This window comes from Taudactylus pleione, unplaced genomic scaffold (assembly GCF_031769625.1).
Source record: "Taudactylus pleione unplaced genomic scaffold, aTauple2 ptg000186l, whole genome shotgun sequence".
In the NCBI taxonomy this organism is placed as follows: domain Eukaryota; kingdom Metazoa; phylum Chordata; class Amphibia; order Anura; family Myobatrachidae; genus Taudactylus; species Taudactylus pleione.
The window spans coordinates 885,961-1,030,139 of record NW_028284588.1 but is presented as its reverse complement, the minus strand read 5'-3'; the positions used below and the strand labels follow the sequence as shown (position 1 = coordinate 1,030,139).

At 44.0% G+C, this 144,179-nt stretch overlaps 1 protein-coding gene across 2 annotated transcripts; it reads left to right on the top strand.

The window, feature by feature from the left end:
- Positions 1–33,758: 33,758 nt before the first annotated feature.
- Positions 33,759–124,414, top strand: OTULINL (OTU deubiquitinase with linear linkage specificity like). Of its 2 annotated transcripts, XM_088476332.1 has the most exons (9): positions 33,759–33,912; positions 36,593–36,595; positions 54,863–55,004; positions 55,084–55,121; positions 55,208–55,299; positions 89,109–89,258; positions 92,670–92,798; positions 123,085–123,354; positions 124,235–124,414. In XM_088476332.1, the coding sequence occupies exons 1-9, from the start codon at positions 33,759–33,761 to the stop codon at positions 124,412–124,414; spliced, it is 1,158 nt and encodes a 385-aa protein (XP_088332458.1). The 2 variants fall into 2 exon arrangements, with proteins under 2 accessions (XP_088332458.1, XP_088332457.1); XM_088476331.1 differs by lacking the exon at positions 36,593–36,595.
- The last annotated feature ends 19,765 nt before the right edge of the window (positions 124,415–144,179 follow it).

Sequence of the window (144,179 nt, the reverse complement as noted above, 5' to 3'; positions counted from 1 at the left end):
CTTTAAGAGGTCTACCTTCAGCACAAAAATTGGTGGAAGTGTTTATAAGAGAAATCGTTAAGTTACACGGGTTTCCTAAGGACATTGTTTCCGACCAAGGGGTGCAGTTTACCTCTAAGTTCTGGATAGCATTATGCAGGTGCTTTGGCATCAACTTGAGCTTTTCATCCCCAGAGTAATGGGCAAACTGAGCGAGTAAACCAGGAATTGGAAAAATACATTCGTATGTATGTTTCTGCCAGTCAAGATGACTGGGTCTCTCTGCTACCTTGGGCTGAATTTGCCCACAATAATCTATACAATGAGGCATCGGGACACTCTCCATTCTTCGTTCAATACGGTTTGCATCCAGTGTTACCGGAGTTACCAGGCCTTCAATCAGTATCACTTCCATCTGTACATGGTACAGTGAATCGATTTTTTAGGATCTGGAAAATGGTAAAAAGGAATTTACGCAAAACCTCTTCAAGGTACAAGCTGTTTGCAGACAGGAATAGGAGGAGAGGTCCGGTGCTGGGTCCTGGTGATAAAGTCTGGTTGTCAACCAAACATCTGAGATTAAGAGTGCCAACAATGAAATTCGCTCCCAGTGATCAATCCAGTAGCATATCATTTGAAACTTCCGATTACTCTAAGAATACTAAGAGAAATCAATATGAAACGTTAACTTCACTGTCGAAGTTAACGTTTCATATCGGAGTTTTTACCTGCATTAAAGTATCGGGCGCGCTCCCGCTTATCCCCGTATTCAATATAAAATTAACGAAAACGGGAAACTCCTAAGTTGGATTTGCGTAAAGTTATGAATTTTTCCTTTAAAAAATTGTAAGACCCCCTAAAGTTGTAAAAACATGGGGGATCACTATGGGTACCCCCGTTTTAGCCTTTAATTGAAAGTCGGGGATTTAAATAGCCGCAGCAGGTGTTTTTTTCCCGACATTGAAGAAGTGTTGCAGAAGAGCACTTAGGTTATTTTTTTCGTTTTTTTAAGTGGTTCCATCAAATTTGGGGTACATGAAAATGGGTACTAGAATATTTTCAAGTCCCTAAAGTAAATTTTTTAAAATTCTGCATTTGTGCACCTGCCGCTATAATTCTATTCTTCAAAACACCTTCCGCATACTTGCAGAATAGCCGTGAACCTATTTCCCTATTGTTATACAATTTTTTCCCATTTTTTTTTTTCACCCCAATTTTTAAATACATTTTTTGGGGTGTCCCTATTTTTTTGGAAACTTTTTTTGACACAGTTCTTTTTTAAATGTCATTCCCAGGGGTGCAGGCTATTTTTTTTAAGCCTGCACCCCTAAACCCCAATTCTGCACTTTTTTTCGACACCTATTCAATGGTGAAAAGTTATCACCGTTTTTTATCAAAGACTTTTCAAAACTGCGATAAGTCTTTGAATTTGAATACGGTGTAAAAGTAAAACCTGCGATAATGACGTCATACCTCCGATATTAACGCAAAAACTATGTTATCGCTCTCATATTGAATACCACTGCTAATGTGTTTCATGTGTCTCTTCTCAAGCCTTTGGTACTTAATCGTTTCTCAACTCCTTGCAGTTCTCCTCCTGCAATTCCGGTAGGCCATCAGGAGGAATATGAAGTGAAACAAATTCTGGACTCTAGGGTTTCAAGAGGAGCTGTTCAGTTTTTGGTGGATTGGAAGGGGTATGGTCATGAGGAATGCTGCTGAGTCAAGGCCTCAGACATCCATGCTTCTCAACTTCTTCAGAAGTTCCACCGAAAGTTTCCTAGCAAACCATTTGTGGGGAGTTCGGTGCCCACCCCTAGAGGGGGGTAATGTCACAGTGCACCAGACACCGGCTATTACTTACCGGGTCCGGCAGCACTGGAACCTCCATCAGCGGCGGGCAGCGGGCGGAGAGTCCCCGGTGCCTGCTGCCGTGATGTCAGCTCTGGGTCCCCCTCACAAGTACAGGTGGCCGCGGCTCTCCTAGAAGCGCGCGCACTGACTTGCAAGAAATTTAAAGGGACAGGCGCGCCAAATGTGAAGTCACATATGGCGCGAGATTTGGACTTCTCCCTATAAGAGGGAGTCTCTGGCACCAGACAGGTGCCAGAGTATAGGCTCCATACCATACTCCAGCGTTCCAGTACTTACCTGTTATTCTGATGTTGACCTTGGCTTGTTTGTGACTGCGATTTTGTCTGACCCCTTGTACTGCTCCTGATATCTGGATCTGACCTCGGCTACTCCCTGTGACCCGTTTACGTCTGCTCCCTGGTACCGTCTTGTCTGTTTGGTATTGACCCGGCCTGTCCACTACGTTATTCTTCTGCACTACATCCAGTACTCACCAGCACCTGTATAGGGGAATATATCCTGGTGCTGGTCTCCATAGCATCCCGGGACTTTGCAAAAAAAAAAAAAAAAACTGTAGAGAGGCCGCTAATTGGCTCCGGCTACTGACAGTTCCCACGTGAACAGACCAGCTGGTATAGGTAAGTATGTATTAGTGGATTGGGGTATGCAATAAACTTTTAATTGTCACGGTGTGTGTTTTGTCTTTATTTAACTATTTATTTTACAGTGGGGGTACAGGTGCCGCCCGTCTGGTGGCACTTGTAGTTCCACAAGTGCCAAAGGGCAGGCATGCTGGCACCTGTAGTCCCACTGCAAAATACAATAGTTTAATTCTATCCTTTATATTATTACCCCCGCACCCAATGCTCCAGGGATGCGGTGAAGAGCCCCAGGCTTCAGTCCAAGCCTGGGGTTAAGGGAGAGGGGGACCCCTTTTTGGGGGTGTCCCCACCTCCCCTGAGATCCCCAGCTTGGCCTGACCAGCTTGGGCTGATAATGCTTTGGCCTTGGAGACTTGTAATATGGTCCCCGGGCTGTGGCATTACAGCCCGATCATTTTGGGTCCGGTCCTGGTTTTAAATATAGGGGGTTCCCTACTCAATTTTTCCCCCATATTTCCAACCAGGACTGGCCCTGTAGCCTGGTGTTGGTTTCTAAAATACGGTGGAACCATACACATTTTGTTCCCCGTAATTTTAGAAACCAGGACCGGCTGGCAAGTCCGGGGCTGGTAAAGCTTTTAGGAGGGGGCCCTGTCATTTTTTTTTTTACAAGCTAGAACACAAGCAGCCTTCACATATCTCACTGATATGTGCAGGTGCTTGCTCGGGAGAGTTTTCCAGAGAGAAGACACTGCATTCTCGGGTGAGTAATCTCCTGCAAAACCTGCTGCTCATTCTGCTTCACCATCGGACATCTCATGTTCAGCTAAACTCACTTCTTGGTAAATTTGATAGTCTCAGTAGCCTCAAATCACCCGAGTTTCAGCATAGCTAATCGAGTTGAAAAAAAAGCAAACTCTCCTAGACTTGATTCTTAGTAAATTTACCCCGATATCTGAATCACATACAAAATTGTGTGTAAGTCACGGTTCTAATCTTCTAAAGGAAATATGGACAGATCCAAGTCGCGGTGCAGATCTTCCTGCGGCTCGCAATTCAGATTTTTATCTAAATTTCGGGTTTTGGATTGCAAAAATTACATGATGTTAGCTATTTTTAAAAACTTTTTATAAAATTATTTTTTTAACAGATCCAAAACCAAAACAACATGATTAAAGCCAGATCCAAAACCAAAACATGACGATGAATTCAGATCCAAAACATGGGGGCCAGCGCACATCTCTAATAACTAGGGTTACAAGTTACAGCAGCAGGAATATCTGATACAACATAATTAGTAGACAGGAAAGCAGATCAACAGAATGTAAATCGACAGGTATTCTTATAATGCATATGGTATGAGCTAATAAACAACTCAAGTAATTCCAGTGGCAGTGCAGTCACCTATATTGGTCGGGGAAATCTCTGTGTCAGAAACATAATTAGATGTGAGGCAGAAAACGATTATCCATATCTTTACATGTCAAATAGTGGGCTTACTTGTTGCAGTATACAGTATGTTTCTGTAATTCAAAAGTTGTACTGTATTTCCCTGTCCTAACCATATCCTCAGCAACTAATCTATGATTATGGCTTCATGCATTTGGCAGGCTTAAAAGTGAAACAAATGTCTTGTATCACTGAACTGTAATTTCACCTAAAAAATGTTTTTGCTTATGCAATCAACCACCTCTTATAGACAATCATCATTTTGAAGAGCTTCACAGGCCGTTATTCAGCTCATTAGTGTCACCCTGCAGCAGGGTCGTTTCTAGAGAGGAGGGGGCATGTGTGCAGTCTCCGACGCGGGCCCCCTCCTTTCTGACCGGTGGCCGGCAGCGCACTGAGCTGTGTGCGGCCAGCACCAAAGTTATAGACTCTGGGCACTAGAGTGCGCAGGTCACCAGGAAAATGGCCACAGCAGCCATTCTCCCTGTACTGTGCATACGACGGGGAAATGGCTGCGGCGGCCATTTTCCAGTCGTTTTTACAGCACCGGATCCCCACGCAGATGTGGGACTCCAGAGAGGTAAGTAATACTATGGGTGCAGCGTGTGCAGTGTGGGGCCCCCCTGGACCCAGGGGCCCATGTGCCCCGCACAACCTGCACCCATTATAGATACGCCCCTGCCCAACAGGCTACCTGTCATATACAGTACATAACAGTGTATGGGCCATACTTGCCTACTCTCCCAGAACCTGTGGGACTCACAATTTTTCGGGTTCCCCCCTAATTACATGATCATTCTGTCCCACCCCCATCACTTCCCACCTGCCTAGAGATGGCCATCGGAGCGGTATCCATCGATGGTAACAATTGATGGGTCCATCAGTGGTTACCATCGATGCATAAAAACCATCTATGGTGAACCATCGATGGTTTGCACCCCTCAATGGCCACAGCTACGGTGGGGAACGGTGAGCCTCGGGCAAATCAAAAACAGGGGCAGAGTTTAGCCGGTGGCGGGGGGCATGGCTAAGCTATGTCCCATCCAAAAAAAAAATCAGCTCACACTCATCCATCGATGGCAGAGAACCGTTGTCTCTCTGCCATCGATGGTAAAAGTACTCAACATTGGCCATTAACCACTGGTGATTTCGAATGGCCATCCCTATACCTGCCTCTAGTGAAAGAGCCTTCTCCCAGAAAAGCTCCATTTAAATGTCAGCAAGTATGGCATGGGCCTCCCCCTCTTGGTTGGGTCCTGTTCCTGTTGTCACTGAACAGCCAAGGCAGAAGCTGGCAGTCCCAGTCTCAAACCCACCCCTCTCTCCTCCCTCACCACCATCCCCTGGCTTCATTGCCCTCCTTGCCAGTTAAAAAAAAACACAATTGCAAAAAAACAAGGCATTATTTAGCCTCTGGAAAATTGTCAGTAAACTCCTAGGCCAATCCACCACTGACTGGACCACATTGTAAAATGTAGGGGCAGGGCTGGGTATGCATATCTATTTAACACAGCAGAGGCCTTTGTTCTCCCCCACTGAGCATTTTTCGTGGTGCAGAGTGACACATATCACTGGTCTCCCTAGCAACAGCGTGGGCTGCTCCAGCAGTCTTTCAGCCTCTGCAAAAGGCAGTTACAGTCAGTTTCAGATTGGGACATGATGGATCCACCGGGGGAATGCAGGGCTAGGGGACCATGCTTATAGGGTGTGGTCATCCACCAGAGGGGGTGTGGCCAGCCACCAGAGATGTTTGGCTAACCGATGGGCAAATCTTGGTGTAATTTCTATGGAAGGGAACCAAGCCCCCATGCTGATGAGTGTTCCTGCTCCACCAGTTAACTGACTATCTAATAGAGCAACAATCTATAATTAGAGGTCTGGAACCTGTCACCTAGGGGAGGGGTGGGGGGGCTCACAGACAGTGGGGCCTACCGGGGATTTCCCCTATACCCCTTTTGGGCCATCCAACCCTGGTTACAGTCTTATCATCATAAACTGTGGCAGGGAAATATCATATAACGTGGGAAAGCAAATATTTATGTTTATAGAATTAAAGATCAAATCCATGCTTAAGTTCCTATTTACTAAAATGCTGTTGTAGTGTGATATTTCCGACTAAATTCACATTGCGAATTTAGGAAATATCACATAGATGTACTAACATCTGCATGCAGGGACAGAGCTCTGTCCCTGCGAATCCCGTCCGCACACTTCTCCCTGTATTTTTCGGAAATAATACAACGAGAATGTGTCTGCGCATGCGCACATGCCAGCTACCGCAACCACACTCCCCTTGCAATTTTCATGAATTCTACTCCAATTGCTCTTTAGTAAATTCATGTGATACTAAAATAATGTAAAGAGTGTGAAACTCCCATTTTCACATTATTTTGATATAGATAATGTTAATAAATATGCCCCTTATTGACATAAACTAGGGATGTGCGCCGGACCATTTTTGCCGGATTTGAATTTGGTTCTAATTTGTCGTCCGGCTTTGGATTTGCCAAACTGCGGTGACTGGCTTTGGATTTGGATTTTTTTACAAAAATTGACAAAAAAATCACATAAATTGGTCTTTTTTTTCTTCCTAGAGTATTATTAACCTCAATAACATTAATTTCCAGTCAATTTAGAACACCTAAGCTTATAATATTGTTTTCAACATGGGGGGGCGTGGCCTGGAGGTCAAGTGCAAGGGACGTGCCTCAGGAGAGCTCCGGCACTTATTGCAGCAATAACAAGTGGGGTAGTCCTCCTGCACCCACCTAAACCCTCAGGTTCACTAATGGAGCCCGGGTCTGGCACTTGTGATCGGGGCCTAGCTCCCCGTCAGAAGCCGCGGCCTCAGTTTAGCGGCTGGAGCCGCCCGGGACCCACGTGACAGAGCGCGCGGATGCTGAAGAGCCGGCCCTACACCACACATGCTGCCGCTCTGCTAGTCCGCCGCGTACCTGCTGCCGCTGGACTCCTGCGACGGGGAGTCGGGATTGAACAGCTGTTCCTCTCCCTGTTTGACCTGCATCCGGTGGCCATCTTATCGGCAGTCTGCTGGGCACATCCTGGGTGGCCTCTGAAGCGCTACTGCTGCTGGCTGGATCGTGACCGGCGTTTCCCACCCCTGTGCTTTCCTCCTTGGGGCTGACTGTCTCCTGAAGTACAGAGGACAGTGATACTAGTGGTGAGTCTCTAAGGACCTGCAACATATTTCCTGCACTGCCACTGTTTGTACTCCCCACCTGCTTTTGTGCTGGACTTTCTCTGATGCTGGAGCTCTGTGGCTGTTCACTAGCTATTACATATTCTGCCCATCTCAATTATTGAGTCACGTATTATACTATTGAAGTCTGCCTTCTTTATATCTCAAGTTCCCATTTTAAGGTGGATTTGTACACTTTATGACGCTCTCTCTATTTTGTGTACACTTCAGCGCACATGCTATAGGTGCGAACATCTGTAATTTATACTGCTGACGTCTTCTGTTTGTCTTGTGATGAAGTGATATATACCCTTTGAGGCCCTCACCTGTTTCGCATTATATAGTGGATCCGTGTTTCCTACCTATTATTTGTTCTGGTGACCCTGATAACATGTCTGGCAAGGGACGGAAGGCTCCAGCTACTACCACTCCCTCCATGTTTACCCCCAAATCTAAACCAACACCGCAGACAATTGAGCAAGCTGGATCTTCTCCCCCCAACTCTCCTGAGATGGATATCGACCTGTCTATTCAGGCTGTTTTAACCACCTTAGTGGACGGGATCAAAATGACATTTCAACAGGAGCTCAAAAGAGCGGTGGACGACTTCAAGTCCGAACTAACCTCTTTGGGATCAAGAACAGATGCTCTAGAGACCACGACGGATGAGCTTTGTCGCCAGCAGGGAGTAGTGGACAGGGAACTTTCCCTCTTGAGACCCGAAGTCAATGACCTCAAGGTGAAACAAGAGGATCTAGAAAAGAGATCGCATAGGAACAACCTTAGGATTAGGAATGTTCTTGAATCCGTTAATCCTACTGCTTTGTCTACTTTCCTGCGAGACCTCTGTAAACACATCCTCCCTGATCTCCAAGATAATGACCTCCTCTTAGACAGAGCACATCGCGCGCTTAGAGCTAAACCACCTTCTGGACAACAACCTAGAGACATTGTCACTAGATTACATTATTTCCGTACGAAGGAGAAACTTATGATGGCTACTAGAGACACTCCGACTATTGTATTTAGAGATTTGCATATTCAACTATTTCAGGACTTAGCTACGTCTACCATTCAAAAGAGGAGAGTCCTGCAGCCAATCACGAGGGTACTCCACCAACACAATGTGAGATACTGCTGGAACTTTCCCTTCCAACTACAGGTTTTAGTAGACAACACAACTCGCACGGCTAAAACATTGGAGCAGGGTCAGAAGCTTCTTGATGACCTAGGTATCCTACCGACCACGGCTCCACCTGCCCCCTTGCCGGGGTCTCCTTGGTCTCAACGTCGGGGTCAACCACAGGCGAGCTGGACGAAGGTGCCTCGTGGTCGGATTGACGACTCTGCCCCACCTTGAAAGGACGTTCTTGTCTTACTGGATATGTTGTTTCACACACGGCTGGAGTTGACATTATGTCCTGACTCCAGATATCCACCTGTGAACCTTTAGGTTCTTCACAATAGTCTGTTTATAAGCTGATTGCTTTTTCGTGAATTCAATATTATATGTTTAAACTTTTTCTATTTTCTTTACATATATTCGCCATCTATTGTTTTTTTTATATTCTAGCGATTGATAATTGTATTATGTCTATATAGGACTTGTATTTGTTTATTTTAGTTTATTATTTTTGTTTTTGTTTTCTAACAATGTTCTGTTTCAAAACGATTGCTTCTAAAGCTATATTTGTTGTTTTGGGTTGCTCTGACACGGCTCCACTATTACCCTATCCCCTTATGTGGGATATATATGTTCAAATTTATCTGAGGGTTTTTGTTCGTTTTTTTTTTTTCTCTTTCTGCTTTTATTTTCTTCCCTTATCCGGCTGGACTGTCTGTGGTAGTTGCACCCCTTGTACCTGGGCTTTTAAAGCTTCCCGTATCGTGGCTCTCTCATGGGTCTGAAGATCTTATCGATAAATGTTAATGGTCTTAATTCTCCGAACCGACGTACTTTGGTCCTTGGAACCTGCAGACGTGAAAATGCGGATATTGTAATGCTCCAAGATACACACCTGACTGGGGAACACTCCCAACTGCGAGGTAAACGTTTCCCACACACTTATTTCACGTCAGCTCTCTGTAAAAAATGAGGAATGGCGATCCTCATTTCTAGTAAAGTTCCCTTTGTTCTCTCAAAGCAAGTTGCCGACACAGTCGGCAGATATCTCATATTAATAGGAACCCTTAAGACGGAGATGGTCACATTAGTTAACCTATATGCCCCCAATACTGGCGAGAGCTCTTTTTTTTCTGCTGTATTCAAATGGGTAGAGCAACTCTCTCAGGATCATTTAATAATTGGTGGAGACTTCAATGCAGTCTTAGACCCTTCCCTCGATAAAAATGCATCGTCACAAATACAACATTCCCCTGAAGTGTTGCGCACATCTAGGTCTCTTAGTAATGGTTTGAATAGATTGTCTGTTGTAGATTCCTGGCATCTCAAAAACTCCATGGCTAGAGATTACACGCATTATTCTGGTCCCCATCAAATTTATTCTCGCATTGATCTAATTTTAGTCTCGCGCTCCCTTGCTCCTAAAGTCACTTGTGCAGGCATTACTCCTTTCTCATGGACAGACCATGCAGGTACTTATATTTTGTTTGATTTATATGATTCCTCCTGTAGATCTAGATCTTGGCGTCTTGATGATACTTTGTTGTTAGACCCGTCTACTCTACAAGACATTCAGTCTGCTATATCGGACTATTTTGAGATTAATTTGACCGATGAGATTGCCAAAGGTGTAATGTGGGAGGCCCATAAAGCCACGATCAGGGGCAGACTCATCAGTAAGGCGTCACACTTTCGCAAGAAAGCTCAGCATGAAATCTCGCTACTAGAAACTGAGATTTCTCAGCTTCTTTCTCAGCATAAGCAATGCCCCACAACTGCTGTACTTTCTAGTATTAACACCCTTAGAGGTAGGTTGAATACTATCCTCTCTCGCAGGTCGGCTAATTTATTAAGAAAGCTTCAACTGAAATACTATGATAAAGCAGATAAGGCAGATTCTGTCTTAGCTAGTAAGCTTAGACAAAAACGGGCATCCAGTCTGATTACCAAAATTAAACTGCGACAGTCAGATACGACCACTTACGACCCAGAAAAGATAATGTTTTATGCTTATTATAGAAATCTGTATAATATATCCTCTTTTTCATCACATTGAGAACCCCGAGATATCCCTTCCTTGTCTGCCTTCTTTTCTGATAATTTGGTCCCTTCTCTTAATGAGCAGCAATTGTTTGAGATGAATGCGGATATTACGGAGGAGGTACTTGTGGCCATCAAAGGACTCAAAACGACTGCGGCTCCGGGTCCAGATGGATTTACGCCCCAATACTATAAGAAATTTGCTTCTGTCCTATCAACCTTCCTCAAAATCTTTTTTAATGATTTATTAGATGGTGCTTCTTTTGACCCATTGACCTCCTTGGCCAGCATAGTTGTGATTCCAAAGCCAGATCGTGATTTAGAATCAGTCATTAATTACAGACCCATTTCTTTACTGAACGTCGATATCAAAATCTATGCCAGACTCTTGGCAAATAGATTGGGTCCTCTTCTCCCCAATTTGGTTCATCCCGACCAAGTTGGTTTCATACCTGGGAGATAGGCCCTTGACAATACACGCCGGACAATTTATCTGATCCATGCTATCCACAAACAAAAATCGCCAGCCTTGGTGCTGGGGTTGGATGCTGAGAAGGCGTTTGATCGGATCCATTGGCCCTTCATGTTTCACGCCCTCTGATCTGTGGGTCTTTCTGAATGTTTTTTCCATGGTGTGACCGCTCTATATAGATCCCCCCGGGCAACTGTGCTGGCCAACGGGATTTCATCTTCCCCTTTCCCGATTTCTAACAGGACTCGACAGGGCTGTCCATTGTCCCCCCTCATTTTCGCCCTGACGATAGAGCCTCTTGCGGTACGTATACGTGCCAATCCATATATAAAGGGTATTAAGATTGGGTCTGTCGAACATAAGATATCACTTTACGCAGATGACATTTTGCTCACTATATCCGATCTAGCTCATTCCTTACCTCATCTTTTTCGGGAGATAGAGGATTTTGGTGCTCTCTCTGGCTTTAAAATTAATGCACAGAAAACTGAAGTTCTTGACTTCTATATCCCACAAGCTGTTAAAGATACCCTAGAACAATCCTTCCACTTTCGTTGGAATCGACGCCAATTGAAGTACTTGGGGGTATACATTACCAAACACTATAGCCAACTTTTCCAAGCAAACTTTCCACAATTGCTTGCACAATTTCAAAAAGATCTTAAGGACTGTGGAGGTTGTCACATCTCCTGGATCGGCCGAGTTAATGCCATCAAAATGAACCTATTGCCAAGGTTGTTATATCTATTTCAGAGTCTGCCCATCCGGATACCTCCTTATGTTTTTAAGCATCTACAACACAAAACTGCACAATTTATTTGGTCCAATAAACGACATCGGGTGGGACGCGGGGTGATGCAGAGGTACGCTTCTGGTGGTGGCCTTGGGGTCCCCAATTTTAAATAATACTATTTTGCCACCAGATTAGCACAATGTGTATTGTGGAATGGACCCAAGTCTGAGAGGGTGTGGGTCATGATAGAAACTAATGAACTTAAACTGCATTTCATTTCTTCATTGTTGTGGTTTCCCAAAACAGCCCACCCTCGGGCTGCCTGGCATCATCCTGTGATTTCTCATTCTTTAGATATTTGGGATACGGCTAACCGCCAACACAATATTGCCCCACATCCTAGTCCTCTGATTCCGTTGTTTGACATCCACTTTTCCGTCCGGGCTGTCTTTCCTCCGCCTTGGTGCATTGGAAGAACTGTGGAATTAGATTACTAAATGATATTACGCAGACCTCGCCATTCCCCACGTTTTCGGATATACAGGCCAACCTTTCCATCCCTATACCTTCTTTTTCCAACACCTGCAAATACTACACTTTCACTCCACATTGGTGTCTCAACTTACCCACAGGTCTCTCACCACGTTGGAGGGCCTGGCCCTTCGTATGGCATCCCCTCATCGACTCATCTCCACGTTATACAATTTGCTCCTGTCCCCTTCACGGGACATTAGAGACTCTCATGAAAGGGCCTGGGTGGCTGACTTGGGGGAAACCTTAGACAATGATGACTGGACTGATATCTATTCTAACTTGGTCAAAAGCTCAATATGTGTTCGCATAAAAGAAAATGCGTACAAGTTATTTTTTAGATGGTATTATGTTCCTATTTGTCTTAACAAAATGAACCCTGGGACTTCCTCATTGTGTTGGCGATGCTGCATAACAGACGGGACATTCCTACATATTTGGTGGAGCTGTTCGAAATTAGTTCCCCTTTGGAAGGAATTGTGTATATTGGCCAATTCTGTCTTGAGTATTCAGGTCCCTTTTAGCCCTAAATATTTTCTACTTCCTATAGGCATCCCTGGGGCATCTCCCCACCAAAATAAATTATTTACTCAGATGGTATTGGTAGCCAGATGCGTTATTGCATCAGCATGGAAGAAGTCTGAAACGCCTAGTGTGGGTCTGATTATAGCCAAAATATGGCATGGGAGACCCTACCCTAGGGTCTCGTCATAAGCCCCGATGGTCGCGATGGTCTCTGACCATCGCAACCATCACCGGAGCGGTCGTTAGAGCTGTGGGTGTTAACCCACAGCCTAACGACCGCAACAGAGGCGGGCGGTCAGGATGCAAGTGGCCGCCCAGTTTCTGAGCGACCGCTTGCATCCTCCGACCGCCTCTGAATGAGGCCCTATGTCACTAGCATACTGAAGGGCTCCTCCACAAATTTCATTAAGGTCTGGGAACCCTGGACCTCTTATTTTCAGGTCCCCCCAGCATTTCTGTGAACACTTTTTGATATGTTAATTTGTTATCTTATCCCAGTTTCTGTTTTATTGTGCTAACTTGCTGCAGCTGCGTCCAGTCCCTCTTCCCCAACCTCCTTCTATCCGTCTCTTCCCTCTTCCCCAACCTCCTTCTATCCTTCTCTTCCCTCTTCCCCAACCTCCGTCTATCCTTCTCTTCCCTCTTCCCCAACCTCCTTCTATCCTTCTCTTTCATTGTTTTTTTTTTCTCTTCTCTCTTCTGTTTCCTCCTCTTCTTTCTTTTTCAATATTGAAAAAATTAGATGAGACTGTTTTATTGCACATCTGTTTATTATTGATGTACTGTGCATTTACTCATCTTTGTAATATGGTGTGTTTATATGTTTAGACCTCTGTGTAGGTCGCTTTCGTATTGTCTCTCATCTCACTAATAAATTATGTTTAAAAAAAATATATATATATATTGTTTTCAACATTATTGGCCAAAGGTTGCAGTGAGCTGACTGGTTACTAAGCGACAAAGCAGCGGCACAACGACACAGACACCACAGTATAAAGCACATCTATGACACATTGCCACACAGCAGTGGCAGAAATGAAAAGTAGTGCACCCACCCAGTGGGGTACGGCCAGCAGAATCACAGTACTTGTTTACAAAGTGGGCTACAGCCCAAGGAGTCACAGTGCACAATCTTATTCACATTACACCGCACATAGTGCCCCTGATTCACATTACGCCATAAAGTAGTGTCTCTTATTTATGTTATGACACACAGTAGTGCCCCTTTTACACAATGCCCACAGTAGTGACCCTTTTACACAATGCCCACAGTAGTGCCCCTTTTACACAATGCCCACAGTAGTGACCCTTTTACACAATTCCCACAGTAGTGCCCCTTTTACACAATGCCCACAGTAGTGACCCTTTTACACAATGTCCACAGTAGTGACCCTTATACACAAAGCCCACAGTAGTAATGCCCCTTATACAATGCCCACAGTAGTGGTGTGCCTTACACAATGCCCCCAGCAGTGGTGTCCCTTACACAATGTCCCCAGTAGTGGTGCCCCCTATGCAGTCCCCTTAGTAGTAGTAGTGCCCCTTAATGCAGTGCCCCCAGTAGTAGTATGCCCCCCATTAGCAGGCCCCCCCAGTAGTATGCCCCCATTAGCAGGCCCCCAGTAGTATGCCCCCCAGTAGTATGCCCCCCTAATAGTATGCCCCCCAATAGTATGACCCCATAAGCAGGCCCCCAGTAGTATGCCCCCCAGTAGTATGCCCCCAGTAGTATGCCCCCCATTAGTATGCTCTCCATTAGCAGGCCCCCAGTAGTATGCCCCCCATTAGCAGGCCCCCAGTAGTATGCCCCCCAGTAGTATGCCCCCCAGTAGTATGCCCCCATAAGCAGACCCCACAGTAGTATGCCCCCCATTAGCAGGCCCCCAGTAGTATGCCCTCCAGTAGTATGACCCCATAAGCAGGCCCCCAGTAGTATGCCCCCCAGTAGTATGCCCTCCAGTATTAGGCCCCCCCAGTAGTATGCCCCCATAAGCAGGCCCCCAGTAGTAGGCCCCCCAGTAGTAGGCCCCCAGTAGTAGGCCCCCCAGTAGTAGGCCCCCATAAGCAGGCCCCCAGTAGTATGCCCCCATAAGCAGGCCCCCAGTAGGATGCCCCCCAGTAGTAGGCCCCCCCAGTAGTATGCCCCCCATTAGCAGGCCCCCAGTAGTATGCCCCCCCAGTAGTATGCCCCCATAAGCAGGCCCCCCCCATTAGCAGGCCCCCATACACACTTAAAAAGAAACTTACCTGTATCCCCGCTCCAGCCGCTGTCCGCTCTGCTGCCACGCAACGAGGAGGGAGCCGGAAGACGGAGCTCCTGAGTGAGTTCCAGCCGGCTCCCTTCGTGTAGCAGCCACTGAGAGTCTGTGTGACTCTCATTGGCTGCTGTAACAAACACACAGCTGTGTTTGTTCTGTGTAGAGCAGACCGCTATCACAGAGGTCTGCCCTACACTCGAGGAGCCCTGATGTCGGATTCTCTAGCGAGAATCCGACATCAGGCGGCTGCCGTTCGGCCCCGAACGGGGATCCGAGTCAGGCGGGGAACACCCAAACAGGGTTCGAGTGGACTCAGATCCCCTATGTTCGGAGTGGTTCGGATTCCGCAGAATCCGAACCGCTCATCTCTAACATAAACCATGTGCAATGTACATATACATACACAAAAATATATGATTGGCAGCTTCCTCGTGGGATAGACCTGTTCAAATGTGAAGTGGTCTAGAAAATAACAAAAAAAGAAGGGGCACCACAAACAGTGCATAAAAGTACAACAAAAATATATATTTAAAAAACTCTATAGTCATATGCATACCCAAACAGAAGAATTTGTGTGCTCATCAGATAGATGTACTAAGTCTTGGAGAGAGATAAAGTTGATGAAGATAAAGTACCAACCAATCAGCTCCTGTCATTTTTCAAGCACAGCCTGTAAACTGACAGGAGCTTATTGGTTGGTACTTTATCTCTCTCCACTTTATCACTCTCCAAGGCTTAGTACTGTACATCTCCCCCTATGTAATATTGCTTCTCTCATTAGGGAACATCTGGGAATATTAGTGCCTCTAAAAAATGAATAGAGAACACAAATGGTATAGTATATCAAAAATCTGAATTGGAAGCAAGCCAATAAATAACATTATACGTATCAGAAGGTGTATTATTGTTCACTTTTTATAAATAGCCTCGCTTCTTAATTGTTCCTTCATACATACAGTATATATCTTGAGCATTAAAGAAAACAATAATCTGGAATATTTGTAATAGATAAATGGCAATAAATAGATCTGTGTACCAATATGCAAATTTGCTGTGGCATAATAAAATGACCAAAAATTGTTCTTGGGTGTTCCACAAATGTAATTGGGATAAGACCACATTCTTCAAGCTTTTTATTCATGTACCTCAGAGTAAGGTACTAGAACAAACCATAATGTGATACTGAGTAAGGTAATAGAACAAACCATAGTGTGATACTGCGGTAATAGAACAAACCATAGTGTGATACTGAGAAAGGTAATAGAACAAACCATAGTGTGATACTGGGGTAATAGAACAAACCATAGCGTGATACTGAGTAAGGTAATAGAACAAACCATAGTAAGGTAATAGAACAAAACATAGTGTGATACTGAGTAAGATAATAGAACAAACCATAGTAAGGTAATAGAACAAACCATCGTGTGACACTGAGTAAGGCAATAGAACAAACCATAGTGTGATACTGGGGTAATAGAACACACCATAGTGTGATACTGAGTAAGGTAATAGAACAAACCATAGTAAGGTAATAGAGCAAACCATAGTGTGTTACTGAGTAAGGAAATAAAACAAACCATAGTGTGATACTGAGTAAGGTATAGAACAAACCATAGTGTGATACTGAGTAAGGTATAGAACAAACCATAGTGTGATACTCAGTAAGGTAATAGAACAAACCATAGTAAGGTAATAGAGCAAACCATAGTGTGATACTGAGTAAGGTATAGAACATAGTAAGGTAATAGAACAAACTATAGTGTAATACTGAGTAAGGTAATAGAACAAACCATAGTAAGGTAATAGAAAAAAACCATAGTGTGATATTGAGTAAGGTAATAGAATAAACCATATTAAGGTAATAGAAAAAACCATAGTATGATACTGAGTAAGGTAATAGAACAAACCATAGTAAGGTAATAGAAAAAAAATATAGTGTGATACTGAGTAAGGTAATAGAAAAAACCATAGTGTGATACCGAGTAAGGTAATAGAACAAACCATAGTAAGGTAACAGAAAAAACCATAGTGTGGTACTGAGTAAGGTAATAGAACAAACCATAGTGCACCCCTGATACGAACACATTTAGTGACAGACACCCAATGTTGTTTTTGTTGGAAAAAGACTTCTATGCTGTGAAATCCATGGTGCTCTCATCATCAGATGCTTAGGGAAGCTAGATTGTGCTTCTCATCTGCATCAACAGATAACATGGATGACTTAATTAAGGCCTTGATCTAGGCTACATCTGTTCAGCAGGAAGCTATCAGTGCTCAGAAGGAAGCCACCAGGGTGTAGCAATTCGCCATTGAAGAGGCCCGGAGGCAGCAGCATTTGGATGTTGAGGAGATCTGGAGGCAACAGCAAATGTCCATTGGTGTACTCCAGAGGCAACAGCAAATAGTTGTTGAGGAAAACTGGAGGCAAGAGCAAACAGATCTTGAAGAAAATTTTAGGCAACAGCACCAAGACCGCAAAGCCATAAAACAGGTGGTGCAGTGTCTGGCAACACTGTCTGGAAATGTTTTCTTAATGACACAACTAGCTCCAGCTAGTCATTTTTTGCAAATGATGACAAAGAGTGATGATGTTGAAGCTTATCTAACAACTTTTGAAAGAACAGTGGAGAAAGATGTCATAAAAATCAGTGGCCAAGACTTTTGGCACCCTTCCTGTCAGGGTAACCGCAAAAGACATTGGCCCTCATTCAGACCCACTCGCAAGCGGGCGCACGTACGTTAGGCGTACGTACAAAAATATTTAAATTCAATGGCTCGCTCGTATTTTCGTTCGCATCTAAAATTCCTCCCTAAACTCTGACGACCCCTCCTCTAACTAACGAGCGTACGAAATAGCGAGCGTACATCCCCGAAATGGCTTGAAAGGAACGCACGCACAAGTATAAACAGGAAGTGGCCTTGTCAGATGTCGATTACCTGCTCCTTTATTCTGCCTACCTCCCTCAATCGTATCATGCCAATCAATGTATCAATTAGCTTAATTGTTTGTTTTTTTTCAACACAATGCAAGAAACTTTACTCTTGTCCGTGTTTATGTTTACCCGCAGAATACGTACGGATGAAACATTCGCTTTTATTGTTCAAAAAACATGTGAACCACAATTAAACAATTGTTCTATTGCTGTGGATCCCCGCATATTTCCCTGGGTTCATTTCTTTATTTAAATTTGCTTACGCATGTCACTGCATCAAGCCTATCATAACTCTCCAGAGATTTCTGGCCCTGTCGAACACATGACTCATACACTAACCAATAAAATTGCTCCTGTTAATTTCCAAAATACATTAGCCAATCAGAAAATTTTTACACACTTTATCAAAAATGATTTTTAAGAAAAACACCATTGCCATCATGAGAGCCTCCGCATTCACCAGGCGCGAGCTGCTGGTGCTTACGGAGGTCATGGATCGCCGGATCACCAGCCAACCTCAACCCATGACCAACCGGCAGAAGCGCTCCGCGTATGCGGAGGCACGGTCCCGCCTGCGGTCCTTCGGCTCACGCCGCAACATCGGGCAGCTGGAGCGCAGGTGGTCCGACCTGCAACGGCGAACGCCCCGCTTGCTGGCATGCTTTCGCATGCAGATGCTGGAAAGTAAGTGTTATGTATTGTGGTTTTAATGTTTGTGTTTGTGGGGCAAACTGCGTGTGCATGTTTTCCTGTCTGTCCTATTTATTATTTGTACTCATATCTGCGTGTGCATGTTTTCCTGTCTGTCCTATTTATTATTTGTACTCATATCTGCGTGTGCATGTTTTCCTGTCTGTCCTATTTATTATTTGTACTCATATCTGCGTGTGCATGTTTTCCCTCTATTTCTGATTTATTCATTCTACTCCTATTTGGCTTATTTTTTGGGTTGTTTTTTTTTTTTAGTTTTGGTGCCCGGATTTGTCCATAAACTAACCGCAATTTCTTTGACATATTTTAGGGGGACAGCCAAGACTCCGCCGTCACCGTCCGTCCAGACGGCGTTCCCGGCCACTATCCCCAACCCCCAGCCAACACTCCACCCCAAATCTTTCCCCTATTCCCCACTCCTCCCCATCCTTCCCAGACCCTCTCCCGGAAATGTCGGGCCTCCTTCCCCACGTCCCACTTCCCCCTCTCCTCCACCAACCCCTCTTCCAATTACCCCCTCCCCGGAGTCCATCATAACTCCTCCCCATTCTTTGGGGAATGACGGATCCTCCGAGGAGGATCATGGAGGCATTTCCGGAGCTCCCGTTTTGGCTCCCGGTATGTTTTTATTTTGTTTTTTTTCAAAGCACAAACTGTTTGTATGTAATCATGTGTCGTGCCTTTCTTAGTGTTTTTGTGGCTTGACTTTTGGTGATTTTGCAGTTTGCCTTTACCTCTTCCTGGTGATTTCAACATACACATATCACACCTGTGGGAATTTGTACATAGGCCTTGTATTTTTGGCAGCACCCCCTTTTTTTTTTTTTTTTTAGGTTTAGGAGTGATTTGGTTGTGTTTTTGTTTTTTTAATGTGGATTCCCTATTGTTGTATTAACCCACACACTTTTCTCACCCACAGAGGAACAGAGGCGTCGGCAAGAGGTGGCGGATTGTGTTGGCCAGATGCGGCAACATGTAATCGGCATTCTGGTGGCCCTCGACCGGCTGTCTGGCCTCCTTCGCCAGTAGTTTTTTTATTTTTGTTAACGTTTCTAAATAAATTTATTCAGACAAATATACGTTCTGGCTCATTTTTTAAATCCAAAACCAAGATAGTTTAGCATGACATAAGTAGACTGTTCCTGCAAGGATTTCCCTTTTTTAAAAGTTAGATTGTGTTTTGTCTTTGTATGTCAAACAGACACAAGAAACACATAACAGTAACAATGTCATTTCCCTTTTTGGGTGTAGTGTCAATTACATATTTCTACATTTTACAGGTTCCTAGTTGGTGCGCAAGCTGCTTAGGCCAATCTTACAAATCCCAAGGTTGGGCCAGGCTTCCTTTTGGTGTGGGTTGGGAAGCTGAAAACATATTTCAGTTTAACTCAACTGGCGTCAGTACTGGATTACCCCTTAGTCAAATGTAACTTGTGTTAACCTGGTTACACTTGCTGTTAACGTCCCAAAAAAGGAAGACCATTTCACTCTCCAAACATTTATTCACAACATAACAGAGAAAACAAAGTGGTCACTCCCAAAAAAAGAACACAGTGATAAATTCAAATACAACACATACCAAGAAATAATTAAATAAAAACAAAAAATCAAGAACTGGTTGACGAAGGACCATGCCAACATGATTCCACAAACATGGCGTTGCAATATGGGTTCCAGAATATATGCCCAAAAGGACCAGATCCAGGTTTGGTAAGGGTAGCAGGAAGTAGTGAGCGTTGGAGTGCCAAAGATTATGTGAACAAACAGAAGATGGTGAGAAAAAAAACACAAAATTAGATGTTCGCAAACAAACACAAACACATTAGGTATAAACACTGTAGTTTTGTTACAACTTACCTAAAAAATCTGGCCACCACATCATCGCGTATGGCCCCCCCACATACTGACCTCCGACCAACCTCGGGGGGGCCATCCTCAGGTAAGGCATCCTCTGGCTGCATTGGGACACCACTCCTTATGGCAATGTTGTGAAATATCCCACACAGGACCACAATTTTATACACCATATCCGGCACATACATGAGCTCGCCACCAGAGCGGTGGAGGCATCTGAATCGGCCTTTTAAAAGGCCGATACAGCGCTCCACCACTTGCCTGGTGGCTGTAAGTGTGGAATTATACGCACTTTGTGGCCCTGGTGTGGGAGCCAAATAAGGAGTGAGCAGCCAGGACATGCAAGGGTATCCACTGTCTCCTGTGAAAAAAAATAGACAACATCAGGAACACTGTGTATCAAGCTTAACATTGTTATGTACTAAAGGTCTCCACTTACCCAGAAGCCACGCATCACCAGCTTGTAGGTTGGTTAATTTCTGCCATATCCCTGATTGCCGGATGACGAAGGAGTCATGAGCACTTCCTGGTAATTTAGCATTCAGGGACAGGATCTGGAGGGAGGCATCACATACCACCATTACATTCAGGGAGTGATAGTGTTTACGGTTTCTAAATATTGCCTCCAGCCGTGCTGGAGGCTGAAGTGGTATGTGAGTACCATCCACAACCCCTATGATGTGTGGGAAGCCAGCTATTTGTTAAAAATTGGCCTTGGCCACACTAAGGGCACCCATATCCAAAGGCATTTTAATAAAATGATGGAGGTGCTTGAAAAGTGCCTCCATCACTGCCCTCAGGATCCGGGAAAAGGAGGATTGGGAGATGCCCGCCACTATTCCCACCGTTGTTTGAAACGATCCTGAGGCACAGAAATGTAACACCGCCATAAATTGCGTCAGTGGTGGTATTGCTGTTGGACTGTCAATTTGCCGCTCAAGATCACTTTCTATTAATGAGAGAGTGTCTATGATGATTTTGGGAGGTAGACGGTAGCGTCTTAAAACCTCATCATCGGGCATTCCAAAAAGGGTGACACGTGTTCGAAATATCTGGGGCCTTGCATGCCTACGATGCCTACGCCTGGGACGAGTTTGAGGTTGGTCGTCTTCCGGGAGCAGGGCCAGAACAATTCGCCCCAGATCTACCTGAAATTCAAAGTTTACAATGTAAGGCTTTTGAGCCACCCCAAAAGTAACATAAAACAACTTAGCTTTATGATACCATCCATAGCTGCTTACATGCCGGGGTATTGTCATGATACGTATAAACTGTAAAAAAGCCAAAAATGAGACATCAAAAATTTAGAGGGTGATTTTTTGTTTGTCAAATTGGTGCAAGCCAACACATAAAATAGGCGAAACACACATTTGGCCATCGATGAAAACGACATTGCACACCGTACGTCAAATAGGGGTCAAATGGACCCCAAAAATGGAAAAGGGAAAAGCAAAACTGGTTTACATGATGAATAAGCCTCGAAAAATGCGTTAATTAGTTCGCAAATGCACGTCACTACACCAACAGTCAAAAATGCGTTAATTAGTTCGCAAATGCAAGTCACTACACCAACAGTCAAAAATGCGTTAATTAGTTCGCAAATGCAAGTCACTACACCAACAGTCAAAAATGCGTTAATTAGTTCGCAAATGCAAGTCACTACACCAACAGTCAAAAATGCGTTAATTAGTTCGCAAATGCAAGTCACTACACCAACAGTCAAAAATGCGTTAATTAGTTCGCAAATGCAAGAAAAAAAATGGACTTACCCAACTCGAATATATAAGATTTCCAACAAAAAGGTCTTTGGGTCCGAAAGCCAAAACAAACTAAAATAGATGAAATTAGTGTAAAAAAATATATATAAAACCAAAAACCAGAAGTAGACACCAATTGGCCACAAATTAGACTGCACAAAACTTACCAAATCAGGAAACGATGGAAAAAAATAAACCAAAAAAATGCGAACGGAAAACCAAAACAACTGTAGCAAAACAAAAAAAAAACAAACTCCGCCAAATCCTCCAACCGCAAACAACCAAATCCAACCAACTTAACCGCCAACAATCCAACAACGCAACCTCGACTCCACACACACCAAGCCATAAATAGTGTTTATTTTCCCGCACAAATTAAGGATGAATCATAGGGACGCACAATCAATGATGCGGCCGCAAACTAAGGACGCATGTATAAATACGTCACGAAATCACATTTAATTTCTGGTTGATTTCATTCTGGAAGCAGAGACATGGCTTCAGACCAGGGAAACAATGGCCAAAAATCCGGCGGTAAGGCCTTCATGCATTTTGTCTCAATGATTCTTTTAAAACATAATATTGTGCAAGTTGTGAAGTGGCTAAATCTGCATATTTACCCAAATAGGTGAGGAGGATGACATGGAAGAGACTGCTGGCCCCAGTCAACCCGCCAAAGCTGCCAAAAAAAAAAGGCAGCCACATTTCACAAGCAAGGAGATGGAGGTTTTGATCCAGAAGTGCGTTGACATCCTGCCCCAGGCAGCCAGGAATATGAGCCAAAGCCAGAAGTGGAGAATGTGGGAGGAGGTCGCCGTTGCTGTCAATAGGGTGGGTGATTATGTCCGTCTAGCCCGGGATGTCAAACGGCGGTAAGTAAACACTTTCCCATCCTATAAACAAACCCCATTGTAAAACAAAGGATAATGGTTCCAATTTCATTCCACAGATGGGCAGACTTCAAATATCGTCTCAAGCAAAAACTTGCCGACAGGGCTAGGCATGCAAGGGGGACAGGTGGGGGTCCCACCCCTGTGTCATTGGAGTTGACAGACTTAGAAGAGCTGGCACAGGGGTGTGTGCAGGCTGTGGAGGTGTTTGGCGTGTCCAACATGGATACGGACATGCCAGACTTTGCGGCTCCTCATGTTGGCCAAGGTAAGTCTTGTGATGTCACCAACTCTGAAATGCTATTGTGCCAATATGTAGATTCTAATGTGAGTCTTTTCGCAATTTTCCTAACAGAGACAGAGGCGGATGAGTCTGCTCCAGAGGGGAGCCTTGGCCGCAGAATTTCTGCTGGCTCTGCAGGGGAGGAACCAGTACATCCGGCTGAGGACCCTGCAGAAGCCAGTCCAGGGCGTGCCCCCTCGCAGGCAGTGGGCCTCCTCACAGAACTCAATTTTAAATCGGATTTCCATACGGAGATTCTGCAGAGGATGGACGCCAGTCTGATACGGGTGGCTGAGGCCCTGGAGCAAAATGCTGCGGCCAACGTGACCATTGCTCAGGCCCTGGCGGAAAATACCAGGGCCAACATCCGCATCGCCGATGCCCTGGAGCAGCTCGTTCGCCAGCACATGGTGGAGCCGACCTCCCTTCCTGCCGGAACATCCGGATCCTCCACCTCTGGCACAACATCAGCCAATCCTCCAAATGTGCCTAGCCCTGTGCCTAGTCCAGAGGCCACAACATCTGCCTCTGGACAGGCCAGCCCGATGGCATCCCGGACCCGGTCTGGCGCCCACCCTCACCCAGCCAAACGGGCGAGAAAACGGTGACAGCAATGGCGACTTTGCCCACACTCCTTCTGTGCTTGGCTCATATTCCTTTCTGGTCAAAACTTCCCTCTCCTTTCTTGTGAAATTTTTTTAAATTTGGTATTTACGTTTATGTTACCAGTTATGGCTTTTTTTTTTATTTTAACAAATATCTTTGCCACAAAAAAAAGGCCAAAAAATATTAGGCCAATTTGTTTGTGTTTAAACAATAAATTTAAAACAAAAAACTGACATTGTATTGTGACATTATTGTACAAATGGGTTACATTTAATCCTGGCCCTAAAGGCAAAAACTGACCCTCTTAAAAAAAAAAAAAAGGAACGTTTAAAAAATCACATAGCGATGCAAATTCCACAGTAAACCAAAAAAAAGGGGAGCTAATTAAAACATGATGACATTATTGTTACAATAGGCCATAACCAACAAATTGTGGCCAAAATAAAACACCCAAAATGTACGCTAATTGATTGTGTAATCATGACATTAGCAGCTCTGATTTCCACCTGCGTACGCTTTTGTGCTATCCCAATAAACTGCTTTCCAAACACATACCAAGCCGGTTTTCAATCCAACACTAATTACTTTACTGACCAGCCGCGATTAATCGCAGGACCATCGTTGAGTCCCGGGACGGAGGAGAAGGCCATCGCCAATGTGGTCGAGTAATCCTGACCCTAAGCTGTGCGAGCATTTTGAAGGGAAAGCGGATGTTCCAGTGACGTATGAGACGGTCCGAACACATTTGACGTTCGCATCTGCTAATGTATGTACGCCTCAAAAACGCCTCGCCACGCCTGCGTTTTTTCATCTCCACCCCCGTCAACACCCAAAAACGCCCTGTTCTGTCAATCACATTTGACATGTCACTTCCTGTACGCTATTTTAGGAACGAGAGAAAAAAAGCTCGCAATCTGCCGTACGCACATGCGCAGTGTAACACCGACGCATGCGCGGTTAGTCAACATCGGAACGCAACAAGCGTACTGTTGTTAACGTGCGGCTCTGAATGAGGGCCATAGTTTGACTTTAGCCTTACTGATGCCAAGGACTATGATAAACTAAAAACTGAGATTTTGACTCGTTTTGGGTGTCGCGATGTCTGTTCATCGCTTGGGATTCCAAATTGATTAGCCTCTCCTTGCTCAAATGCATGACTTCATACATCTCACCAATAAGTGGCTACAACCAGAGACTTTAACAGGGCCGCAGATTGTGGAAAGGGTTGTTATGGACCGATGCCTATGGTCAGTTGGCCTGGTTCACATTCACAGTTGTACTTTTCCAATGTTCTCAGATTTGCACATGTGCAGTATTCACAGCAGCAGATCTGGTTCTGCGATGTCAGTCGCAGTGCCCTATAAAAACACAGCATTAATTACATTCTGCTTGGATTTGGGAGCAGCATCGGAGAGCGTTACAGAAAGCAGGGGCATGTTGGCTCCATTTTCTGGATGTGCTGAAGCTAGTGGCTATGTCCTTGGATGCAGTTTCACTGTCCCCGGCAGCGTTGTTTAGCCAGCCATCCTGAGTAACCTGAGGGTTATTCAGATATCCGATGGGCTGGCGATGTTTACGCAGTGGATCCGTTTCTTCATCTTCGGATGCAGGCTTCGTATCACATAAGTCTGCATTAGGTGCATGTCATTCACCCTCCCCATTTTGTGGCCAGGCGGTATCCCTAACCAGTTTTATAAGTGCTTTGTGAGTGGTGTTCTGTTACGGTTGTTTTTGGTGATGTTGTGTGTTGCTAAAATTAACCATACAATACAAAATCCCTCCGACTGTGAAGTGTGTAGTGTTATTCCTTTCTGGAATGCGCAGAAAGTGAGACCTGCTGAAATGTATTGTCAATTAAGGCAGGTATATGGTGGTGTGAGAAAGTAGTGTGAAATGTTCAATAATGGACAAACAAACGTGCATGACGAATTTTGACTGGGACGCAGTTTTGGGTGGGAGGTTTTCGATCATCCATTCTATAATTGGACCGCGATTTTGACCTTTAACTAAGCTGAAGAGTTCCTGGATAGAAAACATTTTGGAAGTGATGATGATTTGAAGCTTGCAGTCCACAACTGGTTCAATGGACTGGAGCAGACAATTACAACAAGGGGATTCTAAAGCTCATGGACAGATATAATAAACACTTAAATGAAGGAGGTTATTATGTGATGAAATAGCCAAAGGTACTTGGGGTCTATTCATGTAGATTTGCAATTGTTACTTTTCACTATATATCGCATCAGTTTGATGCCATATATAGCTTTACTAAATAGCAATTCATGTAGACTTACCTTTCCAATGAAGCGATCCGAAGTCGGAAAGCAGGTTTAATACAGTACTTCCCTGCTTTCTCTTAGTAATCGACACTTGCTCCGCCCCCTTTATTGGCCATCAGCCATTGCAGCAGCTATGTAGAGAGCTGCTGGTCACAGATTAATAGCGTTTTTTCCTCAGTTTCACCCAAAATAATAATTTATGGCTAAATATATTGTTAATCAATCATTTAGCCTCATCGATACAATATTCGCATTGCATGCTTCCTATTGTAAAATATCTCACGTGTAGCATGCATAGAAAATCCCGGGTACAATGATAAAGTTAAGGCATGTTACATGTAGGTCAAATCTTTCAGTGTGGTGACTACAGCAGGTAAATTACAATCCAGTCTTGCAAATGATGAACCTAAAAATATACAAACTCTCTTTATAATTTAGATCATATACTAATTGGGTTCTGAAGTCTTTTGAAATAAATTGGTTTCCAAAACGTAGTATATGCAGTCAGGGGCAGAGCAAGTCTAGTGGAGCCCCCATAGCAAAAATTTCCACTGGGTTGCAAATTATTTAGCAGTTTATACATTTTGATTGTAAATTATCTAATATTTGAATTATCTGCCTACTTAGCTCACATGCAGGATTAAATGAATCGTGATTAGAATTTAGTAAGTATTATAAACAAAAAATATATTTTCTAAACAATTATATAGTCTCCCTAATCCTAAATGCTTATGATATAGGGACCTATTCATCATAACTAAAACATTGATGGATGTAATTAGGTTTAGAACTCGCATGGAGTTCTTCCTACTTCATAATTCCTCCGCTCCATAAGTATCTATTCCGAAAAGCTGTCATTTTTGCGATGACAGCATTTCAGAAAATAGATACTTTTCCCTGTCTACTCTACCTTACTGCAGCTGTAATCAGTGCTGCGCATACACCGTTATGTTAAAAAGAACGGAGTATGTGCAGCACTGATTACAGCTGCGGTAATTGTCTCTCCCCACCCCCCACTCCGCTCCCCTCCCACACGTACCTGGCCGCCTGCTGAAGTTTTTATTAAACTTTACTGTGTTCTGCCGGGAGAACACACAGAGCAGCAGCCAGAGCCAGAGGAGCGACGAGGAGGACCTGCTCACATTGAAAGCAGGTAAGTATAACCCACTGTATACCACTTGAGAGTGGCGTATAGTAACACCATCAAATTCCAAAAAAAACATAATTTTCGGAATTTGATGAATAGCCTTAACTAAGAGATATCCTGTGTTAAGTGTGTTAATGAATACTAAAAAACAGTAATTAAGGAAAATGTCCTTACAATCATTATTTTGGTGTTGATGAATAGGCCCAATATATATAAGAAGGCTATATATCACTAATAAATCAGTCAGTGAGGAGAGACGGAGCCAGCTAGGCCAGTGACAGTTGATGCCCTGCAGCAGCACTCTGATGAGAATATAAAAGCCTGGGCTCAGGAGATGGCAGATACTCTGGGCAGGGAGAAGCCTGGCCCCTGTAGCAGCTGCACTCTTTGTACCTACTGTAACTACACCCTTGCTTGTGAATGGCAGCTAGTCTGGAAGAGTGTGCATGGACACAATAATTTCAGTAGATTGTTTCAGAAGATTATTGTGTCAACAGATAGGTGTTGAATCTGTGTCCAGGTCTCCAGGAAGACTGTGTCAGCAGTCCGGTCTGGAATTGGATCATGGAGAATTGGACAAGTGTGTACACATCTTAAGTTATGTAGCATCATATCACATGAAAAATATTCTTTATGCATTGTTTATAAATTAAAAACGGCAGATAAAATGGAGGGAGGTGTCTGAAGGGATAAGGGTGACATGCCAAAATTTGTTATGTAGTCCTTACCTGCATATGTTATTCTGGTTCTTTTTATTTAGATGTTGCGATTCAGGACCTTACTGAAAGATGTAATCCAAAGTCCATGTCAGGAGTCGTTATCCAAAGTTGCTTAAATAAAGCAGAAACTACTCAGTATCAATGTAGGACAAAATGTCACCACAAAATGGCTGCCAGCAGCTGGGCATCCTTTATATAAGGCTGTGACCTGCATTGTGACAACATAATGCATGCAGGCAGCAGCTAGAGATGGCTGTAGCTTAGATCAACTCTGGGCCCAAATGCCATGCTGCAGCACTCTGGTGAGAACAGAAAAGCTGGGGATCAGGAGATGGCAGTGTAACTCGGTGCAGGGAGAGGGCCGAGCCCCAGAGGCAGCCTGGGCCCTGAAGCAGCGCATTCTCTGCACCTACTATAGCTACGCCCTTGTATGAAGTTGTGGTTTCAGTCACTGTTCACCCACCAGCTATCTAATGAAAATAATCTAGATATTTAATGACTGTGGATGTTTTATACTTCAATAGCGTGACCCATTTCCCATCTTCTGGTACGTTGGAATATTCGGGAATTACTTTTGTTTCATTTAAAATCTCCTGCATTAGGCTATTAGTACATAGCAACAACCCATAAAATTATGCAGAAACTGCATGAAAAACTTGACAAATAGGACTCTAAATAATGGAAATACAGATTCTGCTGGATCCATGAATAATTCACAAGGCCAAAAATATTTAACATAATCTTTGCTATGTTGTGTGAATTTAGTGTGTATTTGTGTTGTTTTGTATGACTTTAGTGTGTATTTGTGTTGTGTTTTGTGAATTTAGGGCCTGATTCTGATGTGGACGATATTGCACAGCCGCAAGGAAGCAGCAGTGCAATACTGTACAACTTAAATGCAAATGTAGCAAAAGGCGTCTGCAGGAAAAAAGGCCTTCCTGCATGCATCAACAATCTGAGTGCTACGAAGATGCAACATCGGATTGATAGTCGTGATGATCGCAACCCTTGGACCAGTCTGCGTAAGCCAAAGCATACACAGACCGGCTATTGGAAATGGTCAGCCAGGTAAAGGAAGTCTGAGTCTGATGACACAGACTCTGGGCTCGGCACTCCCCCTTTTGATGAACAACCTCGCTCTCCACCCCCCAAGCCGCAGCATGTTAATTATGCTGCGGTCAAGGGATGACTGCGAGTGATCGCGCAGGACCCATTCTACACACACACAGACCGGTTCCACGCATGCGCAGACCCATAAACATAGGATCTGTATGTAAACCATCGGGTTTGCGTACATATCTAATCAGGCCCTTAGTGTGTATCTGAATGGTGTTGGGAGAATTTCCATCTTTTACCAACACCTAGATACAAGTGCAATCCACAGGCCTCCTCAGTGCAACCTATCAGTTTTTTCCTGTATAATGAATTTAATTCTGAGGATCTGCTTAAGTACAAACAGCTGTCTGTTACTAATTGTTCTGTATGGTGGATGTCATTGATCCAGCTATGGATTATCGCAATTCCCCGATCCCCAGACATCAGGGTCAGGGCATCGATAAAATCCCACATGTTGGATTTCCCTGATCCTGACCAAAATATGATTGGGATCAGCAAATCTGGGATTTATAACATGAAGAATTTCCTAGATTCCCCGACGGATTGGCGAGCATCGATGGCCGGATCGCTGCTCATATTGAATGTCTGTCCTGCCATTATAAAAGGCAGTGCACCAACCCATACCTGTTATGTGATATGACATTATCACCGTACACCTCGAGATTTTGGCAATGAATATCAGCCAGGGATGTGCAGTCAGGGTAGGCAGACCCTCCCCTGTCATATTCCCTCCCCTATCATACTCCCTGTCATGCTCCAGAGTTTTGATATAAAAATCTGATCACCTCAATGTTTGACCATATTTACGCCAGCTCTGCAATCTTACAACTGATGTTGGGACAGTATGACTGATGGGTTTGGTATAAAAGATAATAAGATAGACAATGACTAGATAGGCAACAAATGTTAGACAGGCAATAGGTCAACAAGGACAAAAGGTTGACACATAAGGGGTCGACATGGATTAAGGTCGACAGAGTTAAAAGGTCAACACAAAAATGGTTGACACTTTGTTTTTTATAAACCTAATCTTCACCCTAACCCTACCTTAGGTAACTAAGCCTAACCCTCCCTCCTGGTGCCCAGGGCTGGATTAAGGCTTGTGAGGGCCCTGGGGCAACTAAGTTGTGGGGGCCCTATCAATAAAATTGCCACGGCCTTGCGCAGCAACAATGCCCATTACCTTGTCTCCACTGTCATTATCGGCGCTGATATCTACAAGATAGCAGCGCCAATAAGCTGGGCAATGTATGAACGGTCAGTTTGCCTGACCGTTCCGTCAGCTGCATCTATCGATATCGACAGCTGGCATTGACCTACCACCACAGCAGGGACAGCACTGTCCCTTTCTGCGGCAGCTGCCGGCTTCGGGGGCTGCACTTGATGCTTGCTAGAACCTGCACATGCCCAGTGGAGCCGGCCGGGAGACACAGCGTATCAGCTCTAAGCTGATGCATTGTGTGCTCGACCGGGAATTGCCGGAAGGGGGAGTTTTCACTTCCCCCCTCCAGCAGATGAGATGTTTATACATCGTTAGTGCTTCCTGCTTTGTCTCGTTAAAGAGGTGAAGCAGGAAGAGTTATAGATAAGTGGCGCTATAATATATCTCCCCTAGTTTCTAATACACTGCCAGGGGCAAACGCAGGATTTTGAGTGTAGTATATATAGATAGATTTATAGTTATATATATATATATATATATATATACACAGTATAGACATAGGCCGGGATGTACTAAAGGGAAAATGCCGTAAAAAACCCGAAAACAGGGTTTTTACCGCATTTCCATATGTACTAAGGCCCGGACGCACTTTTGTCGGTACATAGGGTAACGCCAGAAAAACCTGGCGTTACCCTATAGAAGCCTATGGGCTTCTTACCGCACCTTGCTCCCGCCGGTTTGTGGCTGCCTCGCCGCCCCGCCGTCGCCCAGCGCGAGCCCCACACACCTGCTGTCCATGGTCGTCAGCCTGCGCTCCTCCTGGGTCCTCCGTCTCCTCCTCCTCCTAAGCTTCTTCCGGGTGCAGAGAGGAGGAGGAGGGGCCCGGGGCTTCCTGCACATGTGACCAGCAGGAAGCTCCCGGGGCTCGGAGGGGGCGGGGTCCCACGGAGACCCCGTCACCGGGCGTCGGCTATTTCGCAAAGGGCAGCTCTTATCGCAAGAGCTGTCCTTTGCGATACTAATCGCATATGTTAGTACATATGCAATTAGTAAGGTTGCGGTGACCGGCGGAATGGTCACCGCAACCTTAGTACATCCCGGCCAGAGAGAGGGGAGAGAGAGAGACAGAGAGAGGGAGGGACAGAGAGGGAGAGACAGGTGGAGTAAGGGAAGAGAGAGAGAGAGAGAGAGAGAGAGAGGAAGGAACAGGGAGAGAAAGGAAGGGAGAAAGGGAGAGAGGGGGAGACAGTGAGATGGGAGAGGGAGATGGAGTGCAAGATAGAGGAAAAGAGAGGGGTGAAAGAGACAGAGGGGCCCATTTATCAAAGTGTATTTGTTTTCGGGGGTTTACCTCAAATACTAAGTATGCCCCGGATGTATGAAGGAGGGAATGCAGCAGGTATCTCCGATACCTGCTTTGATCCCTCCAATGCCGCTGGCAGCCGCCTCCCCGATAGGTTTCTATGGGGGATTCAATGCTGCCAAATTTACCAATATCCGGAATGCAATGCATTCCAGATATTGGCCCCCGCAGTTAACTCCATCTGAAGATGGCATTAGCCGCTGTAGCCTATGGGCTACACCGCGCACTTTTAGCCGGTGCAGGGATTCGCCAGGACCCTCCCAGGCTATGGCGGATGTGCATGTGCAGTACACTGGACTGCGCATGCGCATCAGCTCCCAGCAGTTGCCGGCCAATCTCCAGAGACATCGCAGGAATGGGATCCTTTCGGAGCCCGTGTCCCTGCATGTCCCGGATGATACATCCGGCTGGTATGATCGCATTTTGCAATGCGATCATGGGCAGTACTGGCAAGCCCTGATCACATTGCAAAAGCGATCATTGATAAATGGGCCCCAGAGAGAAGGATGGAGGAGAGGCCAGAAGGCGGAGAGAGAGAGGAGAGATAAAGAGCGCACACACAGTAGCTGTTTCAGCTGCAGCATCAGCTTTCAGATGGGTGGGGGCAGGCACTTCACGGCATTAGGCCTCACCCCTACCCATGCACCCACGAATCACAGAATTATGACAGCAAGGGGGGCGGGGCTTCCAGTCAGATCTGTTAGTGTGAGTGGGTGCTCACTGTTCTGTGTTTTATGCTGCCGGGAACTGGCCAGAGACAGTCCAGAGTGGCCTGGATCCGGTCGGTATTTCTGGCAGTGTGGGGGCCCCTGGGCGACCGCCCCATTCGCCCCTCTTATAATCCAGCCCTGCTGGTGCCTAAGCCTAACCGTTGAGGAAAATGCCTATCCGTAACCGCCACTTCTAGTGCCTAACCCTTACCCTCCAGTAAGTGCCTGACCGTAACACTTTTCATACCACAAAATAATGTGTCAACCATTTTTTGTCAACCTTTTGTAACTGTCGACCTTTTTTGTGTCGACCTTTTGTCCCTATCAATCTATTGCCTATCTAACATATGTTGTCTATCTAGACATTGTCGACTGTTTTAATATTTATTGACTGGAACCCATGACTGATATGAGGCTCAGTCTAATGGTGGAGAGTGGAAGCAGTGGTCTACCTGCTCTGGCCTAGCGTGAAATTATAATGAAAGAGAGAACATTACATATGTGAGAGGTCTTGTTACCTTAAGGTGGCCATACATCTGCGACAGATCATCGCGATCCAGGGATGCGATCGGAAATTTCCGATCGCCCATCGGAAACTTTGACATGTTAAATGTCGCGATTTTACAACCGCGATCATTTTTTGATCGTGACCAGCAAATTGGCAAAATCCAACATGTTGGATTTCTGCGATCCCGCGATGCCGGGTTGCAGCACAGCGGAATTGCGGCAATCCATGGCAGATGGATGGGGCCCATTACTTATTGAACCACCCTCATATCATATGTACTATTACAGAAGGCAGCAGGCAAACTTGGCTCTTTAGTTGCCATAGAGCTAGAAGTCACAGTATGCTGAGTAAGCCTGGCTGGACATGCTGGGACTTGAAGTTCTACAACAGCTGAAGTTGCACAGGTGCTTAGTAAAGATCACTGCTCTATACCGCCTTCCACCTAGTCCAGTTACTTATTTGTAATGAGAACTGTCGCTGCTTATTACTCTCTGCTGTTGTTTAAACTTTGAATACACATACCCAAGTATTAATACCAGAAAGAGAGACGCCTGGGCAAACCCTTCAGTCTTGCTGCCAGGGCAATGATTGTGCATTTCCTAATCAACAGGGCTGCAGCTTCCTGGCAGACAACTATGCTGCTCCACACTTTAATGTACCCAACCTACACATCGGACCTAACCGAGGGGTGTTACAAAATGAAAACCGGCCCCTGCTCCTGTGATTGGCAGTCAGAGCAAAATAAAAGAAGAGAATGAGTGAGAAAGCTGAGCCTGAGAGAGGGGAAATACTTTAAAAGTAGGAAGTTGAGTCGCTGCCCTCTAAAACTGCTGCTTGTATTGTGCATGAGAGAGCCTGCGGTGTACTGTGCATCATCATTACACCGGTCTGTCTCCTGCTAACCAAAGCATCTCTGTATATAACACAGCAGCAGCAGCCAGTCACAGCGGGGCACATGGGACTGTCAGGCCAAGTTTATAATAACCACAAGGAGGAATTGCCCCATCGCCGCCATCACGCCGTGCCAGGCTCTCCAGCCCAGCGCCAGTGTGTGCCAGGAGAAGAACAGCAGCACCCTCACACCCATCTCTGCTACCCATCTGCAGCAGGTAATACTCTATTACTAGGACATACTTACTACACCTCACACATTAGTATGCCGCTCGCCTGCAGCCTTCTTGTGGTAACACCCTGATTATCACCTTTTATTTATTTATTTATTTATTTTTCTATTTTCTTTACTCATCTGACAGGTAATTGTGTTCTTGCAGCAGTATTGTCATTACTATGTTATGTGAGTCTTGAACTGTATTGTTTAGAATTCAGTAATCACAAATGTATCAATGTTGTTTAGTCAAGGATATTGAAATATAAAATATACGATAAACAGTATAGTATTATTTTATATTTAAATTCTCAAGTGTAGTATACAGCAGCCAAGTACTGTAGGAACCAATGCTGTTTTCTCATTGAGCCAGATTTAGTATTCTTATTTATTCAATTTTGGGCACCTTAATCACATTATATTTTATTGCTGTCATCAGTCCTTTTTTGATAGTTTGAGTGCTATTCATTTTAATGTATCCCTACTAAAATTATTGTTTCCTAATTTATAAATGTTTTTGCCCTTGAGTGCCCATAACAATGAATATCCTATATTGATCTTGGATCTTATCCAAAATTCTGTTCTTGAGCCTGGGGTCTATCAAGTTAGTACTGACTTATACCCCTTCCACATCTGATTGCAACCCGGCTGAGACCCTTTTCAGACTGGCGGCCCTACCCGGCACTAATGCCGGGTCGATGATGTCACCGCCATCACATTTTGAGCTCACGCTTGGAGAGGAGATCATGCAGTGAACAGGACTCAGGTTGCATCGACCCGGACTACCCGTTCATACTGCACCGCAAGCCAGGTTGAACACATATTCACCCCTTCTCGTGACCCGTATTGAAATGCCAGGTTGAGCCCTTTCACACTGCACAGTAACCCGGGTTGCTGCGTGTTCACGTGCAATAACTTGGGTTATTGCTTGTAGTGTGAAAGGGGTATTAGAGGAATACATGCATCATGATACAGTAACCTCAATCATCAATATTCTTAATCTTGCTTTTTAATGTAATGTTTAGTGTAATTTCTATGCTGAGGATAGTTGCTGGCCTATTCGCTCACCGGGCTATATAGTAATGACCTATATGTTTATAATTATAGTATTACAATTTCTCTCTTGATTGAATAATCCAATTAGTACCAGTTTTTGAAACTGTAAATCCTTTACATTTTTCCCCAATTCACACTGCTTACACATAATTACTAAGCCTAAAAATACAAACTGACTTCAATTAAAGAACTATTGCTACTAACCATTCGTTAATATACTGTTTATGCAAATGATCCATGACTTTATCAAAACTGATATATTTTAGATAAACTTTGTCTAATATTTTTTGCTTATGTACAGCAGACTCTGGGCCTGATACTGATGAACGCAGATTCTCAATGTTCGAGAATCTGCACAGGTGCATGACCCATTCTGCACATGTGCTTGACAGTCTGCTGCCATTTGTGGGTGGGGAGGGGGCGGCGATGCCCTCCGTTCCCCCGAAACTGAGGCATGTCGCTGCCGTTGGGGGATAGGGAAGAAGCCAGGATCTCCGTTGGCTGTTGGAGATTTCCTGGCTTCTTCATCTTAACTGCGGCGGCCGGCAGCGTGACCCCATGGATCACCTTAGCCGGCTGATGTCCGCAAAGTATCCGATGCTGCGTTGGACAACATACGTGATACCTCCTGCTGCATTACCATATCAGCACAGACGGAATTGCAAAGCTGCTTGCGAGCAGCTGAGCTATTCAATCTAAAGCTGAGTCAGGATCTCTGTTTTCAGCTTATTGGCAGATACTGCAGGTCGTTCTTTTAACCAGAAAACTTCTGATAACAGAGAAATACAATAGTTTTTACACAGCAAATCGAATTTTACATATTTCAAGTTCTATAAAGGGAATGTAAATTCTACATATTTGTTGGTCAAAATTATAGTATTAGCATTTTTATACAAAGCAATTCATATTTTAGTTTTAGTAGTACAGGGTAAGTGATCTAAAGTGTTTTACATTATTTTTACATTAAAATTAAGGGCTCCATTTATCAACGAGTTTTAACTGTTTTTGCACTCGTTACATATGTAAAAGCTGTTTCTGCTATTTGTTATCCATTACACCACCGATTTTCTGCTGCTTTCCAGTAGTGCTATTTTGTTTTCTTACTCCCTTTAAAAATGTATTGGAAATGTAACAACTTGAGGTATTTTAAACTTACCACTCATTGTCTTAATTGGAATTCTCTGGGGTGCTGCAGCTTTTATATATCGCTGACAAGCACTAAAGGTCCCGGCAGGGATGCTGCAGCATGGTAGTGGATAGATCCCCTTCAGTAGATGTACGCTGACGTCATCAGTTACTGTCCAACGTCATTAGTTACTATCCATGTGGACATAGAGGAGGAATATAAACATATGGCGAGCGAAGTGAGCCACCGTGCTCGAAACGTAGCCAGCAAGGGGACAAATTTGGGCATGAAACCGCACTTCCGCCCTCACGCCACGTCACTTCCAGGTACATCTACTGAAGGGGATCTATACACTACTGCAGCGGCATACATGTCTTTACCCACAATGCACTGTAGCAGCTCCGCTTCTTCCTGCTCTCTGGATCATATTCACTCCCTGGCATCCTGGGGGGGCAAAAAAACACAGCTGGCTCCATCAATAACACTACCGTTTGCCGACGAGCAGGTCAGTGTTAAATACAGGTTAAAAAAAGAAAAAAAAACAGAGCGGGCGTTAACACTTAAAATCCATTAATAAATGGAGCCCTAAGTATTTGCCGAATTTTATAACCTGAACTAATTACCAAGGTCACATGAATCTACCGATAGTTTTATTTAAAAAGCAGAGGAGCCCTAGGACAGAAGTATTTTAATAGTCGATAGATAAAAGTGGGTATCTGCTTTTCCCATCTACGCAGAGACTACAGTAGTTACAAAGTGTGTGCAAACAAGTGGCAGCAATCACCCTGAATACAGGCAGGTACTTCTAGTGATGCTGCACTCCTCGTTGCCTAGTTGCACGCCGTAATCCACACAATGTTTACATATGAATGACCCTCTTCGGCAAAGCTACAGCTGTTTGTTTTTAGTCCAGCTGTATCTTGTACTCTGTTCTTGTATAATAATAAAGCTTTTGCTAACAGAAATTTCAAAGATGGCTGTTAGTCGTCAGCAATTTTATTGACGTTAAAAGCATGCTACTGCACACATTTATATTATTTATGAATGTAATACTACATTTATAATTGTTATCTTATCAAGTATGGTCTTGTTGTATATTTTCACTGCACAAATAATGGGATCAGGAAAAATTATTATTTTAAAATGCAATTATGCCTCACATTACAACCACAATTTTTCTCAGTTAGAGATGTTGATAATATGTGTATGAAATCCTGCTGCTGATACAGTCTTCTAAATATGTATGCACTTGTTTCATAACATGACTTATAACAACATGTAATCTAAAGCAGCAGTCTTGGCTGGAATTCAGAAGGTAGAATTCATAAAAGCAGTTATTTAAAACAATTTTTTTAAATTATATGAAGGAAGCAAAGATTCAGTTTATAGATGTACTAGGCTGTGAATAAAAACTACTCTCCTCCTCCCTCACACACAATCTGCTTATATAATTTAATTTTGGAGGTGCCCCCCATCGCTCCAACTTATGGAGGGGGCGGTTCAAAACAACGCAAAATCATGTCGTTTAGCTCCGTTTCCTGCTCCCGGTCTCGCGATTCGTGGCAGTTTACCGTGACGGGGGTGGGCCTTAATAACAGGAACCCGGCTACGCCCCCAGAAGTACTGCTTGACTCATGATTTTGGACCTACTTAAGTTGATTTGAGACCATCGAATCAACAAAAAAATGCTTCATCAAATTCTCTAAATTCTGTGTAGAACCCATTTTCAATATCTTGTATTGATAACATGAGTTCTGTGCATATAGTTAGCTGGAGTTCCAGTCAATAGATAGACCAGAATAAGATAGACAATGTCTAGATAGACAACAGATGTTAGACAGGCAATAGGTCGACAGGGACAAATGGTCGACATGGTCAAAGTGTCGACACAAAAAATGGTCTGCACATGTTTTTTTTGTTGTTGTTGTTTTGTTAGGGTTAGGCACTTACCTGAAGGTTAGGGTTAGGCACTAGAAGAGATGGTTAGGTTTAGGCACCAGGAAGGAGGGTTGGGGTTAGGCACCAAGGGTAGGGTTAGGGTGGAGATTAGGGATAGAAAACAAAAAAAGTTTTGACCATTTTTGCGTCAACCTTTTGATCATGTCGACCTTTTGTACCTGTCGACCTTCATTTATGTTGACCTTTTCTGTGTCAACCTTTTGTCCCTGTCGACCTATTGCCTGTCTAATATCTATTGTCTATCTAGACATGGTCTATCTTATTCTGATCTGTCTTTTATAATAAACCCAGTTAGCTGAAGGGACATATTGTTAATGTAGTTTTGAATAAACATGATGACCACTGAGGAACAGCAACTGCTGAACCATTTATTTCTAAACACATGAACATAAAACAAAAAATTCCATTTATGTTTCAGATATCAATTTATTTTCCAGAACGTTCTACCAATGTCCACCTCGGCTGAACTACACAGTAGTCTGCACACACACAATCATAAACCTGGACACATCAGTGATTTGCATGCCTGCTGGTAATTATTTCAGTCTTAAATGGAGATTCAATTTTCTTTATGAAGTTTTATAATCTGCAAATTGTTTAGCTATTATGTTGTACAACAAACACTACTAAACTATTAAAAAGGATGGATACTACCAGCCTACACATTTTTATGTGTGTCGGCCATGGACCTCAGTAGCATTGAGGTGTAATATGATGTGACTTTAATTGTGTTCATAGCGATGAGAGATGCATTATATGGCACACAGTAATGACGCCAATTGATAATATACCACACGGTCATGGATCAATTGATAATATGCCACACCATAATGCTCCAGTTGATTGTATGCAACCTGAATGTCCTCAATTGATATTCCCTTTAAATGCCAGCCTCAGAGCCCTCTCAGTTATGCCCCTATAAATGCCAGCCCAGAGCCCCCTCATGACCTGGCCTTATCCTCATTGCCAAAGTACTCCTCTTCAACTACCATCCGTCTGTTTGGCTGTCTCTGCCTGGCTCCTGTTTGTCCATCCTCGGTTGCCCCACGCCAGTCACACTAGTGAAGTACTCAGAGGAGGAGGCCGGTAACATTTTATTTGAAAAATAAATTAGTATGGACAATGTAATTCATGTTAATAGCTGCAAATTCTATGTGCTGTCAACCCTATATGCTCCTTTCAGTTCCTCTGCGGTACAGGATGCTTGTGGAAGGGATTCCAACATAAATGTGTGAAATAACAACTGGCTTGTTACACTGTTAATAGCAGATATAAAATCATCCCACACATATAAATGCCAATGACAGTTATTAAGCACAATGTGTCTGAATTCATGCTGCCCTAAATATAATAGTTAATACAATGTATACTAAAATACAAAGCCTGCCCTATAGGGTCACATTTCTAAGGTTTGGAAAAATGGTTTCTGCTCTGTATATGGCCACGTGTGGTAATGCAGCAGTCACTTTGTTTTGTGGGGGGTTTTTTAAGTGAAAATACAGCTTAAAAATACAAGTTATTTCTTTATTTTTACAGTGTTCACTGAAAAAAAATCTGTTTTCATGATAACATATTCACAAATTGTAATATTACAGATTATTATGATTTAATCATACACCTGTTATAATGCAGGTGTGCAAGCTATCACCTAACATATAGGTACTTTTGAATGTTGTTTCCATGAAAGCATTAATCACGTAAGGAAATACCCAAGATAAAGTTGCACTTAATTTGCATGATGCAGAAAAGGAAATACAGAAATGCCCAAGCTCTATACCCACAATACACATTATGGTGATTTTAGAGATATAATAATCTGATGTATGAGATGGACAGTATCTATTAATGAATAGAGTTTAAAATGTCGGAAATATGTAATTGCAGATCAGTATTATACTTTGCCTGTCTGAAAATACTTTTCTAAACCAATGATTGAAAACTGTTCTAAATGGCCACTATGGCCCATCTGGCTTCATCTATAATCCAAATCATCTGTCTTTTTATTTAATGTGTTAGTAATTATTAATTTTGTCTTTTAAAAGAAGACCCAGTTATTTCTGTACTACCTGTGTCTCTTCTTCATTACAATTAATCTTAAAGTATTTAGCAGGGATAAATCACTGTACAAACAGTTTATATACATAGCTCTTTTTATGTAATAATTTATACATATTCGTGTGCCTTCAGTTGTTAAAATGTACTAACCACGCATCATGGATTATCAGTAATTTATCCTATATGGAATAAATGGAAAGAACACCAATTTAATCTTCTACACTGGCATTGTTTACCAGATTTGTAAATTAGAGACTACAGATGAGTCACAGAATGAGAACATCTTTTGTCTATAGTGGATGAGAGATTCCAATATATTTTCCAGGAGGGCCTTGGTTCCTAGGGGTGATATGCATAAATAAGTGTATTTTCAACCAATCTGAAGTTATCACCGTACATTTCCTATGTAGGTAATCCTTTAGGTTAATTGTTAGCCCCAGCTGTTTTTTTAGAAAATGGCACACGTTGTGCTGATACGGAACACTATTCTTCCGAGTAGTAGATACCGATTTGCATGGTGACCCTAAAAAATGCGGTTTAATAATCTGTATAACCCTTCTCAATGCTACAGTCAGGAAGAGTCCTAGGATGGTAAATTACTGCTGGGTCTCCTGTGAAGATGCTGTAGGCAATCTGTTACTCAGCGCATATATGGATGCACACATTTATATTAGAAATTATATTCAATTTATTTAAAAATATGTATTTTTAAAAAAAATATAATCTATATTGCCACCTTAAAATGTAAGGTCCTACCACACATTCCCAACACATGCATACAGGCTTTGCATACAGACATTGTGTCATACTACGCAGTTACATATCAACATAGTTTTCAAAAAATTTAACTGTTCCAGTTTATATCTGCACCAAATCATTGATTACAGTTTCAGGATGCTCACAGGTCTGCAATGTGGGAGAAAAGGAGTCTGGACCTTGGGCATACTGAAGATAATTGAGGGGGAGATGCATCAAGCCTTGAAGAGAGATAAAGTGTAGAGAAATAAAGTACCAACCAATCAGCTCCTAACACTTTACATGCTGTGTTTGAAAAATTACAGTTAGGAGCTGATTGGTTGGTACTCTATCTTTCTCCACTTTGTCTCACTCCAAGGCTTAGTACATGTTAACTAAAAGAACTTTAGGGGTATATTTACTAATGTGTGGGTTTATAAAAGTGTAAGGGTACATTTACTAAAGTGAGAGTTTTTAGAAGTGAGTTTTAGAAGAGATGTTGTCCATAGCAACCAAGGAAATTCTAGCTATTATCTTCTAGAAGGTGCTTGTTAGATGTTAAGTAGAATCTGATTGTTGCTATAGGCAACATCTCTTCTAAAACTCACTTCTAAAAACTCTCACTTTAGTAATTTTACCCCTAGGTGTTGCCCATAGCAACCAATCAGATTCCACTTCTTATTTATCTAGCACCTTCTAGAAGATAATAGCTACAATATGATTGGTAGCTATTGGCAACACCTCCACTTCTATAAACCCGCATTTTATTAAATATACCCCTTGGTGTGGCATGTTATTCCCAACAACCATTGCAGTCTTCAGGGTCATCATGCCCAGAGTCTATTCAATCATTTGGCTTGGGTTATTTATTGAGTTTTGTTACATTTACTTTGCTTAGTTGTTTGAAGTTGTGTTTCTTTATCTTTGCTATCTATGCACTTTGGTATCTATGCAGTTTCTAACATGATCTATTTATACATGCCAATCACACATTTTCATATTGGAAGGAGTATTTTGATTTCCGTATGGAAAGTTTGCAGTTAAATACCCCTTTTGTTACCTGGTCATTAAGGGGTTTGATTCAAAATTGTTACCTTGGAATTGAAATGCTCTTGCTTTTAAATCCGTTTTATTTTAATGACCACTTTGTTCTCTGAACTGTCTCGCAAATAAATCTTTGCCTCCCAGACTCATTTTGTATATCTTAATTCAGGGGGTGGGCAAAACGTTGATTGCAATTGACTCATCGACCACAAACATTCAACCAGTCGACTGTGGTCCAGAGCAGTTAGCAGCGTCCAGGGGCTGGCTTGGCTGGGGGGTAAGGTGCCATGTGCCCCTGGGCTGCAGCATCACTTGGGCCCCCATTTATTAATATTCGCATTTGCAATGCGATCAGGGCATGCCAGTACTACCCATGATCAAGCGTTCCCGATAGGCTGTTTCAGCGGGACGCCGCGCCCTGCCCTATTTCTAAAGGGCAGAGAGCACCCGGAAGCCATTCACAGTGACCGCAGCACTTGGAGGCTGCCTGGCATGTCCGTAAGTGCCGGGCATGCCCCCAAGAGTAACGAAAAGGGGACGCGTCAAAAAGACGCCCCCTTTCCCTTGACCACGCCCCATTTAGGGCATGCGCAGAAGTGCCCTTTCTCTAGGTCCGGCGGCGGGCCTAGAGTGAACATTACATGATCACATTGCAATATGCGATCATTTTGTCCGGATGTATTATCCAGGACATGCAGGGACACGAAAGGAGCCTGTCCTTGCGATGTCTCTGAAGAGCTGCCGGAGCTGCTGCGCATGCGCAGTCCCAGTGACTGGCGTCCATTGCTGGGGGACGGTTCCGGAGAAGTCCCCGCCGGCTAATTATGCGGTGGTAGCCATTAGACTACAGCGGCTAATGCCATCTTCAGATATCTGGAGTGTATTGCATTCCGGATAATGGTAAATTTGGCAGCATCGCATCCCACCTAAGAAACCCTTGGAGGGGGCCTAACCCTCACCTCCCTCCCCAAAACCTAACCCTAACCCAGCTACATGCCCTAAACCTAACCCTCCCTCCCCAGCTAACGCGTTCGGGCTGGCGTCCTTCGGCGTTCCGGCGTCGGGATTAAGATAGGTGTCAGTATTTCGACGCCTATCTTAAGACCCCCGTCGGGCATCTCCTGTCTGGATATAGACCGGCGACATTTAGTCCGCCGGTCTATTAACTGCATCCCATGTCATGTATTCTAGACTGTGGGCATTAAAATTAGTTTGGGAACTCAACCTGATTTGTCAAACGTTGATGAGTACAGATGGATACATTTTACAATATAATTCTCAGTTTACATTAATTGTGTGAAAGTAAACATGGGCAAAATAATGTCAGTGTACTATTTATTTTCTTTTTCCTCATAGAAATCAGATTTAAAATAAAATATGACAACACTGAGCTCTGTCTGTTACATTAAAAAAATATAACAATTAGTCCAACACATCCAATTATTAAATAATAAATAGTGTTAAAATAAGAATTAGTGTACAAAGTTTTCATTACCAAGCTTCCCAAAACGGACATACACATGCCAGATGCACACTTATTATATGGCAAGTTATCAAAATACTAAAACTATCATACACATTTGCAATTGATATTAGTTGAAGAGAGAATTACTTTATTCTGAAATTTTGCCTAAATCCATGTTTATCCCAAAGGCATCAGTTTTCTGATAAATTGTTTTATATAGAATGATTGTTTGTACAGCTGTTATTAATATTTTGATATTTGCATGTTTACTTTTTCTGGTTTGCATGTTACCCTTCCTTGTCCATTATACCAGTGTTAGGAAATTAAATTTGCATTGTAAAAGGTATGCTAAAACACGATGATAAATTATTTATACATGCAAGTTGTGTAATGCTTCCCTTTTCTTGTGTTTCCATCACATATTTTTAGCAATGAATTGGAACACCAACTGAGTTTATCACCCAAAATCAGTGAACCAACCTCACTAATATATATTGTGGCTGAATGGAATCATATTCCTGCAGCCATGTTCCCATGTTTTCCCAAAAGAGTGGAAGCTGTTATAGCAACAAAGGGGTGACCAACCCATATTAATGCCCATGGTTTTGTAATGAAATGTTGAACAACCACATTGGGTGATATTAGCCTTTACGTGCTTACTAGCTTCTAGCTTTTCACTCACATATTACTCACCAGTTCATCCTTCATATGCCCTGTGTTCCTGATACTGTGCTACAGTATGTATTATATTTGAGAGTAAAGAGGTTCACTACAACATCATCATATATGATAAGAACACCCATCCTACAGCTATAAAGTGATTTACAGTCTTGAGATTATATGAAGAGACTTTTTTTGACATTAACGGTATACCAATGAGGAGGTTTTCGGATTATAGGTCGGGACTATACATTTGACATAGAGTGAGAAGGATCTCACTGAGACTATTTAACTCCCTCAAACATTTAGCACCATCAGTGTGAGGGAGTATAAGTAGGACACCAATCAAGATCAACATTAGTGCCCCAAATCGCACCACATTTTTTCCTTAATGTGGAGCAGCTAGAGACACTATACAGAAACCCAGAGCGCAGTACCTCAGCCAAGTGTTCATATACCCTGTGCCTACAAACATTTTCTCACTTGCCCCTCTGCATGCCAGCTTTTCCCTTGTATGCCTCTCTGCCCAAAAGCTTTCTCACATCCCCCAGCCCACCAACTTTTCCCTCAATGCCCTCCTGCCTATCACCTTTTCCTTACATGTCTATCACATTTTTCCCCACACATATGTAACATGCGCCCTGCCTACCAGCTTTTCCCTCATTTGCTTCCCACATTGCCCCTTCTACTTACCAGATTCTCCACCATGTTTGCGCAGGAACTGCCAGCATGTTGTGATTACAGATACACCAGAGACAGCAGGGAGGACCGCCATTCAGCATCAGGGCAGGAACTGCTCCAAACTGGCGGCATAATCTTGTAGCTGTGGGCGACAGGGACGGAGGTGAGAGAGCAATCTGTGGCACCCCCAGGCACCGCATATATACAGATAGAGTCACATATAAATACATACATATATAGGAAGGATTACTTATAGAGAGAGAAACAGACACACATATGGGCAGGGTTACATATAGAGTTAAATACACATACATATGGAAATGCACCTTTCTAGTTCACTCTAGGTCCAGCGCTGGGAAGGGCGCTGGACCTAGAGAAACGGCACATCCGCGCCTGAAAAGGGGGCATGGCCAAGGAAAAGGGACGTGCCTTTAAGACGAGCCCTCTTTTCGTTACTCTTTGGGGCGTGCCCGGCACTTACGGACATGCAGGGCTTCCCCCAAGTGCTGCTGTCAGTGTGAAAGGTTGCTGGGCGCATGTGTCGGGCATCCATTCACCTGCGGTGACTGTTATAATGCAGTTTTCCCCACACGCAGGACACTGCGACCCGCGGGTGGGACAGCACCAGCAGGCTGTTTCAGTGGGGCATCGCGCCGGAGGGCAGGGTGCTTTTCACCCTTCTGAAATAGGGCAGGACGCGGCACCCCGCGGGAACGCTACGCGTATCTATCATGATAACATGATAGGATATGCGGTGCTCCCAGTACATGGATGTGTGTGTGTGTGGGGTTTTTTTGGGGGTTAGTTGAGGGTGCTGCCCGGGATCATGGGAGATCTTTTCCGCCAATCAACCAGTGTCTCTCTATCTCCAGCCATCCATGCATCTCCTCTGTGTCTCTCAGCATTATTCCCCAGCCCGTGTCTGTGAGCTTCATCTCCCAGCTCCCGTGTCTCTCAGCTTCATTCATCAGTTCCTGTGTCTCTCGGCTTCATTCCCCAGCCCCTGTGTCTCTCAGCTTCATTCCCCAGCCCCTGTGTCTCTCGGCTTCATTCCCCAGCCCCTGCATCTCTCAGCTTCATTCCCCAATCCCTGTGTCTCTCGGCTTCATTCCCCAGCCGCTGTGTCTCTCAGCTTCATTCCCCAGCCCCTGTGTCTCTCAGCTTCATTCCCCAGCCCCTGTGTCTCTCAGCTTCATTCCCCAGCCCCTGTGTCTCTCGGCTTCATTCCTCAGCTCCTATGTAGCTCAGCCTCAAAACCTGCCCCTGTGTCTCTCAGCCTCAAAACCTGCCCCTGTGTCTCTCAGCCCAAACCCAGCCCCTGTGTCTCTCTGCCCCAAACCCAGCCCCTGTGTTTCACAGCCCCAACACATGTCTCACAGACTCTGACATACAGCACAACAGTGTGTGTTGGAACAGGCAGGGCAAGCTGCCCCTATGCATGCGCAGAGAAACTCTGTCCCACTCATTCTGTCAAGGCCAAGTCTCTTTTGTGTATGCACGAACCTTCCATGGTAAAAACATTAATGGTATTCCATTACATAGTTTAATACCATCGATCCTGCCTTCCGTCTGTCCCCCCATTCAATGGCAACGCGGTTCTGCTCTGCACTGCAGTTATAATTACAGGATGGGGGGCTGAGAGAGGCGGGCCTGGGGCACATGCCACTGTGCCTCCTCACCCTATTCCAGCTCTGCCCCTCCTTCACGTGGTTATCCCAAAATCAGGAAAACCATCAATACTCATTCATTTCCCCGCAGCTTGATTAAAAAAATTAATTAAAAAGCAAAAAAATCCTGCGGTAGGTGGGTCAGACCGGCCCTACCATGCCACCTGTTCTGCGTTAGGGATAATCTGATTCTGCTAGTATTGTGTCATTATGTTGATCATATATATGAAAAAACATGCTGGCTGGCAGGATTACTGGCTTTAGCTGGCTGGCTGGGTGACCGGTGGGAGGGACGAGCTGGATGGCTGGCTTTGGCTGGTGGGTGGGAGGGACGGGCTGGCTTTGGCTGGCAGGAGGGAGGGACGGGCTGGGTGGCTGGTGGGGTGGCCGGGCAGACAGGCAACGCAGCATGCGTGACCTGTGATGTAATGCCGCCGCATCTAGGTACAGCCCGGGCGCGTCTGAGCCTCCCGCACTACACAACCACCCACGGGACACTAGTGTGCAGCGGCACAGTGGTTGAAAACCGGTGTTGTATGGTATGCTTGCCAGAAATGCTATAATAGAAACACCCACACTATGTGAAATACCAATAAAAAAAACTGTTGCAAAAGAACAATAAATACAAATACCAATAACTAAAACTACAAATTATTTACACAGCTCCTAATTAACACAAAAAAAGGAAAAAATAGATCTATTCAACCTTAAGAGTGCAGTGCTAATCAAATTGGTATTGCATTAGACAAGAATAAAACATGAATCACTACTTGTTCATGAGTATAATTATATAAAAATTAAATCCATAGACAAACTGTGAAACAGGCTGTGCGGAGTGGAGGCATAGGACCATTGTAACCGTTAATTATTAACTCATTAAGGGGGCGACGACAGCCAGTAGTGCTTAGGTTGACCCGGTCTTCACACATATGACAGCGTTGCCCCGCTCCTTGTCTTGGCTGTAAAAGAGGAGATCCGTTCTACACAAGTGCACAACGGATCTCCTCTATCTCCGCGGACCCCTAGGCAGTGAGGCAGTGGTTTGTGACCGCAGACATCATTGCCAGAATCACGCTCCAGAATTCCGTGGGAACAGCACTTTGGAGCGCATGTACCTAGGGATCACAGTGTGAGGAGTCCCCTCCAAGCACTTTAGGCTGATCTCTGCATGTGTAGAGATCAGCGGCAGCAGGGGGGACTAATGATCAGTCCCCCTTGCACAATGCTTCACTGTGCTCTGCATGTGGTGGAGGAGGGGGGGGGTTCTCCATGGGGTAGGAAGGTAACCATCTGGGAGGGGTGGGATCTGGCATAGATGGGGGAGGGATAAAAATAAAAGCTTATAATGCTGAGGGAGGAAAATAAAATAATAATAAAATGTTAAACTGGTCATAGTGTAGGAAAAGGGGTGCAAAAACTTGGGTTATTACAGGGTTGGGGGTGTTGTTACTATTTAGGTGGTGTGGGGGGTTAATATTAATAGGATTTATGACCACCAGGGATTTAATGCCAATGGGGGGCTTGGTTGGAAGTTTTTTTTTTTATATATATATAAATGGGCCTATGGTCATGGGGGGAGAGGGGATGCAAAACACCCCCTAGATATATCTTTTTTTAAATAAATAATTTTAATATATTCTTAAAAATACATTAAAAGATTTATCAAATAAATTAAAAAAATGACAATTTCTGAGCGTTTTTTTTATTATTTTAAATCATCAGTTAAGTGTTTCCTCAGAGTCAAATTGCCCTTTAGCACAAAATCTATTTTCACATAAACATGTTCTATTAGTTTTTCAAGAAAGAGGCTTCCATTTTTATTCTATTTCTTTCAAAAACTTTGAATAGCAGAAGAGAAAATTAGGGTATGAAATCACATTTTAAACAGTTATTTTCAAGAACATAAGGCCACTTTACTAATCAAATTCAAATATTAATTGGCTAGTTTTCATACAGTACAGGAATGCCCTTCCAGGCACCCACAGCTCATTTACCCCTAGTTACGGCTCTGTGCCCTTCATAATGTACATTCTGGATGTCAGTTACCACCTCTAATATAATACTGACAACAGAGGGAATACAATGATTGGTCAGTGAATGATCTGCTTATAATTACTTTTCACTTTACGTCTTTTTTTTATTTTTGAAGTTTTATATAAGCGATACCTCCAAACATTTTTATATTCAGGCCCAGGACTTCTCGTGCCTGTTAGACCACGAGCCCCTGGTGTGCAAGTCACTTCCCCATTTCTCATCATGCTGGGGGTGAGCCCAGTACTCCAGCAGCTGGTGGGCTGCACACAGCCTCTTCCGGCACAAAATGTATCACGTGTGCATAAGCCATGCATCCATTCACTGCTGCTCTGCTGCTAAAGCAGCGGTGACAGAGTCCCTGCCGGGACTGTCCCTCTGAAATCTGTACGGTTGGGAGGTATGTATAAGCTTTTACATATGTATATGTTTTATTATATTATATTTACTCCCATGAAACTATTTGCACTGTGCACTCACAGATATAAAGAAAGAAAGAAAAAGGTAGACTCAGCTGGTGGATTGGCCCGGGTGTGGTATAAGAGATAGACAGTAATCAGTTAGACAATGTCTAGATAGACACCAGATGTTAGATAGTCAATAGTTAGACAGGGAAAAAAGTTAGACACAAACAAAAGTCAGACACACTAAAGTTAGACATGTAAAAAGTTCGACAGGTACAAAAGGTCGACAGGGTCAAAAGTTCGACATGAAAATGTTCGACACAAAAATGGTCGACACTTATTATATTTTTGTTTTTTAGCCCTAAGCTTTACCCTAACCCTCCCCTTGGTGCCTAACCCTAACCCTCCCTCCTGGTGCCTACTCCTAACTGTCTGGGTAAGTGCCTAACCCTAACCGTGGGGGTAAGATCCTAACCCTAACCCTCCAGTAAGTGCCTAACCCTAACCCTCCAGTAAGTGCCTAACCCTAACCATCTGGGTAAGTGCCTAACCCTAACCCTCCAGTAAGTGCCTAACCCAGTGGTTCCCAAACTTTTTGTACTCGCGGCACCCTAGTGCATCAGTATTGTTTTCACGGCACCCCTAAGCCAAAAGTTTGTTATTGAGAAATTCAGAAAAAAATGTAGTAAAGCGAAGTGAATTGTGCTGACCTGTCATCCTTAGGTTCATTTATGTAGTGGGTGACAGGTTTGTGCTTCCATTTGTCCACATATTTACATTACATTGACCAGAAATAATTTGATTTGGTGCTGGACCACCAACCTGAGGCACCCCTGCAAGTGTCCCGAGGCACCACCAGGTGCCGTGGCGCACAGTTTGGGAACCACTGGCCTAACCCTAAACCTAACCCTAATCCTAAAAAAACAAAAATGTGTCGACCATTTTTGTGTCGATCTTTTTCATGTTATACTTTTGACCTTGTAGATCTTTTGTACCTGTCGAACGTTTTACATGTCTAACTTTAGTGTGTCAGACTTTTGTCTGTGTCAAACTTTTATCCTTGTCTAACTTTTAACTGTCTAACATCTGGTGTCTATCTAGACATTGTCTAGCTAATTACTGTCTGTCTATAGTCCGGAATCCGACGGGCCAGTGGCATAGTCAGTTTATGACAGGTCCTGGTGCTTCAAAACAGAACATTTGAATATCAATATGTAAATAAAAGTTGTAGCTGCATACTTTTAGGACACTACTCAGTATAGTCGGGAACAGGTTCCTTACAATGCGTGGCGAGAGGGGAGGGATCAGGCACCCCTGTACTTCCAGACTATCTAATTCAAGTCTGTGCTAGCATCTAACTGCAAGGATACTCAAGAAAAACTGTTTCACCAATAGCTTTAATCACTGAAAAATTGTCACTGTAGCTACATTAATTCCCTACCATTGAATGTTATCTGAAAAGTGCTTGAAGTGTCACTATGACGGAAGTGAACAGCAGTACGATATTATATTGTGGTGACACACTGTTTAAAGTTGTTTAGTGGAAAAATAACTGACAGGACCTAGTTCAGCTTTTCCCATCATGATATGTGAGTCAGACATTGTTGTGCTATATGTGTAAACTATCTTGTGTTTAACACTTTCTAGATTCTGTGTAGAAACAATGTAGACTTTAGCACAGTAAATGGCAAATGTTGCATTATAACATGTTACAACATGTAAAACATTGCAACATGTTTTACATGTTGAATGTTTGAATTTGTGTATTATGTATGACAGGATATCAAGATATACTGTAGTAGTCTAGCTACATAGTTTTTCTAATGAATACAGCTGGGACTTCTTAAGTTAACTTTTGTTTACATTAATAGATTACAGCTGCACTTGATGCCTGCCTGGTATGGAGTGGGTTGGAATTCTATTACATATAGGGGCTGATGCAGAGTGAGTACAGCCGGTTTGTTTAGTGTATCTTGCGTGTATTTGCATCGCACATGCTCAGAAAGTAAAATACATTCAGACATTCATGCATTTTGCAGGTATCAAATCTTGCTCATGGGGAGGCAGAACAGTGGAGGGTTATTCTCACAAAGGCAAACTTCAGTAAGGAAGTGTCCACGCAATTGCTGGTCATGTCAAGGTTGCCTACTTCCCCTGTATTTCTAGGTCCCAAATTAAGGGGAACATCAGCTGGCTAAGTTACTCAAGCTGGCCGTCGCAGATGAGTGAAAAAGCCAGGAAATCTCTGTCAGCCTACGGAGATCCTGGCCTCCCCCCCCCACCCAGCGACGACAACACGCCTCCTTTTATGGAAATTGAGGCTGTTGCCGTCCCCTCCCTGCCCACAACCGGCAGCAGACTGTCAATCAATGACAATCTGCTGCCGGTCTGGCTGCGGGATCGCAGACCCGTTTTGCACATGTGCAGAACAGGTCTGGTGCCTGTGCTGATTCTCAACCATCGGGAAGCTGTGTTCACTGCTGAATCAGGCCCTCAATTCGCTATGATTCATGTAATCACGCCCTATCCCCTGCAATGCAAGCAGCGATTCGTGGCATTACAGGGGAAGGAGCAGGGATGATGAGATTTTTAAGGCCACACCACTGCCCCACCTACATTTACCTGACCCTTCTTGAACAGATAATAGTTGCTAATTAATGGCGGGTATTCACTGTATAATTATTTGGCCGATCTGCTGATTATCGGCAGATCAGCCAGATATTTATACATTGTATTGCCACAAACGATCAGTCTGTTAGGCGTACAAAATTGTCCAACATGTCCAAAAGATCTAATAATTGGTGCTCCGATTTCTATTATCTGCCAAGCTGACAGGCAACCATATTGGATGTTGTCAGCATGTCAGATAATTGGTCTGTCGGTCTGACATTTTAATCCTAAAGTGTATGTCCAGTATTTATCCAATTCAGACCAGCAAGTAGGCACTTACGCGACTGTTAGGAGGCATATAGGGCATGATACAGAGATGGACGCAGCTGCGATGCTAACATACGGTAATGCCACAGGAGGCATCTGTAAGAAAAAAACACCTCCTGCCAGCATCTGCAATCCAAGTGCTGCATCCGAAGACGCAACATCGGATTGTCATAGCTTACTCAAAATGGGCAACTGAACTACTCAGCAGGGGTCAGGAAGTCTGCATCGGAAGACGCAGGTCCTGGCAGTCCCACAAAACTGAGTGACATGCCCTTGTTTCCAGGAACGCAGGTTGGCTCCACCTACTCCCCGCCCCCAAACAGAGCTGTAGCTTTGGGGAACTGTGAGAGTTCATGCAGCAGAAGACTGGTGCATGCGCAGTACAGATCCTGCACATGTCCGATCATCTAACATCGGATATGAATGCAAACCATCGGATTTGTGTGCGTCTCTGAATAACGCCCATGGCTTGTACCTGCTGCATGGTAGGTGCAAATGATGAAAACTAGCAGTAAATGTAGGTGCATGTGCTGCAGGGGTGTAGGCACCTAAGACGCATACAATCTGCATATATTTGGAAATATGCTACTTTTCCAAGCACTCTTCTTTTGAGTAGTTTCTGCCCACTTTGCTGTCACTGCTCTGCATTAGCCCTGCCAATTTGAAACCGTTTTTTTTTTTTTTTTTTTTAAAGATTAAATAGACGGGATGGTGTGAGTGGCCTACACAATTTAAATATATAAAATTTGCTTCATAAACAATGTGTAGAAACAAATGATGTGTAGTACAACACCCAATGCAAAGCAAAATTCCCAGCGCAGTGAGTGGTGCAGCAGAAATGTGACACTATCAGAATATTTAGCAGCCACGCTATGGTAACATTTATAACATTATAAACACAGGCTATGACACTAGCGCTCCCTTTTCTAAACAAGTCTGCTGATAATCAGGATATATGAGAGAGCTGTACTGGGGAACAGTTTGATTTATGATTACCAGTGCAGGGTTAATATTTTGATGGGCAACAGCACAAAGTGTATAGAAAACAAAAAACAATAAAATTAAAATATCTAAAACAAACAAGCAGGAAACGGACAGAGAGGAGCTGTACTTATAGGGTAAGATAGGGAAACTTTTATCTTCTGTAGTCCTAATACAGCATGGGACTATGGACCTCATTCAGAGGCGGTCGTTAGATGCAAGTGGTTGCTCTGAATCAGGGCGGCCGCTTTCATCCTGAACGGCCGCCTCTTGTCGATCGTTAAGCTGTGGGTTAACACCCACAGCTCTAATGACCGACATGGGTGATGGTTGCGATGGTCAAGACCATCCCGACCATCAGGGCTTACGACCAGACCCTAGGGTAGGGTGTGGGCACTCGTAAGCCCCAGGGAGCTTCCTGCTCTGTTTGAGCAGGAAGTCCCCCACTGACATCAGCAATGATGTCAGTGGGGCCGCCCCGGAACGCCTCCGTTTGGCCGGGCATGCCCCCGGCCCGCCCAGCAAACGGGGCTAGCTGTCACTCAACATCGACAGCTCGCCCCGTCTGCTACGAGACCCCTAACGACGGAGAGCCCGTCGTTAGCCGAGTCTCGCGCATGCGTGCGACGGAGCCGGCTCCGTCGTGCGCATGTTCTGTGGCGCTCATGACCGACTCTGAATGAGCTCCAATATCACACACTCCTAAAACAGCTACAGTATAAACAGTGATTACTGTCTCAAGCAATTTTTGTTTTTACTGTGTTTTTTATAGGTACTTCTATGTGCGCTTTTATATATTTTATATACTTTTTAGATATTTTAATTCATACTTGCCAACTTTCAGCTCCCTCCTTCAGTGAGGGAGCTGTCAGGCTTCCACGGCGGGTGGCGTGTCGCAGCATAAAGTGGGCATGACACGGTGATGATGCAGAGCATGGGGCGTGACCGCGCGATCGTGTCATCGTGGCCTCTCCTTCTCTTCACAATGCAGAGATTAATGGCATTGTAAAGCAGGGGCGGGGTCACTGACGTAATTCAGCAAGAATCACGTCACCGGACCCCCTGCTGCAGGGGTTTATATTGTAACAGAGTGGGGGGGGGGGCGGACGGCTCGGGAGGATTGTCTGCCTTTCCGGGAGGCTGGGCGCGGCACCCGATTTTCGGGAGGCTCTTGGCCGAATCAGGAGGGTAGACAAGTAATTAATTTTATTGTTTTTTGTTTTTCACATGATGCGGCTGATTCTGAGTTTAGAGTAAAGCAAAAATAAATAAATAACTTTGCACCTGGACAAAGCATATTGCACTGCAGGTAGGTCAGATGTAAAGTGTGCAGAGAGATTTAGGGCCTGATTCAGAGCATACTCCTTCCGGGAGGGAGCTGAATGTCTGTGCACAGTGGGGGGGCGTGGCCGGCTAATGATACTCCATTAGGGGCGGAGCCGAGTGATCGTGTCATCGTGGCCCCGCCCCTTCTTCACAATGGTGCATAAACCGGCATTGTGAAGGAGGGGGCGGGGCCACGATGATGCGATTCAGCGCGTACTTGCTTCACTGGCCCTGCCGCTGCGGGGGTTTCTAGTTTAATCTGGGGGGCGGAAGGGAGGGTCGGCGGCTGCCGGGAGGCTTGCCTGCCTTTCCGGGGAGGCGGGAGCTCCCGGCCAAATCGGGAGGGTAGGCAAGCCTCGTTCAGAGATGTACACTAACCCGATGGTTAGCGCACATCTCCGATGGTGAGTGGTCCGCGCATGTGCAGGAGGTCCTGCGATCTCGTCCCACAGCCCTGTTACAGCATGATTGACATGCTGCAGTGTTTGGGGGGCGGTGCAGGGGCGTGGCTGGTAACCGTTCCCAGGAGGGACTAGGCCAGGGTCTGCGTTGATGACGCAGATTTCCTGGTCTCGCAAGTGACCAGGAACTGGCCAGGCTGCAGCAAGCTTGGCTAAGGTATAATAGCATGACTTGGAAGGCCTATGTATAGCTTGTTTTCTATACCATAAGTCCTATGTGCATAGTGAATAAAACTGTAGCCATCCACAATCTTAATAGTCGAATAGTCTTAATAGTTTAATGTATACAATTATGATGAACATTTCGAGCTGTAATTGCAGATATTATGTTCAGCTAGAGATGACAGTAGATGTTTGTTTTTCTAGAGACCCCTGATGAGCGGTCACGGCTGCTTCCACTTCATGAAGTTATGAAGAAGGTGTGGAATAAAGTACACAGATGCCTGGCTCTAGCTGTGGCAGTCCTGTTTTTGATGTGGAAACACTTCAAAGCCCTGATTTCACTGTGGTATGTTACTATTTTCTGCATGTGGGCAATTTCCTTATATTTCTCAGCCCTTTCCAGCAATGTATCTGCTTATTTGCAGGTCTAGCATCTCATGCCAAGGACAATCTAAAAATAAAAGTAAGTATTCATTTTTCATTTACATGAATGTGTGAAAATGAGTAATGCAGGAAACCTTATTGTTCTTACTTTACATGTATATTCAGGAAACCTGAGTGTGAAATCAGAAGTCAGTGTGCTGTCTTATTGTACCAAAAAATGGAAAGGGGAAGCACTCTGTGTCATGGAGATGAGGAAGGTAAACACTGCACTCTATTGCCCTTTATATTGAAGGTACTGTAACTAATAACTCTTACTTTTCGGGAAGGACTAACTTTAACTGAGGTATATCTGAGTAAATGTGTTAAAATAGCTCATTAATGCAAAAATAGTACATCCAGGGCTACAGTTACATCATTAGTACTTGGTCTGTTTTCTAGTCAGATATTTTACACAAATGATTCTGAAAATTTGCCAGTACAAAGCACATTATAGTGCACCTACCATACAAAGTTCATCCCTGCCTCTGTTAAACTTATCAGCAGAGTATCGAATTAGCACAATGCCAGGGCTCTGGGCACTGGATCCATAAACTATTAGCAGAGTGTTAGCAGAGTGTGCAACAGACCATGGCAGATTATTGTTTGTCCCTGATAGCTTGGTAATGCAGGGTGGCGATACACTTGGCCAGAGTATATGATATATATGGGGTATGAGATATGATGTATGTGTTGCGCAGTTGTTTGGTGCTGGATGCGGTTAGTCTACATGTGATATAACTTAACCAGTACTTAGGGTTATTGAATCTGGTAGAAACAGCAGGTAGCAAATAGTACAGGGATATAACAGGTACAATTACAATAGAAAAGAAGCAGCCTGGATCCCTTTGGTGTATTGCTGGACGTTGTAATCTGCCTGGTGTCTCGGAGTAATGGACGCCAGCGGTGGTAGTATAGTGTACTTGCAACAGCCTATGATGCTTACACTGCTAGTTACTGCAGGAGACTCTAATGGCATCCACTTGGCATGGATACAAGGGAAAATGTTAGGTGGAAACGCCATGTATGCGCAGTAGTGCATGTCAGAGGTCAGGCTTGCTGGCTGCTCTGTTTGCTTATGGCTTGAAGCAGCGTCAGTGCACACCTCATCCAACAAAACTAACGTCAGTTGTTTTATCTATTTCCGTTACTCTTAAAATAATAAGAATGACTTGCAAATTGCATTTGGAATAACCCTAACCTCATCCCGGAGCCAGCCCTAGGCCTAGACAAACTAAGCAAATGCTTTTAGGGCATTTGGAATGCATAGGGGCACCCAAGCCCGGCTAGGGCCGGCAGAGGTTTGGGGCAGGCATGGCCAGGGCACCTGCTACTGATGACTGGGCAGAGACTATGACAACTGCTACTGTCACTGTGCAATATCCACAATCGGAGCTCAGCTGACAGTTCCGATCGGGCCTGGCAGCAGCAAACAGTGAGCGGGTAGTGGCTTTTTGTGGGGACGAGGCACCTGGATAACGGCTAGTGGTTAGCATGGGTGCTGTGCTGGGAGAGGGGTGATGGGTGCTGTGCTAGGAGAGGGGTGCTGTGCTGGGACAGGGGTGCTGGGTGAGGGGTACTGTGCTGTGCTAGTAGAAGGGTTCTGTGCTGGGAGAGGGGTGATGGGTGCTGTGCTAGGAGAGGGGTGATGTGCTGGGTGAGGGGTACTGTGCTGTGATCTGTGCTAGTAGAAGGGTGCTGTGCTGTGATCTGTTCTGGGTGAGGGTGCTGGGAGCACAGCACAATGGGGAAGGGGCCACAGCACAGTGAGACCACGTCCCTTATGTGAGGCCACATGCTTTTTCAGGATTCTATGAGGAGGGGCAGCACCCAAAGTCTTGCCTATGGCACTAATTTGGCTAGGGCCGGCTCTGCCTCCTCCTCTCTTGGCCATATGCACCGACCTAATGTGTCTAACCTGACAATGGGTAATTCCACTGCATTCACTTATAAGTTAATAATTTCTATTGTAATATAGGGGGAAATGTTTCAAAACTTTTAAAGAGTATGGAATTGGACAAGTGGAGAATTTGGTAAATAAGTAAGGAAGGTCCGCGCTATCAGTGTATGATTGCATTTGTGTACATAAGTTGTAAAGAGGATAATAGTACAGAGTGATGTAACTTACAAGTTCCTTTTATTTTATTTAGGTACTTAATCTCATAGGAGTCACAGTGCTCCTCTTCCATATTAATCTTAATTGTAATCATTATAAATCCCCATCTGGGGTATATGGTGTCTATGTATACCAATATGTGAAACAAAATGAAACAAGAAAAAAAAGAGGGGTCTGATGGCTATTGTATTATTATTTGTCAGAGAACCGGGGTCTCTTATTCAGCTAATATTGTCCAATGAATCAGTCCAAGTGTAATCGCTGTGTCTGGTGGGACAGCGTCCCGTATCCCCCAGGTACACAACTTACTATTGGTGTCTTGCTTCGCCCACCTCCTGGTGAGCAGTCCGGTCCCTCTTCTTGTCTTCTGCCCACCCCGTCCGCTGTGCCTCTAGGTTGCAGCGTGTGAGGGCTGTCACGCTGTCTGGGGAGCAGCTCACGCCGGTCTGCCGTGAGACTTCTGGGATGTCCACGATCTTGCAAGATCACGCAGTCCTTGGGTTTCAGCTGCAGTTCGATTAAACGAGGAGACATAGATATTTGTGGGTCGCGGTAGTTGGTGGAGAATGTTGATAATGGATATAGGTGTGATGTTCAGCTCCAACGCGTATCGGCCTTTAGGCCTTCCTCAGGGATTCAGTGTGCACAATCTTGGATGTGGTGCCTTTTTTGTAGGGACCTACTAGTGGCACCAAATTTGTTGTAGTTCATACACAGTTCTATGTTATCTGTAGGAGCATGGGTATTGTGTAAAGAAGCCATCTTTAAAGTGGTTCTGGTCATTTTAGTGCCATCTTGGTTGTGGGATTATGTTTCCTTAGTGATAGTCACTATTGGTTACTGCTGGTAACTATAATTTAAATTTATAGCCATATATTAGAATCTTCTTTTTTTTTTATACAAGTTTATGCCTTACAACTGGTGGTATTCAATTAAGTGTCACTCTGAGGATACTGGTACAGTATATATGGGGATTCTGTGTGAATTGTTACCAGCCTCCTGTTGTGGTCACATTAATAAGAACAAGAGTAATCCTCTCTAAATTAGGGGTCAGATAATTCTGGCATTGACATGTTGCACAACTCCATTATGATCAGTTTGTGATTACTGCCTTAATTTCATTGTCTACATCGAGGCCACAGGGTTTTAGGGTTTTAATGGTAAAAAATAAATTTTAGTTGTTTCTATTAATACCCTTTCAAAATCTCCCCCCCGCCCACCCCAATTCTATTCTACCAGGGACATTCCTGTGAATTTCAGGGTTCTGATTATGTCTCTCCTTGAAGTGTACCGAAAGGCTATGCGTATCTAGGGCCTGATTCAGACCCGCTCACAAGCGCACAGCGCTCGCAAAAGGGGTCGATGGTCCCCCACTTCACATACGCTGCCTGCGGCATGCGCATACGCGAGACCCATCCAGAGACGGCTGCTCCGTCGCTACGGGTCTCGCTGCAAGATGGTGTGTATTAAAGTAAAAGGAACCCAAATACTTTTTTTCTGGCCATATTTTTCTATTTTATCCAGGTCAAATTAATTAGCATTTATTATAATGAGATAAAGAATTAAATAATAATAAAGAAATCTCCATCTCTCCTAAAAATGTATGTATGTATGTGTATATATATATATATATATATATATATAATGTACACACAGTCTTCTCAGTTTTATTTACACTACAAATTTAGGTAATTTGGAGAATCCCTATTGAAATCACATGACCTCTCTGTACAGCAAAAGGCTATGCGTATCTAGTCCCTTCCTCACATTGTAGATCTAGCTTACCCCTGTACTATTGCAGCAAGCAACATATTAACTGCAATAGTACAGGGGTAATCTATGTGGTTGAGTGCCCCTGTGGCCTACAATATATAGGCAGAACTACACACAAATTGAAAGTAAGAATTTCTGAACACATCTGCAATGTGAGGAAGGGATTAGGGGCCTGATTCAGACCCGCTCGCTGCTGGAGGCAGCTCGGAGGTTCTGATGGGAGCGTTTTTTTTTTTTCTTCAGGCCACTCGCTAAGCTGTGGGTGACCACCCACAGCTTTTGTGAGTGGCCTGGAGCCCATCGCAATTATCGAGACCATCGGGCTTGCGAGGAGACCCTGTTGTAGGGTCTCAGGGCCTGATTCAGACCCGCTCACAAGCGGGTTGATGGTCCCCCACTGCGCATGCGCCGCCTCCGGTGTGCGCATTTGCGAGACCCGTCCAGCGATGGCTGCTCCGTCGCTACGGGTCTCGCTTTAAGACGGGGCGGCTGTCGATGTTGATTGACAACTCGCCCCATTTTGTAGGCGGGGAGAGGGGTGGCTGCACAAACGCAGGCGTTCACTTAGGAACACCTGGCGTTTGTGGGCTGCCCTACTGACATCACTAGTGATGTCAGTAGTGGACTGTGGACTTCCTGCTCTATTAGAGCAGGGAGTCCACTTGGGCTTGCGAGAGCTGAGGGCCTGATTCAGAGCCGCTCACTACTGGCGAGCGCTCGCTCTGAATCAGGGCGTTTTTTTTTTCTTCAGGCCACTCGCTAAGCTGTGGGTGAGCACCCACAGCTTTTGCGAGCGGCCTGGAGCACATCATGGTAACCCACAGGTATGCACCTACTGTAAATGCAGCAGGTGATTTCTAATGTTCATATTTGTGTTCTTACTGTTACAGCCATAACTAACTATATTTATAAATGTATATTATTTACCATTAATTGTTTCTTCTATCCATTTGTGGGAGACACATTTTTTCATGCAGAGGAGGTGGAGGCCAGGTGTATAAAGAAAGCAGCAGGAAGCAGTAAAATTGTTTACTTTTACAAGATATCCTTGTTCAGAAACAATAGTGTTCTGTCATATGTGCTAAAGGAAGTCAGTAACAATGGCACGTTTCTCTTTACCGTTTAAAATATGATTAATCTCTGCAATGAAATAAACCCATACCGTGTCGTAGTAGTGCACCTCTGTGCACTGGTGTGGTAGTCCCCAGTGCACTTGATGTCATAACACTACACCGCAGCTGTCAGGGGAGCACAGGGTACAGGAGATGGCTGTGGACTGCCCTGTGGCTTTCCATGTAGCAGAGTGCCTCTCCAGTCACCACACAAGGTAAGAAATGGTGGCTGTAGGGCTGTAAATAGTGGTGTGCAACTGGTGCCGCCGCACCGAGTGCAGGGTTCTGTGGTGGCATCGTTGCGGCCCCATGGCCCTTGCTTCTGGCTAGCAGGATGCCTGGAACAGCACCCTTCAGACTATGGGCCTGATTCAGACCCGCTCGCAAGTGCTATGCGCTCGCAAGCGGGTCGATGGTGGGGCATTGCGCACGCGCGGTGTGCGCAGACCCCGCCTCGCTCCGGGGCTCGCTACAAAAAGGGGCGGCTGCCGATGTTGATCGACAGCTCACCCCGTTTTGTAGGCGAGTTGGAGGGGTGGCTGGACAAACGGAGGCGTTCCTGAAGGAATGCCTGCCATTTGTGGGCGGTCCTACTGACATCACGAGTGATGTCAGATGTGAGCTTCCGGCTCTATTAGACTCCATAGGCAGACACCCTGCCTTGTGTACAGCTTCCCGGATTGTCTTGAAGATGCTGCACTTCTGGGTGCTGGCGCTGTTAAGCCCTGTTACGGCCCTGGATGGTGGGGTACCTCTCCAGGGTGCCGCCAGGGCAGCTCTTTCTCCATTCCTTTGACCTTGTGTGAGGGGGTGTGGTATCACAGTAGGGGAGCGTGGTCTGGAAAGACCACAGAATGTCAGCCGCTGTGACTACTGAGCCCAGGGGTGGCTAACCTGTCAGAGGCAAAGTGCTGAAAAATATATGTAGTTAAATTAAAGACTGACAGCATGGCCTCAAAAAATGGGTGTGGCCTAGCTGTCACAAGCCCACGCCGCATTTGTGTATTTGTGTATGCAGGAGTAGGACCTTGTATCACACCCGTGTTTAGTCATGTTGGGGGTGAGCCCAGCACATTGAAAATACAAGCTAGATCCACATAAAATATACTGAAATAAGCCAGGTTCACATAAAATACACTGAAAAATCCACTTCAGGAATACAATGCAACAAACCACCTCCACATAAAATATATTGGAAAAGCCAGAGCCACATAAACTACGTTTTAAAACCACATCCATCTCAAATACATTATTAAATCCAGGAGCACATAAAATACATTTTGAAATCCAGACCCACATAAAACACATTGACAAAACAAGATCCACATAATACACACTTCTTTCCAGCCCGACAGGTCTTGGGCTCCCCCCCATTGGCTCTCAGGCAAAAGTGCCCATTATGCAGTGCCCTCTGTAGTTGTCCCCATATGCAGTGTCCCCTGTATTTGTGCCCCTTATGCAGTGCCCCCTGTAGTTATGCCCCTTATGCAGTGCCCACAGTGGTAGTGCAACTTATGCAGAGCCCACAGTAGTGGTGCCCTTTATGCAGTCACCCAGTAGTTGTGCCCCCAGGTGTGGTGCCCCCTATGCCCCCATTAGTAGTGCCCCCTGTAGTCATGCCCCCTGTAGTCATGCCCCCTGTAGTCATGTCCCCTGTGGTAGTGCCCCCATCAGTAATGTCCCTGTAGTAATGCCCCCTGTAGTAGTGTCCCCTGTATAAATTCCCCAGTATTAATGCCCCTGTATTAGTGCCCGCAATAGTAATGCTCCCTCTGTAGTAGTTCCCCAAGTAGTAGTGCCCCCAGAGTAATGCCCCCAGTAGTAGTGTCCCTGGGCCCTGAGTAATGCTCCCAGTAGTGGTGTCTCCTAAGCAATGCCCCCAGTAGAAGTGCCCCCCGAGTAATGTCACCAGTAGTAGTGCCCGGGTGCCCCCAGTAGTAGTGCCTACCCCAGTAGAAATGTCCCCCTTGTGATGTCCCTAGTAGTAGTGCCTGGGTGCTCCCAGTAGTGGTGCCTCCCCCAGTAGAAGTGCCCCCCTTTTAATATTCCCAGTAGCAGTGCCCGGGTGCCCCCAGTGGTAGTGCCTCCCCCAGTAGACGTGACCCCCCCCCTAAGTATTGTCCCTAGTAAAGGCCGCCTGCACAAAAAAAAAATACCCTAATACTTACCTTAAGCCCCGCTCCGCCGTCCGCTCCGCTCGGCTGCTCCTCTGCACTATGGGAAAGACGTCATGACTTCTTTCCCGTAGTGCACACTGCAGGAGCCTCCATCTTCAGCTGCTCTGCGTTGAGGGGCCGGGAGCTCGGGCGCCCGTTGGTAACTGAATCTCAGCCGGTGCCCGGAAGTTTACAGGCAGGGGTCGGAGGCGGAGCGCCCCGTGCGATTGCACAGGTCGCCCGCCCTTAGAAACGGCCCTTGGGCCAATGCAGAGTTGATGCAAGTTGGCTGTATTAGCACTTGCTTTGTGTGCATGGAACTAAGGATCTTATTCTGAGTTGTACTCCAGCATCTCAGATCTAATGCCTGCGTCCAAAAGCAGGATCGGATCAACATTGCGACCATCTGAGAAGGCCTAATCTTGCTCACAGTGGCGAACTCCTACCCGCACGCGAGGCCAGTAAATCTGTGTTGGAAGATGCAGACGTTGGTCTCTGCACTGCCAGAAAACTGGGATGACGCCCCTATTTTCTGAAAACGCAGGCAGTACCGCCCCACATTAAAAATCTTCAACCACCAGTGAGCCTCCAATAATTACAGTGGCTTCCCATTGGAAGCACTACCTGCTAATCACTTGCTGGACAGGCAGTCTGGATTGTGAATGGCAGATAGTGCTTCCAATGGGAAGCCACTTCCCTGCTTTTCTGCCAGCTCTAAAATGCTTCTAGGGGCTGCAGCCGATGCAGTCCCTTGAAGTCAGGAGCTCATGTGCAGGTCTTCTTTTTTTCTTCCTCTACAGTGATGGTGCTGCTCAGGCAGGCAGCGCAGCGGTAGCACCCCAACATCAGATGTCGGAGTCGCAACTGGTTCTCACTAAACTTTGTCTAAATTTAAAAGCACCAATGCCTCCCTGTTACCTTCTCCAGCTGTAGGTGTGACTGGAGTGAGTTGCATACAACTCAGAATCACATGTAGTTGCATACGCTAAGCTCCAAAGCATGTGGAGTGCAATAAGACACAAGATCCATCCACAAAACGGACTTGCGTTTAGCTCTGCCTCTTGTCCTTGTGTGTCATTATGCTTCTAGCACTTTCATAGACAAAGCTTGTTTCATTTGTGTCAAGGGCACGGTGCTGTTTATGATATGCACCAGCTGGCATGCTGCTCTTTGTTGTGACTACAACTTTCATAGATAAAAAAGAATGGATAAGGTCTTCTTGAAGATTCGGGAAGTAGGCAGAGCTGGGCCTAGCCAATTTGGTGCCCTAGGCAAGCTAATCCCACCACCAATCTAATGCTGCCCATGCACTAGGAGATTAAACCTAGCAATGGAGCAATAACGACGGTCGTTATTGCTCTATCGCTTGGTAATCACCTGCAAATCAGGCAGTTAAAGGTTAAAAACGACCAGCGATGCGTGCGCCCGCTGGTCGTTTTTAACATCAATCACCGTCCGAACATGATGGTCAACCTGACGACCGCCGTCAGGTTGCCATGTTCGGGGATGATTGATCAGCATACACTGAATGTCTGAACGTTCAGTGTATGCAGTTCACCCCGCGGGAGACGACGGCATCGTAATCATGCCGTCGTCCCCGTATCGTGTAATGGTTGGGCAGCTTTAAGGTGCATACACATGGTACAATCTGTACCACCAACGACTTGAAAGATATCTTTCAAAAGATATCGTTCATAGATCGTTCAAAGATCTTTCAAAGATATCTTTCAGTGAGTCATCCTGCCACATCTCTGAACAGGCAAAGTTGACGATATCGTCCAGATTGGCCTGCATGTACGGACGATCATAGATATCGTTATCGTTCATGCGGGAACGCGCGTCGTTGGTCGTTCACTGAATTAAAAATAATAGATATGAACGATATCGTTATCGATCATATCGTAACGATATATCGTCCCATGTGTATGCACCTTTAATGTTTATATGCAGGCCAAGCCAGGAAAGGTGAAACGTACGTTGGGAAAGACCCTTGGGTATCCTGCTGTGCACACAGCTAGGATTACAGCACACAGGGCCTGATTCAGACCCGGTCGCTATGAGCGTACGCTCGCTCAATGTGTATGCAAATATTTGAAACTGACTCGGCGTCGAGCGATCGCTCGCCAAGGCATAAGCACGCCCATCTTACCGTACGAGCGTTCGCTTTGTGTATGCAGACTCCCCTTAGTGAATGCAGAGACGCCCACTGCCCCATGTCATCTCCTGGAAGTTTGTGAAAACATTGGTACATCGACCACAATTGGATGTGAATGCAGTGCTTGTGGTAGCTCTTTTCTACCGCAAGCATTGCGAGGAAAAAACAAGTAAAAAAATAGCTGGTGATGTGTACTATGACGCTGCCTGTTAATTATGCACGCCTCTAAAACGGCGTTGAAACACTCAGGCACGCCTGCGTTCGCACCTCCACTCTCCTGTTTTTACTGGACTGCCCCTGTCACCACCCACAAACGGCCTTTCCTGTCACTCAGGGATCTGCAAACGCACTGTGTAGTTTGCGCACTGCGATGCAAGCGCAGATTAGCAACCATCGGCAATAGCGAGTGCACTGCGGATAGTGTCCAGGTCAGAATCAGACCCACAGACCGAACATCATATTGGGGCTATTTCTTTTCATGTCAGGTACCTTACTTCTGCCATCACGGTATATGGAGTCAGGTGCACTCACTCCCTATTCTATGTCTCTATGACAAATTGGGAACAGCAGTTTACTATCTTCCCTTCAGATGGAAAGAGATTTGATAATATTATTAATTATTTAATTACATGAATTGAATTGCAGCTAATATTTGGGGTCTAAGTGCACAATGATCTTGCTATTTGCAAATTATGATATGTACCATGTTTGAATCATGTTTTCACAACCACTCTATGGGCCTGATTCATTACGGATTACTATGGCGATTACACATGCAGGTCTGCTGCGAAAATTTGCTAATTAATGCAAAAGCAAAGCCGTTGTACAGCCAGCATAGAGACGCCCACTACCGCTATCTCACATCCGTAATACCTTTCAGCCCTGCATATACATCGGTAACATTGAGTAACATCGGCCCCTCACGTACAATTACAACAGGTTTGACCTTACTCAGCAAGCAGTGAGTACTCAAACTGCGTATGCTGTCGCAGTGGCAAATTTATGCATGCTCATGCAATGGTGTTCAAACGGACAGGCACGCCTGCGTTTTTACAACCACTCCCCCGTCACCACCCCCAAATGCTATCGTCCCATCCCCTGATCTGCGATGGCTTTGTACCTGCGTAGGTGATCGCAGTGCGATCGCATTGCCAACTTATGCATGCGCACTGTGATGCATGCGCAGTACGCACCATCGACTGATCTGCATACGCTGTTGCAGTTGCAATCCATTATGAATCAGGCCCTATATACGTAAGTGTAATTGGATAATACGTTACTAGAGAACTGTCACGAGCCCTTATGATTTGGGCAGACTAATTGATTGTATACCACTTTGTTGCACATGTCACTCTATACTGTATCAATGGTTTAGCGCTAACTCACCGCTTTACTTCGGATTGCAAATTACTTTAGCGTTTCTTGATTAGAAGCTTGTATCTGAATTATAACTCTCAGTGAGCTAATTATCGCTGACCCTAAAGAGGGCACATCTGAAACTTATTTATGATTGATGCTATTATTCTTACCCTGAAGTGATCTTACATACAACTTGCTTCAATGAATGCCTGCTGGTGTTGGGGGTGGGTAGGTACAGTAGCCGGTAGTCACACAGCTGCCAGAGCCGGCTCTGTAGGGGGTAGGTATGCGGTAGGCACCGTGGGCGGCAACCCCTAAGGCATTCCATATGCCCTAGGCATTTGCCTAAAATACCTATGCCTAGGGCCGGCTCTGGAATTATGTACTGCACATAATAAGGATGAATGCGTGAAGATGATATTGGAATAGATCAGAGAACAGTGAGATAAAATGTGCACTAATCTATACCTTATTAGTTGGCTAATAATTAATAAAATTGGCAAAAAATTAACAAAATTGATGTAATATATTTATTGCAGCTTTAACTCAGTGGATGCTATTAAGCTAAGGGTAATTAAGGGCCATATCCAATTTGCTGCGAAAAGCCTTGTTTTGGCGAAAAGTTTACACTTGTGCGAAATGCGTATTGTGCTATGCTGTAAGCCACGTCTTTTAGCATATGTGAAATTTGCGCAGTTAAAAGCAGCGAATAGTTGTCACCATCTCAGAGCAGGTGAAAAAATGTGCAAAACCCCTATTGCGGGCTAAAAATTCGGGGACTTGGTTCAGCACCCCTTGGACACTCCCCTAATGACTAACTGGGCAAAAATAATTTTTTATTTAACTTAATTCCCCCTAATAATTACATGTAATTTTTGGGGTCAAAATGTAAAAAGTTTTGGAAAATTGATTTCAAGTAGTGTGATAGGTTATTGGGGGGCTGTATGGATGGGACAAGTTTCTTGGGGATTGTAGGTGGCTGCAGCATGTATATTTTTAACTTTTTTTAAAGTACCCTAAACTGGCACAAAAATATAGATCCACCCATTTTTATGTACCCCTAAATTAACTGCAGCATTTATTTGGCCAAAAAGACTTTCTATAATGTCTCCACTGTTTTTGATAAATGCATATTACAGCAATTTGACACAATTTAAAAAACCCAAACACTCTGATTTTGCCCAATAATACACTTTACAAACTATTATCCTATGTTAGTTTAGCTTTTTTTGGGGGGTACAGGCACATGCAAAAAATGAATGTTTACTTGTCTAATAGGATATGGCCCTGTATGTCTATGGAGAACAAATGCTATTATACCATGGCTTGCCATTGGTGTTATTAGATGAGTATTCTAGATGTGGGTGGCAGCTAATAATAATTTTGACAATTTTGTAAAGTTCTTCATGTTCTTTAACTGGTTTATTCTACTTAAAAACACTTTTTTAATAACAGTAACAGAGGGGCCTGATTCAGAGATGGACACTATTGCGCAGCCATCTGCGTCTATGTACGCAGTGGCTGTGCAATACTATGCTAATGCCGCAGGAGGCGTCTTGTGTAAATAGACACCTCCCTTCTCCTGCCGACTTCTCTGATCTGCTGCTGCTTGTTCACATGGGACACAGCATGGGATCATCTACGAGAACATCGGCCATCTGAAAAACCCTTAAATTACACAGGATGGCTTGTATGTGTACACTGTCGGGGCCAGTGAGGCTGCGTCTGGCCTCGGCACACCTCGAAAACGCAGTTACCCCAAGGCTTGGGGGCACTCTGTGTGATCTTGGAGAATGAGATCTGCACATGGGCAGCGTGGCATCTGCACATGCTCAGATATCACACCAGCGGAGATGTACATAAATTATCAGGTTTGCTTACATCTCTGAATCAGGCCCTGTGATTGAAACAATTTTAAAAATATTCCAACCGTAGTTTCCATTATCCTTAGTAGCCTACTTACATGTACAATTTAGGAGATACACTTCACCACAATCAAGTATACAGTCAGGTGCATACATATTGGGACATTGACAGAATTTTCATATTTTGGCCTCTATTCACCACCACAATGGCTTTGAAATGAAACAAACAAAATGTGCTTTAACTGCAGACTTTCAGATTTAATTTGAGGGTAATTACATCCAAATCAGGTGAACGGTGTAGGAATTACAACGGTTTCTATATGTGCCTCCCACTTTTTAAGGGGCCAAAAGTTATGGGAAAAACTAAACAATCCTAAATCTAACTTTCACTTTTTAATACTTTGTTGCAAATCCTTTGCAGGCAATTACAGCCTGAAGTCTGGAACGCATAGACATCACCGGACGCTGGGTTTAATCCCTGGTGATGCTCTGCCAGGCCTCTACTGCAAATGTCTTCAGTTCCTGCTTGTTCTTGGGGCATTTTCCCTTCAGTTTTGTCTTCATCAAGTGAAATGCATGCTCAATTGGATTCAGGTCAGGGGATTGACTTGGCCATTGCATAACATTCCGCTTTTTAGCCTTAAAAAACTCTTTGGTTGCTTTTGCAGTATGCTTCGGGTCATTGTCCATCTGCACTGTGAAGCGCCGTCCAATGTGTTCTGAATTATTTAACTGAATATGAGCATATAATATTGCCCGAAACACTTCAGAATTCATTCTGCTGCTTTTGTCAGCAGTCACATCATCAATAAATACAAGGGAACCAGTTCCATTGGCAGCCATACATGTCCATGCCATGACACTACCACCACCATGCTTCACTGATGAGGTGGTATGTTTTGGATCATGAGCAGTTCTTTTCCTTCTCCATACTCTTCTCTTCCTATCTTTCTGGTACAAGTTGATCTTTGTCTCATCTGTCCATAGGATGTTGTTCCAGAACTGTAATGGCTTTTTTTAGATGTTGTTTGGCAAACTCTAATCTAGTCTTCCTGTTTTTGAGGCTCACCAATGGTTTACATCTTGTGGTGAACCCTCTATATTCACTCTTGTGAAGTCTTCTCTTGATTGTTGACTTTGACACATATACACCTACCTCCTGGAGAGTATTCTTGATTTGGCCAACTGTTGTGAAGGGGTTTTTCTTCACCAGGGAAATAATTCTTCTGTCATCCACCACAGTTGTTTTCCGTGGTCTTCCAGGTCTTTGGTGTTGCTGAGCTCTCCGGTGCGTTCTTTCTTTTTTAAGAATGTTCCAAACAGTTGATTTGGCCACACCTAATGTTTTTGCTATCTCTCTAATGGGTTTGTTTTGATTTTTCAGCCTAATGATGGCTTGCTTCACTGATAGTGACGGTTCTTTGGATCTCATATTGAGAGTCGACAGCAACTGATTCCAAATGCAAATGTCACACCTAGAATCAACTCCAGACCTTTTACCTGCTTAACTGATAATAAAATAACGAGGTAATAGCCCACACCTGTCCATGAAATAGCTTTTGAGTTGATAGTCCCATTACTTTTGGCCCCTTAAAAAGTGGGAGGCACATATAGAAACCGTTGTAATTCCTATACCGTTCACCTGATTTGGATGTAATTACCCTCAAATTAAATCTCAAAGTCTGCAGTTAAAGCACATCTTGTTTGTTTCATTTCAAAGCCATTGTGGTGGTGAATAGAGGCCAAAATATGAAAATTCTGTCAATGTCCCAATATTTATGCACCTGACTGTATATATTGTATAATTATTTTTATGCTTTACATAAACTTTAGGTAATTAAAAAAGTAACCCTAAAAGCTCGACAGATACAGACTGCATGACAGCGAGTGATACCATAAGTGAAAACACAAACAGAAGTACATGGAATGCACTATTGTATCTTAAATAAAACAGAAAACCTTTGCTATGCATCAATGATTCTACAGAGATTCAGAATAATTATATGTTATAAAAGATAAAAGCTGCAGTTAAGATTCTAGGAAATGATACCCCTCAAGATAAAATAAACACTATTAGACAATGTCTTCCAAAAGATATGGCTCATCTTCAGAAAATATTTAATCCTTGAAATCTGACCCTTATGCGCATGATTTAGAGTTAAGAGGGTTCATTTAAAATGGTCTGACAAATTTTTTGGGGGTAGTGCATTCTAGCTGAACTCTAAATCCTAGTTTGCCTTTATATACTGTATGTAATACCCCTGTTACACCAAAATCCCGGGTCTGACCCGGGATTTGGAACACGTTTCCAACCCGGATCAGACCCGGGGCAAACCCCTTTTACACTGCGGCGCCGACCCGGGGTATGCCTGAGTCAGCACCGTTCACACCTGGCCCAGGTCAGAACTGACCCGGCTGCCCGGCGACGGTGAGCAGCGCTTTTCCCCTCCCTCCCCCCTCCTAGACCTACTTACCTTATCCTGCAGCGGTCCGGAGGCAGGGAGAGCGGGTGGGGTGCGCTGCTTCTTGCCGGTCGGCCAGGCGCTGCTTGCAGTGGCCGCTTGGAGATGATGTCATCTCCAAGCGCCACTGAAGCCGGCCAATCAGGCCGCATGCGGCCAGACCCGGGTCATCATGAGCCGCGCCGCGCCGTTTACATTGCAGGGTGACACATGAATAACCCGCGCTCAACCCTGCAATGGAGCAGGGTCGGATCCCCAGGTCACTGGACCCGGGTTGATCCGTTCACACCAACGAAATTCCCGGGATTATGCGCGTTCACGTGCATCAACCCGGGATATTTCAGTTGGTGTAAAAGGGTTATAAGTGATACAAAGTTTTTCAGTAATCTCTGCGTGCAGACGTGTGGCCTGATGATTGCGCAAGCACAGTAGTGTGGCCATTTCCGAACCAGGTAGTAAAATAATCGAATTAGCGACCAGTTAATATTTTATACATTGCAGGGATGGGCTCCTAAGTTCTGGCAATACTTAATTTCTTAGTGCCACTATAAGCAGCAATAAGAAATTATATTTATCTGGATCAAAGTCTGGATATTGGTAAATATGCCCCTTTTCCCTATGAGTAGCATGTTGGGAAAACTTTGAGTTAATCTATTCAGTATATTCTGACGGTTTCCTTATATCTCACCTTGGATTTGGTAATATATGCTGTATTTATTTAGTTCTGTGTGAGTGCAACGTGTTAATAAATGTTTGAACCTGTGAATGGCAATATTTGCACTTGTTTTCTATTTTTTTTCTTATATTCTAGTTAGACTTTATAAACCACAGGGCCTAAGGCAGTTGCTTCAAATGTCTTTCCCTTTTGCTGGCCCAGTAATGTGATTTTTATTTTATTATAGTAATAGACAGGAAACACTAAACAAATAGCACTTGAAGACAGTGCAGAATAAGACAGAGAAAAGAAAAAGGCGTGCAATAGAGAACTAAGGCCCTGATTCAAAGGCGCACGCTTTTTGCGTGCGCTCGCTCTGAATGAGGGCCGGGCCGCTCGCACAGCTGTGGGTGACCACCCACAGCGTGTGCGAGCGGCCTGGCAATGGTCGTGATTATCATGACCATCGGGCTTGCGAGGAGACCCTGTGGTAGGGTCTCAGGTCTTGCAAGCCCGAGTGGACTTCCTGCTCTAATAGAGCAGGAAGACCACTACTGACATCACTAGTGATTTCAGTAGGGCTGCCCACAAACGGTAGACGTTCCTTCGGGAACGCCTCCGTTTGTGCAGCCACCCTCCCCGCCTACAAAACAGGGTGAGCTGTCGATCAACATTCACAGCCGCCCGTCTTGTAGCGAGCCCCGGAGCGAGTAATTTCTTACACGCTCCGGGGCTTGCGTACGCCACGTGTGCGCAATGGCCCTCCATCGACCTGCATGTGAGCGTTATGCGCTCGTGAGCGGGTCTGAATCAGGCCATAAATTTGGGAATGGCACAATCATTTCTATATGTCAGGCAAAAAACCCCTGGAAAAATACAGATTATTTTATATGATGTTCTTAATGAAGAGTGTAAATCAAAACAAATACATTAAGAACCAGACAATCTGCTTTTTTACAGCAATGCTTCTGACTTGAATGAACATGATCCCACCAGCTTTTATTTTATTTTTTTTTTTGTGTTAACATACATGCAGTTGTTCGGTTTGGAAATGTGGCAGAGCAAAGCACAGTGAGGAATGCAGTTGATACATAGAGTTAGAGGAACTTCTTTATTAATTATAGAGATTACTTAATCTGTTGCCTTCCAGGTTCCAGTAATCTTGTGATAATATAGGTGTGTTGAAATGAATATTTGGCTTATGTGTAAACACTAGCTACAATACTAGAGAGGGAGGGTGTACGATGTATGGGAGACGGAGCACACAGCAAACTGCACACCCTGCCCCCATACATTATACTAACCTCTCTGGATTCTGGTGCTCAGAAATCACCAGGAAAATGGCAAGGCTGCAATTTTCCTGAAGGTTTGCATATACGCAACAGAGAAATCACCGGGAACACATCACGGGCACCATGTTGTTGGAGGCCTGCTTGTGCACAGTAGACTCTGACACAGGGCCCTGGTGAGGTGGAGGGGTGGAGGTGCGCATGGAGACTGCACACGGACCCTCTCCTCTCTTAAAACTCCCCTGTCAGGACTTAAAGTTTGAGCAGTAACAAACTTTGAGCATCGTAGGGTTTTTCAGAACTTTTTGCGCATGCGCAGTTGCAAATAATCGCTCAGCTATGTGAACATTATCATTGCGTTTGAAATGCGTGCACCTCTGAATCAGGCCAGGAATTTTTAGTAGCAAATTGTGCTTGGCGTTGTAAGAATAATGCAGTAGGAGCGAGGTGGAAGTGACGGAGAGGTCAGGTGGTAGATCAAGTTATTGGTACAAATACAGCGAAAGTAAGATAGTTAGTGTACCCATCCAAAATGCTTTTCAGGGGGTCAACTCTCACAATTTAGTGGGCTCTTAATAATTTTCTTTATAAACAACCTAACATCTTTATGTATTCTTTTATATAATGTAGCCTCATGAATGAAGCTCATAAATGTATTTCTATGCTTTCGATTAGGTTACAAGTCGCCGTGGCGTCTTGTTGAACACCTGTGCTCCGAGACATCCTCGTCCGTCTGTTGCTAGGAGACAAGGACGCCGGGGCGCTTCTCCGTGAGATCTACCACCTCACCTCTCCGTCACTTCCTCCTCGCTCCTATTGGATTCTTCTATACACTCCTGCTGGTTCTCTGCTGCCATGCCGGCTATAGCGTACAGTACGTAGCTTCCGGTTTCCTGTGAGTGAATTCATGCTCCTGTGTGTTCCAGCCCTTCGAGTCCAGCGTGTATCTCAGTTATCTCTGCAGCATTTCAGCGTCTGTGTGGACAACCCGCTTGTATCACCATAGTGGTCTTTGCCGCATTTCAGCGTCTGTGTGGACAACCCGCTTGTATCACCATAGTGGTCTTTGCCGCATTTCAGCATCTGTGTGGACAACCCGCTTGTATCACCATAGCGGTCTGTGCCGCATTTCAGCGTCTGTGTGGACAACTTGCTTGTTACACCATAGTGGTCTTTGCCGCATTTCAGCGTCTGTGTGGACAACCCGCTTGTATCACCATAGCGGTCTGTGCCACATTTCAGCGTCTGTGTTAACAACTTGCTTGTTACACCATAGTGGTCTTTGCCGCATTTCAGCGTTGTGTATGGGCAACTTGCTCATAACACCATAGCGGTCTTTGCCGCATCTCAGCGTCTGTGTGGACAACCCGCTTGTATCACCATAGCGGTCTGTGCCGCATTTCAGCGTCTGTGTGGACAACTTGCTTGTTACACCGTAATGGCCTTTGCCGCATTTCAGCGTCTGTGTGGACAACCCGCTTGTATCACCATAGCGGTCTGTGCCGCATTTCAGCGTCTGTGTGGACAACTTGCTTGTTACACCATAGTGGTCTTTGCCGCATTTCAGCGTTGTGTATGGGCAACTTGCTCATAACACCATAGCGGTCTTTGCCGCATCTCAGCGTCTGTGTGAACAACCCGCTTGTATCACCATAGCGGTCTGTGCCGCATTTCAGCGTCTGTGTGGACAACTTGCTTGTTACACCATAGTGGCCTTTGCCGCATTTCAGCGTCTGTGTGGACAACCCGCTTGTATCACCATAGCGGTCTGTGCCGCATTTCAGCGTCTGTGTGGACAACTTGCTTGTTACACCATAGTGGTCTTTGCCGCATTTCAGCGTTGTGTATGGGCAACTTGCTCATAACACCATAGCGGTCTTTGCCGCATCTCAGCGTCTGTGTGAACAACCCGCTTGTATCACCATAGCGGTCTGTGCCGCATTTCAGCGTCTGTGTGGACAACTTGCTTGTTACACCATAGTGGCCTTTGCCGCATTTCAGCGTCTGTGTGGACAACCCGCTTGTATCACCATAGCGGTCTGTGCCGCATTTCAGCGTCTGTGTGGACAACTTGCTTGTTACACCATAGTGGTCTTTGCCGCATTTCAGCGTTGTGTATGGGCAACTTGCTCATAACACCATAGCGGTCTTTGCCGCATCTCAGCTTCTGTGTGGACTTTTTGCTAATAGCATCACAACAGTCTCTGCTACACTTCAGCCCACTAGGCTGCAACTAGCCAAGTTCATATCAGCCCACAAGGCTGCAACCAGCCAGGTTCATATCAGCCCACAAGGTTGTAACTAGCCACGTTCATATCAGCCCACAAGGCTGCAACCAGCCAGGTTCATATCAGCCCACAAGGTTGTAACTAGGCCACTGGGCGAACCTCAGACAAGAATTTCCCTTGCAGTTGACCCCATCACTTCATATAATCCTCAGCACTATTACTTTAGTCAGAGATTAATTTTATCCTGGATCCTTAACTGTATGCTAACACCATTGTCGATATTCCTGGTCTTCTGGGACTGATCCTACTCTGTGATTTATCAGGAGATCATAAGATTTATCCCAATAGCACTTTAAATTTGTAGGCTATAACCAGGATAAAAATTAAGCCATGTGGAGTAGTTGAGTAGACAGCTAAAAGAGACATCACTCTTCAAAATGTTGGGGCCACAAAGTGTAAAAGCACAGGGCCCAAGATAATCATAAAAGATTCTTCGTACTGTTAGTTACATAGTTTTTTGCCTGCATATCATAGTGAATGTGTTGATTTACAGTTACCGCTTTAAGTATTTAGGACCTTAATTAATTATGCTTTGAGTATCAATTAGCCAATCTTGAAAGATTTACAATTTTGCAGGCAGCCAGTGAATGGAATGGATAGATCAGGGGCTCAAGAAAATATAACAGATCTAATACAGTCAGTCCAGTTTGGCTCTACTCACTCTGGAGTCGCAAAGTCTAATTTGTGGCAGGTGCCTACCAGGGACCTGCCACAATTTGGTAAGGACTTCGCTGGTAACTGAGACTTGGGGACTCTAGCTCTAGGAAAACATTGTGGATAGATGACTGGCTGTAAACCTGAACCTTTACGGTTTCCTTATATCTCACCTTGGATTTGGTGATATCTGCTGTATTTATGTAGTTCTGTGTGAGTGCAATGTGTTAATAAATGTTTGAACCTGTGAATGGCAATATTTGCACTATGTTTTTGTTTTCTGTTTTTTTTCTTTGAGTAATGATCATTATATGAGGACTACTGACCTCGGAAAATTTCTGCCATTAAATAAAGAGGATGATTAATTTTTTCCCATGAAAAAATATGAACTGTTGAAAAAAAAGTTTTTAACTTACCCTTGGTTTTGAACTCGCGGTGTATATTTTTGAAAGTGGGAACTAGTAACTGCGCCACTGTTGGACACGTTTCTCATTTTAAATGATAAAATATGAAAATACAGTTTATTCAGTAAATAAGCTAATATAACAAAAACATGAAAGTGATAATTATATTAGTACTCAAATACTCTATTTCAGATTGTTGGATTCAAATATGACCTTAAGATCTTCATCACAACCTGAGAGGCCCCTTGTATCTGCTCAATGCCCAGTATCGATAGTCTGTTCTAGAATCTAGATTTTATGGGATCCGGTATGGCCGGCAGCCCGACACAGGTGGAAGTCCCGAACGTCAGAAGGTAAGTATAAACTAACCTATTCTACCACCTAACCCTCCCTTAGGGGTGCCTAACCCTAACCTCCCCCCAAGTGCCTAACCCTAATCCCCCCCCTCACCGCCGCTAAGGATTCTGTATTCTAACCTCTGTACACTCCTGCCTATACCTTCTAATATCCTTCCTATAAACCTCTAAGGATGACACTATTTTGCATACGCAGTCATACAGTAAATAAAGACTCCAGACCTTGAACCTGTGGTTCCAAAGCACAAAGTATTATTCAAGTAAAAGTACAGTCAGTTACACGCTATGATCTAAGTACAATTTAGCGCAAAGAAATTATACAGACCCAAGTACAGTTATACATACGCAGGCGCTCTGGGCCAGATCCCGGCACCAGCAAGATAACCTCCGTCAATCAGCAAGAAGACTAGAAACCCAGGGTCAGAGCACACATATTTATACCCCCCAGAAATAGACAACACAATAGAAAGGCTTGTTGCTGATGCCATTGGTTCCCAAGGGGGACGCATCTGTTACAGAGCATTTAACAGGTTGATTCAAATAGACACAGTCCAGCCTCTAATAACTGGTTGCCTCTGTTTCCCACCTCATGCAAATCCTAACAGTTGGTTTTATAATGTACATTTCGGTGCTTGAAGTCTCTGCAGCCCATAAGATGCGAGTGCATGTTGCGATCTTCCCACCGATGATACCGGGAAGCTGTGGAGAGGGTGCAGATCAGTATAATATCAAGCACGGCATACTTATGATGTATTAAACCTTAGCTACTAAATAACCTTTATTTCACAGCAATTATAATAAATGAACAAACTTGAATCTTATACTTTGAAGCTTATGGAACCTTGTATGTAAATATGTAATGTGTAAGTATTTGGGGTTTGATAGAAAGACGCTAGTTAACTTGGGGCAGATGCGTGCGCATGAGGCTAATAAACAGCATTCGCATGCAGGATATTGTGCATTCGCTACTGAGCATCATGTTAGCAGCTCAACTGTGCGTAATGTGCGGTGCTTATGCATGAGATTCCATCTACGATGGACTTAACATATACATATATATATACATGTACATACACACATACAGACATACATACACACACACACATCTCATTCCTCACTCAGTTTCAAACTGCAATGCAAATGTGTTACCCCCAGCTGTGAAGCCGGGGCCATTCTGTCTGGTTGTGGGACTAAAACCTGTTTAGGATTCAGACAAATTCAATTGTGTAGATCAATGTCTGGGTTATATTACAATTGCCACAACTATACTTGTCTACATACAGGGATTCCCAATTTGTATGTAAAACACTCACAGTATTCTGGTGCATTGTCTATTCTATTTACTTTTTCTCAGGAGGTTGTTCTTCCAGTTGCCCTTGGTAGATTATCAAAAACATTGCCATCTGTACTTAGCTCGTGAGTTGTAACTCAAAATGGCGCTGGTCGCAAAATGGCGTCTTGCAGATTCTTGTTTCTAAAATGGAGTCTAGCTGCCATTCGCAAGATGGCGTCACGCACGCCAATTTCTATGCTGATTCCGTCTCAGCCACTAATCCAGCTTCGACAGTCCACCCTTTGATAGCGAACAACATGCTATCACATCCTGATGTTAAAATTAATTTTAGGCATACATACGTAAATTTCTTAATGTTATTAGGGGATGGCACAAGGTTCTTAATCCATCAATAATGTGTCTCTAGGAGGGGACATAAAACTACAATTATACGCACACCGCGGACCTTGGGAGATCATGTGAAAGATGTGGGGATGCACCAGTCCTATAAAGGCAGTTTTGAAGGGAAATTGAGACTTTACATTATCTGAGGTGTTTCAAAAGTAACATTTCAATAATACATTCTATGCACGTCTAAATATAATACATTAGATGATGGTATTTCCTAGTTCAGGGTTGTAATGCAGTTCTATATTTACCTCAGTATTCATATTGCCATTACTGACCACCATCATAATTTCGTTCTTTTGTCTTCCTCTATTTTTACATTTTCCACACTTCAACACAATAGGAACATACCGGACACATAGGACAATTACTATGATGACAATCAGTATAAGGATTAAAAATTTGCCTATGCTGGCGATCACTTCCTGGACCCATTCCCCTTGGCCTGAGAACCATTTCACTGGGTTCAGCCATGAGACCCATCCTTCTATTTTCTCCCCTACTTCAGCCACTGAAGCATTATGGTTCTTACGAAATTCCCATTTTAGCTGCAGAATTTCATCCATCTTCCGTTCAGTCACCTCTTTAGGGTCGCTAGTATCATTGGTGACATAGGTGCAACACTTCACTCCAAATTGGGTGGCCAAAGTTACGCAATACCCTCCAGTAACAGCAGTTAAATAATTTAACACTAGTCTGTGTTACACCAGTTCTTTCTTGTATGCTTGCAATTCTCTCCCTGTATACCTGAATGTGTAATCATACATATCGGTGATATTATCTATTAATTTAGAAAGTTCCTGAATATATCTAAAATTTAATGTATCCTGAGCAATTCTGGTGGGATCCAGTGCGACTAAAACTTGGAAGCCAGTTCTCTCACTAATTAACTGGTTTATTGGGGTTGGTTATGTGTAAACACAAAAGTGATCTATCTACTTGGAATTGATAGAGTTTGAAATGAGGTGGTTTGGATGAGAGGAATTTTCCATCCATTGTTTTCCCTCTTTGTAATTTTAAAATTTCCATGATATTCAGCGGAAATGGCACCAACCCTACGTTATGCTGTCCCTGTGGCCATGTGAACACACACAGCAATCAGTTTGATTTAGCACTTTGCCTACCATGCTATGATAATCCTCTAAAGGATACCTACCCCAATACGGGTTATATTTAGGCTGGCACCGTTGAATACAGTTCTCATCAACTAGGGACCCACAAAGCTCACAAATACAGGAATCTTCAGACGATAAACCTCCACACCGTCCCCGAGTATGCGGAATTATAGCTCTCTTAACAATAACAGTACTAAGATTGGTCAGACACTCCCCTGATTGGCATTGCACTCCTCCTGACTCCACTCTATCAGCACTGCCATCAGCTCCCATCTCCTCAATTGGTCCTCCATCACAGAAACTGGGTATCCCCAAACAAACCAAGATGACGGAAACTCTGGAAGAAGAATACAAAAATGAACACAGCAGAACAATCCCTTGCTGCGACACTGATCTACAGTTTTCTTTTAGCTCAGGTTTCTCACTGTCACCTTTATAATCCTCCCGGCACAAGCTCGCAATTGACAGGTTCACGTTATCGGCGGCGTCTCCGCCTTGTATCTCCACCGGTTGGTTAACCTCCCTATAGTGAGTGGAATGGACCCACGTATCTTCCCCGGCCACCCTTTGAGGATGTGGTACTTTGTCAACAACGTCAGATACCGACCTTTCCACCGATCAGTCAAACAACCTGAGCTAAAAAAAATTTGGATCATAACAAATTCCCCAGGTTTGACATCATGACAGTTTGCTTCAGTCATGTTAGTTAATAACATTTTCAATTTCAGTTGTTCTTACTTATCTTCGTGAGGCACTGCACAGTAACCTCATTATCATATTTTCACATGAGGCTGCCTGTTAAACAGTATCGCAAAGGGGGACAGGTAGACAGATGGTCTGGGATGATCTTGATATTAATACCCATCACCTTACACAGGTTATAGAAGACATTACTTGTGAAATGAGTATCCCTCCTATATTCAATTATTCTAGGGATACTGTATTTGTACACAAATTCCTGCAATTTAAATTCTGTTATCAATATCTACTGCTCTAAATATTGCCTGGGCCCCTGGTTTGGACAGTATTCTGAGTATTTGACCTTAGCCTGGCATGGCTGTCATTTGTCCTTAGCGACCTTGTGTCCTGTGTGTGAGAGATAAAGCACAACAGTTTAATATCATTTAAACATGACCTAAATACAACAATAAATCGTCCACATTTTACATTAGAACAGATCCATTGGCAGGTTGAAAAGATTGTAAACAGTCATATAAGGCCTGGGAGAAGATACTGGGGTTGTCTATGAACCCATGGGACACTCGTGTCCATGTGTAGTGTACACCTCCCCCTAGGTGGGAAAAGAAAAATACTGACAGTCAGAGTGTTAGGGCACAGGGAATAAAGCAGAACAGAGATTGGGTATCAGTTACATCAATTACCATTACCAGTTTTTCCCTAGTACTTCCCGTCAACCTGTCTACCTGCAGACCACAAGTATGACTCGACTCCTAGCATTGGCTCTCACTCTCCAATAAAGCATTAACGGCCACAATTGGAGCTGGTGCCTGTTAGACATTTGCTGGTCTCTGTGCATATCCCTTATGGGGATATCCAGGTACTCCCTGGTTTGGGGGTCCTACCCTCTTTGCCGTGCAGCTCTTACTTATGTGTCCTGGCTGGTTGCAATTAAAACACTTTAGTGGGAAGGATTGTTGTGTGGGTTGAGCAGGAGAGAAAGGTGGTGGGTATGGGTAAGGATATTGAGGAAAAGGATATTGTGGGAGGTATGGAGCTTGTGGGTAGTATGGGACTTGTGGTTGTGTAGGATAAGTGGGATAAGGCTGTGTTTGCTGTGGTGTAGGATTAGTGAGGGCGTATAAGTGTTCAGGTGAAAGTGTGTGTCGGTGCAAGTGTGTCTTCTGGCTGTGATGTTACCGTCATTCGTTCCAGAGCTTGGATACTGACAGCCATTAGTTTTTCGCTCTGGGTCTCTCTCTTCTTTGAGATGTTTTTATCATGTTCTATGGCAGATTCTATGAGGGTATCTATTGTGACTCCCCTCCAGCCAGGCTGTGAGGTCTGAACCCGGGTCTTTAGGTTCTCTTTAAGACCGTCCATGAGTATGGTGACTATCATTCCCCTGTGGTGAGTGCTATCTTTAATAGCCTCTAACCCAGTCTACTGGGTGATAGCCTGCAGATCTCGGTCGCAATAATCTTCTGCAGATTCACTCTACTTTTGCTGTATGGTGAAAATTTTGTTCCAGTTAACTACTACTGGAAAATATACACATAATTCAGTTATAATGCGCGGAATGTTACCTTGGTTTACTTGGTCTGTTAAGGGAACGTCACCATCCAATACACAATCCGTGATAAATTTTGTCACGTCGATATTGCGTGGTAGACAGGCCCTTAACACCACCCGCCAATCTTTATTGGTGGGCTCATGAGAACTACCCAAATTACTCAAAAATCTTTGACATTTGGCTAGTTCCTTTTTGGGATCGGGGAAATCATTTATGATGGAATTTAGTTCTGCCCTTGTCCAAGGACAATGCATTACCACTTCCCTCTTGGGCACTACACCGTTCGCATCTGCATTTCCATTCGGAACAGTTATTGTCCGAATGGGATGCAGACCGGCAGCGCTGCTACCTTTGACCTTGTTACCTGGCTGGGGGTTTAATCTGTTGCTGCTACGCATGGTATTAACAACTTCCTCTACAGGTGAAGTGGGTGTTAGCATTTCCCTTGCTGTTACCGATGGAGATGGCGGCACCACTCGTGATTGTCGTGGTACAGCATCTATCATTTGTACAGCATGGGAAACGGCAGACATAACAATAGGCTCATCATCCACATCATGAGCATTTTCTTTATGGTTGCTTAAGAGAGGGTACAAATTGCTTGTTACATTTTTATGGGTTTTTTCGATAACTGTTCTTCTACCCCCATCCACATAAGGTGGCGGTGGTGCGCGTGAACTGCTGGCAATACCTTCCACAATGCTACCTTGCCGCACGTGCACGCCAGTTTGCGGCTCACACGCATTGCAATCCAGTGCCGCGGGTGTATTTGCTGGCAATGCGCTCGCAACGCTAGTTTGTGTCACTTGCACATTTTTAAGCCACGCATCCCCTTCATGCTGCCACAATTTTAAACATTCATAATATTTTACCTTCTTACCTCGAGACCGCATCAGACTGATGTGGTCCCGGACATTATCCAATACATCTTTATCAAAACTACCAATTCTGGGAAACGTTCTAACACTCTTCATCGTTATTTTAAACCATACGTCACAATACCTTATTGCATAAGTACCGTACTTAGGGCCTGAATCAGAGCCGTTCATAAGCGGCCGCTCGTTCGTTCCGAGCGATGTTTGCCCAACTGCGCATGCGTACGGATCGTAATACGCATGCGCGAACCAGTCAGTGCGGACGAAAATCGTTTGTTCGCTAAATAGCGAATGCCTGCTAATATGAGTGACAGGAGGAGGCGTATGTGGGTGGTAACAGGGGAAGGTGCTTGGAAACGGGGAGTGGAGAACAGAACGCAGGCATGCTTAAAGGTCAAAACGGGCGTTTTATGGGTGTGCATAATTAATACAGCAGCGTCACTGACCACGTCACTGGGTTATTTTATAGTCAGAACTGCTCGCAAATTTGTGGTAGGAAAAACCAACCACAAGAATAGCGAGCAGTTCATACGCTGGTCGATGTACTCGATTAATCTAATAAATGGCGGACATGACGTAGGATGCGAGCGGCCAGGAGGCGTAGTTATCCAAAAAATGACCGCAAGTTTTGTTCGCTCGTTCAGACATAGAGGCGTGAACAGACCGCAAAGAGCGAACGGTTCATTTGAATAGCCACCCCTTTTTTCTGAACGAACAACCGCAAATAGCGTCCGGCTCTGAATCAGGCCCTTAGTATGCATAATACGATGGGCCGATCCAAGCGGCGCCTCCATTAGCAGCACATCATTGTCTAACATTTCTATTGTTTGCATGGCTCCCATCTTGGGACAACTCCTAAGTTTTTCAATAAAAATGTAAACTGGTGAAAGACAATTAAGGTACTTTCACTTACCTGTGAACGCCTTGGAAAAAGGGTGTATCCACAAACCCTATGGAGGACTTCTAGACGCTTCCACTCACCTACGGAAGTAAAGGCCGCTTCCGCTGAGCAATCCCTTTTTGACTACCTTTCAACTGCTAGGGGGCAGCAAAGTACCCTTTGTGTTCCAGTTGATTTTGTCCACCCTCCCACTAGCTCACAGTCACAATCTAGCCAAAAATATGCGGTTCAATTATAGTGTTCAAATAAGCCTAACAGATCACACACATTGATTACTGAACGCTATAATCACGCTGGGATCCGAACCCTAACAAAAATAACAAACCATACACCTGCTCTGTGTAAAAGTAAACGGTATGCTGCTACCGAGTCACTAGGCCACCTTCCTGCGCCTAGCACTTAAGGGTCCTACGATACCCTTAACATTTAGGTCCCGTGTTACACCCTAAAGAAACACTCACAGTTACACACTTTTTTCCTGCGCAGAAAAATACACGTTAACCCAGATATTAGCAACAATTGATAATGTAAACTCAATGGCTTTGTTTAAACACGTGGCAGCACAACCGAAAAATGCGTATACGCTATTGTGCTACTAGTCGCGTACATAATGATGCGACTACCACACAACCGTATGACGTACCCTTAGCTGCGTACGCAAAAGTGCGTCCCTATTGCATGCAAAAATGCGACTTAGCCACATGCGCAATACCGCGACACAGTATTTTAGCGTAAAATACTATCAACAAAGGAAAACAAACTTTTTCCTTTCTTGTCCCTGGATTCTAGTCGGCATACCTTGACTCACACAATAACGGATAGCGATCTCTCAGCATAGAGTGGTTGCAGGGCCACTATCCACCCTTTGGTGAGATATCGTATTTTATCGTGTGAACAGGTAAGTGACTTCACTATGAGCCCCCAACTAAGGATTCTGTATTATAACCTCTGTACACTCCTGCCTATACCTTCTAATATCCTTCCTATAATCCTCTAAGGATGACGCTATTTTGCGTACGCAGTCATACAGTAAATAAAGACTCCAGACCTTGAACCTGTGGTTCCAAAGCACAAAGTATTATTCAAGTAAAAGTACAGTCAGTTACACGCTATGATCTAAGTACAATTTAGCGCAAAGAAATTATACAGACCCAAGTACAGTTATACATACGCAGGCGCTCTGGGCCAGATCCCGGCACCAGCAAGATAACCTCCGTCAATCAGCAATCAGCAAGAAGACTAGAAACCCAGGGTCAGAGCACACATTATTTATACCCCCCAGAAATAGACAACACAATAGAAAGGCTTGTTGCTGATGCCATTGGTTCCCAAGGGGGACACATCTGTTACAGAGCATTTAACAGGTTGATTCAAATAGACACAGTCCAGCCTCAGACAGCTGGTTGCCTCTCATGCAAATCCTAACAGTTGGTTTTATAATGTACATATAGTGTATATATACACACATACATACATACACACATCTCATTCCTCACTCACCGTTTCAAACTGCAATGCAAATGTGTTACCCCCAGCTGTGAAGCCGGGGCCATTCTGTCTGGTTGTGGGACTAAAACCTGTTTAGGATTCAGACAAATTCAATTGTGTAGATCAATGTCTGGGTTATATTACAATTGCCACAACTATACTTGTCTACATACAGGGATTCCCAATTTGTATGTAAAACACTCACAGTATTCTGGTGCATTGTCTATTCTATTTACTTTTTCTCAGGAGGCTGTTCTTCCAGTTGCCCTTGGTAGATTATCAAAAACATTGCCATCTGTACTTAGCTTGTGAGTTGTAACTCAAAATGGCGCTGGTCGCAAAATGGCATCGTGCAGATTCTTGTTTCTAAAATAGAGTCTAGCTGCCATTCGCAAGATGGCGTCGCGCATGCCAATTTCTACGCTGATTCCGCCTCAGCCACTAATCCAGCTTCGACACCACCTAAACCTAAGTACCCCGGGGGGGTGCCTAACCCTAACCTCCCCCCTGGGGTACCTAACCCTAACCCCCCCTTCCCCTAGCCTGACCCTAACCTCCGTTGGGAGTGCCTATCCCTAAGTCCCCCCAGGAGCCCTAAACCTAACCCTACCCGCGCCCGGCTGTCCGCGCCCGGCACCCCTTCAATCGGGATGCCGGGCGCCGGTCTCCTGGCGTAGGCCGAACACCATTCCCCAACACACATTATGCCAGCTTTATTCAATCTGTAAAATGTAAATGTACAATACAGGGTTAAATAACAATTTGTAGATGGGAATTAAAAAAAAGTGGAACTGGAAGACTATATTACTGGAACTCTGCACTTCTGTGCAAAATTAGATTTTGTGCAATTTTTTTTTTCTATTTCACTTCTCTCTATTGTAAGGAATAACAGTTATGCTTAAAACTGTCAAATTGGCAAAAATGGAAAAATTAGCCTGTGCATGAAACCCTTTAAGATATGAAAGGGATAATAATTTATTGAGTAATGTTTAAATATACAAAGGTTAAACTTGGAATTGAAACACTATGCAGGTAATTTTTTAAACCATAAACCATACATTTAGTTTCTGGCAAGTGCATCCACGAGTATATCTCATATTGATCACTTTTGGGAATTGCTACTATGCAGATGCTTTGTATGACTCCCATGTGGCATTGTGGGCCTAATGCACATGTTGGAAAAAGTAAAAACATAACCTCAAAGTTCTGCTTGCTATCTTTGGACTAACCCTTCATTTAAAGTTGTCATTTATATTAGTAGATTTGTGTCTATAAAACACACTATCCTTTATAAGTTGGTCCTGTTCGTTGACAACAAAAACATACCTTTGAATGTTAACATGACATTCTGTCGCATCTCTGAGGACATGTGAAAACCAGTCATTATGTGGGGGTAAAATGCTCGGTATCCCGACAGGGGTCGGGTAAGTATACTTACCCTCCATCCTTCACCCCCTAACCCTCTCTGCTTGTAGCCTAACCCTCCCCACCCCGCACCTTAACCCTCTCCGTTAATGCCTAAAACCTAACCCTCCCCCCTTCGTGCCTAAACCTAAACCTAACCCTCCCCCGGTTAGTGCCTAAACCTAGCCCCCCCAGTGGTGCCTACACCTCTCCCCTAGAGGTGCCTAACCCTAAACCCCCCCAAAAAAACCTAATGCTAACCCCCACTATGTGACCTAAACCTATCCCTCCCCCCGCAGCTAACACTAACACCTGACTTACCTCGTTCAGGCAGTTGTCCTTCTGTGTTCCGGCGTCGGGATTAAGATAGTCGTTGGTATTTCGATGCCTACCTTGACTCCCTTGTCTGGATTCAGCCATCGGGATTTAGGGGCCTATTCATTAAACATAAAAATTTTCTGGAGATAATTAGCTTTAGAACTCTCATGGAGTTCTAGCTAATTATAGGTGGAATTCATCATTCCACCTCTCCATAAGTATTTATTCCGAAAAGCTGTCATTTTTGCGATGACAGCTTTTCGGGAAATAGATACTTTTCCCTGCCTACACTACCTTATCGCATCTGGAAACAGTGCTGCGCATGCGCTGTTACATCTGTAAAACCAGCGCATGCGCAGCACTGCCTACAGATGCGTTAAGTCTCCGCTCACCTCCCCCCCCCCCTGACTTACCTGCCTGGTTCCTGGTTACCTGCCTACCCTCTGGCTCCGTCCTGCTGGTCTGTCATGTGGTTTCCCAGCAGACCACATGACAGATTAGAAAAAAAATAAAATATTTTTTTTTCTTTTTCTAAACTTTCTTGTGCTCTGCTGGGGAGCACACATGTCCGACCAGCCTCCGGAGCCTGAGGACAGAGCAGAGCGCCGGAGGGACTCGTCGGGGGACCTGCACACGCGGATACAGGTAAGTTTCACCTGCTATTCACCACCTCACAGTGGCGAATAGTAACTGCATCAAATTCCAAAAATTTATAATTTTCGGAATTTGATGAATACCACAATTTCCACATCCCCATACTAATGTATGGGGAGTGTGGAAATTAACGCAGGGGAACTTAGCAAGGAGATATCTGTGATATCTCCTGTGTTAAGTGGCTACATGAATACCAAAATAACGTTATTTAAGGAAAATGTCCTTAAAAACGTTATTTTAGTGTTGATGAATAGGCCCCTTAGTCAGGATCTGCTAACTACATCCCCATTTGTGTACAACACACAGTGCATTCCTGCACCTTGCCTGCATTTAGCAGTACCCTACAGCCACAACGATCTTGTCGAGCATAGCCATGTGCTTACAGAATGGTGCACTGGAGAAAAAATGTGTGCAATGTACAGTATTGCAGAAAGGCAAATTCCCTGAAGAGACACATTTTCGGATTCGACTTAATATCTAAATGTGTGGCTATAAGGAATGTAAGCTATACTTTATTGCAGTTATCTACAAAGATTAATATGTAATAGTTACTAATATTAATTATCCTATGTGGTTACACATAAGCAATATTCCGATGTATTTTCAATAATGTAAACCATTAAAAAGTTTGTCTGTATAGACTTGTGAAATACAGAAAATGTAGTCTTCAATGTGCTGAATTTATAAACACCAGTTGTCCTTTCCTTGTATTGTAAATGTCAGAGGTGAAACAGCCGATTGCACTGACACAGAGGTTGTAACTGGATGAAGAGAGTGGCGCATAATTAATTAGATGTAAACATCACATGGCAGCATCACGTCCACTCACATGAAGCGCTATTCTCCAGCAACGCCTACTCTTTCACTTTGTCTTGATTGATGGCATTAAGTATATTTGTAAAACACCACTGCTAATAACATTCACAAACATACAGTATGTGCAAATATATCAGGATTTACTTATATTTAAATATAATCAATATTTGCTGATTTAAGATTTGCAATGTTACATTAATCCCTGTGAGGTTCAGTAATAAAACTTTCTTAAAATGCTGCGCGGCTAGTTATTATTCTGCATAATTTTTAATGCTATGTTTCTTTTTTCTTCTGTTATCAGAAAGGAGGATACAGAAGAATAATTTAGCCAAAAACATTTAACCTATCACTTCAAAATCTACAATTATTTTCATATTTTTATCATTATGAGAAAATAAGGTTTTTCTGTCCTACCCTAAAACCAGGCCTTGGTATGGTGGTGCCTAATACTGTAGTACAGAATAAATGTTATGCATTTATCTCACATTTGTTATGTACTGTACATGTGAAAGGTGTCAGCTCACATTTGTCTCATCTATATAATAAGCGAGAAAGTGTCTGTCTGTCCATCTGTCCTTTATGCACGGCCAGAGTTTTGGACATAGTGCCACCAAATTTGGCATGGTGGTGTAGTTTGACCAGGATTAGGTTTTTGCCTATGTTCAAACTACATCAGGGCCACACACTCTCACACAATCCCTAAAAATGGGGACACTCTTAAATTACACAGGTTCAAGGGTTGGCTCCAGTGGAAATTGTCAGTCTGCCAAAGACCTGTGAGAAAGCTCCAAAAGTATAATTTTAACCTCAGTCTGACCAAACTTGTTGACTCATGCAAGGTCATATTAAATCCAGAGCCTCTGTTTGCATGCAAGGGCGTAACTAGACGTTTGTGGGCCTCATAGCAAGATCTTAACAGTGCCCCCCAGAGGTAAAAAAAACACATACATTTGCCCCCACACAGAGCCCATTCATGTTATGCCACACAGAACCCATTCAGGTTATGCCACACAGTAGTACCCCTTATACACACTATGTCATGCAGTAGTAGTGCCCTTTATACATTATGCCACACAGTAATGCCCCTTACACATTATACCACACAGTAATGCCCTTTACAGATTATGCCACATTGTAGTACCGCCCCATATAACACATTATTCCATGTAGTGCCCCTTACACATTATGACCCCTCCCCAACAACTCACCTTGCTGTGTCCTTCCAGCAGCCTCTCGCCTCCCCCTGTGTGCCATCAGCAGCCAGCAGGTGTGGATTTGATGCTGGGCCACCAGCTAATTACAGCTGGCGCAGCGGCAGACATGAACAGGCAATGCTGGTGCAATTTGAATCTGGCGCCGGTCGCAAGCCAATCGGAGCTCGTGGGCCAGCAACCAACCAAGCCACTGCTGATTGGCTTCCAGTCTGCAAGCTCTGATTGCCTCGCGACGGTACTATCTCTCCATGACAGCCTGCCAGTGCGCCAGCTGTAATCAGCTGGCGGGCTGCTACAAAATCAACATTGCTGACACCTGGGCCCCCTTTGAAACCCTGACTGGACCGGCCCACCATGTGTGCGTGACTGGGTGCAGGTGGAGAGGCTGGCCACAGAAGCAGTTCAGGCACCATAGCAGCAACTCCCCTTGCACCGACGGTATTTTCGCCACAATTTGCAGGTGTAAATCAGGGTCCAGTGTTCAACCTGGGCAATGTCGGGTATCCCAGCTACTGTAGTTAAGAATATTACAGGAAAAGTAACCAAAGCTAAAGATGTGATCAAGACTGTGTTCATATACCAGGATGGGCTAAATATCGGTCCCTTGAACTATACATACATAGAAAACTATACTATTCCCTTAAAGTGTCATTTATGTTATATCTTTAGGCATATGAAGATATTTGCTGGAAACATCATGTCAAAACTCTACAACATGTAAAAGAAGACAATTACTGCGTGCTTAGAGCTGTTCTGTTCCAGGTTTTCAGCCAAGGCTTCCCTTTCCCTGGTTGGATGAAAGAGAAAGATATCCTAAAGGTCTTTTTATAACATATAGAAAATAATGTAAATAACGGAATTCTGGGCCTGATTCAGCAGTTTACGCAATTGCAATTACGTATGCAGATCAAGCGATTGTTAACCTCTGCGCATATATATGCACCTCACTGCGCATGCTCTGCGATCGCACTGTGATTACGGACGCACTGAGGAATCCATCGCAGAGCGAGTGACAGGATGTGAGCATTTGGGGGCGGTGATGGAGGAGTGGTTTGAAAAACGCAGGAGTATCTATCTGTTTCAACGCCGCTTCCTGGGTGTGCATGAATTAGCCACTGTGATTGCATACACTGCGTGTGACGAGACTTGCAGTTTCTGCGGCTGGTCAGATGTGGTGTAAATGTTGCGTGACGGGCCGATGTGCGTCGATGGTACCGATGTATTCACAGGAGTGCGAGGTAGTACGGATGTGAGAAAGCAGCAGAGGGCGTCTGTATACTGGCTGAGCTGTGGCAGGCATTAGCGTACTTTTGCAGCTGCATTTCTTGCGAACTCGCTGCTGTATATGCAATAGCGATCCTTACTGAATCATGCCTTCTGCTTCTTAAAATGTATATGCATTTAATTTACTGTTGCAGCAAGTAAAAGTGAGTGATTTATAGTTTATTACATGTTTGGGTCATACTTGTAGACAATCTGCCTGCCCCCTCCGGGTGGAGGTAGCCAGGTCAGCACAGCGTGGATGTGGCGAGGGGCATGACATGTGATTGGGGGCGGAGTGGGGGGGCATGACAGTGTTATTGCATCATTGCTGCCCCACCCCCGCTACACAATGCAGAGATTACCGGCATTGTGCAGCCGTCCAATTCTATAAGTGGGCAGCTGCTGGGGGGGAAGTGGATGGAGGGGGGGGGGGTGCGGTTAGGTGGCGGCCGGCGAGGAGACTTGTCCACTCTTCTGGGCGGCAGGGAGTGGCACCCGATTTTCGTGAGCCCCCCGGCCATTCCGGAGGAGTAGGCAAGTATGCTTTGGGTATTATAATTAGAGATGTGCGGGTTCGGATTTACTCTGTTCTTTTTTGCCACATTAGCGCAAGTTCGGATTAGTTTGGATTTATATTATTAGCTATCTAAAATATGTCACAGCTGGATAGCCAATATGATGCAGTTTTTGAGATCCGAATATATCCGGGTAAATCCGAAGAAAACCGAACCGCACATCTCTAATTATAATGTCTCAACAGCCACATACAGTAGCTGATGCAGGGTTGAACATACGTCCGTTTGTGTAACATATCATTTGCTCTTTGCATGCTACGATTTCTCACATATTCGTGAAGATATGCAAATGTCATATAAAGCACTCCTCTTGTGTCAAGGCTCATCTGCGCAGGTGAATCCGATGTCTCCATCATCGATGCACCATCAATCGCAGCATCGACTCCCCGAGCATCCTCCTTTGTAACTTTCTCAGACTATGGCCATTGTGGTTGTGGTGCTGTGAAAGAAAACCAGCTGCATGCCCAAACACGCCCATGCCACCTCCTCTATTTGCGATTCCTGTAGGTCACCTCCCAATCTCCACCCTGAAATACCCTTGGATCCCGCGTGCACAGTAAGAGCTTTCTAGACTGCCCAGTAGCAAAACATCACTCAACTGCATGCACCCCTGAATCAGGCCCACAGGCAGAGTTCAAAGAGGGCATGTTCACACAAATATGGCCCATTCAAAGCTGCGCCAGAGCATCTAATGACTGTGGCCAAAGAGATGAACAGAAGCCTCCCAAGCAGCTTCAAAGGCAGATATATTATATTATATTGGGTGATCTTCGGTGCGTTTTATCAAGATTTTACCATACATGCATAACTTGAATAAGAATATAAAATACCCAATTCATTTAGAACTTTCTCTGTTAGTGAACAAGCTCCTTCTTTACTCACCTACCATATGCTGTGCACACAAGAAAAGGAGGAATGTCCAACACAATAGCTTACATGTAAATAGTATTGCTTTATTTGAAATTTACAGAAAAAATTAAAACCCAAGTATGTCCTGTAACTTTTAGGATCCTATAAAAGACAATTACTGGATACTTTAGGAATATGTGGATTAATAATTGATATGTAGAGAAATAAATAAAAAAAGCACTATTAGAATGAACAAGGCAGTTGTCACTAAAAAGTCAGATAATATAAAAACAATTAAAATGCAAAAAAATGAACGGTAAAAATAAAACCTAAAACAGATTGGGTCTCACCGTGTAGTTGCTTCCTCAGCCAGTGAGTAACAAGTGAAGCAATACTATTTATATATAAGCTATTGTATTGGACATTGCGCCTTTTCTTGTATGCACAGCTCATGATTGGTAACTAACTAAGAAAGTTCTAAATGAACAGGGTATTTTATATCCTCATTCATGGTATTCATGTATGCTAATATGTTGAATACTAAGGTCAGTGCTGAAGATCACCCTATATAATGTAATTGTATATGCCTGTTAGGAGGCATATCTTTCGCACTTGGTATTGGAGTACACACTGATGCAGTTGATGATGACCAAGTGCATATGCTGCCAATGTGTGAGCATCTTGGGATACATACTTCTCTGCACATGCGTGGAAATAAACTATTTTTGTGCACATATCTTTTGATTAATGTACAGTACGCTCATTTTACTTGCATCATCCCCATAATACTGTTACATGTATAAACTCTTAGGGGTATATTTACCAAAGGTCAATTTTGATTTTTTTTCAAATTGATGAAAATAGATCAACATTTCTGAGGCTAAATCACACATTTCCTAAATTTTAAAAACCAGATCAAAAATTGTCTGATATTAAATGTGTGATTTAAGCCCAGAAACACAACATCGATGTTGAATGATTTTGATCAATTTTAAATCGATCAAATCCAAAATAAAATTGACCTTTAGTAAATATACCATTTAGAAACAATCTCTTAACAAGGTGTTCTGATATTATTGTTTACAATCAGTGAGTTTTTATGCTACCACTTCAGGTTCCATTAGAGTTACTTGTGTATCATTAGGAACAATGCTTCAATACTGTACAGTGTTATGGATATTACAAGTCAGATTGGATTTCTGTGACATGTGTAAAGCACTCAGCCTACAGTCTTATTAAGGTTTCTGTTCATATAAATTACTCTGTGTGAGGATTCTCAAATGAATTAAGATCAGGATTTTTTTAAGGCTTGAGGCATTTTTAGTGAGACAGAGGATTAGTACATTCGATAATGCTAGTGTTATAGCTTGGTGCAGATCCACATTTCGAAATTGTGAAGGGGTTAAAATTGGGCTTGTTGCGGTTGTGATAAATACTTTTAGTTTAGGGCTGGGCTTATGTATGTTAAGATACATTTTCCAAAGATTGATTTTTTTAAGAAAATAAAATGATGTTTTATAAATGTATTTTATTTTACTTGCAGCTTCCTGAAAAGCTTCTGTATTCTCTAGGATGTAATTGGATACAGCAGTTCAGCTTCGGACCTGAGAAGTATTCTGGTCCAAAAGTCTATGGGAAATTACGCAGTTGTGTAGAAATCTTCAAGAATCAGGTGAGTAACCTTTATGGACACTTCTTTTGCTATTTAATGGGAGTTGTCGGACGAAAAGCAGGAGCTATCTTTGATATCTTCCGGTTTCCTATTTAGTACATTTAAAATAATTTTTGCTCTTAAACATGCAGCAATTTCTGCATAATTTAATGGGAGAATTGATTAATAAATAAGTCACTAAGTGAGAAATGCACTAAACTCACTAATATTGAACGTTGTCCCTTTTTATCACACCCATCTTGATTATACACAAGTACATTCCAACCACATTTCTTACATATCACACTGTAGGGAAGATGTATCAAGACTTTGAGAGAGATAAAATGGTATCAGCATATAAATACCATTTCAAAAACTGTGCTAGATAAATGACAGTCAGAAGCTGATCGGTTGGTTTGCTTAAAATCTCCTCTTTATCTTTCTCCAAGGGAGAGATTTATCAAATCTTGGAGAGAGATAAAAAGTATCAACAAATGAGCTCCTAACTGTCATTGTTTAGCATAGCCTGTAAATTGACAGAAGCTGATTGGTTGGTACTTTATCTCTCACCAAGATGTGATAAATCTCCCCCCAAGACTTCTGCCCATACATAACGCTATTCTTGTACAGGAAATAAAATATAGATAGTGTCATAAGAGCGCTATTTAACAATAATATACTTAGGCTGAAAAGCAGTCCTTATATCGCTTGTCACTCTCTTCAGAGGTTCCTCTTCAAACATTCAATGTATAAAACGAAAAAAAGACAAACAAAAAAACACATGTGTAGAATAGTTTTTTCCAAAAAATCATGCAGATAAACTTCTTTGCAGGAGTAATCTCTACAGGATATTGGTTGTGTATTCTCAATTAAACGATAGGATGACGTACCATACTCACTTCTATTTAGTATGGTTTAAAACATATAGCGATTTCTTTTAAACACAGATTCTCAGAAATGGTGTATCTGGCATATCATAAAATACATATAATCCACAAACGTACCCTACTCACATAAAACAGAGTGGGGTGAATCATATAACGGTATCTTTATCAGGATGATCACGTACCAAAACTTACTTCAAGTGAATATGATTCAAACACATCAAGATTTTTTTTAGTTGTTTTTAAAAAAAAAAAAAAATCCCAAAGCTATTTGATGAATGACTTACAATCTTTAATTCAATGAATGTGTATAAAAAATATGACACAATTTAAAAGTTCTTATAACCTTATTTGGAAAATCTTTAGAAATGAGAAAAAATAAAAAAAAACATCCAGGTATAGTTGTTTAACAGGTATGCTGACCCAGAGACAGTCCGGACCGGTCTCCAAGGAACACACCTGGTACCTTAATGAAGATGTAATGTCCACAATCCAAATGCTCTCCAAATTGATGCACAAAAAAGCCTCTGACCAACGCGTTTCGATATATCTTTCTCAAGGTCCTTAAGGTACCAGGTGTGTTCCTTGGAGACCACTAGTCAGCCCAGGCCGGGGTTCCCTGGTGAGCTGGGGACATCCCCAATAAAGGGGTCCCCCGCTAGAGGGTACCCCAGGCCTAGGCTGGGCAGTGGGTGTCGGGTTGATTGTGTAAGTGTGGTGTTTAGGGGTGTGCACCGGCCACTTTTCGTGTTTTGTGTTTTGGTTTTGGATCTGGATCTTTCTTCGTGTTTTGGATCTGGATTGGTTTTGCCAAAACCACCCTTCCGTGTTTTGGGTTCTGGGTTTTGTGTTTTGGATCTGTATTTTTTTTTAAAAAAGCATAAAAACAGCTAAAATCACAGAATTTGTGTGTTTTTCTGCTCCTATGCTATTATTAACCTCAATAACCTTAATTTCCACTCATTTCCAGTCTATTCTGAACACCTCACACCTCACAATAGTGTTTTTATATCCAAAAGGTTGCACCGAGGTAGCTGGATGACTATGCTAAGAGATACGAGTGGGCGTCACAAACACGTGGTCCATCTAGGAGTGACACTGCAGTGGCAGACAGGATGGCAGTTTGAAAAACTAGGCCCCAAACAGTACATAATTCAAAGAAAAAAAAGAGGTGCAAGATGGAATTGTCCTTGGGCCCTCCCACCCACCCTTATGTTGTATAAACAGGACATGCACACTTTAACAAACCAAACATTTCAGCGCCAGGGTCTGCCACACGACTGTGGCTGAAATGATTGGTTCGTTTGGGCCCCCACAAAGCAAGCTGGCAATTAATCTGTCCCTGCACAAACTGGCTCTACGGAGGCAAGATGTCGTCCTCATCCTCCTCATCCACCGATTCCTCACCCTCTTCAGTGTTGTGTACATCCTCATCCTCACAGAGTATTAATTCGTCCCCGCTGGAATCCACAACCACAGGTCCCTCTGTACGTTCTGGAGGCTGGTCTCCCTGGAAGAGTTGATAATTCATTTTATGAACATCATCTTCTCCACATTTTGTGGAAGCAACCTCCTACACCTTTCGCTGCAAGGTTCCCGGCTGCACTAAACACTCTTTCGGAGTACACACTGGAGGGGGGGAAACTCAGGTAAAATAGAGCCAGTTTGTACAGGGACCTCCAAATTGCTTCTTTTTCCTGCCAGTACAGGTACAGACTGTCTGACATGCCTACTTGGATGCTGTCACCGATGTAATCCTTTAACAGACAGACGCACACTTGTCGCTGCTGCTTTAAGGATGCAGGTGCGGCTACAGCCCACACATTTCACAAAGACAGAAAAAAAAGAAGAATATTTTAATTGTTTGTGGAGCACACTTTGAGGGTGTCACCACCCTTTAACAGACAGACGCACGCTTGTCGCTGCTGCTTTAAGGATGCAGGTGCGGCTACAGCCCACACATTTCACAAAGACAGAAAAAAAAGAAGAATATTTTTATTGTTTGTGGAGCGCACTTTGAGGGTTACACCACCCTTTAACAGACAGACGCACGCTTGTCGCTGCTGCTTTGAGGACAGTATCATATGCAGTGACAGTAGACTTGTCAGAAATTGTTGGCACGTCCTTCAGTCCGGACCAGATGTCCAAACCGGCCCTTGACTTATGACACAGGCGCATGCTTGGCGCTGCTACTGTGTTGATGCACGTGCGGCTACATCGCACACAAGTCAAAAACACATAAAAAAAATAGTTTTTTATTTTTTGGAGCACTTTGAGGGTTACACCACCCTTTAACAGACAGACGCACGCTTGTCGCTGCTGCTTTGAGGATGCAAGTGTGGCTACAGCCCACACAATTCACAAAGACAGAAAAAAAAAGAAGAATTTTTTTAGTGTTTGTGGAGCGCACTTTGAGGGTTACACCACCCTTTAACAGACAGACGCACGCTTGTCGCTGCTGCTTTGAGGACAGTATCATATGCAGTGACAGTAGACTTGTCAGAAATTGTTGGTATGTCCTTCAGTCCGGACCAGATGTCCAAACCGGCCCTTGACTTATGACACAGACGCACGCTTGGCGCTGCTTCTGTGTTGATGCACGTGCGGCTACATCGCACACAAGTCAAAAACACATAAAAAAATAGTTTTTTATTTTTTGGAGCACTTTGAGGGTTACACCACCCTTTAACAGACAGATGCACGCTTGTCGCTGTTGCTTTGAGGATGCAAGTGTGGCTACAGCCCACACAATTCACAAAGACAGAAAAAAAAAGAAGAATTTTTTTATTGTTTGTGGAGCGCACTTTGAGGGTTACACCACCCTTTAACAGACAGACGCACGCTTGTCGCTGCTGCTTTGAGGATGCAGGTGGAATCTAGACGGTATTTGGAACCGGTGACACACTACCTCCATCAATTGTCTAAATCCCACTGCACTAATGGCGGATACCGGACGCACGTCTAACACCAACATAGCAGTCAAGGCCTCAGTTATACGTTTTGCTTCAGGGTGACTGCTGTCGTACTTCATCCTCATAGCTAGGGACTGTTGGAGGGTCAATTGTGTAGTAAAAGTAGTGGTGTTCCTACTTCCTCTCTGGGATGATGAACAACTCCCAGCAGCAGCAACAGCACTAGGAGGAAGTGGTTCTTGATCTTTCCCTATTTTATTTTTATCGGAGAAAGTTTGGTCCTCCATTTATGTTATATTGATATATACGTGCGGCTAAGGCGCACACAAAAACAGAAAATATTTTTTTATTTTTGCTGGAGAGTAGTGCACTTTGTGGGTTACACCACCCTTTAAGAAATGAGCCAGCCGGCTCTTTACTTATGGGACACAGGCGCACGCTTGGCGCTGCTCCTTTGTTGATGCACGTGCAGCCACAGTGCACACAATTCACAAACACAGAAAATATTTTTTTATTTGGTTTAGAGTGTACTTTGGGGGTTACAGCACCCTTTAACGGTCAAGCCAGCCGGCCCTTTACTTATGACACAGGCGCACGCTTGGCACTACTTTGTTGATGCACGTGTAGCAACTGCGCACACAATTCACAAACACAGAAAATATTTTTTTATTTGGTTTGGAGTGTACTTTGGGGGTTACAGCACCCTTTAACGGTCAAGCCAGCCGCCCTTTACTTATGACACAGGCGCACACTTGGCACTACTTTGTTGATGCACGTGTAGCAACTGCGCACACAATTCACAAACACAGAAAATATTTTTTTATTTGGTTTGGAGTGTACTTTGGGGGTTACAGCACCCTTTAACTGTCAAGCCAGCCGGCCCTTTACTTATGACACAGGCGCACGCTTGGCACTACTTTGTTGATGCACGTGCGGCTACTGCGCACACAATTCACAAACACAGAAAATATTTTTTTATTTGGTTTGGAGTGTACTTTGGGGGTTACAGCACCCTTTAACGGTCAAGCCAGCCGGCCCTTTACTTATGACACAGGCGCAAGCTTGCCACTGCTTTGTTGATGCACGTGCGGCTACTGCGCACACAATTCACAAACACAGAAAATATTTTTTTATTTGGTTTGGAGTGTACTTTGGGGGTTACAGCACCCTTTAACGGTCAAGCCAGCCGGCCCTTTACTTATGACACAGGCGAACGCTTGGCACTACTTTGTTGATGCACGTGCGGCTACTGCGCACACAATTCACAAACACAGAAAATATTTTTTTAGTTGGTTTGGAGTGTACTTTGGGGGTTACAGCACCCTTTAACGGTCAAGCCAGCCGGCCCTTTACTTATGACACAGGCGCATGCTTGGCACTACTTTGTTGATGCACGTGCGGCTACTGCGCACACAATTCACAAACACAGAAAATATTTTTTTATTTGGTTTGGAGTGTACTTTGGGGGTTACAGCACCCTTTAACGGTCAAGCCAGCCGGCCCTTTACTTATGACACAGGCGAATGCTTGGCACTACTTTGTTGATGCACGTGCGGCTACTGCGCACACAATTCTCAAACACAGAAAATATTTTTTTATTTGGTTTGGACTGGAGTGTACTTTGGGGGTTACAGCACCCTTTAACGGTCAAGCCAGCCGGCCCTTTACTTATGACACAGGCGCACGCTTGGCGCTGCTCCTTTGTTGATGCACGTGCAACCACAGTGCACACAATTCACAAACACAGAAAATATTTTTTTTATTTGGTTTAGAGTGTACTTTGGGGGTTACAGCACCCTTTAACGGTCAAGCCAGCCGGCCCTTTACTTATGACACAGGCGCACGCTTGGCACTACTTTGTTGATGCACGTGTAGCAACTGCGCACACAATTCACAAACACAGAAAATATTTTTTTATTTGGTTTGGAGTGTACTTTGGGGGTTACAGCACCCTTTAACGGTCAAGCCAGCCGCCCTTTACTTATGACACAGGCGCACGCTTGGCACTACTTTGTTGATGCACGTGTAGCAACTGCGCACACAATTCACAAACACAGAAAATATTTTTTTATTTGGTTTGGAGTGTACTTTGGGGGTTACAGCACCCTTTAACTGTCAAGCCAGCCGGCCCTTTACTTATGACACAGGCGCACGCTTGGCACTACTTTGTTGATGCACGTGCGGCTACTGCGCACACAATTCACAAACACAGAAAATATTTTTTTATTTGGTTTGGAGTGTACTTTGGGGGTTACAGCACCCTTTAATGGTCAAGCCAGCCGGCCCTTTACTTATGACACAGGCGCAAGCTTGCCACTGCTTTGTTGATGCACGTGCGGCTACTGCGCACACAATTCACAAACACAGAAAATATTTTTTTATTTGGTTTGGAGTGTACTTTGGGGGTTACAGCACCCTTTAACGGTCAAGCCAGCCGGCCCTTTACTTATGACACAGGCGCACGCTTGGCACTACTTTGTTGATGCACGTGCGGCTACTGCGCACACAATTCACAAACACAGAAAATATTTTTTTATTTGGTTTGGAGTGTACTTTGGGGGTTACAGCACCCTTTAACGGTCAAGCCAGCCGGCCCTTTACTTATGACACAGGCGAATGCTTGGCACTACTTTGTTGATGCACGTGCGGCTACTGCGCACACAATTCACAAACACAGAAAATATTTTTTTATTTGGTTTGGACTGGAGTGTACTTTGGGGGTTACAGCACCCTTTAACGGTCAAGCCAGCCGGCCCTTTACTTATGACACAGGCGCACGCTTGGCACTACTTTGTCGATGCACGTGCGGCTACTGCGCACACAATTCACAAACACAGAAAAAATATATATTTTTTTAGCACTTGGGGGGAGCACCCCTGACGGACAGAGCACCCCCTGGACAACACTACAGCACCCCTTTAGGACTGGGACACTGCACAGGACTTTGGAGTGGACACAGCCCCTATGGACAACTGACTGCACAACACAGTCCAGCCAGCCCCTATGGACTTTAAAGTAGTGGACACAGCCCCTATGGACAACAGCAGCACAGCACAACACAGCCAGCCCCTATGGACTTTGAAGTAGTGGACACAGCCCCTATGGACAACAGCAGCACAGCACAGCACAACACTACTCTGCACTACACTACACTACACTTCACAGCCCAGCCAGCCCTAACTCCCACCCTCCCTCTTCACTGTCCACAGCCGAGTGAGAAAATGGCGCCGACGCGGGTACCTTATATAGGATCCAAAACCCGCGAGACCCGGAAGGCGGGATGATGAAGTTTTGCCTCGATTTCAGATCCGAGTCAGGCGGGAAAAGTTGAGCCTGACTCGGATCGGCCTCGGATCGGGGGGGCTCGGGGGGGTTCGGATTTCAGAAATCCGAACCCGCTCACCCCTAGTGGTGTTATATATTTTTCTTTGCAGGGTGAATCCTCCCCTTCATGATGATACTTGGAAAACCACAAGTACCAGCATGCAGGGCATTAGGGCCCACTGGCACCTGTAGTACACCTGTAAAGAAAATATTAAAATAAACACAATACACTTTAATATTCAATATATATTTTAAGGCAAGATAATGAAGAAAAATGAATCTGGATTTGGGGATACAATTTTGCTTCCAGATGCACTGTATAAATTGAAAAACTAATAGGGCAGTATTACCCCTTCATCTGTACAGTATAGTAATTGTATAGTAATACCCCATCTTCTTTTATTACTATTTGTCTCTAATGTAAAGCGTTACACAGTATGCTGGTGTTATATATATAATAATGTCAATTGGCTTCACTATACGCATCAGGAAGCTTCTATTGAGAACTGAAAACCACAGTAAATGTTTCTTTTTTTGGTGTGCAGAGCACTTATCCACCTCCAAGGATTATCTACAGTAGTGCTTGAAAGTTTGTGAACCCTTCAGAATTTTCTATATTTCTGCTAAAATTTGGCCTAGAACTACCTCAGGTTTTCACACAGGTCCTAAAAGTAGATTAAGAGAACTAAATCAAACAAATGAGACAAAAAAAATTAGACATGCTCTTTTTTTTTTGAGAAAAATTATCCAATATTGCATATCTGTGAGTGGCAATAGTATGTGAACCTTTGTTTTCAGTATCTGGCATTACCCCCTTGTGCAGCAATAACTGCTTCTAAAAGTTTATGGTAATTGTTGAACATCGGCTTGTAGGAATTTTTACCCCATTCCTCCATACAAAACAGCTTGAACTCTGTTATACATATACAGTAGGTTGGTTTCCTCCCATGAACTGCTCGCTTCAGGTCCTTCCACAAAATTTCGATTGGCCATTCTAAAACTTAAAATGTAGTCTTTAACCATTCTTTGGTTGAATGACTTGTGTGCATTGGGCTGTTGTCTTCACATAACACACATTTCAGCTCCTCCATGTCACTCCAGCCCCCTCCCTTGCCATTCCAGCCCATATTCATGTGTCATTGCAGCCCCCCCATGCCACTACAGCAGCCCCTCATGTGTCACTCCAGATACCCCCCCCTAAGCAGTTATCTCACCAGCCCCACTCTGCCCCCATAAGCATGAAAGCAGACATTATCCCCAAGCTCTCAGACTGCCCCCTGCCAGTGGCGGATCCAGGGGGTGACAATCAGGGCGATCGTCCCCGGTACCACAGAGCCACTGTATTAACAGTGATGGCGGTCTCCTTCAGCTATGGATTCAGTTATCTTCTCAGTCAGGACAGGTTACCTTATCTAATGCAGTGCACGCAGATCGGAGGAGCCCAGTGACATACCGTAGCAAAGGGGTTGTTTTTTTTGTTTTTTTTAAGGGGGCATGGTCACACATCCTGCGATTAGGCCATGCTCCCTTCTTCTTGACCCGAGCTGGCCTTCCATGGCCCTCTATCAGGAACAAGTACAGTAAGTTGCTGGGGCATGTGTGGGAGGAGGGGCTGAGATAGATAGCCCAAGCAAGCAAGCTTCCCAGTGACTAGTGGAGTACGGGGTGCTGTCATTATGGATAGATACATATATGCACACATGTAAATATACAGTATATATATTTATCCAAATTAGTTGCAGCAAAGCAGAGTTCACTCACCAGGGCTTCACTTTATATTGTAAAAACACCTACTTTATTCGTCACAACATCGGTGCAATAATCAGGAAGGTTGACATTTCGATCGCAAGAACGCGGTCTTTTTCAAGACACCACCAGTGAATAAGAGAGGACACTGGTGGTGTCTTGAAAAAGACCGCGTTCTTGCGGTCGAAACGTCGAGATCCGCCCCTGCCCCATACCACTGGCTCTCAGGCAGTGGCAGTAGTGCCCATTAAGCAGCGCCCCCTGTAGTGCCCCATATGCAGTGCCCCCTGGAGTTGTGCCCATTAAGCAATGCCCCCAGTAATTGTGCCCATTATGCAATGCCCCAGTAGTTGTGCCCCTTATGCAATGGTACCTGTAGCTGTGCCCATTATGCAATGCCCAAGTAGTTGTGCCCCTTCTGCAATGCCCCTGTAGCTGTGCCCATTATGCAATGCCCCAGTAGTTGTGCCCCTTATGCAATGCCACCTGTAGCTGTGCCCATTATGCAATGCCCCAGTAGTTGTGCCCCTTCTGCAATGCCCCCTGTAGCTGTGCCCATTATGCAATGCCCCAGTAGTTGTGCCCCTTCTGCAATGCCCCCTGTAGCTGTGCCCATTATGCAATGCCCCCAGTAGTTGTGTCCCTTATGCAATGCCTCCTGTAGCTTTGCCCTTTATGCAATGCCTGATAGTGTAATAATATTAAATAAAGTGGCAACCGGTGCTCAAATGTGCGTTCCAAAAAAAAAAAATCGTTGAAGCTTATCTGAATTCCAAATTGCAGAATTCACACTGAATGGGATGGACTCAGGATGTAATCAGCTGGGTCACCTTAAAAGAGCTCATTCAAGCATAAGGAAGAGGGGTAATATAGTGTAGTATTTCTTTCATGTATATTGTGGCAAATAGAATAAGGGCTGCGTACCGAATAGTGCTATGTTTATAGCATATAGTAGTATCTTTCAAAAAAGCTCCTGGTATCCCTTTAGTATTCCATAAAAATATATATGATGAGTACCCACGTGCTTCACATCAAATACAAATGATCCCCCGTCAGTACATTTAACACTGGTTTTTATTTTGGATACAATAACAAAGGGAGACAACTTAGGAAACATAAAAATCAAAATAAGATAAAAAAAAGTGTGCTTATCTTTTTAAAATGCTAACCCAGTCCTCATAAGTATTAATGTCCACAAATAGAGAGCCTGGGTCAGCTGGCCTCAACGCATTACGTCCTATAGGGACTTCCTCAGGAGTGGTGTTGAGTCTCTTGCGTGCCTGCTATTTATTCCCTAAGTAAGGAGTAAGGGGAGGTTCACAATTGTAATTTGCGCCAAAAATGGACATTTTGTATGACATCATATCTGATGTCTGAGATGTCCCAAAATGCTCCAGGATGTCAGGTTACAGACGCGTTGATGTAGGGCTGATCACAATTGCGGGACACGGGAGTTAGTTACGGGGGGGATAAGCTTGTGTGTAGCTGCAGCCATTTTGTTGGATGGAGATACACATATACCCACAGGGCGGCGGACATTTTGTTGGAGATACATCTACCAACAAAGCGGTGGCCATTTTGGGTAAATGTGGCGGCAGCCATCTTTTTGGTTATCATCAGGGCAACCATTTTGTCAGATCGCAGAACTAACTGCTTATGATGGCGGCCATCTTTTAGGTTATAATAAAAACGATAGTAACCTTAATAGACATTAAAAAACATATGAATTTTTTAAAACTCTATATATAATATAGATACACACTATATGGACAAAAGTATTTGGCCACACCTGTTAATTATTGAATTGAGGTGTTTCAATCATTCCTGTTGCCACAGGTGTATCACGTGCAAACGTGATAGAACATGGGTCATTCTGAAGAGCTCAGTGACTTCATGCGTGGTACTGTGATAGGATGCCACATTTGCATTAAGATGGTTCGTGAAATTCCATCCCTATGGATATTCCAAGGTTAACTGTAAGTGATTATTAGAAAGTGAGGGGCGTGGCCTAACTGAGCACCATAGCAGACGTGCCTTTCTCTGGCTCCGTCTGACCGGCAATAAAAGCAGTATATTGTGGAGCCCCTGCTTACTGCTGACCGGCTCCCAGAGACCCTGCTGTGACTGTCACGAATCCGCAGACGCCCGACCGCCGCTTCGGCCTACTCTGAGGGTGAAGCCGCGGCCTCAATTTTGGCTCTGTCCCCGACGCGACTCTGCCAGCGGCATCTCGGCTGTTGGATACCGCTGCCGCTCCCCTCGGGTGATTGCCACGACATCCCTACCCTCCTCCGGATCCTCACTGGCTGTGGCTGAAGAGGTATATACCCCCAGAGACCCCTAGAAATACCCGCAGCCGGAACCGCGAATCGCGGGAGGCCGCCATTTTGTGAGCCCCGGCTGCACTCCAGAAGTGCAGGGCCTCTGCTACCACCTCTGGCTGCCCCTCTTCTTCCGGACCTGGTCCTCTGCCACTGGCTGCCCCCCTCCTGTTGGACCTGATCTACTACTGCTGGCCTGTTCTATTATATACAGGCATCTGGAGACCTCTCCTCTCTTGCTGGGCCCTCCTTTCTCCTGCTACCCTCTCCCCTTGTGTGCTGGTCACCTTGGACTGTTGCAAAACACCGCCGGCTGGGGCCCCCTCCTGCAGTCTAAGGAACATCCACTGCTTCAATCCACAGCTCTCTCCCTCCTGCTGGATTGGGTCCTCCGCTGACGGGCTACTTTCTCTCCATCTGCTGTGACTGGGACCTTGTTGCTGCCTACATAGAGATCTCCATACATTACTAGCAATTGGGCCCCTTGACGCCCTTACGACTCTTACTACAGTGGCCGAGATTGATATACAGTTTACCCTCCCGACCTGACAGCTACAGCTACAACATGTACTAACTGATTTCATCCCCTCCCACCCCTAATTAGTACACGTGGAGTTTCTTTTACATTTTTTTTTTTGCTCCCTTTTATACATCGATACTCATAATGCCTAGAACGGCGAAGAAATCCCTCGCAGGAGATCTTACACCATATCTTTCAAAACCTAAATCCTTGCCTGATGCTAAAGATACTGCACCAGAATCAGCTCCTGACCACTCCAACTCCGAATCGGAAGAAGATGACCTCTCTCCCATTACTCGCAGGGACTTCCTTTTACTGTTCAAAGAACTCAAAGATGTGAAAAAATCTGTTCAGGCTCTTCATGCCATGCAAGCGGAAATTTCTGCTATTGGTTCCAGAACAGACCAACTAGAACGTAGAGTTGAGGAGGTGGTTACATCCCAACAATCTTACGACGCCGACCTTACACAGTTACGCCAAGATGTTGCTCAGCTTCAAGACGGTCAAGAAGATCAAGATAACAGGGCCCGTCGTAACAACATCCGCATCAAAGGTATTCCCGAAGACGTCGAGCTCCCCCACCTTGAGCTCTATCTCAAAGACCTGTTCATGCAACTCTCTCTCTCTACTCAGGAAGATCACCTGCTCCTAGACCGAGCCCACCGTGCGCTAAAGCCGCGCTCCCAATCTTCTTCTCAACCCCGAGACGTCATCCTACATATGCACTACTTTACAGCCAAAGAGACTATAATGAGAGAAGTTCGCAAGCTCTCTTCAGTCACTTTTAGAGATACTACTCTCCAGATTTTTCAGGATGTTTCCCCTCTGACTCTTGCTAAACGTAGGGACTTTAAGCCTCTTACCACCCTGCTACGTCATCATAATATTATATACCGTTGGGGTTACCCCTTTCGCATTCTAATATGGCACCAGAACCAATTACATATGGCTCGGTCTCTCCTCGAAGCTCAACCTCTTCTATCAACACTGGGCATATCCGAAGAACTTGGTCCTACACCTTCCGCCTCCCTCCCTCAAAGGTCTCGACAACCGACTCGACGCCCCCCTCCATCTGAATGGTCTACTGTTCCTAAGTCTTCCAAGTCCTCCACTCAGATCTCTGAAACCTAAGACCTTCTAATAGGTTCATTGTTGCATTATTTTTGTGATTTCGTAATGGGGTCCCTCCACTTGTGAGGATGTCCCCCATTACGAATATTTTACATTACCGTCTCATTATATGTATCTGGAACTCATCTAGCCTATTTTTGATATTTTGGTTTTGTAAGTTTATGTAATTAAGTTTTGATGAAGTTCCATCATAATGAATATAAGATACATCTATATGTGTTCTTATCTTAGCTGTTCATTTATTATAATCTTACTGAGATTTTGTTGATTTATCTGTATATATATATATATATATATATGTATATATAAATCTATGAACATATATATACTCTGTTTATTGGTTGCTATTTCAGTGTTTTTTGGGATGATTTATCCCTCGATTTATTCCCATCTCTTGTTTATTAATTTTTATATTTCTGTTTTTATTGTATTTTCTTTTCCCATTTATTTGTTCCCCTTTTTTTTTTTCTTTTTTTTTTCCAATCATATTGTTTTTTGATTTCTATTTTTTTTTCCTATACTCCATTTGTACGATGTTGTATTTTTCTTTCCATATATTTATTATATTTGGGGCTTGTGGGAGGGCTCTATATGTATATATTTTTTCCTCTCTATGACCTCTTTATGGATAAATGATCTACCTCTGCCGCGCCCCCCCAGGGTCTTGTACCCATCTGCTGACCTATGTGCTTCATTAGTGCATAGTTCCCCTCCCCTTTGTCAGCACCCGTGGCCTTGGACCTCTGTACCATTTGGCCGACCTACCTTCCTTTTCCCTTACCGGTTTTCCTTCCTTCTCAAACAGGACCACTTCTTCCTTTTTACATGTCTGATGATGTGTCACTTTTGCTTACCTCTCCACTTTCAATTGTTTTTTGTGTTTTTTTTAGCTGTTTTCTCAACCATAGCGCATGGGTCTTAAGGTACTCTCCTTCAATGTGAAGGGCCTCAATAGCCCACAAAAGCGTAGCAAACTTTTTACCACTCTTAATTTATATAAAGGAGATTTAGTATTTCTCCAAGAAACTCATTTCCTGCGAAATCTCCATCCAGAACTTCGCTCTGAATCCTATCCCACCACATATCATGCCTGCGACTCTAAGCAGAAGAAACGAGGAGTTGCTATCCTATTTGCCCGCCACCTCACTTTTGATATGATCGATTCTTATGAAGATAAAGAGGGTCGCTTTCTTATTCTTGTGGGTACTCTTAATAATATTCTTTGCACCATTGTTAACATATATGCCCCTAACCAAGCCCAACCAGCTTTTTTCACTAGACTAGACACCCTCCACTCTCGTAAACGGCAGGGCTCCCTTATTGTATCTGGTGACTTTAATGCAGTATTGAACCCTTCATTGGATAGATCTACCTCGGGAGCCACTAACTCCGGTAGGGCAGACCTCCGTAATTCCTGGGCGCTGCTTGATCTCATGAAATCCCAGCTTCTCTATGATTCCTGGCGGGTTCGTGAGCCCCTCACTCGAGACTATACTTTCTTCTCCTTTGTCCACAACTCCTATTCCCGTATAGACATGATCCTGCTCAGCCACGACCTAGCCCTGCAACTTGTGGCTGTTCATGTCCATCCTTTGATATGGTCTGATCACGCTCCTGTTTCAGCTGACCTATCTTGTATTACTGAACGTCCTCGTCCAATGACATGGCGCTTAAATGACACCATTCTTCATTCTCGCGATACGATCACCCATCTCAAAACCCTACTTACGGATTATTTTCAATTAAACGCTCTCCCAGACACCTCTCCCTCCACTCTCTGGTTGGCTCTTAAAGCTGTTCTACGGGGACATTTGATTAGTATAGCTTCCAAAGCTAAAAAAGATTTTCAAACCCGTACTAACTCCCTCTCAATTCGTCTTCAACAACTAGAGTCACAACATAAACAGTTCCCTAGCCCTTCCCTCCAACAAGAGCTCCTTGCTGTTCGACACTCCCTCGCTCTCCTTTTTTCCCAACACACAGCTAAACGTCTAAAATGGCTGCGTCAAACCTTTTATGAAAAAAGAGATAAAGCTGATAAGATTTTGGCATCTAGGCTTCGTACGGCACGAACCCATAGAAATATCCTTATGATTAAAAATTCCAATAATCATCTTCACGACCCGGCAGCTATTCGATCTGAATTTCAAAATTTTTACAATAAATTGTATAACTTACATTCTTCTTCATACCCTACTTCTATCCCACCTACTGAGACGGCAATCCAAGAATTTCTTTCCACCGCCAATCTTCCTCAGCTATCTCAGGAGGCACCCCGGGGTTTGAGTGAGGAGATCTCAGAAGAGGAAATTATAACTTCTATTAAACAACAGAAGTCTGGCAAGTCCCCCGGACCTGACGGCTTTACAGCTGCATACTATAAAAAATTCATGGAGCATCTGGTTCCCCACCTGCACTCCCTTTTTAATACTGTTTAACAAGGGGGCTCCTTCCCTGCGGATATGTTAGAAGCCAGAATAGTCGTGATACCTAAGGAGGGTAAGGACCCGCACAATTGTGCTAGTTATAGGCCGATCTCCCTTCTCAATCTAGATATTAAAATATATGCTAAAATTTTAGCCAATAGACTCAACCAGGTCCTTCCCTCCTTGGTCCATTATGATCAGGTTGGCTTTGTGCCGGGTCGTCAAGCTCGGGATAATACCCGTAGAACCATAGATTTAATTCATACCATAAACTCCAGGAGATCTCCAGCTATTGTTCTTTCTCTCGATGCTGAAAAAGCATTCGATAGGATCTCTTGGACCTTTATGTCTCAGACCCTACGATCGTTTGGGATGTTGGGAGACTTCCTGACTGGTGTCATGGCCCTCTATTCCACTCCCTCTGCCACTGTTTCCATCAATGGAATCCCCTCCAACCGTTTCTTTATCTCAAATGGCACCAGGCAGGGATGCCCTTTGTCCCCTTTGATCTTCGCCCTAGTGATAGTAGTGATAGAGCCCCTGGCCGCCCTCGTCCGACTAAACCCTAGCATTCACGGAGTGCAGGTCGGGAATTCATCTTCCAAAATCGCCCTCTTCGCTGACGACATCCTACTTACCCTCACTCTGCCCCGGATATCTTTACCCAACCTTTACAAATTATTAGACCATTATGGTGTCCTCTCTGGATATAAAATTAATTTTTCAAAATCTGAAGCCATGCCCCTCCACATCCCCCACCAGGATGTTGAGACCCTTAAATCCTCCTACAGTTTTAAGTGGCAATATAAAAAATGTCTTCCTGACATCCCGTTATGATCTTTTATTTCAGGAAAATTTTCCCCTACTTTTTGCTAAATTACAAGCGGATCTGACTTCCTGGAAATGGCTTATACTCTCGTGGCTGGGCAGGATCATCGCAGTAAAAATGAATATCCTCCCCAAATGGCTCTACCTTTTCCAAACCCTCCCAGTGGCGGTACCCCTTACCTTCCTTCAGAAATCAGTCAACCGTTTCATCTGGAATGGTAAGCCACCTAGGTTATCTTCGTCCACCCTTAAAAAACCTATTTCCAAAGGGGGTAGAGATCTCCCGGATTTTAAGCTCTACTATTTAGCCTCACATTTTTCCCAAATAGTGTCCTTCTACTCCCCCCATGGAACGTCCTCCTGGCTTGATATTGAATCTAGCTATATCAATTCCCCAGACCTTTCTTCCCTATGGGACCTACAAAAGAAACACCGTCCTCCTCCCTCTAACCTTCCTCCAACACTCAAATTCCTCCTCCACATATGGGTCTTATATTCACTTAAATTTAATATTACCACCCTTATATCTCCTCTTACCCCTATATGGTGTAACCCCAATTTCCCCCCAGGTTTACATGCGACCCACGTGACGTCGTGGAAAACAGCATCCCTCAAATTTCCTGCTGATTTTTGTTCCCAAGGGCTCTGGCTCTCTCTTTCAGACCTACAACTGCAATGTCCAACTCAATCTTTAAATCCCTATGAATACCTACAAATACGACATTTTTTAGGCTCCCTACCACAGACCCCGCTTCTCCGTGACCTCACCCCCTTCGAACGGCTCTGTAAATATTACCCTATGTCCAAAGGGATGATCTCTCAAATATACGGTATCCTCATTGTTGCTGCTCTGCCTACTAATAATCCCCATGAATCCTCATGGGAGATAGATCTTGGCCCTCCACCTGATGAAGAGGCTTGGGACGACATGAGACTGGCAATTGCTAAAACCTCTATCTCTACTCGCCTTAAAGAAACTTCTTATAAATTGTATTACCGTTGGTACTATACTCCAGTACGGCTCTCCCATATGTTCCCTTCTGCTTCACCTCTCTGCTGGAGAAACTGTGGCCTCCGAGGTACTTTAATTCATATCTGGTGGACCTGCCCGGCTCTTGAACCTTTCTGGACCTCTGTTCATACTCTCCTAAATACGGTCTTTGGAGAACCGATCCCAAAAGACCCATGGACTTTCCTTTTAAATTACCCCTCTCCTAATCTCAGCAACCGCTCTGTTAAGCTGTTGTCCCATATTCTAGTTGCTGCTAGGAGTCTGATTGCCCGTAATTGGAAAAACCCTCTTCCACTGACTCTCTCTGCCCTAAAATCACAAATACGGCATATAGCGGAAATGGAAAATATTACCTATTATCTTCATGATAGAGGCCATATATTTTCTCAAGTTTGGGCTCCATGGCTCTCATATGACAACACTTCACTACCTCTGCTCCCTGCGCTCACTACCCATATGTGACTCATGCGCGATGGTTGAGTTTGATTTCCCTACCCCGACTTCCCTATGCAAACCTCCCTAACTGACTATTCTTTTCTCCTGTTTTCCAACTGGTATGTTTTTCTTTCTATCTTTATAACACTTTTTGTCTAGTATTTATTTATTATAAAGGAGAGAGGGAAGGGGAAAAAGAAAAAAAAAAAGGAAAGACATATTTTGTTTCTCTTGATAGTCCTGTTCCCAATCCCCCCCCATTACCCTCCCACCCCTTCTTCTCACCCCCTCCCCCCATATGTTTATTGCTATTTACTTTATTGAAAAATGGCTCATGTATACTGTTTATTATATTTGTGGTTTTTTTTATGTTATCTTTTTTATGAGCTTTCAAAATAAAGAATTAAAAAAAAAAAAAGAAAGTGAAAGCATTTAGGAATAACAGCAACTCAGTCTCGAAGCGATAGACCATGTAAAAACAGAGGGGGGGTCAATGACTGCTAAGGCGCATGGTGCATAAAAGTTGCCAATGCTCTGCTGATTCCATAGCTGAATAGTTCCAAACTTCCACTGGCATTAATGTAAGTACAACAACTGTGCAGCGGGAGCTTAATGGAATGGGTTTCCATGGCCTAGCAGCTGCATGCAAGCCTCACATCACCAAATCCAATGCCAAGAGTCAGATGGAGTGGTGTAAAGCACACCGACACTGGACTGTGGAGCAGTGGAAATGTTTTCAGTGGAGTGTTGAATCTCGGATTGCAGGAAGACAGGGCAGCATGGATGTTGAAAGAAAGATTGGTGCGGATGAGGGAATAAAGAACTAGCACAGTTAGTAGATTGGGGAATTAGTGGATTGGGGAAGACAGAGCAGCACGGAGGAGCATATAGAGTACATGCATAGACAGAATATGATAGTTTTAGAAATTAGGGAGCTGAATGTATATTCTGAATGAGATGGATGTATGGAGTGAGAACAATGTTGGAACCCAGTGGTGGTGAACACATGGGAAGATTGTGGGCACTGAGTGAGATATGGGAGCCACATAACTGCTCAGACCTCAGTTGCATAGACTGCATGTGTGTATTCCAATGAGCACACAATTCTTGAATTCGCAGCTCCACCATTTTGTGAGTGACAGCAATCTCACTCTCTGAGAGTGCGGAATCTGCAGTTAGCCACAGGGTGTGATGGCATACCATATCTGTATTGCACAAGGAACACGTCAATTAAGGCATCTGCCTTAATGATTGGAATTTCATTGCTTTTTTGAGTTTCAATGGCAGAAATTCAGTAGGATTTGTGAAAATTCAGATCATGTCTAAGAAGCCTTAATAGGACATGTGAAACCGTAAGGTTTTTAGTCTATGGAATTTCATTGCTGTTTTTAAATTAACTATCAGGGTTTGGAGGAGCAAACTGGGTCACCTGCAAGGGAGAAAGGCAACAAAATGGTACACTAGCGCAGTTGGAGGAGGGGCCGGCACACAGGAGGTGTTTTGGGGGTACAGAGTAAGAGACGGCTGCTGGTGTGAGGCATCAGCGGGGTGTGGAGCAGTGGCAGCAGCGGCGCAGTGCACAGGGGCATCAGCGGGCGACAGAGGGCTCACCAGCGCTGGGCATGCATCTGCGTAAATAAATTCAATAAGACACAGATGCATGGACGTATCAGTGAGTTCATCTACTGTATGTATCTATGTTAAAAATGTTCTATGTGTAAAATAAAATAAGGACGTGCCCCCCCCCTTCCCCATCCCAAGCACAACCAGCCCCAAGCTTTTCACTGCCGGTCCTGGTTGTCAAAATACAGGGGACAAAAGACTTAGGGGTTCCCTGTATTTAGCACCACCAGCACTGGGCTCAGCCGAGCCGGTCCTGGTTTTTGGAATACAACCATGACCGCTTGTCAGCCCAGGCCGGGGATCCCTGGGGGGCTGGGGACCCCCCCAATAAAGCCCCCCCTTTCCAGGGCACCCCAGGCTGTGCTGATAGCCCGGGGCTATCCCCGGCACCCGTGGAGCAGTGGGTGCCGGGTTCATAGTGTGAAGTGACCCTCCCCCATCCCCCCTAAAGCACAACCAGCATTGGGCTTTTCAGAGCCAGACCTGGTTGTCAAAATACAGGAGAGAAAAGACATAGCTGTATATAGCGCAACCAGCACTGGGCTCTGAGCCAGTCCTGGTTTGGAAATACAGGGGAAAAAATATAGTAGGGTTCCCCTGTATTTCCCAAAACCAGCACCAAGCTCTTTCTAGCGGAGGGATAATGCCACAGCCAAAGCATTACCCCTGACCACTAGTCAGCCCAGACCGGGGTTCCCTGGTGATCTGGGGACATCCCCAATAAAAGGGTCCCCCACTAGAGGGTACCCCAGACCTGGGCTGGGCAGTGGGTGTCAGGTTGATTGTGTAAGTGTAGTGTTATATATTTTTTTTTGCAGGTGAACCCTCCCCTTCACGATGATACTTGGAGAACCACAAGTACCAGCATGCAGGGCATTAGGGCCCACTGGCACCTGTAGTACACCTGTAAAGAAAATATTAAAATAAACACAATATATAATAAACACAACGGCGGCCTTTAAGCTCTTTTGCGAGGCCACCACCAAACAAGGGCTTCGGAGTCTTTGGTGGACGCCAACTCGCCGGGTCTTCGGTGTCTTCACCTGGCTTCCTGCTTCGCCTGGAGGGTGGCAGCCAATTAGCTCTTTTTCACAGCTGCCAACTCCTCAGGGCTTCTGGTGTCCTCTTCACCTAGTGGGCGGCAGCCTTTAAGCTCTATTATATGGCCGCGGCCCACTAGGACATCCGGCGCCTACTTTTTTGACGAGCTCTTCACTGCTCCCTCCCGGCTGTCAGACTGCCATGCTGCCTCCTCACTCTGGCTTATACAAGCGATGACGTCATGAGCAGTGATTGGCTCGCGGTGGCCATCTTTGAATTTTTAAATGGGCAGTGCTGCTGAACTCTGTGATGACGTCGCAAGCCGTGATTGGTTCGCGGCAGCCATCTTTGAATTTCAAAAATGTCGCTAAGGCACCATTTTTTAAAAGGACTCTGCAGAATGGCTGGCAGGGACTGTATCCTCTCGGATGCAGGCCCGCCGCCAATGCTTGCACCGCTGCTGGTTTCCGCCGCCACCACTGATGGCCGCACTGCCGCCAGATCCTTGCCTGGCTAACTTTCACACCGTCGCTGGGTCCCTGCCACTGCTACCGCCCGCTACCATTGCCAAGTTTCAGCGCTTCCATTGCCCACAAAGGACAGCCATCTTGGTGACCCCTGGTGGAGCCACAGTGAGTACACCCCCCTGCTGGAGACACCTACTGAGGTTGCGCAACAAGTTAAAGCTCCCTATCTATATAAAGAGGCATTTGTGAGGTAATAGTTTAAAAACTGTAACTTTCTCAATTACCTGAACCCCAAAAGGCCCTACCCTGGAACAAGAGCTACCTAATAAAACAAACCCCAAGTCTAAATTCGCCCTGTACCCTGACTTATGCCTTCCCAAAAATCCCCCATAGAGAACAGCAGAAAAGTGGTCCTAATTGAGAGCGTCAGTTAAAACTGACAGTTGGAACTTTAGATTACTCCCAAATCCTAATTTATTTTTTTGTGCCCTGAAATTTGGCATGCAGCACCGAGCGACAGTTCTACCTGTCCATGCCAAATTTCAGCTCAGTACCTCCAACAGCTTTTGATGTGTAACCCCTTAACACCATGTAGCAGAGAAATACCTAATAATAACAACAACAAAATACCTAATAATAACAACAGCACAGCAGCCTCTAACTAATGTTGCAAAGTGACAAATAGACAAATGCATGAGGAAAACAGAAGTGTCTGATAAAAAAAAACAGAAGTTAAAAATAAATATGAAGTAAACAGACACTAAAAATAAATAAACCAGAAAACATTAGATGCAGTGGTTTAAAATCTGCATATTTATAAATAGACCCTATTAAAGCTGAATAACAGTACGGTGATGGAATTTACTTCTGCTATAGTGCCAGTGCTGGCCCCCTGAACTTCGAAGGGCATCTGACGTCATCACGCAAAACGTGTTGGGTGTAGCCTACGAACGTGAGGCGTTGTGATGTCATCTGCTCTGTCCAGAAGCAGCAGTTATCTGTGGAAACCATCGGCAGCCACAGTTAGATGTTGTTGATTACACTCTCAGATCCATTTCTTTGTGGCAAAAGGAGTTTGGATGGAGCTGCAGTACATCTAAATATAACATTTCTGGATTGTGACTTAGGACTTTTTTGCTCTCTAACGGTATACATTTGTTTGATGTATGTATGTGTATAGACATGGCAAATTATAGACTTTGCAATAGACTTTGCCTGGACAAAAAAGAGGTAGCACTCCGCGGTCTACGTGTAAAAAGTTATTGTATTGGATACATCAAAGTATATAATCCATATGTCAAGTATCCTCCATCTGGGCTGGAATCCCACCGTGCCATCAAAGGATTGCCAAACTAACAAGCCTGCCAAGGTAAGCCACCTGTCTCCCTGGAACAGTTTTGACATAATGGATGTAAAAGACATTGCCAAAATGATCAGAATGTTGCGACCCACCACTTGTGATCTGGACCCTGCCTCAACCAAATTTCTCATAGGGTGTATGGACATGATTGGCCCTGTAATTGCAAAAATAGTTCAGTGCTCTTTGCAAACAAGCATTTTTCCAGAACCACTAGAGGAAGCAATTGTTAGACCACTTCTTAAAAAACCTAATTTAGACCCCGACCAACTATAGACCAGTATTAAACCTTCCTTTTCTAGGAAAGGTAATTGAGAAAGTGGTGGCAATGCAACTGGAAACCCGTCTGTCTACCCATGATATCTATGATCCATTCCAGTTAGGATTCAGGAGAAGACATAGCACCAAAACAGCTCTGGTATGTGTGCTTAATGATCTTCTGATGGCAAGAGACAGAGGTGATTTTTCAATCTTAATCCTTATGGATCTCTCAGCAGCATTTGATACTGTGGACCATGGGATTCTAATTGAGTGCCTGAAAAATGTCTGTGGACTGAATGGCACAGTCCTTAGGTGGTTCAAATAATTTTGGACCGGCAGGTCACAGAGAGTTTCTTCTGGAGTAAACTCTTCATCACCAGTGCCACTTCCATGCAGTGTCCCAAAGGGTTCTATACTATCTCCCATGCTTTTTGCAGTATACATGCTACCATTGGGTGAAATAATCAGATGTCATGGCCTGGTCTACCACTAAAATGCAGATGATACACAACTGTACCTGTCCTTTGCTCCAGGTACAAAGGACCCCATAACAACCCTAAATGGCTGCCTAGCTGAGCTTCAAGAGTGGATGAGTGCCAGTTGGCTGTGACTGAACCCTGATAAAACAGAGGTCCTTATGATAGGTCACAAGTCAAGGCTACAGCATAGCCAACCAACAGGACTTACACTTGGGGGATCAGAATTACAAAACACTGAACATGTGCGGAATCTTGGTGTTGTCCTGGATAGTGGCTTGACACTTAAACAGCAGGTATCAGCCACAATCAAATCCTCATTCTTTAATCTGCCAGAATCAAGCACTTAATTCCCTCAGAAGAACTGCCTAAAGTCATACATGCATTTATATCATCACGCCTAGACTACTGCAACGCCCTCTACCTTGGACTCCCAGCAAATGAATTGCACCGCTTGCAGATGGTACAAAACGCAGCTGCCAGGCTATTAACCAATCAGCCCCCTTCCAATCACATAACACCCATTCTCTACTCCCTTCACTGGCTGCCTGTCAGATGGCGAATTGCTTTCAAGATTGGCTTACTAACTTACAAAGCCCTACATGACCATGGCCCAAGGTACCTGAAGCAGCTTCTGATTCCTTACCGTCCCACTCGATTACTGCAATCCGTTGATGAAGGACTATTAACAGTACCTAGAATCTCCCGGAATTCGTCTGGGGGTCGAGCTTTCAGTTTTGGGGCTCCAACCTTTTGGAACTCACTTCCCCGCACAGTTCGAAAGGCCTCCACTCTAGAATCCTTCAAAAATAGACTCAAGACTTACCTCTTCACCCAAGCATTTCACCAATGTCCCTTGTTTAAGCTTATTTTGTATTTTGTACTGTAAAGGCAAATGTAAAGCACTTTGAGTCATTTAGGAGAAAAGCTCTATATAAATAATATTATTATTATTATTATTATTATTATATTATTATTATATGTCAACGTTTCAAGACCACTGGGGTCTTTTCATCAGTGGTCTTGAAATATTGGCATATGGATTATATACTTTGATGTATCCAATATAATAACTTTTTTTCACTAAGACCGTGGAGTGCCACCTCTTCTTTGTCCAGGCAAAGTTTATTGGAGTATAACTGTTCCAAAGGAGAGCACCCTATGTAACTTCCTACGGCGACATGGTAAATTTTTAATCCACACCCTTGGGAAGCTAAGATACATCCCTAGATTTTTTGCTGAACAAGAAATCTAACATTTCTTATTGGAAACTCATTTAGTAAATTGGCTAAAATATGTATTTCACTGCTAAGATTCTAATTAAAAACCTTTGGAGCTCAAGCCTTTAAGTGAAACTACAAGCACACCTACAGTACACACTGTCACCAAGTATATACAGGCACCAACTCATGCTAATTCTAATCGCAGCTCGCGGACCAGTAGCCAGTGAGAAGCAACAGATTAATTAGGGTAAATTGGAGCTTTGTTTTGTTGGGTTTTTTTACATTTTATTAAGGCATCACAAAGTTACAGCACAATAATAGAAATAAAAAAATGCAACAAAAATATACCACAAAACAACAGGAGGCATAAGTCATACAGGTCCATAAATAACTACAACAAATATAACTAGAATGTCACAAAATTACCAAAAAACAAGATACCAAGTTGTAAATTAAGATGTGTGTTTGTGAGAGGAGGAGATGGAGCAAACAAATGGGACAAGGGAGAAGGGCAATAAAAGGGAGTGATTTAAATAACTATTACTCTAACGTCTGCTGTTGAAACTGGATAAAAACAAAGTAACATGCACAATGTCCAACACCTGAATAGGATCGACATGTTAAACTACTGTGGGAATAGAATTCAGAAAACAATAAAAAAGTGGCATGATAAGTACCAAGAACGTTGATGAAGTAAATACCAGGTAGTAGATTTGAATATTTTACCAATATTGGATTGAACTACTGGTGGAAGCGATAAGATATATTGTTCCCAACCCTTTTTCTAGTTCTGAAAGGATACTCCTATCTAAATATATAGAAGATTCAAACGTTCTGTTTTAAATTTGCTTACAGAGGAGAGATTGAATTGTCCTTTTACCCCAAAGTACTTTTTTGGCCATAGTTACCATAATAATGAGGGGTATAATAGGTATGTCAGGGTTGGAAATCCTCACATTAAAATGACTAAAAAAAAGATATAAGTTGCATGTGCAACTGGGTGTGGAAAGTTTGGTTAGTAAATACCAGAACCTTGTTCCAAAAGTGGTTTGGACAAGACCACATGTTGTGAAAGTAAGTGGATTGCATTGCATTTTGGGCAATGACCATCCTCTGTAGGAAACATAAATCTGCGTTGTCACGGTCAAGTGTACGCTCTCTGAATGGATCATAAATGTACTTCCTGGAATTGTGCGGATCCAAGAGATTTCATTATTGTGTCAGTACAAGAGAGTAAGATAGAAAAAATCTCCAAGGTCTGTTGAATACCTGTTCCAAACTGAACCTAATAAATGCCACAGTCATTCAGGATCTTTACAAATAAGATCAGCATAAAAAAGTTAATACATAATGTAGTCCTAGTGAGGAAGCATAATAAAATATCCAAGGTATCTGCTGCAGGAGGGGATTGATTAAAAGGACAAGGATGTTTTCTGGTAATATAGTGATGTAGTTGCAAATACATAAAGAAATACATGCAGTTGAAAAGACAGTAGATAATCCCCATTGTAAAAAACCTCTGAGTCCTTTACTTTTCCATATCAAGAACAAGGAGTTGAGAAGAGAGGTGTTACTGTGTTAGTGTGTAGTCTGATTTCCTGTGAACTGCCTTCCAAGCATAAATATTTTAAATAATCTCGATCAGTGTTAAACTGAGATAGTAAAGGTAGCAAGTCAGGAGAATGACATCAGTAGGGTATAATACGAATTTCAGATATCTGAATATAAGCCTTGTAAAGTGCAAAATAACCAAACAATGAGATGGTATCCATTATAGCTGGAATATACCTCACTAGCAGCATTCTATGATCTGCAAAAAGCAAGGCTTTCAGCTTAATTGAAACAATGCAAATACAAAGATACAACAGATTACATCTCAGAGTAATAGCCAATGGTTCCAAGGCCAAGGCAAATAAGGGGAAAGAGGGCATCCCAAAATACCAAATCAAATGCATTATCTGCATCAAGGGATAGTAAGCGATTGGGATCCCCACATGGAGGATGGCTGTAAACTTGTGAATATTTGTAATCGAATGCCTGTCCCATATAAACCTGGTAAGCCTGTTTGATCCTGATGAATAACAATAGGGAGCAGCAATTTCAAAATATTCAGCCATTATTTTTGTAAAGATCTTTTAATCAGTATTTAACAAAGACATTGGGTGATATAAGGAGGCATTTTGGGGGAACCTTCCATGCTTGGGGAGGACTTGATCAGGGCAGCGTTGAAAGGCAAGGGTAAAACTTTTATCATGAATCAACACTTTAAAAATGGGTTTGAAGAAGAACTATTTTAGATTTCAGTATTTTAAAGAATTCACCCATCAGACCATCTGCCTGGTACCTTAAGTGGTTTTACCAGTGTAGTCACCACTTCCTTCTCACTATCTGGGATAATAATAGAGGTTTGCTGTTCATTGAGCTGTGGTAAGGAGAGGTGCTCCCAAAATATAGTTTAATTCACATTTGGTGAACCTTGGACATAGAGATAACTATATAAACATTTTTAAAATATCAGTGGTTTTGCAGCCCTTGTATCTTAGGGTAGCCAAGTGATGTCTGAGGACTTTAATGTCTGCATTAGATCTATCACTGCGAAGCAGACTAGAAAGTCTTTTTTTTCCATGTTTATAGAAAATATATTTTACCGCAGTTGGTATAGTTCTTTTCCATTTGAGTTAGTAAATTACAGGTTGAATCTCCCATATACAGAATATTCTGAAATACAGAATTTTTTGAGCATGACGGAGATAGTGAAACCTTTGCTTTCTGATGGTTCAGTGTACACAAACTTTGTTTAAGGTACAAAATTATTACAAAATATTGTATAAAATTACCTTCAGGCTGTGTATATATGGTATATAAAAACATAAAAGCATTCTGTGGTTAGATTTGGGTCCCATTACCTAGATATCTCATTATAGTATGCAATTATTCCAAAATACGGAATATTCCGATATCCAAAATACCCCTGGTCCCAAGCATTTTGGATATGGGAGACTCAACCTGTATCATAAAGGATTTAGCTTGCGTGCAGCTTATCAATTCTGTCCTATGATGAATTAGCCTCTATGAGTGCAAGAAGCTATATAAAAGGACAAGACCTTCTAGTGATTGTATAGTCATGAAAGTGACAATCACTCCAAGGCTAGTCAACATGGTAAAGAAACAGTACCAGAAGCCACACAGATGTGTCCACATACATCTATCCTCCATGTGCTACAAGCCGCGCCACACATAACACGGGAGCTCCATGTTCCTTGGTAGCGACGAGCGTCTTTTATTCACACAGTGATGCGAATAGATAGCATAGGCAGCTTCTGCTGATTAAAATTATATGCAGCATGCCTATGTTCTGTGTGCATCTGCGGTTATATCTGCATGTGAAATGCTACGTTACAGTGTCAGTGGCTGTAACACTGTAACGTAACATTTCGCATGCAGATACACCCGCAGATGCACAGAGAACATAGGCATTCTGCATTATATTAATCAGCAGAAGCTGCTTCTTCTAGGTATTCACATCACTGTGTGAATAAGGTACATTTTAAAGGTAAAAAGTTGCACAAAAAGATGCTCCGCTATCGAGTCATGCCACGGCATGGCGCGGTTAGAAGGGCTGTTTAATGCGTAAGGAGGCTACATGTATGAAGACACATCTGTATATTCAGCTCAGTCAATCAGAATATGTCCTGCAGTCACACATTTTTGAGTGTTGGCTGAAATTATTCCATTTTATCCTTCCAACATGTCTCACTGCAACCCAAAGAATCATCTTATTTTAAAAATTAAGGCACCAGAATATTACAGTTCTAGATCTGAAATCCACTTCATCTCTCACCAGAACCAACCTGTGTGCCCTTTCTATTTCAAAATTTGTAAGCTCACTCGCCACTCCCAACACAACAGGAAGGGCTTTTCAGAGGAAGTCGAGTAGAGAAGGCCATTTAATAGAATCTCGGAAACCAATAGGACGCTAATTATGCAATGAGACCGATATTCCAGGTTGTCCAGTTTGACCCTCATCTGAAGTTGGGATTTGTGCTTTGTACTGGCCAGCTCCTTAAGGTCAGAAATTTCCTGAATTTTTTCTCCAATCTGATGTGCATTTTCATCCCCCTGTTTATATGTTTGAGTAAGTTGATCCTTAAGATCTTTAATGAAGGCTGCAAATGTCTAAGCTTGGGCCTGCATAAGGTTCTTCATGGTTTCCTTTATGGCACAAACAACATCGGAGAAAGTGATGGGAGAACACTGCAGATCCATAACGCTGCCACAAAAAGTGCACTCAGCTGCTACAGTGGAAATTGAATTGGATATGTTTGCGATTGTATCCCCACCAATGGAGGACTGTGTTGCTTGGTGTTTATCGAATTTGGAGCACTGAGATTTTGATTTTGCCCCGGTAGAGAAGATGGTTGGGGAGACTACTTCATCACAGGTATTGAGTAGTAGCACAGTAATAGTTACACAGAAACCAAAACAATAGGGGCAGTCAACGTAGTAGCAGAGAGCAAATAAAATCCTTGAAGAATAATATATCGCATGTAAAGAAAATGAAGCACTGAAGCTGTCATAATGCAGAATAGCCACTAGATGGAGGTCTGTATCAGAGTAGATTACATGTGGAAATCTGGAGTTTTAAGCAGATATAGGGCCTGATTCAGAGCCGGACGCAAGTGGCTGCTCGTTCGCTCCGAGCAATGTTTGCGCAACTGCGCATTTATACGGATCGTAATACGCATGCGCGAACCACTCAGTGTGGCCGAAAATCGTGTGCTCGCAAAATAGCGAATGCCTGCAATTTTGAGTGACAGAATGAGGTGTATGTGGGTGGTAACAGGGGAAGGTGCTTGAAAACGGGGAGTGGAGATCCGATCGCAGGCGTGCTTAAAGGTCAAAACGGGCGTTTTATGGGTGTGCATAATTAAAACTTCAGCGTCATTGACTACGTCACGGGGGTTTTTTTTGCCAGAACTGCTCGCAAAATTGTGGTAGCAAAAACCAACCACAGGAATAGTGAGCAACTCATACCCTGTTCGATGTACTCGATTAATCTAATAAATAGCGGACATGACGTAGGATGCGAGCGGCCAGGGGGCGTAGTTTCCCAAAAAACGACCGCAAGTTTTGTACGCTCGTTCAGACCTAGAGGCGTGAACAGACCGCAAACAGCGAACGGTTCATGGGAATAGCCACCCCTATTTTCTTGACGAGCGAGCGCAAATAGCGTCCGGCTCTGAATCAGGCCCTTAGCGCAAAGAGTCACTTGTCTTTAGGATCCCCTAAAGGATAACAGCTTTATGAAAAGAGGACTCCAGAATAGAGGAAGAGGGACAGCAGGGTATGTCACTTACATTGCAAGCTAGGAGGCTGTCTGGGGTGAACCACAGGAGGAAGGTGCATTCTGCCAAACCGACCAACTATGTCTCTGCGGGGACTGGGAGGGAGCTGCACTCACTGTGTGACTGAGCAATCTGAGGACATCCTGCGACTACTGCAACATTGTGTTTAGTTGCTATAGCCCGTGATTTGCAGGCGCGACTGCGGCAAGCTCAATGGCAGATCAGACACCTGGACCACAAAGCCGGTTGCTTGCTATGGTTCGGCAGCAGAATCACTATGGTCTGGCAGCAGAATCTCAGTGACCCAGCCTGAAACCAGGGTGCTGAAGGGGAGCCTGGAGCTGACGATTTGTGACCTCCAGCTCAAGGCGTCCGACTCCCGGCGTTCAAGCCACACCCGCTGGAGATTGGTTTTTATAACAGCCACTTTTGTTGCAACCAGAATTTTAGAGGATGATTTTATTGCTCACTTCTGGAAACATGGGTGGTAATTTACAGTAGGTTCCCTAAATATTGTCCTTGAGACACAGACCACGCTTATACGTACCTTCACTTGTCCAAAAAGTAATTGTTGGAGATAATTATTCATTTATGTTGAAAATTTTACTTTATCTTTAAATGTCATGTACACTAACTGTCCTAACTGTTTTCTTCCACATCATGGTATGAACTAAGAATTGTTGATAGTGAATTCACCTGCATTAACGGAGGGGGTGCTTGTCCTGCACAGCACTATATACATTGGCCATCTATTTTTCATGACAAATGTATGTATTATCTGTGTATTATTTGTATCATGCATTGTTGACATTAATTGTACTGTTTTATTATGCTTCAGAACTAATAAAACTATATTTCAGGAGAAAAATATTTGCATTCAGTATAACATATACTTTTATGTTAGAATTAGTAATCCTTTTGATGCACTATTCTGAGTAGACATTAAAGTTTCTTATTTTCTTGTCTATATTCTAGTGGGCAGAGTTTTACAGTTGTAAGGACCGGGGAGAAAGAAACCGGATGTGCACGTTGGTATTTTCTGATGAAGCCAAGGAGAATAAACTGTATGAAGCTTTGAAATTCATCATGTTGTACTTGGTGATAGAAGCTTATGAGAGTATGAAGACTAAGCAACATTTTCCACGCTTCTTTCACTTTCTCTTTTCACGGGACACATCAGCTGACCCTCTGAGCTACATGATGAACCACTTGAATGCAGTGGGCGATACTGTGGGTGTGGAGCAGGTACATTTGTAGGACAGTATTTTTTGTCTTAACATTGATTCAGAGCTGTGTAACACCGGGATGAGATCATATTTGTGTTCCCTCATCTTTTGTGGCTAAGGAAGCTTCAGGGATATGGAAAGCAAGAATGGGTAAAAAAAATATCAAACATAGGGGGAGATTTTCAAACACAGCCTGTAAAATGCCAGTTAGAAGCTGATTGGTTGGTACTTTATCTCCTAGCTTTGATAAATCTCTCCCATAATGTCACAGTATGCTAAACAAAGGGTTTGGCACATTATGTTGACATTCATAATGTTGACAATCATATTGACATTCACCATTTGAGATGTCGACATGGTCAGAATGTCAACACTATTTTTAAGGCAAGTCTAACCCTAACCTCTAAAGATAGCACTAACCACTAAGCCTAATGCTGGGTACACACTGACAGATATATTGGCCGATCAATTGATTCAGAGTGTATGAATGACCATCATTTGCAGATATATTGCGTGTGTACCCACCTTGAGGTTGACATTTTGACCTTGTTGACATTTAATTATTTATGCAAATATGTAGATAGCTAGTCTATCAGTATAACGATCGAGCATGGTCGGTCCCTTCTCCATTATACGCAATGAGATGGGGTGAGGGAGCATGCTGGGACAGATCACCAGGAGAGGACAGGAGGACCAGCAGGTATAGCAGGGAGGGGACAGATAGGGGCTGGTGAGGAGTTGGGGAAGTCCAAGGTGATCTGGCTTATGTTGAATCCATTTTATTAGTTTCTAATAATGTATATTGACATGTTCTATTAAATCAATCTTTCCTGTATAGTTAATATATTTAAGATATGTGCAAACATAAAGTGTGACTATTTTTAAATCTTTATTTTTAGGCTGAACTGTGCTTGGTGGGCTATGCTCTTGAAGTTAAGATAAAAGTGTTCCGGTTGAATAAAATTAATACTGAAGACTTTGAAAGGATTTATCCTGAGGATTACAAACGAGACTGGCATGAGATTATTTTAATGACTGATGACAATCGACACTATAACATACCAATCATTTCCAAATAATTGATTTGTTACTAAATTCTCCAAATCATTCTTATTTAAAATAGCAATGGTGGTTCTTTTATAGACTATTGGGCAAAGGGAAACTGATTTATTAGTTGACTGCCCCTTAGAATTTCCATAATGCTGAATTATTCATGTTGACAAATAATATAGTAAGTTGGAATTATTCACAATGTCCTAAAAAAGTGCACAATATTTGGCTGAAATGCCAAATCAAATATAGGTTCATAAGAAATTGCAAATCAAAGTACTCTGTGTGTCTGGACAGGCATATTTGCATTACATGGAGTTATTGAATGTAAATAGAATTAAAGACTTTAGAGAAGTGGAGTAAGCTTGTCTCCGAGGATTTATACTAATGAGTATAAATAAAAGACTTGGAAAATAATTTAATAGCCCAAATCTAGAGCATTTGGTTGTTGGAACTATATTAACTAAAGCACTATATTAAAAAAGGGATGTGCTTGGCCAGGATGGAATCCAAGGAGCACAGTCAGAAAATAAATTGTGCCTCCATAGCATTGAGCATCATTAAATAAAACAAAGAAATAATCATAAATGTTTTAAAGCACAATAAATTATTAAATATTGTTCTATCTATATTAAAGTAAAAAAACACAAAAAAATATATATTTTTGTTGGGACCCCCATAGATCCCGGTTGTTCTGGGAAAACAACATTTTGGTCCTGCCCAAGAAATGACCTTGTGGATGAGCGATGCTACAGTGTTTAAGGTGGGTACTCGAGTAGAAATAGTAATTATTAGCAATTAAAACTGCCAGACATGATATTCACAGGTAGAGTTTCCACAGATCACTTACTGCTATTCATGGTATAATGTAAATTTTCTTGACTATTTTTTTTCTCAAAATGTAACATATAATTAAATTTTTTTATTTTCTTTGAATAGCTGGCAAAAGAAACCCAAATAATATTGTTGACTGGACTTCACGTGATTTGGGCTATTGATTTGTTGTTCACTGAACATTTTTAATAGAAAAGATCTCAGAATTTTGTATTATTGTTATTATTATCTTTTATTTATAATGTGCTGACAGAGTCTTATTCAGTGGCGGATGCAATGTCAATGTTCCCGCAGCTGAGCGATTTTTTTGCTACTGTACATGTGCAAAAAGTCCTGGAAACCCTTACTGCACACGCAGGAAACCTAGTGTCTGGTGGCATTCACGATTGCGTATGATATCGCTAACACTTGAGAAGGAGTTTGTGATCCCTGGGCATATCAGTATAGAGACTGGGAAGTGACCTAAAGTGATCACAAAAAGAGGTTGTTTCATGGGCGTGTTATGGGAGTGTCATGGTCGTGCCTGGGAATGCTACTGCATTCCCTTATGCAAATCTACAGCCTCAGAGGCCATGTTTGGTTGGATTTAAGGAGTAGCTAGAGTAGACCCTAGGCTACCGCAAATATCGATGGTAGAGTGTTTATAATCTCCATCGCAATTGCACAGACCAGGGAGGCTGAAAGTGGGCGTCTCAGTGCTCATACACTCCATTGCATGGTGGAGCACAGTGGGAAGGATGAGATTAGTAACTGCATTTGCGGCTGCATTACTATCCATCTCTGAATCAGACCCATAGTACACAAATGTCATACAATGACATGGTAAAGATGGCCCTGCCAAAATGATTTTACAATCTTAGGTGTAAGATGCATTTGAAACATGATTCGTGCTATTACAATTATTGCTGCTGGTGAGGAAAGTGGGCGTGGCTACTGTAACACGCAGGGTTATCAGGCACCAATGTAAAAACACGAACCACCTGAGCGCTTGTGAATCAATAAGTTGAAAAACAAGTTCACCTGCTGCACCTCAGAAAAGGATCATTTGCAAAAAAATTAATATTCAGTAATTGTGCAAAGGCATACAGCAATGCGTTTCGTCCAGTTTTCCGAACTTTTACTGAATATTCATTGTAAGCATATTATCTTCAATACACCAACCTTTGACGGACTGGTAGATACGGCTTGCATCCACAGCCCCTGTAATAGAGATCAACAGGTGAGGCTGTGAAGAGCCTGCTCACTCCCTTACTAGGGATCGTTTTCCACTGGGTCTCTGTTTATTCCGGAACTCGGACAGTGCCACACCCAGCAGCCAATAATTGGAAATCTATGAACATGCTGTGGGACCGGCCAAGAGCAATAGTGACCGTGAGAAACAGCAACTGGCTACCCTGGATCCTTGTTTTGGGTCACACAGAATAGCCTACAGATGACTCTCTAATATCGGGCTACAAGACGACAAGGAAAGAGGGAATTATTTAGTCAGTGTGCTGGTCTCCCGACTAATGAAACCCATTTTACAATTTATTCCGTTCTTTGTGACTAATTGACACGGACATACAAAACTGGAATTTTTATCATTCTCTCCGGTTAATTGCTAGTTGGTATTTCAATTGGCGAACTTTCTAGTGTAACAACTGAACGGTGCCACATTGGGCAAAAATTACTAAGTGGCGGTTTGACGGCGGTTTCTATCCCATTCTAAACCTCGGTGGTTTGGTGGCAGGTTCTACTCTGTTCTAAACTCCGGGGGTGTGGTGGCGGTTTTGCAGCGGTTTCTAAATGACAGCCATGTTTTATTCTATTCTAAAATGTGTTTTGATGGCAGTTTTGCAACGGTTTTGGCCTTAGTAAATCTGCAGATAGCAAAACCGCCGCCAAACCACAGTCAAAACACATTTTAGAATAGAATAGAATAGAACAGGGCTGTCATTTAGAAACCGCTGCAAAACCGCCACCAAACCCCGGGGTTTAGAACAGAATAGAACCCGCCACCAAACCGCCGGGGTTTAGAATAGAATAGAAACCGCCACCAAACCGTCGGGGTTTAGAATAGAATAGAAACCGCCACCAAACCGTCGGGGTTTAGAATAGAATAGAAACCGCCGTCAAACCACTGCTTAGTAAATTTTGCCCATTGTATCATATTATCACATTGCTATATTGTAATAGTGACTGTGCATGTATCAACTTGAGTGATCACCTAAATATTCAATGCTCTGGAATTATATACTGGTATATATTTAGACATTTTTACATTTAATAAATATACTTAATACTGCTGAACACTGATTGCGGTCTATATTATATTATATATTTACTAGCGCAGTGGAAGGAACATTGAAAGTTGTCTCACCAGCTGCTGCCATCAAGGAGATAACATACTGGTATACGGTAATTCCTGTTAGACAGTGCAGTTGCACAGGTGTAAAAGGAGGGATGTAAGTGAAGGCCCTGCATGATTGCACAAATGTTCCCTTCACCGGTGTCATTCGTTTTACATAATTTTGTATTTAACTACATGCCTTTAGTTCTCTATGTGCCCAGAGCACTCCAGCGGTTCTAGTGATAATAAAGTTGAGATGTTCTGCTGGTAAATGGAGAGGGGGGAATATTGGGATGAGCATGCGGACATCTTCAGCTAATAGTCGGGGAGTATCTTGTGTAACTACTATTGTCTATGCTGTAAAATGTAATATGGACTATATATATGATAACAGTATCAATAACGTAGTACAAATATTACTTACAGATGTGTCCTCATATATCTAACCTCAATAAGCCTCAATAAGCCATGTGGCACGAGATGCCTGGTGCAAGTAAACCGCCAAGTCCCGTGTGGCTGTGCTGGCGTCAGGCATCTTTTTCACCTGCAAAATGCAATGTGATGCAAGCAGAACACTGTGCTGATTAACTTGATACTGTATGTGACAATTGTATAACTGTATGCGACTTAGGCCCTCATTCAGAGCCGCTCGCTATTTGCGGTCGTTCGTTTTCTAAAAAGGGGTTGCTATTCAAATGAACCGTTCGCACTTTGCGGTCTGTTCACGCCTCTAAGTCTGAACGAGCGAGCAAAACATGCGAACGTAAATTTGAAAAATACGCCCCCTGGCCGCTCGCACCATACGTCATGTCCGCTATTTATTAGATTAATCGAGTACATCGAACAGCGTCTGAACTGCTCGCTATTCTTGTGGTTGGTTTTTTCAACCACTATTTTGCGAGCAGTTCTGAGTTAAAAAAAAGCAAGTGACGTGGTCAATGACGCTGCTGGATTAATTATGCACTCCCTTAAAACGCCCGTTTTGACCTTTAAGCACGCCTGCGATCGGATTTCCACTCCCCGTTTTCAAGCACCTTCCCCTGTTACCACCCACATACGCCTCTTTATGTCACTCAAGTTAGCAGGCATTCGCTATTTTGCGAGCACATGAATTTCGGCCGCACTGACTGGTTCGCGCATGCGTATAACGATCCGTACGCATGCACAGTTGGGCAAACATCGCTCGGAGCGAACGAGCTGCCGCTTACGAGTGGCTCTGAATCAGGCCCTTAGTCTGTATTCGAAGCACAACGGAACTTGGCATGGAAAAAAGCTGTGGTCGCACACAGATATACAAGTGTCACATATCGAATTAATCAGCACAGTCTCCTGGTGTGTCCTAGTCACATCGCATCACAACTAAGATGCAATTTTGGGTACAAAAGAACGACCAGTGCCAGCAGAGTCTCACAGGGCCTGCGCGCCGAGAGGGGCTGTGTGGCCCGACTGCAGCAACAGTTTATGAGGACACATCAGTATCATTTTGTGAATTGTTGCCCTAATAAGTCTGTTATAACAAAGGGTTTAAATGACTTATTATAGCTGCACCACAGTGACCGATCAGGGGTATAAGCTGTTATTACCATTCTTCATTGAACATTGATTTATATGATGTATTTTGACACTGGTTTGTTTTTGCTTATTATACAAAATTCAGATGCTTTTCTAAGTGAAGTATGATCATTTAGCAGAGATAGAGATATAGCAATACGTTTTAATATTGTGTATTCTGTACCATGTCATTATTTCAATTATTAGTAAGATAACAGGGCAGGTCATTTTATAGAGTAATGAGAGCAGTACCCACTATGATGCAAGGAGGAAACATGGGCCTAATGTAATAGGTTCCGATCAATCATTTTAAAGGCTAAACCAGCAAATGGAGATGTACCGTCTTATGGGTGTGTTACGGGAGTGTCTCAGGCGTGGCTGCAAACTCAGGGTCTGATTCAGAGCCGGACGCTATTTGCACTCGCTCGTTCAGAAAAAGGGGCCGGATATTTAAATAGAGCGCTCGCTCTTTGCGGTCTGTTGACGCCTCTATGTCTGAACGAGCAAACGAAACACGCGCTCGCTATTTTTTTAAAAATGCCCCCTGGCCGCTCGCATCCTACGTCATCTCCGCTATTTATTTGATTAATCGAGTACAAATCAAAAGGCGTCTGAACTGCTCGCAGTGCTTGTGGTTGGATTTTCCTACCGCAATCATGCGAACAGTTCAGGCTAAGAAACAACCAAGTGACGTGGTCAATGACGCTGCTTTGTTAATTATGCACACCCTTAAAACGCCCGTTTTGACCATTTGGCACGCCTGCGTTCGGATCTCCGATCCCCGTTTCATGCACCTTCCCCTGTTACCACCCACAAACGCCTCATTCTGTCACTCAAATTAGCAGGCATTCGCTATTTTGCGAGCACACAATTTCCGACGGCAATGACTGGTTCGCGCATGCGTATTACAACCCATACGCATGCGCAGTTGTGCGAACATCGCTTGGAGCGAACGAGCGGCCGCTTACGAGCGGCTCTGAATCAGGCCCTTAGATCCATAAATTCTCACAATGGCTGCCATATTCTGGCAGAGACTGCACCTAGCATGGGGCTGGTGCAAGTTTCCATGGTACACCAAGTGGTATTACAGTGCTTAAAGATGCTGAAAGTGGGCATCTCAGTCAGATGCACAGCTATACACCAGGGAATAGCTGTAGCAGTATTAGCATAAAGTGGCTGATGTAACTGCAGCAAAAGTCACACACACGGACGCTGCTACATCCGACTCAGAAAGAGCCCCTATATAACGTATTGTAGTGACTGCATATGTCACTTGTAGCTTTGATATATAACATATTGTATGTTGCCTCGCTGTAATCTGCTGCAATTGTTACATTGCTGATAAACAAAATATTTAGTGAATTACTTGTTACATTTTTGTAAACATTTAGCATAATTTGTACATGCTAAGCAATCACACCAAATGTGTCTTTTTATGATGCTTCAGTATTTTGGTACCTGTGTTAAGCTACCAGCAATCTGCTGTAACCAGACATTCATTTACACTTTATATGATGATTGTAATAAAGTTAATATTTCAGCAAGAAATGTGTTTATTTTGTTGGCCTTAGAAATACCTTTTGTGCAGAGCTATGGGCCTGACTCCTAGAAGTACGCTAATGGCATTGCATAAGAAGTTGCAGCATTGGTTGCAGATCATTCATTGTCACAGATCTGAGCAAATCTATGGTCCCGCAGAATAGCCGTGAGAAGATGCCGGTGCCTGTTTTCCTGTGTATCAGATCGCAGATGCAGACAGCAACACATCTGTGTCTTTGCCACTACTCCCTGTTAACTCCCCTAAAAGCTGCTGGCCTGTCAATCACACTGCAAGTAAAAAGGATCAGTACAGGACTATGGTAAAGTATTTTGACACATGCGCAGTTCGACCACAGCTGGAGGGCCAAAGGTTGAAGACCCATGACTTAAACGCATGCGTGGTTTACCTATAATCGCTAAACTGTGAAAACATTGGCGTTGCATACTTCTCTGAATCAGTCCCAGGATTCTACTGCATTGGCTTTGTATCTATTCAGAATGCAGTCCTGTAACATCATACCTTAACCAGGTGTGGAGGTGGAGAAATGCGTAAAGCAGAGCATAGTATCACAGCCGCCAGCCGGGTTCCTGTTCTTGTTCCTTTTGGATGTTTTGGAGCAGATAGAATTCTAATAAGTCTTCTATAGCTCCGCTATAGGTAATTACCAGCAGCTGGAGGATATATATACATGTATACTTTTATCATCCTTTTAAAGGGTACCTAAGGACTGGTAATTGTATGTTGGCTTCATCTATTTATATTTGTTATTCACAATTAAATGGACCAAGAATATGCACTATTTGAAAAGTCAACTAAAGAGGAACATTTTATACAACACCCTACTAAAAGGACTGCTATATTGGGAAAGTAAATATAAGCACCAAATAACTAATAATACTCATATTGTTGCACAAGGACTTTTTAATATATGGATTTTTGAGGCTAATATTGTAATATATTTATAATGTGTATATACAGTATAGTTATGTATATATGAATTTGCCAGCCAGTGATCTATTGCTGTAACTATATATATATATTTTTTTTATTTAAATACATTTCTGAACCAGCACTTCCTTTATATATTTATTTATTCTATCTATTAAAGGGTTTGGTATTCAATAATTGGGAGCTGCACAAATCTGTGCTTAGCACCAGTTGTGTTTTGCATAGTGTTTGCAACTTTGTATGCTGTCTGAACAGAGGGCCTGATTCAGGTTGGTTCGCAAGGCTGCGTTTGCAAGCAGCCAGCCGATGTTTGCATTCTGCGTAGGCGTAGAAGACGCAGTGCGCGAACCGGCCACACCGATCGGGAAGCGATCGCAGTGAGCACGCAGAGGGCCTGATTCAGAGCCGGACGCTATTTGCGCTCGCTTGTTCAGAAAAAGGGGCTGGCTATTTAAATTGAGCGCTCGCTCTTTGCGGTCTGTTGATGCCTCTATGTCTGAGCGAGCGAACGAAACATGCGCTCGCTATTTTGAAAAGACGCCCCCTGGCTGCTCGCATCATACGTAATCTCCGCTATTAGATTAATCGAGTACATCGAAAGGCGTCTGAACTGCTCGCAGTGCTTGTGGTTGGATTTTACTACCGCAATCATGCGAGCAGTTCAGGCTAAGAGACAACCAAGTGACGTGGTCGATGACGCTGCTTTGTTAATTATGCACACCCTTAAAACGCCCGTTTTGACCGTTTGGCACGCCTGCGTTCGGATCTCCACTCCCCGTTTTCAAGCACCTTCCCCTGTTACCACCCACAAACGCCTCATCCTGTCACTCAAATTAACAGGCACTCGCAATTTTGCGAACACACGTTTTCCGACCGCACTGACTGGTTGGCGCATGCGCATTACGACCCATACGCATGCGCAGATGTGCGAACATCGCTCGAAGTGAACGAGCGGCCGCTTACGAGCGGCTCTGTATCAGGCCCAGAGTCTTCACACAGTGGTTCACAGGAAATAACCGTTTGAGGGTGGTGACGGGGGGTTGTCAGAGAAATTCAGGGGTGCCTGGGCGTTTAAACGCTGTTACAGGGGCGTTCATAATTAAGCCCCTGCGATAGCATATGCTGGCAGAAGTCTAGATGGTGACAGGAAGTTTAGAGTTTCTGCGGTAGGGTCAGGTCAACCACAACTGTGCGCATGGTTCTGATGTTACTCGATGGTACTGTTGTTTTTGCTGACTTGTGGATGCATGTAATGGGAAGTGGGCGGCTTTATACAGTGATGAGCGTCTTGATATAGAGCTGCGGTTGCCGTGTGATTGCATTCATTAGCATATTTTCGCAGCGAGCAGGGTGCGTGCGAACACAGCCTTGCGAATCAACCTGAATCAGGCTCAGAGCTCACACTTACAGAGAAAGGGACACAAAATAAGGTTTGCTGTGGGAGGAACTGTTTTAGACAATTCAAGGCTACATAGAAGTGTATTTCCTAAAGTAAACCATCATGGGCAATAGGTACCACCTTTGCAGTTCGCAGCATTGTTGTCTGATGTGTTCTCTCCTTTTTTTTATAAAACTGAATTGGCAGTACCAGGATATGTCAGAGTAGCTTTTTCCTTATGTGACCTCCTCTGGACTCTTCAGGAAGCATTAGGGATGGCTATCGACTCTTGATGGTTACAATAGTTTTGCCATTGAGTTCAGGCCACTGAATGCAGAGTAAAGGTAAGTATGTTTTACTAAAGATCACAATGATTAGCTAATCATTGAGGGGATTTAAGGTGCATTTGGGAAGGTCTGAGTTCCATATGGGAGGTCTAGGTGATGTGGCAACATCTAAGAAGTATGGGAGTGGCATGTGGGGAGCTCTGAGTGGTATGTAGGTGGGATGTGGGTAGGTCTGACTGATGTGTGGATAACATTTTAGAAGGTCTGAGTAGTATATTGGTGGCATATGGAGAGTTCTGAGTGGCATGTGAACTATTCTGTTTGGTATGTGTTGAGGTCTGAGTGGCATATGGGCAGCAACTGGGGAGGTACTACTGGCATGTAGGAGATCTAATTGGCACATGGGGAGGTCTGAGTGGTACAGTATGTGGATATGTTTGAGTGTGGGTCTGAGTGTCATATGCAGAGGTCTCAGTGGCATGAGAAGAGTTCTGAGGACATATAGGGGTATTTTATGGTAAGTTGGTTTTGATTGCTTAAGGGGCATTTCATGTCATGGTGGCATTTTGGAGCAAGTGAGGGCATGTGGGAACATTTTGATTGATGGCGGTGCCAAAGTCATCTTGGAGCTGTTTTATAATTACTGAAATAAAGGATAATGTGCTTCCCTTTTTAAATGAGTGTCACACATGCAGCCCTTGAAGTATGTCAAGTTGCCCTGTTCTGAATTAAAGCTCACAGGTACCATGTAGAAAGACAAATATGTACTGTATGTTTGGCTATAATTTAAAACTCAGTGGCACTGTGTTGTATTGGCAAACAGTGATGCTTATACAGTTAATGGAAGCCATTTGTTTGATGGTGGAAATTTCCTTTAACGTAATAACCAATGAGTAGGTACTGTACATCAAAAACAATAATGCATAAAAATAAAATGTGTGGGGTAATCAATATACATATACATGCTATGAATATAGCATGTCAGTGACCATGCTACCTCTGAAGTCGTAATTTATAATCCTCACCTAACGGGTTACATTACTTTATCATGTAACCTCTCTCCTTGGGAGCTTGGTGCTGCTTGTAGTAGGTTGTCGTTGTTGTGTCGTACAAGAGCTACGGTCCTTAAATTACAGATATGGAGATAAGATTGAAGACAGAAGAATATGAATGAGTGGGCTTTGTGGAATTAGGTGCTTCCACTTAAGAGCTAGGGGATGAGGGACAGAATATTGTGAGAAGTTAAATGAGTACTATAAAAGATAAAACTGGTTCGACAACAAAATAAAAAAAGAGTTTTGGAGTAAAGCAGAATAATGTACAGTGGAGTTAATGGATTTCTTGAGTGTAAAGAAAGAGCATAGTGGGGAATGGGCGTAAAAGGTTAGGTGGGGATGTGTAAAAGGAAGCTTTTAGAGGCCAGGAATAGTGTGGGGGAGGATGTGCTTGGTGTTGGGTGAGGAGCGTTCTGGTGCAGCCTCCAACCTCAGTGCAGACAAGTAAGCTGAGAAGGTGGTCTCAGGGACCTGCCAGAGGTCAGAGAGAAGTCTAGCCTCTGGCATGCACGTGGCTCTGAGCTGCCTTCTCCTTGGTATTCATGCCGATGAGACGTGACTCCAAGATTCTCCAACATTATAGCCATGCAGAGCCCATAAAAACAACACAAGTACACTATATCACCACCACTATAGTGTGTACATTCACCACTCAGACAACTAACGCAATAAAATGCCCAGTAATACCCTAAAGCTCCAAGCTGCTTCTATATATGCTACAGTTATACGTGTCATATTCTTGTGTCTTATGCACTGTGGTTCTACTTGGTTCAATAAACCAAAGAACTGATTAAGCTGCACCACGTGTCGCCCCCAGCACCAAACAAATGTTCACACTCAAAATCATATGCACTTTGGACAAGTGTAATTTACTACTGGTGGGCAGTGACATAACTAGGGTATTTGGAGCTCAGGGCAACATGAAAAACTGAGCCCCCCCTATGTGTGCGTGCCAAAAAGTGGGCATGGTCACATATCACAAGGCGCCTGGCCATTGAAAAATGGGGCGTGTCAACATGACACCACTGTTTCTTGTCACTCTGGGAACATTCCTTTCCATTTCAAATGCACCTTAATGCTCCCAGTAGTAGTGCCCCTCTTGCAATGCCCACTGTATTAGTGCCCCTTATGCAATTTCCCTAGGAGCAGTGCCCCTTATACAGTTCCCCACAGTGGTGCCCTTTATACAGTGCCCCCAGTAGTGGTCCCCCTTATGTAGTGCCCCCAGTGGTAGTCCCCCTTATGCAGTGCTCCTATTGGTGCTCCTTATACAGCGGCCCCAGTAGTGCCCCTTATACAGTCCCCCCTATGCAGTGCCCCCAGTAGTGATCCCCCTTATGCAGTGCCCCCAGTAGTGGTCTCTCTTATGCAAGCCGCCAGTAGTGTTCCCCCCCTATGCAGTGCCCCTCATACAGTGCCCCAGTGTTCCCCCCTATGCAGTGCCCCTTATGCAGTGCCCCAGTAGTGCCTCTTATACAGTGTCCCCAGTGGTGGTCCCCTCTTCTGCAATGCCTCTAGTAGTGCCCCTTATACATTCCCCCAGTAGTGGTCCCCCTATGCAGTGCCCCCAGTAGTGGTCCCCCCTATGCAATGCCCCAGTAGTCCTCCTGACACAGTACCCCCAGAATTGGTCCCTCTTATGCAGGCCAACAGTAGTGTCCCTTATACAGTGCCCCTAGTAGTGGTCCCCCATTCAGTGCTGCTTATACAGTGCACCCAGTAGTGGTCCCCCCTATGCAGTGCCCCCAGTAGTGATACAGTGCCCCCAGCCATTAGTGCCTCTTACATATATAACAACAAACATACATACACAAAACACTTACCTGAATTGCTGTGCCCACTGCGTAATCCTCCCACGCAGTACTATGGGAGAGACGTCATGACATCTTTCCCATTACCCTCTGCGGGAGCCGAGTGTACTACCCAGCGCTGGTGGCGGTGTGTTTGTTACTGTGTAGTGCGGACCTGATGAGGTTCACCTTGACGTGGTAGGTGGGCAAACATCTTTGGCCAAACATGTACTAAGAACTTTATTATAGGGGGGATTGGGAGATTGCAAAACTCTTCAGGGTATCAGGGAGACTGCTACTATTTCAGGGAGTCTCCCTGACAATCAGGGACAGTTGGCAGAGTTGGCAAGCATGCCCTAACCCTAACACTCCAGGGCCAGTGCAAGGTTTCCTGGCACCCTAGACAGAACTTCAGCCTATTGCCCCCCCCCCCAAATTTGTATTGTGTGTCAGTAAGTCTAATGGAGCTGTAGACTGTATATTATATACTGTTAACAGCACCATAACACTTACTGACACACATACACAGTGTTAAAGCTAGATATATTGGATGAAGGCATTTACTTATATAAGTTACAAATAATGATCAGCCAATGTGATTGTATGGGATCTGATTGTATGCTATTGTGATTTATAATATTGCACCATTCCTTGGGCTTATTCTATATTTCAATACGATAAATTTGGTGACCCTGCAGAAATGATCACACCGTGCGGTTATGGAATATGATTAATACAAAGTTCTTACTTTAAATGTACTTTAAGTATATTTGTAATTTTACATAACTGTATATTGATGTTTAATCTTATTTTAATCAGCATTTAATATGTATTGTTTTATAGATAAATACTGCATCTCTTTTGTAAATGTAATATTTAACATACAATATCACCAAAACGTAGATCCACGGGTGCTAATACCTAACAAAGACTTTGTGGAGTCTCAGCGTTCTCCCCACTTTTTTTTTGTAGCGGTTCAGTTTCTCAAAAAAGAGAAGAAAAACAATACCATATAGGGTAATAACATCTAATTCACAGTGACAATTTATTAGGTAATCGTGGCTCCATACCAGAGAGAGTGGTCTACAAAATAAGTAGACACATCAGCTTTGGGGGGTATATGGATGATCTGGTCCCAGACTGATCCTTATCCTTCCTTCTTGTTTCCCTTTTTTACCTTAATCACTACGGTGTATATGGGAATGGATAAGAAGGATCTAAATAGTGTACAGTACTTTTTATTTTGATAAAGTATAAACAACATATAAAATCGTCTACAGGAACTAGAGTAGCCGCTCACCAGATTTTAAAGTCCATTTCACAAAAAGTAGACGAAAAGAGCAAAGGTGTAGTCCTTCAGGCGTCCCCGGATACCACCACCAAGGTCTTAGATGAGCCAGCCAGCCTGTTACGCACAGTCCTCTCAGCCTATTATTTATGTAATTTTTAGATCCCTCTATTTGCAGTTAAGCAATGTAATGTGCTGTCCCTGAACTCTATATTTCCGCCACCCATGATACTGTAAAACAAAGGAAATCCAGCATGAGATAGTCATCGGCGGGGCCCTCTGGCTTTATGAAGATCCGGCTGCACACACAAAGTAGAAGGTCCTGCACACACAAAGTAGAAGGTCCTGACCTATCCAACGTCGAGTATACACAGATCCCTGCATGTACCCAATGATTTTATTCACTAAAGACTATTTGAATGTGAACATATAAATTGTACTGTTTGTGACCGTCAGTGCATTCAGAATGAAAGCCTTGGGTTGGTGCCAACCGTGCATGCGCACTGTAAGGGGCTGTACTCTTTTTATTTCTTTGTGCAAATAAATCTTTTGGACTTTGCAACTCCAAGTAAGCTGAGCGGACTTCACAATTATTTTACTTTAATAACAGAACACACATTGCTTGTTAATATATATATTACATACAATATTACATACTGACTACAGTCGACTGCAGGCAGCGCTCGTTCCTACTCCCAGGATCTTTGTCTGGGCGGCATCCATTCCCTGCTCCTCGTCTCTGGGAGGCAGAGAGGAGGCGCAGAGGGGGAAGTACAGAGCTAGCCTAGAGGGGGGCGATTGATTCATTGGCTTGCTTTCACAAACAAGTGAAAGCAAGTGCTGTGGGCGGTTCGAGACGTCAGTGCAAACACTGACACAGCAGGCAGCCTGACTGAACTCGGCTGGATACAGGGCAGACGCTCCCGGGCGTGAGGAGACAGTGTGCAGCACTGCACATTTACCCTGGTCATTCCCCCTTGCACTAATCCATTTGTTAGGCTCACTTCCCTTGCACTGATCACATAACCAGCCCTCTTTTGAATTGTTGTTATGGCCACTCCTTTACACTGACCCCATTCTCAGCCTTCCTGAACTGCTTCAATCACCCAGCCTCTTTCATTTGCATCAATCTTGTCATCAGTGCCCATTGACTTGAACTGATCTCATAGTAAGCATGATTACTAGTACCATCCTCCTGTACTGATGCCATTGACAACCATCTATACCCTCCCTTTTGCAAGTATATAATCACCACTTCTTGCATTATACAATGACCTCATTTCCACTTACACTTATCAAATTAGTTGCAGTGGCCTGCACTTGTACACCAATATTGGATATCACCAGTGGCAGATTTTACTATAGCCCCCAAGTAAAATCCGCCACTCGCAGGGACTGCCTAGCAGTGGCAGTTACTTCCCATTGGACGTGCTTCCTGGTAATGACAACTGCACAGGCAGTCCCAGGGGTAGATGTTTTCTCCCCCTGGGACTACCAGTCCGGACTGCAATAAGCAGAAAGAGCACTTCCAATGGGAAGCCACTTCCCTGCTATTTCATCAGCCCAGTCTGACTTTTAGGGGCTGCAGCTGAAGCCTAGAAGCCTGCTTGTTGAATTGTACATGGGATTGCAATCCCACACATATGCACATTGGGCCTGATTCACTACCGTATGCAACTGTGATTATGCACGCTATCGGCCTATTGTTGTGTACTGCACATGCCTATTCATCTAGCCATTGCGATTGGGACTATGGGCCTGATTCAGACCCTCTTGCGAGTGCACAGAGCTCGCAAGTGGGTCAATGGTCCCCGACTACACACCTGCCACCTCCACCTCTCGCTACAAGTACAAGACGGGGCGGCTGTCAATGTTGATTGACAGCTTGCCTCGTTTTGTAGGTGGGGAGGGGGGTGGCTGCACAAACGCAGGCGTTCCCTTAGGAACACATGGCGTTTGTGGGCGGACCTACTGACATCACTCGTGGGAGTGGTTGGGCAAACGCAGGCTTGCCAGTATGTTTCAATGCTGTTGCGGGGGCGTGCATAAATTATCCATTGCGATGGCCTCCGCAGCCTTAGGCCTGATAGTGTGCTTTGAAGTTAGCAATTTCTGAGTAAGGTCAGGGCTTGTACAAGTGTGCGTGAGGCTGCGATGTTACTCGATTGTACTGATGGTTTCGCAGTCTTGCTAAACATTACGGATGTATGGTAAGTAAAGTGGGCGTCCTTGTGTAGTGCTGTGAGTGCAATGGATTAGCATACTATTGCAGTTGAACTGCATGTGAAGTCGCTAATGCATTCACAGTTGCGTTCAATAGTGAATCAGGCCCATTGACCGGTCCAGCTGTGGACACCAGACCCCCTAGGAGATAATAGTAGGAACCGCCGATGGATATCACCTTAAAGATGTTTACATTTTTTGTTTTCACTGACTGCTTACTTCAGTTCATGCCACAATGTTTGAGCTGGATACGTTTAAACAGTTTCAGTAGTATAAATTTCCTCTGTTCCAGCCATTTTGTTGCAGATTTGAATTTGTGTTTAACATCACTGTCAAGTCACAATACCCACATTTTTGCCCAAGATGACGACTGCAAATCCTTTCCCTGGTATTCTTTGTGACTACCTTCTGCTGGAGTCATTTCACAATTCTTTCGGAGAAAAAAATCAAGTTAAAGGTATTTAAGGGGTATGCAGTCAGGAAGCTGGTGGTCGAAATGCCGACTGCCGGCTTCCTGACTGTCATATCCCGGCAAGGTACTAATGATAGGTGTCGAAATCCCGATGGCTATGATTAGCCCTACACTGCGAGCGACGCCCAGCATACCGAACGAAGGTAAGCCGGGCTGCGGCAGCGGACAGCCGCGGGGGGCAGGGGGGTTAGGTTAGGGGCAATGCCGATCAGGATGGCAGTGTGCCCTGTTCTGCACTGCCACCCCTCGCACTCCCCCCCGCCCCCCTTCCCCCTGAGCGCTTATCTTTTTTCGCCAGGGGGTGGGTGGAGGGCGGGGATTCTCTTCGGCGTCACTCAAGCAACACTGCAGGAGGTCTCTCTACAGACCTCCAGAGCCGGACAATTAGCGGCCGGTGACCTGGGAGGCTTAAAGTTTTCCCTTTTCTGCTACCACAGTTGATGCTGTCTTGACCATTCGGGAATTGTAATAATGGAACTTTTCCACAAGATGGCACCACAGGATTAATTGTGGGAAACCATCTTTAAGTTGGAGACTCCCATGGAATTTGCTTATCTAAATAAATTGAACTAAAACTAAAAAGATCAATTGCTATCCTAATTAATTTCTCAGGATTACTATGTTCTATGAGAGTACTACATATAAAACAAACAATGTATATATAATTTGGGGTATTGCCACTACTCAAATATAGGTGCAGATTAATTTAGCCGAGTGTTAAGCTTCAGAGGATGCACTTAATGCGGGGTATTTCTCACAGCCTGAGGAGTTGCAAGAAAAAATTCTGCGTTAAATGTACCCTCTAGGGCTAATGTGTGGTTAATACATAGATTCTGGGCACTTACAGAAACTATGGGTGACATATTTAGGGCTGTACACATGTGCAGATGCACCATCCCTGCGGCAAAGATCCGTGTTGTTAATAATGATAATTTACAAGGCATACATTATCCTCATTTATTTTCACCAAATCCTTAGTTATATACTGTATGTTCTCAACCTTTCTCTGGTATTTACCTTCGGTTTAAGACATCAAATTTTGCTGCGCATTTTCTGAAATCATTGCTCAGAAGCCGCATTGGCAATACCCCAGCAGGGCCTAGAGCTGAAGAGATCGACTCTTGCACTCTCATGGCAATGAGAGGACACAGCCAGCCTGACCCCTGTGTGACAGCAGCAGCAGAGCACGGGGCACATCAGTGCCTTCTCCAACCCCCCCTCCCAATCAAGCACACTGCAGCACATACCCAGCATCGCACAGCAGTGGAGAGAGAGCAGAAGCCCGGGAGAAGTACAGTCAGAAGAACGGCAATGGGTCTCACATAGCTGAGGCAAGAGGATGAAGCTGCAGAGAAACAATGGAGAAGCAAGCACAACATCCACAAGGGGTACTCTTTATCATTATGGATAAAAAGCAGCTGCTCCTGCATGCAGGCTACAGAATGTTTCACTTTTCACACCGCCAAAGGGACACAGCACCTGCCATGAGCAGAGACTTTATCACCATTCCTACCATGCAGAGGGGAAAGCAACTGACATGATCTCTGCACTGTAATAAGACTATTTTCATACATAAGGGTCAAATTGAAACATGTTTCACTAACGATATCGATTTTCTAGTGACAGATCAATTCATGCGAATGTATCAGGGAAAGATGGGGGTTCAACACCGTCTATTTTGCATCTAGGCGCCTGGTATGAACTTACGCCTCTGACTCTATATACAGATATAACGATGCCATGATGCACACAAGGCGGTCCGTTCCAGTGAACTTACGCCCCTGACTCTATATACAGATATAACGATGCTGTGATGCACACAAGGTGGTCCGTTCCAGTCAGGGGCCGCCGAGGGAGGCCAGGGCATGGAGAGACAGCCTGTTGCGAGGCAATCGGAGCTCATGGACTGGCAGCCAATCCGGGTAATTTAAGGGTGTCCCCATTGTTAGGCATTGTGTGACAGTGTGTGGCCCTGGTGAAGTTCAAACCTATGTAAAAACCTAATCCTGATCAAACTATACCACCATGCCAAATTTAGTGGAGCTGGGTCCAAAACTCTGGCAGTGCATAAAGGACAGACAGAAACACTTTCTCGCTTATTATATAGATCAACACAAATGTTGCGAAATTACTTTGTTGAGAATTGTCATACAATTGGTTTAAAGTCAATGGTCTTCAGTATGTAATTTTCCATGCACATGAGTGAAAGCAGTTATAATGCTGCTGCCCCATTGTGACCTTCATGCTTCCTTCTTTACACTGAAATGAGCCCTAATAACATTAAATCTTACATTATATAAACTCTCCCCACTGGTTCATATACCATATAAGCAGGGCCCGGGGTTAGCATTGCAGGGGGAGCCGGGCTGAAGAGGTACCCTCCCCGCTGCTTGCTTTCTGAGCACCTTTAGAGCTCAGAAAGCACTGCTGTGCCTGTGATAGGCAGGTTGAGGCAGCCAATGCCATGGTGTCAAGGATGAGCCTAGCAGGGCGAAACTAAAGGGTGATCCGGGGGTGCACTGGGCAGCATAAATTACATTTAAATTCAGGCGGATCAGCAATCTGGCTAATGGGTGGTCCGGACTCCCAGCCTGCACTAGGATCAAGTGTCGCAGCTCACCACAACATAGCTCCTCCCCTTCGCAGCATCTTATATCAGTGGCAGAGAGGGAGCAGAGAAGTCCTCCTGAAGATAAGAAAGCTAAAGAGCTGGCCAAGTGTAACCCTGGTTAGGGTTACGGAGATAATTCATATATACAATCGAAACAGGTATATATTTTCATTCATCTATCTACAGCAAAATGCCACTTATGAGGTTAATGTTAAATATACTGTAGGGATAGATGCGATGTGATGTAAATATAAGTAAATATGTGGAAATGTATGTACCCTGTGCATGTTAGATATCTATGATGTCAGTGGACTTTGGTGCTTCATGCTGCAGATATACATTTCACAGACATTGGTGATAGTTGCAGAAGGGGGCGGAGTAATATAGATGGGAGTGAATTGGTTCCTGTCAGGAAAATAGGATCCGGTGAGAGTGAGGATATATAACAGCTGTTAGTAGCAGCTGAGAGGCAGTCTCCTGATCCCTCCCTCCAGTACCTGCCCTCCTGTGACCCGGCAGCCTGTGAGCAGCTATGAGCTGCCGGGCGCAGGGGGGCAGAGCCGGAGAGGGAGCCCAGCCGGAGCTGGGGAAGAAGGTGGGACAGTGGCACCCACCCTGTCTTGCCGATGATGCCAGAGAGGCGGCGTTGCGGGAGGTGGACCCGCACCGATCTGGGCGATCCCTGGTGAGAGGAGGCGGCTGGCTCAGACAGCAGGCCAATGGTCGCAGTGGGACTGCAGGCGTCATGGAGCAGGCGCCGGCTACAGTTGGCCAGGAGGTGGCTTTTGGGAGTCCCCCTGTGATGGAGGTCTGAGAAGCGGGTCCTGGTCAGGCAAATCAGCCTGAATTCAGGCTGACTGCAGAGGCTGAAGCAAGCAGCAGCTCCCACTAAAAAGGACAGCCCGGAGGCTGTATCTCTATACCGCAGGGGTGTGAGTACAAATACCAGCACCACACTCACAATAATCACCAGCTGCCCTTCAAACATTACTCAAAGGCTTAATTCTGCCTAATCATATAACCCACTTACTAGCAAGCTGAGGCAGCAAAGAGGAGGGACCAAAAGGGATAGATAACTCAATATCTATAAGAGACTGGGACTTAGGAAAAAAAGCTATTCCCTCAGGGAATACAGGAAGAATTTGCAGCCTGAGGCAGATATAAGGCAGGGGGAGTTGGTGTATGCATCTACTGTACTATCTAACATAGTACCAGTTACACTTATAATCCACAGCACACAGCACCAAACTCGGGTGTTTGCATTGGCAGGACTGCTGTATAAATATAATTATTTTGGAGTATGAATAGTTATGTTCATTGTGACTGTGATGGAATAACCCCACAGGACTATATTTGTTGTTATTGTAAGGCTTATATACTTACCAAGGTACCAGCATAAGCACATTATATGGACTTAGATATATTGTGGAGGGGAGTCCAGTTATACTAATCTATGGCATGACAAAGTCTATAATACGACCAAGGAAA

What these genes read in the sequence shown, in the direction of transcription:
- OTULINL (XM_088476332.1), top strand. Translation starts at nt 33,759, where the DNA reads ATGGGACTGTCAGGCCAAGTTTATAATAACCACAAGGAGGAATTGCCC. An exon ending in AAAGCCCTGATTTCACTGTG is followed by an intron (nt 55,005 to 55,083) that starts GTATGTTACTAT and finishes GCTTATTTGCAG; the next exon opens with GTCTAGCATCTCATGCCAAG. An exon ending in AGGACAATCTAAAAATAAAA is followed by an intron (nt 55,122 to 55,207) that starts GTAAGTATTCAT and finishes ATGTATATTCAG; the next exon opens with GAAACCTGAGTGTGAAATCA.